The sequence below is a fragment of the Diadema setosum genome, chromosome 8 (genome assembly GCF_964275005.1).
Source record: "Diadema setosum chromosome 8, eeDiaSeto1, whole genome shotgun sequence".
NCBI lineage: Eukaryota > Metazoa > Echinodermata > Echinoidea > Diadematoida > Diadematidae > Diadema > Diadema setosum.
The window spans coordinates 1121303-1265481 of record NC_092692.1 but is presented as its reverse complement, the minus strand read 5'-3'; the positions used below and the strand labels follow the sequence as shown (position 1 = coordinate 1265481).

The window sequence follows — 144179 nt, the reverse complement described above, 5'->3', positions numbered from 1 at the left end:
TATCACATTTGATGCATACGTGTAGTCTGTTGTATCATAAAACATCCTACCATATACAATTGCCGTAATAAAACCTGAAATATAAGGAGATATCAGTATTTTTCTCAATAAACCATAATAGTATAGATAGATTAGTCTGGAAGCATTTTTATTATAGCTATTGTTCACATATTGTGTATTTGACAATACTTAACATCGATTATACGGATTCAAATTTTTACAGTGGTTGTTTCTATCCTAACTCACATTTTAGAACTATTTTGAAGCACTAATGCTGGGTTTTTGTTTCATCTGCAAATGTAAGTTATGCTTTTAAAATCAGTGATCTTTATGAAAGAGAGATTACCGATAAAGCCAAAACAGCCGAGGAATCTGGAGTGCAATCTCGAGTGTTCTGAGTATGCCAGGATACACATTTTCGCTGACTGGCAATACATTTATTCCATATAGCAGTCCTGGTTTTCCAATGCGGCGGCAAATGGCTACGATTCAACCGACTCTTCAAGAAATTACTGGTGTATAGGTTACAGCATTCTCAAAGTTGATCATGTTAGATTTTTTCTTTGGTGTGTCATGCATGATGCTGTTCTTTGAATAATTGTTATTTCTGTATTATCTCTTTGTACGTAACGCTGCTGGTGGAAGGCACATTCCACATTCGTATTTTTGAACAACAAAACATTCTATTCAATTCAATTTAGTCAATTTAATTAAAGTTCGGCGACATGTTCTGCGGTTAAATCGCGAGAGAGGAATGATCTCACCTCTGATTTGACAGTTTAACACTACAGAAAATGGATAGACCTTATAGGAAATGATTATTTTATCTTAAATGAAATTGATTCACTTTTTAGATTGCAGAAAAATTGACGTTGTGCCCATAAAATCAAATTCTCGATCATGTCAGGTGAACTGCAAATTTTACGGTAAATCAGTTACTCACTCTTCCGATATTTAAACGAAATAAAGCTGAGAGCCTAGGTGAAGACGTGTGTAAGGTTGATTTACCTCTTCATAGAACATAATCATCATCGACGCACGCGGGCTAAAGTTCTTTATACTTCAGAGGGCATAGCGATTGACAGTTTCTTAACTCAGGTTAGGGTCGAAATTGAGGTGGACGACTCGTTTGTTTTCTGCTCTCGTTGTCGCACACGCGATACGAAAAAAAAGCAGGTGCACACATAACTCGCGGCGCCGCCCAAAGGGGACAAACCGCAGCCATTGGCGAACGGCTACAGCTCCTTATGCTCGAATAGCGTCGATTACTTCGTTACGTGCCCGCCAATACCACTGAATACGATGTGAAGAAACATATCGCGTTGCAATTACAATGATCACTTTGAAAATATTTTCTTATCTTTTTAAGGACCAAAGTGCACACTATAATATTATTATGAAAGAGAGAGAGAGAGAGAGAGAGAGAAAGAGAGAGAAAGAAAGGGTGATCGATGTTATTCCTAATGTATTTCTGTGTCGATCTGAAAGCATGTTTTTGTATTTTATTAGGAGTTTGGATGAATTATAGCTTCTCATAATCAAAATGTAGTAGACACATTGACAATTCGTTTGCGTGTTTTGAAAACCTCAGCGGTTCATTATGTTAAGCTATTCAGAAAAAAAAAACAAACTTATGCGTTAAAAACTCTTTTACTTTTCAGAACAGAAGTCACGTGGAAGTATGTGCACGAGCATTTTGGGCGCTGGTTAGAGTATGTGACTTGTTATGTATGTATGATGAATACATACAAGTAAGTTCGCGATTTGTGCAGGCCAGAAGAGATGGGGCTGATGGTTTCCTTTCTTATAATGTAAGCATCAAAAGGTGTGATTTATTTCAAATATTCACAAACCATGTCAATTCACGGGGGTTTATTATTATTAAACCAATTCATTAAACATTTGACATTTTACAAAAGGATGCAGCATTAAGAATAATGAATGGTTTGGGACCCCAAAAGAAGCAGAGCTTGTAAAAAAAGGGTCCCGGATAAACATATAAAACAAAACATACTAAAGTTTAAGCATATTAACAAGAAGTATAATAGTAACATATTTACATAGGACAGATGCAACACAAGCACACATACACACGCACACACACACACATTCAATCACACAAACACGTGTCACAAAAACGCTCATGCACATACGGTCATGTAGTTCACATGAAATTGCAGAAAGATACTTTCTATTTTACTATACTTTTAAATTCAGCTTCCCTGATCAATTCTTGTTTTACAAATTTCCCTCAAGATAGATGCGACATGTACGTTTAAAGTTGGATAGTGTTGAGGCTGACCTGATTCTCAATGGCAAATTATTCCATTCTCTAATACAAACATATACGAATGAATTTTGGGCAGTTTGAGTTCTTACAAAGGGTCGATGAATGAGATTACTTTTACGCGTATTATAAGCATGAACGGCAGAATTTAACACAAACGCATCCTTCATGAAAGATTTCGGATCACCTTGTGTCTTAAACATAAAAATCGAGCAACTCAAGATAACTAATTTTTCAAATGGCAAAATATGAAGTTGAATAATATAATGGCAAACTTGGACTTCTATAGTTTGAATTTGTAATATACCTTACAGCTTTTTTCTGAAGAACAATCAACTTATCTATATGAGTCTTATAAGTATTTCCCCAAGCTACATTACAGTACATTAAATGAGGCATAATCATGTCATTATACAGAGTAATTAAGGTTTCTTTTGGTAAATAGAGACGTAACTTGGATAAGATACCAACACTACGAGAAACTTTAGTACAGACGTAACTGACGTGGTATTTCCATGATATATATTCATCGACTATAACGCCTAGGAATCGCACACTATATGGCTTCGTTCAATCTGGTTACCGCCTATTACCAGTGGAACAATATCATTTTGGATTCTTTTCCCTCTTAATCTAAATACAACATATTGAGATTTACTAGTATTCAATAATAGTTTATTACAACAAAACCATTCATTTATTACCAATTTCATCATTTACAGAGTTTATTAAAGGTAACAAATAGTTGTGGTGAGCAAGTAAGCAAGTGTCGTCTGCAAAAAGCGAATAAGTAAACAAGCTAGATAAATTGATAATGTCATTAATATAAATAAGGAACAATAAAGGGTCTAGGACTGAGCCCTGTGGAACACCACATGTTACTTGCCTCCACTGTGATTTAACTCCATTTTTCTTGGTGTGTTAGAAAGCCCGCCCTCAGTCATGCGTGAGAGAGGTAATCGTGCTGTATCAGGCAGTCGAGTCGATATCGGTTTGACTTCAACGGATGTTCGGTGGCTTCATCCAAGGGAGAATATTTGCCAAGGAGAGATGGACGTACAGTCAGAACGATGACTGAAAAAACAACAGCAAATCAGTGGAATTGTGAAGGAAATCCACACATATTAACCGGTGTGATACGAAATTCTGAAGGTTCCCTAATTTTGTACTTATTCATTAGGATCATCAGATTCCCATGGGAAAGAAGTTAAGTGGTTAAGGAGCGACAATGTGGAGCTTTGATTTGATGAATTTGGATACGATTCTACAGGAGGATTACGGCTTCAAACCAAATTTAGTCATTATAACCCTCTAATCTGTTCCACATAGTCGTTGTACAATACACGTAAAACAAAACACGTATAGCACACCAGGGAGTAAATCGTACAAGAACTGTGGAACTCCAGCGGAACAACTTTGGAATTATGATACAATGTATAACTGTTCGGGGCATTTACAGAGAACGCAGAAGAATTAATAGTGAAATAGTTCTAAGTGAGTATAATGCACGTTGAACAGAGCGAACTGTGAGAACATTAATGATTCTAAATCTCGTTCCCCACACCTCTACCCCCTTATTCTGCCACTAAACTATCATAATTTCAATCATCTTCATTCTCATCATTTTGTTAGGTTATACGCTATCATGTTTCAATTTATTCGTGTCAAGGACGATATGGTACAGATACACTGTACTCGCACACGAAGACACACGGACGGGATCTCCATATAATTATAAACTATGCTTTGCACGATAGAAACAATTTGATCTGAATTATGAAGGTACAAAAAATTCGACTTCACGAACATATTATCGCAATATAACTTCAGGTCGCTATATTACATTGTTTTCGTTGTCGATCACGGGTAACCGATATCTGATGACCCCCGAGCGTATCACCTAACTCGTCATCAGTGACGAATTTCATGTCTCGTTTTGTTTACTTCTTTATTTTGTATTATCCGCTTCTCCGTCATCTTCTGTATCTTCATCATGTCACTGAAAACCCTTTCCTCCACTCTTTCTCCTAAATCGACTACAACTCTTATTTTCATCTTAGTGTACAGTATGCATTATGATTACGTACAGCTGCTGGATTTCGAATAGAGGCCCTGTTTCAAGTGCAATCAGTGCGCATAAATTTCTCGTTTTTATTATCAACAGTTCGCGTCGTATGAGGGTGTTGAGTGTCTGGCAGCCACAAACAATAATCAGTCGCCGCTACGGGTGTGTCTTAGAAAGAGAGGGAATTAAAAAAGCGATGATCCCCCCCCCCCCCCCCACCTACCCACCCCTTCCCGGAATATCATGACTGAGCAAGAAACCAATCAGTTTTACGACGTAATAGAAAAACTTTTACCTATATTTTCATTCCTGCTACTTGCCATATGTTGATATTTAAAGGGGGAAGGAACCTTTGACTGTTCTGTCATATTTCTGGGGGTCATCCCTTATAGAACTTGACACCCACAAGTCATACATCCCACGAGCGAGACAACAAGTAAAACAGGCCCACTAGCGAGACGCTAAGTAAAACAGACCCATGAGCTAGACACTTGGCAATTAAGACCCATGAGCACGACACCAGGCAAATAAGGCCCACGAGATCGACATTACGCACATTAAACCCTGTGGGGTAATGTCGAGTTAGTGGGCCTTTTTTGTCTTGTGTCGAGCTCATGGGCTGTGTGACTCGTGAGCTGTATAGCTCGTTGGCTGTGTGACTCGAGGGCTGCATCGACTCGTGGGCTGTATGACTCGTTAGCTGTATAGCTCGTTGGCTGTGCGACTCGTGGGCCGTATGACTCGTGAGTTGTATGGCTCATGGGCTGTTTGACTCATGAGATGTATGACTCGTGGGTGTCGAGCTCGTGACGTAGGCCCATTTTCTCGATCCACAATTATTGTTCTACCATAGGGATCCATAACGAGGAATAACTGCTAGCTGTGTACTTTGGAGAATCTGAAGAATGACTGAATGCATGGAAATACATTGAGCTTTACACCAGGAAGTTCACATCACTACCTACTACTTAAAACTAATTCCAGCTTTTCTTTCCCTGATCAACTGTTTCTATAGTATAACACTTGTAGCATGCAAGTTTGATATAAATAATAATAATAATAATAATAATAATAATAATAATAATAATAATAATAATAATAATAATGATAATAAGGTCTTCTTTATCCAGGGTAGCCTCTTGAGTGTTGCCGCCGTCTGCTCTACCAGCATGACCATAGGGCCCTGCCTTCATTATTACCCTAGCGTTGCCAGGTACCCATTTATACACCTGGGTCGAGAGGGACACCTATATCATCTTGTCCAAGGACGTACAGGCACTGGGCGAGGATTGAACTCGTGTCCTCCGGAGTCGGGAGTCTTATCCACTATACCACGGCACACAATAATAATCTCATTGGTATTTGTATTATGTTGTACCCTTGAACACTGCTGACAGCCAGCCTTTCTGCAGACCAGCATAAAAGTAGTTATATCTATCAGGAACTGTTCACGGAATATCTCGGAAATATAACTTTATGCATACTTTAAACAGATGTAACGAAGCGATTACTTCAACATGTCCGAGAAAGAAGAAAGCAGTGAAATAATACGGATGATTATACAGACTATATACGATATAGCGACAGATGTAGGCCAGTTGCCGAAGTGTGGCATCTAGTTATTTTTTTTTTTTTATTCTTTGTGAAGACTGCTACTATCCGTGACCAATGCACAGCGAAAAAAAAATTAATTTTGATTTCATGGCGGAAAGACTTATTTCATTTAATTGGTTTCATTTCACTGGTTAAATGGAGACGAGTATCAGCTATGGTTCATGAACCGTGAGGAGAGGGTGAGAGAGAAAAAAAAAGGAAGACGACTAAAAGGACTTTAGCCGTTCCCTGTCAAATATCACCAGTCTCTCGAAAGACATTTTTTTCTTTTTTTCTTTTTTGCTGGCAACTTGATACGACTTCCACGAATCATAACAATGTATGATGTTCATGACGTCCGAATGTGATAACGAAATAAATCGACATATGTCATGAAGACGTAAAGACGAATTTAACAGTGAAGGAAATTGTAAGTAAAACGGATATTTCTTCTTTCATTAAATAGTTTTAATTATTGACGTGAACATTCTGAAAGTAACTAGCCTCTTTTCAAAACTAGATAAAAAAAACACCCAAGACCAAAGAGATAATTCCATACTTTTTGTCACAACTTACAAATGATGACATTGAGGAGTATAGAGGATGTGAATGCAACACAATCAAATGAAGACATAAATGATATAGGTTTTCCCATCTATTTTCAAACTTTTTTCATTCAATTTCACAAATTTTTACTTCAATTTCGTCGCGGGATGTCGGGAATAGGCCAATCTTACTTTCAAATTCGTCTTTCGTCTTTCATTTTCAAATAAAGTCCATTCAATTTAGTCATTTGGCATACATTTTCATCATTTACAGTTCAAATTCGTCAGTCTCACTCGCAGCACTCAAAACAGCAGGATCGATTTCGTCTTTTGTCAATCATTTTCGTTAAAGGAGACCTCGGTATGATTTTCAGATTTTTGCATTTGAACAACTATAAATTAGTTATACTGAGGACAGAGTTTCAGAATTTATGATAACTGGGATGAAGAATAAGAATATTTTCAAAATTTAGAACAAATTGCAATGAACAAGGATGATGACATGGCGGAGTCACCATAAGTATGCATGAGTTGGAGCTCAAGGAAGCAGAACAAAAGAAGAAGGCATGCATAGATTATACACAGGTGAATTTGCAAGCAAGCGGTATTGTAATGGAATTGCACTGCTACATTTCTGAAATATGTGAACCTCCTATGTCATCATCCTTGTTCAGTGTAATTTGTTTAAGGTTTTTCAAAGTATTGTTTCTCTGATCAAGAACCACAATAAATTCCACAAATCTATACATGGAGTTGTCGATTTATGTACTACATGATGTGAAATTATGAAAATCGTCTGGAATGTCCCTTTAAATTTTCATTCATATTCGTCTCATATCTCTATCCGGTGTGATTTCCCAGTCATTCATGTATTTTTTTTCTGTAAGCGTTCAAATTTTACATTCAGGAGTTAACATACACACAAGTGTCCCCCCCCCCCCATACACACACACACAAAACCACAGATACAGACACACACACACAAGCAATCCGAGTACACACTGATATATACAAACAGACGGGTGTCGTACCGTCTCGCATACGACAACATTTGGCTAATTTGAATGAAAAATTCATGAAATTGTGTGAACAAAAATGAATTTGATCTTCACATTCTGCGATCCGTCAGCGGGAGGGATGAATTTGAATGACAATTGACGATTTCGAATGCTATGTCTTCGAAAATGTTTGACGAAAAACGAATTACAATGACATTGACGAAATTGAAGTTAGGATTTGCGTTCCACGTGCTTCTCGGGACGAAATTGAATAATAAATCTTCGAAATTGAATGACAAAAGTGCGAAAATGGATGAAAAACCTATATTATTGCGTATAATCAATCAAATAGCTATGAGGTAATGACATCACCACATCACAATTTGTACGTGTGTTTGTGACCAATGTCTCAGTCTGGCAAAAAAAAAAAAATAAATAGATAATAATAATGTGACCAAAACACTGAAATTCCACAAGATTGTTAGTTTACTCCCCATTGATATGAGAATCATATCCTTCGTTTTGTTTGAAATTCACTCTGTAATATCACAGTTCCCTGGAAGTAGAGTGGCATGACATTATAGATAGACCATGTCTTTAATTAGATGCGCTTTGCCGCGCTCTGACTGACAGGAACAATCATAAAATAGATCCGTATTCGAATGTCAGACTGGTCGGTGCCTGAAATGTGTCAAAGATACGAATATTGTTTTCGAAATATGGCATGGCATGGAATAAGATCCAAGAAGCCACATTTCTGCATCATGTGGTTTGATGATATTTTTTACCATTATTATTTTCTAATATGCAGTGCTAGTATTTTATGAGGTGGCGTAAAAATTCTTTCTTCATTTGAGGCCTTTGTTGTTCATGTACAATTTACTGTTCGTTTCGAATTTTGAATTGTCAAAAGTCGTCTTAAAAAGAAAGTTCTTTAGTTTTTACAAGGTTTTATGAAAATTAAGACACTCATACTTCTCAGAAGGCATTGGCGTAACCAAAGGTGAAAAGGGACTGAAAGGAAAATTCTTGTTTCTTCGACGTCAAGTATAACACTCCACCCTATTCTTCATGTTCATAGTGTCAGCTATTGCAGTTCGGGGTATTGATGAGCTCTTCGAAAAGAGCTTATTCGTTTCACCAGCACTCTATAATCCGATGAGTGGAACCTAGATAAGAACCCCGTGTGAATTCGTGAGAAGGTAACGTGGAAACAGAATAAGAAGGTATATAATGAGATACATGTCGTATTTTGACCCAGCCCCCATCTCTCAGTTTTCATAACATCGTTTCTTTCTTTCTTTCTTTATTTCATAGCCATTTAGAAGAGTTGATAGAACTTTTCCTTCCATTCTCCTGTCTCCAGGGCATTGCGTAAATATTACACTGGATGATTGAAGCGAGTTTTCATATATGTATATATAGTTAATAAGTTCTTATTCGGCACACCCGGTGAAAATGTAACAGAAGTGCGACTCCACGTGATGGCTGTTAGAAAGAGAAGTATTAGGATTGGAGTATAATAGTTTAGTTTAAATTATTAAATGTAAAAATTTTGTGAGTTGCCTACACGAATGGACGCGTAGATAGAGCATGGATACAATGTAAATCAGTTCAATTAAATTCAGTTCAGTGACATTTATTTCCAGCAAATATAAATATAATATATCAGTATAGATAACGTGCAATCAATTTGAAAATGCTGCACGGATGCATCTCTAGCATGTCTAGAAGGAAGAAAACAACAATTTTTGACGAGTGTGCCCTTAACATAAATCAAGTATAGAAACGTATAATACCCAGCTTTTATCATGAATGCATTTTGTCGCCTTTCAATGCACGCAACGTTTATCAGTACACTAACAAATTGCAAGTTTTAATTGCAAACACATTGCATTTTGCTGAGACGTACATAAAGATGGCGGAGAAATCTCTGAGAGGGACACATCGCATCCAGAATCTTTTTCCTGTTAAGACCCGAGTAGGGTGAGGGCTACAAAGAAGTTTATTGATTGCATGCCGTTATCTTATGAAAATGATATATGACAATATTTATGATTCAATACCTATCAATCTGTGTCAAACAAGACCTATGATTATTCTGTATGAACGAATTTATGATGACAGTTTACATAACGGTATATCATCGAATATCATCATCGTTTATGAAATCTTCGTTCCACAACAAAGCCACTTGACAAACACATGTATATGATACATGTGTTTGTCCTTTGTGACATCAGTGGTACATCACCTCCTACAAAGAGAAAAAAATGACCAAAAGTAAGATTTTTCTTGAAAATGTTTCAAGAAATTTTGTTCTGTCTTGCAAGATTAAGGTACAGCACAATGTTTTGATGTACGCTCTTAAAACACCCGAGTCAGAACTGACCCGGAACTGGGTCCGTTGGGGTCACACACCGTTCCGGGTAAAAAATGACTTGGAATTTGGTCATGACGACCCCGAAAGGGGTCACCCTGACCCAATTCATGACTCTGAATGGGTCATATCTGACCCAATTCCTTGTCATTTCTGACCCGGAACGGTGTATGACCCCAACGGACCCAGTTCCGGGTCAGTTCTGACTCGGATGTTTTAAGAGTGATCTTGAACAAGAATATCAAGAATCAGTTCATTCTAAAACGTTAAATACTACAGACGTTGCATGTGAGCGACAAGTGTAAAGTACATTGTACTGTGTGAGTGACGTCACAAGCAAGCGTGACGTGGCGTCTGATCCGGACTCGACCTTAAGTATCAAAGGGAAGTGTTAACAACTGATTGATGTGTTTTTGTTTCATCTCATGTACATAATAAGTAGATAGATAGATAGATAGATAGATAGATAGATAGATAGATTGATTGATTGATTGATTGATTGATTGATTGATTGATTGATTGATTGATTGATTGATTGATTGATGATTGATTGATTGGTTGATTGATATATATAGATATATGAATATTAGCATGTTGCGAATTCACGTATTGGCTCCAATATAACGAAGAATCAAGAAATAAACTAGTAATGCATTATTTCGCCAATAAGAATGAGTTTATTGAACAACTCAAATTTTCGGTGGCCTCCACCTTCTTCAAGAGTCTCGACGGGTTGTTCAACAAACTCATTCTTATTGGCAAAATAATACATTACTAGTTTATTTCTTGATTCTTCGATATATGAATATAGATATAGATATAGATGAATATGTATCCATGGAGATTCCTTTGAAGTTCCTAAACTTTTCTACCTGAGTTTCATGACAGTCATGTCAGTGATCTCCTTACCTCGGTGTCCGGATAACGTCTCTGGCATGATGTCAGCTTATGACGGCTATAGTAATAACATCATATATACTGATATATTGCCTTCTTAACCCGCCTTGTTTATACGAAGAATTATCATTGATTAAGCCACAACCCAGGCCGGGGGGCGGGGGGGGGGGGGGTAAATGTTTCGTCACGTTGTATGATGAAGAAGAGTCCCCGGATGTTAGCTCATTCCAATCGAGGGCACTACAGGTTGGCTTCCGTGTGCTCATTTAATTTAAGGTGTCTTCCGTAAAGATTGATGTGTGGACAGACAGTTAAGTGTTGATCGTAAGTCACCACGTGGCATAAGGCTGTTTTACATTACGCATCTAACCACACTGACAGCGATTTTTGATCGCCCTGTATTTCTCAGTAAGACTTCAAATTAGTCACTAATCTAACTGAGAAATCAACCGTGGCTTCTCTTCACCTTAGCTCTTTTTCTCATTGCAAGCTGTCGTTCTCCCGTTATATCAGAGATTTAGGTACATATTACAATATAGCTCATTAGCTAGCTATTTGTATCTGTATAATCTCTGTATTACACTACTTATGGGAGTGGGAAGTAGGTAATCTCTGTTTATTGACAATTAGTATCAATTAGACATTTTGTCTCAGTTTGAGAATGAAGCACTCCAGCGTGTGTGCCAATTAATCGACGAAGAAAACACAGTAAGGATTAAAGAAATGTAATATTTTGACTTTCAATATGCATAATCACCCTATTCATATTGAATTCACAGAATGAGTCGAGGTCTAATTTGGAAGACAATGGAGAAAAACAATGGAAGCAATGACTGAAATGAAAAGTAACAAAATACAGTAACCTTTAAAAAGAACCCGATCTGGAACAAGACCGTAAATAACAGCAACATGAGTGAACGGACGTGATTTGCTGGTGAGTTATTTCGGGTGTTGGCCCATTTGGCCAACAAGTTTAACCAGTCAATATTGGATAAAAGAGGACTTCATTGAAAGTCTAATCTGGTCCAAGGCTAATATGGGAAGTAGGTAATCTAATCGCCATGACAACCGAAAATCCAACTCACGGAGTGATAGCATCATAGCAATCTCCTGTGCCATTACAAGCAGGGACATGATAATCAGGTGCAGTGAGGTGAATTCTTTACGGCTCTCGACATAATATATAGGGTTTTAAAACCTGTGAGATAAAAATCTGCGAGGTAAAAATAGTCTTGAGCTTCTAAAGAGACATTGAGGATCTTCGTTTTCTTTCACATTTCCCTTTATTTTGCTACAAGTTTAGGGTTTTAACAGCCACCTTTGCAACCCTCGGAGTTTTGTTGACCTTTGAAGATAAATGACACCACTCGTTATTTATGAAGTCTACATTGTGTATAATGTTCCATTCGTCACAAAAGGAGAAAGATTCTTGTCATCTGAAAAAAAAAATCATCATTTTACATGTCGTTCACTCAATTTGCTACAACACACTTTGGAAATAATTATCATCAAACTCTACATAACAAAATAAATATTGCCATCGCTTCTTTTGACTGTGACTTCCGACATCCCACTTCCACATGTATGACGTCAACCACAGCTGACTTGGTAATGAATGGAAAAAGGTCAGTGCTGATTACATAAGGTCAATGAACACTGATGATCATAACCTTATATGACTTTAATATGATGATAATTTTTATGTACATCCTGTGTTTTGACTTCGGTTAATGACACACACGCATTGGATTTGTCATCAAGGAACTGTAAGGCAAACGTTTTGTTTAAGGCACAACACACAGACGCCCTAACAAACACACAGACACAAACAGAGACTCCTGCAGGCTGGAAAGAATTATTGTTGTCTTTCGCAGAAATTGCATGATGGGATGGCCGCAACTGTGTCATATCACGACACTTCGATGTTCATAACCTGCTGCTGTTTGTTGTGCGACTACAGGTGCATGAACTCATCCCATTCATCCAGTTGGAACCTTAATTGAGGAAATGTTTCATCATTATTGTATCTGTGCGCCATAACACTTTAGCCTCTTTTTCAGCCGCATACCGTTATTTTTTTTTTTCTCTTCATTGATACAGGATCAATCACCACGTCTCTCGTTCGACTTTGTTTTAATTTGTTCATTCTGTCAACGGAAGATTTTTTTTTTTCAATCAAATACACCTTCATATTAAGCATTATTCTTACTGATTCGACTGCTGCATTTGTTCTTTTAGCTGAACAGTTTGGATGACAAAGCGCGCACATGAACTGCTTACAGAGACTATATCATGTACATAATAAAATTATCATGTCACTCTGTGTCTTTGTGAGTGAAAAGCGCCCTCTGTAGTTTTCGTACGATCGTTGACCTACCGATCACAACATTACTATGTCTTTACATCGTATACAGGATTCAACTCATTTGTTCGACCAGTAAACCTCACGGCCATCAAATCAAACCACAAAAAGGTTTACCAATAGACACCTTGTCTCACTATGTTGTGACTGGACACACATTTAAAGGACGAATCACTACTAAAATGATGTCAGTATCTAAAGGTAAAGTTCACTCTATGTTTAGAATGTTTAGAATGACATTGCATAGTTTAACAGACGGAACATTGAACTCTATTTGCAATTTGACGTGACATATAGAAACTTGTGGAATTGTGAATTATTTGTTACTGGGAACAATAACATTAATAACATTATAAATTAATGTTTGCGATATCTATAACAAGAATGAATTAAAAAGGCTACAAGCTTTCGTGCATACAACCAAGATAACGGAAATAAAGGATAATGACTAGAAAAAGAATGGATCATTTATTTTTAACAAGCAAAGAAGTTTCTGAGTTGTTATGAATCAAAATATACTGTTCACTGCAGGCAAGAGTAAATTTCAGGATTCTCCTAAAGGTCAACGTACTGTATTGGTGTTGCGCTTTTTCTTGTTACACTATAGGTCACGTCCGTCAGAGAATAAAGCATGTCATCAGTCAATGTAGCGTTTTGATAATCCCATGAAAGGTTAGGAAGAGTCCCATACGAATCGGAAGAGTAGTTTCAATATTCATTTGTAACTTAGATAACGCATCGGAGACTGATGGCAAAGCCACGACACGGAAAAAGAAGTATCAGGGAAGACGTATTGATGTGCTAAGCAGGGGCGAGGCGCCTTAACAAAATTAAAGGAGGCGCACTCACCCCCTATTGTTTTCTTTTTATTTCTTTTATTTCAACAAAAAATAAAGAAGGGCGGGCGCCCGGTGCGCCCCCTCTGGATCCGCCACTGCTAAACGTCGTGCATATAATCCATATTTTGCAATACTCCCTGTACGTATAGGCTTATGTTGACTAACATGATACTTGGCAGTTGGTCTTTGGATGTGCTATCATGGGAGCTTATGTAGATTACTGCGAGTATGATTCATGCTCGCGAAATTATAATCTGCTTTAATGTCGACATTCAAGACCTAATATAGCTACCAGACATTATAGGAATACTATATACCCGCATATCCATCCATACTTTCTTAAGATATTTCTGTTCTGTAATAAGATAAACGGGAAGACTAAACTAACTGCATATTTCTTTCAGAAAGCATTTATATCAAAAAATCTTTGTAGTCTTTTAGTGCTCCTTGGCTTAATCTGCATTACATGAGAGGCTATTCGTAGCATTTTTATTAAGAGAGTGAGCAGTCTAACTAATATACTGGATTAGTGATATATGGGTGACTTGCTAAGCAGTGAATCGTTCGAGTAAAAATGACATTTAAATCGACCAAAGCAACGTCGTCCACCTCCTCCTCTTCTTCTTCTGCTTTCAATCTGTGCAATCCGGGGATTTGTTTTTATTTACCCTCTAAATCAGGTTAAGCCAACTGCTTTGCCTATAAAAGAGAAAAAAAAAAACTACAACAAGACCCGCATTTCTCCTTATTGATAAAATTGACAACATCCGCACAATTGTTGATTCATGTTCGCGAGTGAAACGTTCATACGGTGACTTGTCATAAAGTGTTCATATTAGTCGGCAATTAAAGGAGAGAGTTACTGCGAATTAATAGGAACTGATATAAGATTTAAAAGCAACAAACGTTAAATTGGCTGTGTACAGAATAGTAACTGGCTTGACTGGAGCTGATAATATATAATATTGAAAAGAATGGTTCTAAAGTAATTATTACTGTTAAAAAAAAATCCATTTCACATCAGCAATTCCTTTTATTCATTTCACTGTGATGTCTTTTGCTAGCAGAATTTGATTTTATTTATTTGTCTATTCCTGCAATTATTTACTCTGTCTTTTTTCTTTCATTTTTTTTTATAAATACAAGACATATTTGATGTGTCCAAATCAGCGTTTAGCACTAATTGGGCGAACTTCTTTTGATTTTTCTGAAGTTTTAACATTAATATTTTGGAACAAGTGCCCCGAATGATACAATAATACATTCGATATCAGGTAATGTCAGATTACGATATGGCTGTTTCAACATTTTCTTCCTCATTAGCGAGCGAATCCTATACGTACACAAACAGTAGCTCGAGATATTTTGTTTATAACTTCATTTATGTAAAGAGACCAGGTAAGATATTGTTGGAGAATGACTTCTACATATTTGTAATTTGAAACTCGCTCCAAAAGCTTACCATGGAAATCTTATTTTAAAAAGATGACGATTTTCCCGATTTTATTAAAAGAAAAAGGTTTTAGTTTTATTTGCAATAATTTTCATACTGGACATCTATTCAAAATCTATCTATCAACTTAGTCAATTCACTCTGAAGCGATTCCTGTATTTCATTCACATGTTTACATTTACATAAGATAGCAGTATCATCCGCGTCATGAGAAATTTTCGTAAAAGATTGAGAAAACAAATTACATATGTCATTTATAAACAAAGAAAATAAAAGAGGACCAAAAATTTATCCTTGAGGTAAACACGATTTTGACTTGACTTTGCTAGTAGGATTGAGACACTAAGGCACACAGAAGCAGGAAGAGAGAGAGAGAGAGAGAGAGAGAGGGGGGGGGGGGAGAGATAAGATGCATTTATCGTGTCAAGAATATTGAAGGAAAATAGACTGAAAATTTTCCGCCGTTAATGTTCTCGATTGACCTGAAATTCCTCGCTACACGCCCGACCAATTTCAGGCATCGGAGTCCGTGATCACGACGTACACGTTACCGTCCAACAACTCAACATGTCGCACATGTTGTTGTTTAAACAGAGATTAGTCATACCACAATATGCAAAGCGCTCTAGCCACGCCTCAATAGCAACAAGAGGACATTTTGTCCACTTTGTACAAACTAAAACTAGAATCCTCCTGCCATATAAGCACCAACTCCTTTTCTATACCGAGACGAAATCAAGCAAGCGATAGTCATTTTGGGCAGTTGCAGTATATAGACCCTATTATGTATCAAAATCTGAAAATTTATAGAAGATGATTATATAGAACATATTATTTCATGCTATATCTAAATTTTATGTCATTCAATCTCCATTAATACACTTTGTTATTTAAAGGGATAGTACAGTATTGGTAGAGGTGAGAATTGGGCTTTTAACTTTTTGCGAGATATCAAGAAACCGTTTGTAAAATGATAGTACAGAGCGTACCTTTCTAAGAGGAATTTAAAGTTTATTTGATGAAAATCGGTTTTGGAATGGCTGAGACATCCAAAAATAAAGTAAAACAAAGCGATCGTGATAAAAGGTGGGTTCTACGTTTTATTGGAATTGCTCTGTTTTGGGTATCTCAGCCATTTCAAAAACCAATTATCATCAAATAAACCTTGAATTCCTTCTTTAATTACATGCTCTTTCATATTTCATAAGAGGTTTCTCACAATCTCCCCCCAAATATTATAATAGAAACCCGAGGTTAGGTCTCAACCAAAACTATACGATCCCTTTCATAAGGTATTCTTTGTATATAAAGTATAATTTCACTGTGCAAGTATGCATTGTATCATTCATTCTTTTGTTTTTATCTATTCCGTCTTCTTTACTTAAAAATAGGGTAGTCTTTTTGGAGCACAATAATCCCATACAAGTCATGTTGTACATTAAAAGAGCCATGTAATAGTATACAAGACGAGAGCAAAATCGAAACTCAATTAATATATAACCATGGGTGAAGTCGTAAAAACTATTAATGCGATGAAATTAAAGATTACATAATGAGTTGAAGACACCCCTCCCCACTAAAAAAAAGAAGAAGAAGAAGAAGAAGAAATGCGTTATAGAAATGAGGTCAAATAATGATATGATAGACCTTTAAACAAAATCTCAAAATAAGCATGCTTTGGTAATAATGTACCTATGACACCTAAAAATATATTGGAAGGCATTATTGGAAAACAAACAAACAAACAAACAAACAGCTGTCATGCCAAGAGCTCGACACTCGCTAAGGTGATGACGTGATCGCATTTTCCCCTCACATCTGTCAATACAAAATCTGGCTTTGTAAAATTTTATATGTAGTAATTTGGCAGGAAGGAAGGAATGGTGATTTGTAGCTTTAATGTATAACTTTATTCGTATTTTTATATACTTTATTAGTTATACCAGAGTGTTCTATATAAATATTTTTCGATATTTCCCCGTAATCCGGCTCAGATATCCTCTTCCCCCCTCCATCTCTCTCTCTCTCTCTCTCTTAGGACTGAAATATGATGAGAGAAGAGTCATATTTCAATAAACGTGTGCAGATGATCCCATCAAAACATATCATCATAGGGTGGTATACGTTAAAGGTCCTGTTTTCCCTTTGGGAGCAGTGATTTAAAAAATGTTGAAGATATCACTTTTGAATCATATGTGTAGGTCAGTTCTATATCAACAAACATATCTTACCATATAAGATTTCGCAATAAAGCCGACAATATAAGGAGATATCACTGTTTTTCTCAATAAACCATAACGGTAGACGGTTTAGTCTGGAAATATTTTTATCATAATTATTGTCCACATTTTGTATATTTAACAATAATTAACATCGATTATACTTTTTCAAATTTTTACATTGGTTGTTTCTATCTGTGACCCACATTTTCGAACTATTTTGAAGCACTAATGTTTAGTTTTTGTTTCATCTGCAAATGGTAAATTATGCCTTTAAGCATTTATAGAAAAGTAGACAATCCACCCATCACATAATATTTAACTGCTGGTCGGTCTTCAAATATCTATGAACGATGCAAAAAAAAAAAAAAAAAATCATATGATAAGGCCTGTATTTGGCAGATACATAATCGTATATACGTACATTATAGCATGATAAAGAACGCTTTCCAAAGTTTTGTACTTAAAAAAAAAAATAAAAAAAAATCCAGTTTGGGCTTTGCCAATTCCGAGACTCCAATTAGCTCTCCAAGCAGTAGATCACAGTTTGCAGACTGATTAATTAAACATGATTTTTGACTAATTGATTGATTAATTGATTGATATTTCTTGATTTGGCTTAAAGTCAACATCCGTGTCTAGACGGGCTGGTCTACTTTTAGTTGTACGTATATGAAATCATAATGAACAACCATCAAACACGAAAGTATTTCTATCTATCAACCTTGGTAAACAATATAATCGGGAATGATCTACATTGCATAACAATCATGACAATACCATCAATTACTATGCATAAACCTGTTAACATTTTCGTCTTATAAAATCAGCCTGTTCAGACAGCAAATACACACAAAAAAGGCATTCAAAATTATGTTACACCCTATTACATCAAAAACTATTGTACAGTATAATATCCCATATTGTTGACATTCACGGTGTCTTCTTTTCTGTTTAAAAATATTCTCTTTACTTCTAATTCCCACCTTCGTTTTAATCTTGTGTCCACCCAGGACATCTTTACGGTATGTCAGTTTTAAATCATAGATATTGGAGCACGTTCGCATAGCAGAAAAAGCATACTTGAAGGTCTTGTACAATTAAAACCTGTGCTTTCATGCCCTGTGGCGAACAAGGTCACATAGAACCAACGTTTTGATTTTCATCCAGACAAACCCACGGATGGGAGACAGTCATCCACCCAACCCCCCCCCCCCCTCCTTCCTACCCCTTTCTCAATTACGTCATGAAAAAACATGTCGTGTAATTAAGATGGGTTTGAGCGCTCAGTATGACATTATCTGCGTGGCGGTGACTGTCTTTGCCTGTGCTTGTAGCAGCAGCAGACGGTACGTGGATAAAAGCGGATGGCAGAGGTCGCCTTTGGGTAATCACTCGCAAGTTTTTGTCTTGTCTCAGTGTGCTATTGAAATTGTTTTCGCAGCGTAAAGGGCTTTTTGATCCACATTTCCCGTAGTGGAGATCTTCTTATTAGATAGATATAATGAACACCAATTTAAATCAACTCTCATATCAATAACTGAGATTTTAATGGCCCAAGTTGTGACTGTTAATTGGACGAGATATTCTGGGTGCTCTGGGCGGAGTGTTAATTAGAACGTTTGCAACAAAGCCTGTACCCATGCAGGGTATTTTTAAACGTCTCCTTGGGAAATCAGTGACTCTCGTTTGTTGCTACGAAGATGTCCCAAATAATTTCCCTTTGTCTCTTGAATCGTTTTCAAGACACTGAAGGACTTATAGCAATTAATGGCTTCACAATACGCGAGATATTTTAAGAGTGATTTCTGTCGATTAGCGGAGCGAAGGGCTTCGATCAGACGGCCTGGGATCCCTGCCTGAAACTGAGGCGATGCCATACAGGATCGCAGGCAACGTGTCTACCGATGGGTACCGCGAGACAGCTGGTCAGAGTCCCGCTACGCCCATCATGCTCCCCAATGCTAGCCAAGTAAGTAAGCGAAAGCATCCTGTTCTGAGTATAAAGCTTGAGATGGAGGTTATAAGAATTTGTTTGCACGATGTCGTATTTATGGAATAAATAAACAGCGGGGATAGTTTACATTTGATCTTAATTTTGTCAAGTAGGTCTACATCTATCTATTTGCCGTCCATGCGCGCAATCAATGGCACTATGGATAGCAGCTCTGCAAGACATGCTTCTCTATGTAAAGTACCATCGAGGCATTGGAAGTTGGACCACGTACACTAACGTAGTTTACACTAGAGGCAGTCCGTAGATGTCAAGCTTGTCACACATTATATGGCAAAACATTGCCGAATGTAGTCCTTCAGCAAGCCGCTTCATGGAATTGAAGCAGCTTCCGATTGCATCAATCGCCACTTGTAAACTGTATGTGAGACATAGAACCATCAGACAAATCAAAACCATAACTCTCCATGTCGAAACCAGCTTTGTTATCTACAAAGAAAATAATTCTATTCAATAGCCACAGGCCATTTGATGAATCATGGTCTGCACGTTTGTAGCAAACCGTATTTTTGAAATACATTCTGGTAAACGCAAACTTCGGAGGATATCATAGGTGGGATATAAAGAAAGTCATTTTAACCATGGCCCTAAAAATTTTTAGTAAATTTTCAAAAGCAGAGTATCCCTTTCAACATTACGTGCTGCTAACTCGATTACACGATATCTCCATTGTGATTAGCTTCTAAATTGAAAGAACTGAATGTCTCATACATGTACGATAGCCATTGAAACCAGAAGATTTTTACTTTTTGAGGAGAAGTTATTTCTCTGAAACATTGCGACCAACTTGCACATTACTTTCCCAACAATATTTCTGTTCACACCTTGCACACCTTGCGTCTCAAAAATGCTTGTCAGTATCATAGTTATGTGCTGCACGCCCTTTATAAAACAATGTGACTATAAGCCCAGTGAAAATTAAAGTACAAAGAATAACCGATTCCTATTTTAAAGCTGTTTCAGTATAATAGGATCCTTTGTATTGACACATATTGATATGCATGTGTGTACTATATAGCATTAATAGATATAGATACATATAGGCCTAGGTTGATACAATTATCCCATAATATGTGTGTGCCTATATTTGTTAGTAAAGATTATACTGCGTGAAATCGAGCTCATTATGTATATTATTCTGCTGTGGCAGATTAATTCTACACTAACTGATTTTCTCATCCCCTATAAAACGCCGCAACCTTGACAACGGAAGACGTTCTGGGCAATTAGTATTCACATTAATGAAGTAAGCAACCTCTAACCCCTCACGATGTATAACGTGCGAGTTGTAGGAGGAGAAGACACAGCAGGGTTTATTTAAGATGAGTCTGGTATAAGACAATGCATCCTTGGTTTTCTTGAGATATACATTTGATTGACTTTTTGTGACATGGATGACCGGAAAAATATAGTTTCTTTAAAGGAAACCAAAACCCAAAGAGCAATGTGGATTGAGTGAAAGCAGTAATTATAGTAGAACACATCAGTGAATAAAATTTGAGGAAAATCGGATAATCAATGCAAAATTTATGAATTTTTAAAGTTTTCGTGTTGGAACCGCTGGATCAGGAGACTACTAGACTTCATGATATCATGTGTGGACAACAATGTAATGAAATTATAAAGAAAATTAAACATGCTTTCACTTTTCTAGCGTAATAAGAGAGCACTTGACTAACCGCTTTCGGAAAACAGGGGGAATTATCACTACCCTTAACATATTATGTCAGTATCAAGTTGATGGAATGTATAATTTTCATGAAAAATTATTTTTTGTGGTCCACAAATGTTGTCATATTTTGATTTCTCATATCAAAGAAAATTTCAGTGATGTAGATTGTTATCTTGCTGGGTTCGATGCCAATGTATCATATTTATGCTTGCAATATAAAATGCAGTTCGCGGGACTAAGCAAGATCTCACATAGTCGTTTTTTTTTTTTTTTTTTTTTTTTTTGCTGTCAATATGCTTGCTGTGTGTCAAACAGGCTGAACATGACTAATTGTAGCTCTTTTAAAGGATTTTACAGAATCTTTGTTTTCCTTATAAAGAACATCCAAGTTTCCTTTGAATTTTAAATGGGATGCAACATAGGTAAAAACATGATGACTTGGAGAGCAAAAGCAGGTGTTATGGAAATAACATGAACTCTTGTAAGCTAGGGTAAAGATGCCTATCTGTACTAAGACCAGTATAGTATTTAGAGACGTGTACTCTCCAGAAGTCGCATCTCCTTTGTATGGAATGATACTTCTGCCCTCCAGTGCGATGACATCAATCTGAGTTTCACAAGTTGCGGCGTGATTTAGGCTTCGAATTCCAGTCGTGAATCAGAAAAAAAAAAACACTTCTGCAGTCTCTGGATTCTAACGCAGCAAATTTCTTGTGGCACGTAAAACTATGTAATAATATCGCCCTTGGAGGAGAGATGTGTGATTTTCGTGACGTCAAACTCAAAATAATGAAGGTGAAATGGCAGTCGGTTGCAATAAACAGTATTATTTTTGTGCAAATAACCTGCTGGCAAATCCACCTTTGTAGAGGCAAGGCGACACTTTGCCGTGTTTACAAACTATGGTCGGGGCTCTATTCTTGATACAGTGAGTGCTGTGTCTCAACATTACAGAAACGGGAAGTAAGTAATAAAGAGCGTTATATTACACAGCTGTCCATTACACGTTACTACAGCTATGCCTGCTGACACCGTGCTATCATAATACGTCAGCTTTTACTGAGTGCATACCTCCTTCGTATAGATTAGTACAATGATTATAGATTTTTACTCGAATTAAAGTCGCTCAAATTCATTGCAGGTTTGGCTGCGGCGCTTCTCAGCAACTCATAGGAAAACTTGATAATAGGGTATTATTCTCATTTAATCAAAGAATTTCATGCGTACTTTATATATTAACCATTTCTCTGCCAATACGTCAAATATGCACACATACTCACACACATTGGACAGGAAACTAATGTTGTGCACAGAGAGAAAGCGTCTAAGAAAAATAAGACGGGTCGTCCGAATAATTTGCGAGCATTTTCAAAGACTTGCCCCACCTAGCAATAGTCGGTACATGTATCTGCAACAAACAGTTCAGCAGTAGGCACATGGTACGATAGAAATGAAACTGAAATGAGGTAATCGTATATGATTTTTTGATATCAAAAACCCTGGGCCATTTGAGAATCATATTACGTCATAAACCTCTCTATCTGTACATACACGAAGAAAACACACTGTATTGCTAACTGAATCAAGTGCTGGGCTAACTTTTCCCTTACCATGAATCTTCTTCATGAACAAATTGCCCAGAATTTAGACATATTACGAATACCCCTTGGACGTTGGAATCGACTGATACACTCCGTCCAACAACAGCTGAGTTGGATCAAAATCATGACATCGACTTGAAGAATGCATGAAAATCTGCCGGATGTCTCTAAGTTTCTAAACTGTTTGAATGCTTCAAAACGACTCTGTACATAAAAATATCACAACAAAGAGATTGGTAAAAGGGTTGAATGACAACGAATCCGTTCAGACCATACTTTTATTATGCTGCAGATTACATGTTTGGAAATACATCGTGAGCAAACCGCGTCCTCTTTCGACCGTGCCAAGTTATCGCTTGGTCGTGGGCCAACAGCCCAGAACTAAGAGTTCTGTGGCCAACAGTCATCAGCCATCTGTGGCAGTAATCGTGATCGTTACCTTGCTAACTGCTATACAACTTGTTTGCGACAAAACAAAAGAAACTGTCACTTTGTTTAAAGACTCTCTGAGGTATTCGTTAGGAGAAACTTTATTGTACTTTCGTCGCAGATTAAGTCAAGCGACCTTAATGACGCTATCAACTACTTTCGGTATATGATAAATAGTTGACTTTAATTGCTCTGTCATGACTACCGTTGCCTCAAGAATTTTTTTCCGATCATTACGATTATTACGTCATGACAATAATTTGTGCTTTGAGGGCAACATATTGAGGCTGCTGTTGAGTAGCCTTGACCAATCGATGGAGGATTTCAATGCGATATTTATGATCGAAAGACGGGATAAATAAACCCAGACGTATGGAAGTGCCGCATTCGCGAGATGCGTTCACACACGTGCGGTCGAAACCGTAGTGGTGGTCAAAATAATATTGAGATCGCACAGCAGGCATCAATATGTGACGTGTTTTAATCACCCAGGAAATATCGACGGATGCTGCACTCCTCGTGTTGACAGAGCAGGTGATTCACCTCATTTCGACTCACTTTGATGGACAGGATGAGAATGGCTGAATGTCGTTGCAGCATCTCAGAGAGCATCGCGGCATGATTTGATAAGGACTGTCTGTGTTAACCCGCATCGTTCAACCGATTATTGTTTATTTCTTCTTCTACGTCGTCTGTTCACCAGTCATCTCAAGCATGGTCAGTTTCTGATAATGGTGGTCTTGTTTTGATAGAATTATCTGATGTCATGCCCCACATCGCTGGATATGATTTGCTACGTCTACCATGAATGGTCTTGTGTTGTTGGTCAATGCTGGTCAGTGCTGGTGGTCAAGTTCTGTGGTCTGTTTAGTTTTTTTTTTTTTCAGAAAATATTACTAAGATTTTTTTTTTTTGGTCTTTTTTTTTTTTTTTTTTTTTTTTTTGGGGGGGGGGGGTTAGATTTCATCGTCATCATATATTTTGTAGACCTATTTTCGACCCACATCATGCACATACACTTACTTAGGTTGTCCGGATAGAACAGATATTAGAGTTACTGTTTAACTTTGAACGGCCTCGTTAGAGCTGCCGTTATTGCGTAATGTAACTTCCTACTTTGTTCACTTGATGTTATAGTGCAACTAACAGCAAACTGCATCATATGGGAATAAGTATCGCTTCCGTTCGAGGTTATACTTTATCCGTAGATGTTTTTCCACGAGCCAACTGTCCCCTCGACACCATGGCGGTTATCTGGTAGATTATCATGGATATTGTTTAACCCTTCCATCTTGTATCACACAATACAGTAATACACATCAGGCTCACTACAATGTGTAATCCCTTTAGCCTCGGTTTGGGGAGGAATAAAGCCAAACATCCTTTCCAGTTTAGATTTTGGATTCGTTACCAAAATTCTCGGGCAAGGAAAGAACTTTCTGTCGAAGTCCATAAGACCATGTGCAAAGCATCAGGAAAAATCCTAAAAGCATCAGATTTTATTGAAAGTTCCTTCTTCAGAGTTGTGAGTATGTTGTTTCCTTATCATAATGAAAACAATTTAAGATGTTCATGGTTTAAGGTTTATTGTCTTAGTCTGTGAATGTTATACTCCATAATATTATGTTATGTCAATTGGAGCTCGTTTCAAAACAATAACATCCAAACTGCAATTTGACCGTCATTTTTCGATTGACATTGACGTCACTTTTATAAGAAGTCTACCCGTGAAATATTGTCTTTTATACGATAAAAGACAGCTTTTAAGAAAGACGAGCTTAGTTTGTAGATAAATGACGAATTAAAAAAAAAATCAGCCATGATGTTTTGATTTTGCCCTTTACTTCATCACATCGTTAGCAGAGCAAATTGACGGCGAAAGAGTTGAACGTGTTAAGTGATTATGATGATGATATTCTCGCGTTTGCTTGCTAAGTTCAGCCATTATGCATCCACGCAGCTGTTATTTAGTATACTATACGGGATGGGAATAATGAACATAACGGCCATTAGGACAGCTTTGTGGGTTATACGGGGGCAAAGACGAAACATCAACAACAAATGAGTCTACAAAAGAATCTGTGTTATAAGCAGTCTCGTGCACATCACTAATGGCTGTTCTCACTCTTGGCTGAGTGCCATCAGACCTTAGTCAGGTTTTTTTTTTTTTTTTTTTGATAGTTTATCTAATTTTCCACATTATAGTGAAGTATAACAATAAATCTTGACACAGACAACTTTAAGAATGGCTGATGGATTAGCCACAGCATATCAATTTATCTTTGTATATAGAATTGTTTAAAAAGAAAACAAATAATAGAACCTATGAAACGAGGGATGTCATCACTGTATGTAAAGTACTCTTGAATCACCCAATTTCCGATATCCGTCTTTCTAATATTATACTCCACAGCCGCATGTCTAATCAGCGGGGTTTCCACGAGTAATCGTATTATCTATTCTTGCTGCAGTCGCAAAATATACAGTGTGCCACGGACGAAACAATGCTTGATCGCAGTTTAAATGTGTAACCCGTATTTTTCAGTGCCACGTTTCAGTGTGCGTGGTTGGTGAAATCTGTTTCATACTAAAAGCTGCTGTTTTGAATAAAACAAAAGATACTCAAGATATTCCACGTAGAATAACAAGGAATGGGCACACTCTAATCAAGTTTGTGAATCGATTGTACAGTCATCTACACCGACCGTTAATTTATTATTGATGAATAAGAATATCGACATTTAATGTGATTGTCGAGGCAAATCGTTTTGATCCACACGATCTCATCCGGTAATACAAAGAATTATCTTTGTTACTTACATCGACATTTTTTTTTTCAATTTTCAAACATGTTTCCCTATAATAGGTGTACTTACTTTTCCGATGAATACATCTGTTTCTTGTTTGATAGGGTTATTTTGTTTTTGCTTCAACGCTAATATACTCGATATGTCTGTTGTACCGCGATCTTGAACGAAAATGGAGACCACACCTCCTGTGACAATTTCACATCTTGAATAGATAGCTGCGTGTATATACTTATATTATATATATATATATATATATATATATATATATATATATATATATATATATATATATATGTATATGGCCACTATCGGTGAGAATCACGAGGTGAAATGCAAAGCACGCTGCCTTGTAAGCCAAGATGTTAATCACTCAAGGTTAATAAAATTAAAGATGATGGTTATTGTACTGCCATGCCGGTGTGCATTATCCGCGTTTTGTGTTATACGTCTTGTTAATATGCCTACTCATCGTATACCCCATGCCTCTGCAATGAACAGTCGTTGAGGTCATTTTTTTTTCTGCCCACAATAGTTTGTTAGAGTGTCTGTTTGCGTCAGATGTTTTTATAGGTAGAGAGTTATCGACTGGATTTTAATTAAATCGTCTGTAGAGAGATAAATAATGGGCAAGGAATCTGATTAGATATTATTGTGGCAACCGTGACTGTATTCAACGTCTGGATCCAGCATTGTTCAGAACGGCTGCATAACGATGAGATAAGAGTCAATTTTATGATATAAGGAGTAGGCCTAAGTTGTAGCGTTGGAGCCCATTATGGACCTCTTTGGATACTATAATTAATGCTCGTCTCGCAGCAACACACATCGAAAACTAGCATGACTAGGATATCTGCATGAAGGATTTATTTCGAAATTCTCCCCTATAAATAACATGAGACTAAACACGATGGGAATAAGTACTCTTTCTTTCTCCATATTTACCGGTGTCGTGCTCGTGACTAAAACATTACTTCATGACTTATGGCTGGTGAGTATATTCGTTCATTTTGTTGATTTTTCTGGCATGCAGACAGCTCTTTATTTATTTCTGGATATCTATTTGATCAGCAAATTAGTGAGCTAGGCAAACGCCATCTTTCGTCATTTCTTTTCGCTATCACTCCCCTAAACACTGGGTGCGCGAGAACTACGATATACGCACGTGCTTCCGAGCCTGCTGCATCATCGCCTTGCATGTGTATTCTACAGTCAGGGTTCAGATAATTAATGCGCCTGACGGTTCTTGTGCAAAAGTAATAACAGTAACAATATTTATTTCAACATGTATTCCGTTTAAAAAGGGGAATAATTAGTTTAACAAGTTAATTCGACAAGTTGGTGTATTTTTGTTTTTACTTAAAGTTTCAATTTCAAGTTTCAAGTTGCAATTTATTTCATGCTTGTCATATATCAATATGACATCAAAATATAAAACACAACCAATAGCACAAGTTCTTGTACCTCGTCAATAATGTACATGCAAAAGAATAATATGTATAGTAATTATAATGATTGATGGTCGAAATTGAAATCGGGTTGTACAATTCTAAAGAGAAGTATGACGGGACCTAAATAAAAGCAAAGTAGGTGTATTTTCTCGTGATGATATTCTAGTTCTAGTTGTACCATGCACATTGTACTGAATCAAAACAAGAGTATCAAAAATACCAAGATCAAGTCTATCCTCAGAGTCATTTTTCAATGTTTGGTCAGTTTCATATGCGGTTAGGGAGAACAAAAGAAACCGGTCGAGATAAAAATATAAATTTGCACTTTACATTGTTTCATACAACCAAAGAAAATAGAACGCACATTTATCAATATACATGACAAATTAACAATCAGATTAAGAAGATAATTTTCCCTGTCCCATGGCCAGTAATGTCCTACCTAGAAACGAATCGTTATTTACTTTTAGTAAAGTAAAAATGATACATTAACAAGGGCCAATCATACTGGATCTTTGCTGTTGTGTATTGACGATTTTTATAACTGAGCCGTGATCATGAAAAAAAAAAATCATCGGCGCTGAAATCATTCTGCCATGGCAAGAATATAATACGACGGCATAGATCATTCATTCATTCTTTCATTCATTCATTTTTCCATTTCCAACAGAAATATATAGTACAATAGATAGTTAACCTTCCTCGTCAAAATCAAGATCGTTTTATTCAGTTTATGAGAGCTAAACACGTTACGGCTTTCTACACTCTTATCAATTACATTTGCTTAATTAAACATCGAGTACTATGCCTTACATTTAACGTTTAACGTAGATCGTAGATAGAGGCGACAGCAGCTATACTGAGTAGTCGTTTTATTCGAAGGTTATCAGCACGTGTGCGTGTGTGTGTGTGTGTGTGCGCGCGCGCGTGCGTGTTTGCAATGATGAAGTTGTGTATTTAATGTGTGCAGTGTGTATTTCTATGTACTATGTTTGTGTGTGTGTGTGGTATAATGTGTGTTAAGTGTCTGTGCGTGTGTGTGACCTGTTTAGTTATGCTCTATGACATACGATGTGCAATTTGGTATGTGACTACTTGTATGTGCCGTGTACGGTATTAAAGCCTGTGCTATGAATACTCTTATCCTCTCTGTCTCGGCCCATTGGAGCGCAGTAATTTCATTCATCTCAGTAAAAGAACAGTAGTTTGGAAGTAGAAAGGCCGTAATTTTCTAGAGTGTTCGCTGTTTAACCTTTTCTGCCCCTAAACCTACAAGGTCGGATTTGCATTCTGATTGTGCGCCGATGCGGCAAAAGGACGAAAGTACATGGCTACAAAGGTCTTATTTCTCTTCATATTCAAGGTATTGAGACTCTTCGACAATAATTAGATTGCGTTCTCATGTTGAGGACTGTATTTCTATTTCATTATAAAGGAGAATAGAAGAAAGTACTGTCATCGTACATTCTATCGATGTATCTCATTGGACTGTTCCTTTGGGAATCGTCTCACAATACCCCCTAGCTCTCACTCTACCTTCCGCATCTCGCCGCATCCTGTGCTTTCACTCCAACCTTGGGCAGTGGCGTGGCTCAATCAGTAACGCGTCCACCATGCAATCAACTGGCTCGGGTTCATTTCCCATCGAGTTTACAGCAAAGCAATGTTGCATGTAATCATGCAGTCTCCTCTATTATAGTAAGAGAGGATAGGATGTAAAAATGGAGGACCCACAGGTATGTGAGGGTGTCACGATTCCAGCACGTAAAAGATCTCACTTCATTCATTCATCGCAAAGAGCAGGGTGCAAAACCCGGTAACGTGGTTCACCCCACATGTAGAGCCTACCTACACACCCGAAAATGGGCGAATGATACCGACCCCTCGTGGTTCGCCCCAGGTGACTAGAAATTATGATGATGATGATAATGATGAAACAGCATTTATATAGCGCCATTTATCTGTAGAAACATTCAAAGGCGCCCAGCTCCCACAAAGTGTCACACATCATTCACAAAGTTGGTGGAAAAGATAAGTCTTCAGTTCAGACTTGAAGGTATTGAGGATTTTGCAATTCCGAAGTTGGACTGGTAGAGAGTTCCACAGACGTGGCGCAACAGAAGAGAAGGCTCTATCCCCATACATTTTTAGGTGGGTATTGGGAACATGGAGAGTAAGTCCAGTACAGCTGTCGTACACTGATAAGTGCAGACACGTAGCCAGGAGACAAGTTATGGAGAGCCTTATAAGTAAGCAGTAAGATCTTATACTGCACTCTGCGTTACACAGGCAGCCAATGAAGCTCACGAAGTATTGGAGAGATATGGTCAAACTTCTTGGTGCCGGTAAGAAGACCACATATTGTGCTATATGAAGAAGATTACAAAGAAGATCTCAATCATTCTCATGCTTGGTGCCTCTTTAACCATTATAACCTCCTCTTTAAAGGGGAAGGCTAGTAACTGATCAGTGGGAATCAGTGGAAATGCTGGGAGATGATTGTTCCAATCCTTATGGGATTCATTCAAGAGTTCATTGTATATCTATTGTTGTGTGAAAATGATTTGCTTCAGAACGGTCTCATATTCAAGTAATGTGCAGATTAATGCTCCGTCACTGACCAGGGACGCTAACCTGGAAGCATTAAACTGCACATCACTTGAATATGAGACCATTCTGAAGCAAATCATTTTCACACAACAATAGATATACAATGAACTCTTGAATGAATCCCATAAGAATTGGAACAATCATCTCCCAGCATTTCCACTGATTCCCACTGATTAGTTACTAGCCTTCCCCTTTAACCCCCCCCCCCCTTTCTCATCTGACATATCCATCCTCATCACCCTTTTCCTTCTGTTTGACATCCTTCACGCAGGCTTAAAAAAACAACAACAAACAGTCCACAACCACCAAATTATATTCTTCTCCGTAGTAAGTAATTGTAATGGAAGATGCTTGCCTTGAGTAAACAGTGTTCGCGACAGCAGAATGTCACCATTATGCACTTGTGGAGGACTCAAATGAATTAAGTTGTATAATTATGCTGCCAATGTAAAACCAATCCTTGATTTCCAGTGCCAGAGTATCCTCTGTATTCTCTTCTTTAACTCTAATTACTCTCACCACACCAAGATCCCTTCGCTTTGACCTACCTTGGTCTCACCACACCCCGAAACCACTCCTTCAGCCTACCTCTCACAATTACACCTCTCTCCACCAACATCCACTGTCGACATGACGTGCTCAAACCAGGGAGGTGGAAGAGAGACTCTCCCCTCTCTCATATATCATTACCTCAAAATGTTCTAATATATCATCGCGAGTCACCTGAACATCTGCATTCTAATTAGGACCTATCTATAGCATCATAAATCAAAGCATGTCTTGACTGTGCACTACCTGAATTTCACCGTCGTTTCACTGTCACCAGACGAACGATTAGGACGCTTTCACATTAATATCATAATGATATGCTCACTTCTCAATTGTTTTCATAACTATTTCCTTCTCACGAGTGGTTACTGTATGTCATATCCAACCGAAACTGATCTTATTATCAAGGACAGGAATCCCCACTGCAAAGAGTTCATTGGAGCAATGGTCTTCTGGGGGGCGTTTCATGAAGGAACTTGTCGGATAAAATATCTGACAAGTCAATTATATCCGACAAGTTTTGAGAAATTCCTTAGTCTGATTGGCTGATTTCTCTGAACTTGTCGGATATAATTGACTTGTCGGACATTTTATCCGACAAGTTCCTTCATGAAACGCCCCCCAGGAATTCGTTTACACGGGGAGAGGGAGGGGAAGGGGAGGGGAGGGGGAGGGGGATTAATCATTGACAGGTTTGAATCCCGACGAAAATGAAATATCCAATATCGATCACGTCCTTGTGTCAAGGTGGGGTAAACGAGTCCATCACTCGACACCTTTTAAAGATCGACCAACGACACAATTCCCATACAATTAAAGCAACATTAACTACGCGGGAAACGTGTTTAGTGGCCTTGGTGATCGGTGGATTTTGTTAATTTTAATCTGAAAACAGATAAAGCGTTGATCCTTGCCTGTAGCTGCCATTAACATTCTGATTTGATGAAGCATTTGCCTCCTGCATCGCAAATTACCCACTATCATTCGCATTTCTGAAACCCACTTTCTTAGTCAGGATTCTCAATGAAAGTGTTGGCCTCAGCTTTTGGATATTTTTGTTTGATTGAATCATTTCTTTATTCAAGAAAATGTCTATACATAACCAGGTCAATTATCCCTTTAGATAATTGCAGGTATACGTCGAAAGTTACAAATCACAATTTTAAGAACATACAATACAAATAACATCCGTGAGATTAATGCACTAGTATCAACAATATTCTCGATGATACATTATTATTCTCGATGATATTCTTATTCTGATGATCTTATTGTCGATGATATATTAGACACATTACACAATACAACAGGAACATTTTCTTTGTTGCTCTTATTACGGTTTCTGCCAAGAAAATTGGGGCAGTGCCAAATTTACTACAAGGATAGAATTTATAGAAAAATCCACTCGACGTGCAAGCAGTTAGAAAAGTTGCATCCAAATACGACTTGTGATATGAAAGTGATTGCAATGTACAATTTACATACAGTTGCTACCGATATTTTAGTATATGTAATAGCAATTTATGCCGCAGTGCATTATAAATACATGTGCATTTACGTTATACACGTCTGTATGTGTGTGTGTGTGTGTGTGTGTGTGTGTGCGCGCGCGCGCATGTCTTTGTGTGTTCTCTCTACTGGTTATTTCAAAATCAAGAGAGGGGTTAGGCAAGGTGATCCCCTGTCTCCGTATTTGTTTTTATTAGTAATTGAAACACTGGCACAAGTAGTAAGGAAAGATAACACTGTAAAAGGAATATGTTTTGGGGGAAATGAAATAAAGCAAATTTTATATGCGGATGATATTTCGTTGTTTATAAAGGACATAAAATCTTTAAATAGGTTACAGTATATTTTTGATGAATTCGGGAAAATAAGCGGTTTGATTGTAAATAAAGAAAAATTTAATTTTTTGTGGATGGGTAAGGATACAGAGAAACCTGTATTATCTGTATCTGGAAAATATGTTGATGCAGTTAAAATTTTGGGGGTGAATTTTGTAAGAGATGTGAGGGGGATGAATGAGATCAATTTTAAAGAAATATTGAGTAGAATAAAAAAGTTGTTAGGATGGTGGAAACAGCGTGATTTAACACTCATGGGAAAAATTCATTTGTTGAAAACTTATGCATTATCAAGGTTAAATTATGTTTCATCACTCATAGTTGTTCCTCAATGGATATTTCCTGAATTGGATAAGATGATTTTTGAATTTTTGTGGAATGGTAAAGACCGGGTAAAAAGGAATATTATGTATCAAGATTATGTTAATGGGGGACTGCGAATGATAAATTTTAAGTTGTTTGTCAAAACGCAACGTATTATGTGGCTGAAACGTTTATTGTATGGTGAGAAGAAATCTGGGTGGAAAATGTATTTTGATTTTAGTTTTCGATCAGTAGGAGGAAGGTTCTTATTTTTATGTGACTATGAATGGTCTAGATTGACATTGACAAATCCAGTTCCACCTTTTTATTTAGAAATGGTTAAGGTATGGCAGGAAATGGATAAATGTAGGAATTTTGAAGATGAAGTGATGAATCCAGTTATATTTAATAATAGAAAAGTATGTATAAAAGGGAAGAGTATTTTTGATTGTGATTTATATGAAAAAGGTGTTTATAATGTACATCATATTTTACAAGGAGGTTTTATTAAACCCGTTGGGTATTTTCGAAATTTAGGTATTATGGGAAATGGTATATTTAAGATAAATGATATTTATAATGTTCTTCCAGAAAAGTGGAAAGAGTCCACAGGGAGTGTAAGGTTTCAGCAAATTGATGTATTAAATTATGATATACAGGTGAAGATTTTTGGTAAGATATTAGAATTTCAAAATATTAAATCAAAAATAGTGTATGAGTATTTTGTTACAGCTTTACAAGAATTGTATACTCTGGAAATAAGATATGGTGAAGTGAAGTATGATTGCAGTGATAAGGAAATTAGAAATTTATTTCTTAGACCTAGAAGCACGACTTTACTTAGTAAACATAGGGAATTTCAGTTTAAGTTGTTACACGGGGTGATATATACAAGGGAACATTTGTTTAAGTTTGGTTTTGTGAATGATAATCTTTGTTCTTTTTGTCAATTGGAAAGGGAAACTTATTCTCATATATTTTTTGATTGTGTGAAAGTAAAGCCGATATGGCAGTTTCTTATTGAGTTTTATGATTTAGTTGAGTTAGAAGAATTAGAATGGAGAGATATTTTTTTAGGTTTACGAGGTAGTTCAAATCGAATCAAGTGCGTGAATGCCTTGATAATTTTGATGAAAATTGTAATATTTCGGTCAAGAGAACAAAATAAGTTACCCAAGAGGGAAAAGATAAAGAAAAAGAGTCAGATGTATGGTCAGTTTAGGTTTTAGCCGTATTAATGTTTAGGAATTGGTATATGTATCAGCATTATGCTGGTCACTTTTTTTTTCCCCCATGTAAAATGTTTAGTTAGCTTCGGTTTTAATTTGGTGTGGGTTTAACTGTCAAAGAAACAGGTAACCAAGATACCACAAGTATGTAGTGTGATTTGGCGTGCAAATGTTGGTGTTTGTGAGTGCGCACTGGTGGGTATGTTGTTGTTGTTTTGGTTGATGTCTAGTGCATATATGGGTGTGTGTGTGTGTTGAGGGAAGGCTACGGGGGGGGGGCATGTTAGTGGGGAAATAGGTGGGGATGGTTAGGGTTATAGGTAGATGTAGTTAGGTTAGAGTAGAGTAATGGTTAGCGGGGAAATAGGTGGGGATGGTTAGGGTTAGGTAGATGTAGTTAGGCAATGGTAGAATAATGGTTAAGGGGTCAGGCAGGAATATGGTTTGTTTTGATGATATACACATATGGTTATTTTGTGCTTGTACGGGGGGGGGGGAGGGGTGGTTGATAGGTTAGATGGAAAAAAAATGATGAGTTTTGTTCGGTTAAGTAAAGAATGCTTTTTTTATATGTTTTAGGAACTGCTGTATTCTCAAAAGAGTGTAAGAGAATTTATATAATGAAGTGGATATTGAGCAATCTGATCAAGTTGATCAAGATTTTTTTTTTATACTTTATCTGATATATTTATGTATATAGTGCGTGCTCTGCCAAAAAAAAAAAAGAAAAAAAAAAAGGAAGTTAAGTGAAAAAGTGATTGAGTAGCACACATTTCTTAGTCGGTGTGTGAGTGATAAGGCACATTCGGATTGGCTTGATTAGGCTGATCAAAATAGCTTTTTCTGAGAATTATGTAGATTTTTATGTCATTTCCCTTATAAAAACAGGGTATGATTTGGTAAAAAGAATCAAATATATTGTACTGTATGTTTGAAAAATGATTTAGCAGCACAAGAAAGAAGAATACAGCTGCTTTCTTCTTTTGTTGGTGGATGTATTAATTTTATTGTTAATATGGATTTCACATTGAATGAAACTCAAATAAAAGAATATTATAAAAAAAAAAAGTTCGTGCGTTTCTTGAGCTTCTTTGGTTTACAGACAAGATGTAATTCTAAATATCTCAAGTAATGATAAGAATATCAAAGGAGGACGAAGGTAGAGTTATCAACCTATATCCACACGAGTGACAGAACACACTAATGATATAATAAAGTTTCCATCATAGAATTCCTGGCATGTGTAATGTCGCGCGGTATACATCGCCACTATAAAAATTCATTGTGAATTTGATTCTGTAAAGTATAAGTCAGAAATGAGATTAAAGGTATCTCCAGTCGTGCAGTTGTGTGGAGAAAACAGCGCGCATACATTCAATTTGTAAATAAAGCATTACGTTTGTGAATATTCTTGTCTCCGTGTCGATAAAATTCTGTAAACATTTCTCTTCTTACACAGATTATTTATCTTTTATTCTTACGTGCTTCACAAAAATGTAGGACTATTCGATCCAAAAAATTACAATATATGAAGAAAAAAAAAGAAGAAATAGAAGGAAAAGTTCAACAGGTCTTTTGGTTTGCTGTTATTTCCTCCATCTTTACAACATTAATCGGTGTCTGTGAGTTAATTTGATTTGAATTTGATTTCATTCGATTTGATTGATTTAAGTTTGTCAGCATTGCATGTTTGAATTATTTGATTTATTGGGCATTCTGTTTGTTATATAGTCTACATCATAATTATCGTTTCATGGCATAATTATGCATAGATTTGAGTTCTTCATTATTCTCTCTCGCGCACAAATTTAGGTGGGAAAGTTAGAAGTCAGCGAGGGTCACTGATTTTCATATTGCGTGAATCTAGGAGTGATCACCTTTGAAACAGACCTTCTTTTTTTTTTTAACTGAAAGAAGAAAACAAATGTGATTGTGTCAGACAGAGTGAGAGCGAGAAGAGAGAAGAACTCAAAGCACATACATGTTTATGTTAACCCTTGTGGACCCCTATGGAATCCAGCTCTGCTTATCAGGGTGTTCTGGTACCCCATAATGTGGACATTAAAACCATCATCAGTCCATTAATTGTTATGTCACAAGTTTGTGTGTGTGAAAAAGAGTATGTTATTAGACTTGCTTTTATCGTACAGTTTGAACGAATCTATTGATAAGAATATTGAATTGAAATAAAATAGCTACCAGAAAAAGAAGCGAAACATAGAAAAGAAAGTTCAAGCAAAGATATATTTTCTGAAAGGAAATGATGTAACGTAAATGTATGAGCTTTGCGACCATGTTTCAAACCATGTCACGTCTGTAAGCGATGTGGAAGTCTTGCAATGCTGCTAAGATCATGTCCATAATAGGTGGGCCACTAGCTGCTTGGTTCACAGCCACGCTCTCACATCATCACACCCAAGCCGGGGAATTTGACCAGAAGCACGCAGCGCTTTCAAACAGTCCCGACTTCTACGAATAATTAGTGCCGCAGGGAATTGAGACATATCAGTAATTGTTACGTGCATTCGGAAGTTTCCACAAGGGTCAGATAGTATTTGTTAATGACGCAAAACTTGGACAGGGTGAGGTTGGTGTGAAAGGGTATTCCACCAATTCAAATGCCCTTGGGCTTTTCCATGTCCTTCACCAGCTCAGGCGTTGCACCGCATGTCTTTGTGTGGCTTTATTCAATTTGGGACGAACGATTAGAATCCTAATAAATAGCCTCCTACTCTTCTGTTTGCAAAGGCCGCGCTGCAATTAAATCGAGTGAGGTGTAGGAGGGTAATGAGGAGTGACGCATTACGTTTAGATCTTCCACGTGAAGTTAATTATCAACTTATGTCACAATAACTAAGACGAGTTTAGAGCAAATGACTTTGTAAACGTATAACGACCAGAGAACTGTCTGTTCAATCGACTGATGAAATTTTGCGATTATTGTAATAATGCTGTTAAATAGATCTGGGTATATCAATCGCTTTACCCCGCCATTTTATTGTGAATATGATACGGTGTGGATGAGGCTTGTGGCGGTCTAATTTCAGACATCTGCTTGTAACTAGCAACCGGCGAAAAATATTCTCAGCGATTCCTAACCTCCTTGTCATGTGGTAAGGAATAAATCTCAGTCTCCCTAGCAACGGAGAGGTAACTTGAATGCAGATATGGATCATGCCTAATTAAATTTGACACCTGTCTATAGGCGAGTTGATTCTCGCCTTCATAACAGACAGTTTCACAAGCATCATTAAAGAACAAATAGCTGGGCATGGTTATATCTTGATTAATTTCATTACTACAACTATACATTTATGACGTACAATAAAAATACAGACAGAAATTTGAAGCGATACAAGCGAAACAAGCAAAGAGTACAATCAAAGTCAAGGTGTAATGGAACAAGTAAAAGTTATTAGGGAGCTATCTCTCTGCGTGAGAAATGATATTCCAAGACAAACTTTCTGTATGGCCTATACTTACAAGTCATTTCACAAGGCGCCTCATTTTTTAGTTTAACGTTGAATACTATAGTACCAGTATTTGTATCCTTTAACGGATGTGTTCTCTGTCGCTCCCATGCAGTGAAAATGTCTGTTACAACTACATACAGCTGAATAAAGTATCTGGAATGTTCAGCTCAAAGAGTTATGAACTTTTGGATACCACATATACTATTCTCACGATGACTAATAAAACGTTATTCTTATCCCAATTCTGACCAGAATCCTATTTATCTATATGTTATAATTGCCAATGACAGATAACGATACCAGTCAATGAAAGTAAAATTCATTTCCAAGGAATCCGGGCAAGGGGTACAATGTACTTTCATCTCCCTGTCAACTTTCGAAGCAACATTTTTAACACGTGACGTCGCACTATCATTGCTATCTCTCCCGGGGGTGTTTCATAAAGCTGTTCGTAAAGTTACGAATGACTTACGAGCGACTGGTGATCAGTTCTTGCGCTGAATTATGGAAATTCTGATAAGTATAGCACATCAGAACTGATCACCAGTCACTCGTAAGTTGTTCGTAAACTTAACGAACAGCTATATGAAACAGGTCCCCGGAGTGTAAATTACGTATGAGACTTCTGACAGAGGGAGTAAACGCGATCATCAATGACGGCTTGGTAGGGAATTTAGACAAGCAGCACCAAGCAGTCACAGCCACTGAGTAGGGTGGCGTGCTTCACAACCTTGTATGTTGTAGCTGTACTTCCTCCCTCGCGTGACGAGGTGTAAAATTGATCTGCTTCTGACAAAAACACAAAAGAACCCCCCTCCCACACACACACACACACACAGAATACATCAAATTAAAAAATAGGTGAATAACATTTTCCAGGATCAAGCCATGAACGAGAAACCCCACGCACTACTCAGTTAACGCCCCCGAGGGTGAAACATTTCATATCGTATATTCCACATTGTTTCATTGTAATTGACTTCTTGTAAAAGTGTGAATTAGTTATGATGAACCTTGTCATGACGTCATATAACGTCATAAAGTTTTAGGCATATGGTCTTCGATACATTTGCAGTGGAAAGATGTAGGAACTGCATGATGTATACTGGAAGAAGATTTTTATTCATTGATGGATTGAAAATTTAAACAAAAATATTCCGAGGTAAGTGTTTCATAACAAATAAATGTGTATTAAAATGTCAAGGACAGTGTGTTAAACGGTCTTGTCGGGTTTGAAGAAACTCAAACCTTTATGAACTCTCTAAATATTTATGAACTTCATTTCTCAATAGATGTTCATCTTCATCTTTTAGATTATTATGCGCTAAGATGAATGGGAATTATTATTGTAACAATTATCATTATTTTTTTAATGATATCGCCCTCATTTTGTTATTATTCAGTATGAATAAGAAATACTATTTCTTTTAAAATGATATTAATGATTTGATCTTTTTTTAATGATATCGCCCTCATTTTGTTATTATTCAGTATGTATAAGAAATACTATTTCTTATACATACTAAATGATAACAAAATGAGGGCGATATCATTAAAAAAAGATCATATCATTAATATCATTTTAAAAAAGATGATGAACATATTTTGTTTCTTTATTCTCATTGTCACGATATCACGATGCAGCCGGGGAGAGTGGTTTCTCTTGCATAAACAAGAAGACCTAAACAAAGAAATGGTCAAGAAATCAATTGAATGATTTTTCATTAGATTTATCAATCTTCTCATTCTGTCCTCCTCCTCTTCCTCCTCCTTCTCCTGAACACTTTCCTCTCACCTCTGTTGTAGTTCTTTTCCCCTATATATGATTCATAATAATCACCATTATAACAATGATGATGATGATGATGATAATGATGAGGATGAATGTCATTAAATTTTCATTCATGTTATCTCTTACGATAAAAATATTATCTATTTTTACAATAAACTTGTTCACCTCATCTGTATCATGATCCTAATCATCTTTTCTCCACCCCTCATATTCCCCTCCTCCTCCTCCTCCTCCCTGCTGTATCCTGGATACCACAGGTGGCAAGCACAGCGAACTCAATGAGCCTCCCTTTAGCGGTGCAGATCTTTCTCACACTGATTCTCATGGTTGTCATAGTGATGGCGCTCGTCGGGAATGCCATGGTTTGTATTGCCGTGTCCAGGTCGCGCTCACTCCGATCGCAGGTAGGTGTACTCCCGAAGAATACTAATCGATTATAGCAGGGTTTAAATCTTCAAAATGTAGAGAACCATGGTCTGAGATGATGATTGCCTACTGATTGATGTGACCTTCAATTATCAACAATTGTCATGTAATTGCTTTTTCGTCTCCATTGCTGACTTCTATAACCAGATTTTATGTCGACGTTTTCATAATGTCACTCAGTTACATAGCAACCTTTAGATCTCCGACGCGAATGCTAAGACGACGCCCTTTTCCCTGGCAGGACAATGCAATTCTTTGCCGGATAACGTCGCCCTTAGCTTTCGCATCGCAGATCTAAAGCTCGCTGTTGTCATACAATAGGCAACTTTAGATCAACGACGCTGATGCTAAAATGTTGCTCTGCGCATGGCATGCATGTGCGAGACAGCTGTTCCAAACAGGCCAGTTCACATTTCCACTTAGCGCATGATCAGAAAAGGTAATTATTTCTAATTTACTGAGATAAGCATTCTGTAATGCAATGATTATTCTTGTAATTCTCATCTTGCTAGCACATACACCTGACAAACCTTGTACTTTATATTTACCAATTGTAATACATAAAGTCTGTTCATGTATTGAACAGTGTTGAATATAAAACAATTAAATGGATTCCTACCGAAGTGTCAATCCTGCATGAATTCCATACTGCTACATCGGGCAAGCATATGCATTATGACGTTTTGAAAACGAATGAAGTACCAACTGAGAAACCCCCCCCCCCAAAAAAAAAAAAAAAAACAACAACAACACAAAAACACAAAAACAAACAAAACAACAACAACAAACAAACAAACAAACAAACAAAAAACATAAGTTAATTGTGAACTGGCCTATAAATCCCACGTTGTCAAACCCGATAGAGAGGCATGTCATAGCATTAAGGTCACAGATCTAAAGCTGCCCATTTCATCAGATGTGCATAAAAATCGGGCGAATCTTAGTATAAATCCTGAGAAGTTATATCTCAACACCAGTTCATTCGTCGCCTTTGATAACATGCAACGACTTGATGAGCCGAGTTGATGCTGAAGTGATATTTGTAATTCAACGATCTTTGTTTGCTGTGGCTTCTGGCAATCAGTGCTGCAATAATGAAGGACATTGATTTCCCCAATGTGTTGGCGAAAATAATTTGAACGTGCTTCCACCCGCCCAAGTCCCGCTTTATCCTGGTGTGAGACTTCTATTAAAGGCATAATTTACCATTTGCAGATGAAATCATTAGTGCTATAAAATAGTTCTAAAATGTGAGTTAGGGATAGAAACAACCACTGTCAAAATTTGAATCCGTATAATCGATGTTAAGTGTTGTTAAATACACAAAATGTGAACAATAGTTATAATAAAAAATTTTCCAGACTAAACCGTATACAGTTACGGTTTATTGAGAAAAACCCTGATATCTCCTTATATTTTAGGTTTTATTGCAAATATTTCATATGGTAGGATGTTTTATGATACAACAGACCTACACATATGCATCAAATATGATATCTTGAAAATTTTTGAAATCACTGCTCCCAAAGGTAAACTGGACCTTTAACACTGGAGAGTTATAATCAATCGGCGGTGAAAGTATGTGACTTGGATATATAAAGATATGTGTCAAGAAGACACATGGTCGAGAATATCGGACGATAAGTACGAATGATGATGATGATGATAATAATAATAATAATAATAATAATAATAATAATAATAATAATAATAATAATAACAATGGTAATAATAATAATGATAATAATAATAATAATAATAATAATGATAATATATCAATTCATAAAGCGCAAAATCTATAGACATATATTCTTCTGCGCTGCAAAAGCTTCTGATGTGCTTGATGATAATGAACAGTTAAACGAAAAGATGTGTTTTGAGACGCGATTTAAAGACTGCTACGGTTGGGGATTTCCGCACTTCTAATGGTAGATCATTCCAGAGTTTGGGAGCTGCACAGGCAAATGCTCTGTCTCCCAGTGTTACCGCAAATATTGTCATAGAGAGCTAGGATAACCAAATCAAAAATATACATTGTTTGTTTCATTTTCATTCACTCTCCCAAAATGTCTGTTTTAATTTTCCGGGCGTTCAGGGGGAAATGGAATTAATTGCGCAGTGATTTCATCGTTTAAGTGAGATTTATGAGGGAACAGTGACAAATGGGTTCATCCTAGTAAAGATATAGTCTCATATGATGTCTTCATCTGGATTCAAAGAAGGTGTCTGTCAGTAGGTTCTTTCACCTCCTGATATATTTCATTTCTGTGTCGACCGTTTCTTCCATCCAGGTGTCAAATGTCTTCATCGTGAATCTAGCCATCACTGACATGGGGTGTGCAAGCCTCGTTATGCCTTTTTCCCTCGTCTCAGTCTGGCACGATGACTGGATCTTCGGCGGCTTCCTCTGCGACGTGGCCTGTTTCTTCAACTACTGCTTCATCATCGTCTCCATGCTTAGTCTTGCGCTGATCAGTGTCGACCGCCACATCTACGTGGTCCATCCGTTCCGCTACACCAGCCTGATGATGCACAGGAGAGCGATATTGCTCGTGTTCTGTACGTGGCTGGTCGGGTTTGTCTTCGCCGCCGCGCCACCTTTAATGCGATGGGTGATTTACGACAATGCGGAGATCATATGCGCCATTAACTGGGAAAGCAATCACCAGCAGATACTTGCCTATACCATCTCTGCCTTCGTTATCTGCTTCATGTCACCCATCTTTGTCATGGTGTACTCCTACGTCGGTATCTATAAAGTGGCGAACAGTCATGCAAAGCGAATAGCGCCCCCACAGGTGATGGGGTACTTCGTCGACAGAGATCCGGGAAATTCACCGCTGAGCGGGGAAGTGTCGAGTTACTCCCAAAGCGAATTCGCGCGCCAAGAAACTGGACATTCACCTGAGCACATTACCTCTAGGACACCTGGTATGCCACGGCGACAGAAGAAAGACGAACGGGGCAAACATAACACGCCGAGTTTCTACTCCACCAAGGCCATCCGCTCCATTCTCGTCATGATCCTGGCGTACACGATCTGTAACACACCATTTTCACTTACCAAGCTTATAAAGGTCATCAAGATCAACAATGAAGCCGTGCCTTTCTACGTCAACACGGCCGCCTCCTGGTTCGGCTTCATAAACCCCTGCTGTAACCCCATTATTTACTCCATTACGCGGGAAGACTTCCGGTCAGCATTCATCAAGCTCCTCCCAAGATGCATCACGGACAGGCTGACGAGGAGAGCGGAGAGTCACGGCGCAAACAACTCGTGCGCTCAGAGCATCTCGCCGTCAATTAACATCCGGTTCAAATCCAAGGTTCAGGTGAAAATCATTCGAGCAACTCCACAACGGAGCTCCCCAGAGCTCCTTGGGGATCCACAGGATGCAGAAAGGACACCCAATGGCTCGACAGAAAACGTGAATTCAAACAACGGAACGGCCTGTTCTGTTGATGAGAGCCGGAGTAAGCCTAATATTGATAACAGAGGTGTAGGGAGTCACACTACAGAGGAAAAAATTTGTGAACAAAGTGATAATGTTCTTCCTAGATTGAGTAATGACCAATGTGAAAAAACGGGACATAACGTCGAAAATACCATTCCTCGATCGATGTCGACTACGAGTTGGAAAAGGAGTACATCGGCTCGGAGTTTCACCTCCCCTTCTTGTCCCGAACTCCAATGTATAACTGATAATGCGTACGGTCACAAGTATTCGCCATCAGTTTCACCAGTACCCGTGTCCATATAGACAGCTGACAGGAACCAGAGTAAAGTCATAGACAAGCTCAACATACAGGTGTTTATTGGACTTGTAAACGAACCTCTTTTTCCTAAAATATTCGATATCTTTAATTCATACTGTCTGCTGAACATTGTAAGTTGCGTCACGGTGTGTCCATTGTTATAGCACTGCTCCATGGCGTGTCTCACGAGGAAACGGCGCCTTATAGTCCTTCTTGTTACAAGACATGCAGTGACATCACTCACAGCAACGTGCGCCGAATGTCCGTTGAATATTGACGGAACATTCTTGTCTGTGGTTACGATCGACGAGTAGCAGACATTTTCACTCTGAACTCCAACTTCTGTGGTAATTATCCCTTTATGCAGTTGGCTGTGACATCGGGACAAAATGCCGTTACCGAATGACTTCTTGAGTACTTTTTGTTATTGTTGTTGTTGCTTGGATTGACTTACCTTTGACTAATTGGTGCAATGTGAGTGAGCATGCATTAAGCATTGTACACCAGCTTATGGTGTCATTTGAATGAACTAGCGTACAGGGTGTATCATTTTATTGTCAATATTGCCACATCGTCTTTTTACTTTATTTAGAAGTGGTGTGAATGATCCAAGAGACGTTAAAATTAACCAAAGGAACATTGTATTTGGTGCTTCAATGCTTATAAATGCACTGGTGCTATTGTGTATCAAAAAGCAAGTACATGTATGTAAATGTGACAAGCTGTTTTGACCTTTTTGTTAATTAGTAGACTACATCTCTTTCACGTGGTCTGATAAAAACCATTATGATAAGGGCTTGAGAATGTAGCCTGTCAGAGGGGCTGAAATGACTCACGTGTGCCTACCTTATGTGGTGCAAATTTGTGTAGAACAAAAACAACAACAACAACAACAACAAAAGCATACCGGTAACTCTTGCTTGTTGAGCTGTGGCTGCTTGCCGATTGCTTTGTGCAGGGTTTAATACGTTTTACTGAACACAAAAGACTGCTCTGATGTCTGCACGCCCTATTGATGAGAGGCTCCATTGTAAAGCACCTGATTTGAGAGTTTGTAGACCTGTTTCATAAAACAGATAATGCACAGGATTAAGCTAGTGATGTTAGTGGAGATGTCAATGTCGTGCATGATGCGTCAATGTAAATACCTTCCAGCGTGGTACATCTCCACTTACGCTCTCTCACAATCACGTGCGTTATTTGTATAACAACATCACATCCCTATAGACTATTTTGGTTTGGTAGATTCAGCTTCCTTTTGAGAGCAATTAATATACGCATGTGAAAATTGTGTTAACTCAAGATTTATTGTAATATCGGTTTGTTTGTTTTTTTCAATAATGGGAGCATACCGAACTTTTACATGTCGAATTGTAAACCAACAGTCACTGATAGTGTAAGCTGATCAAGATAAATGTCCCAGAGTAACATTATAAAATTATATATATATATATATATATATGTGTATATATATATATATATATATATATACATATAAATATACATATGTATATACATATACATATACATATGTATATACATATATGGGATTAAAAAATATTTGGGACCATCCAAATGTCAGTCAATGGCGGTCACAATGCCATTGTACTTAGATAAGGCGTTTTGTTTGGGGGTTATAATCTTCTTCATGCAAGAACGTCACCTGTTTTCGACATGATCTTCATTTTTATTGAAAGTCATTTTATCTCAATATCGGCTAATCTTTCATTGCGTGTAGCCATATGTTTGGTTCATCATTTTGATTCTTCCATTAACTGTGGAATGCGATATGACCTGCACTTTTTCTTTCTTAAAGAAAAAAAGATTTTTTATCATTGCGCTGAAGAGAAAATCATTCATCACTACAGTGTTCATTGATGCAAGTGTATTCTATAAGCTGAAGGCTGAAACATAAGTATTTATCTTTTTCGAACTTCCATTTATTTTCGTACCACAGGTATTTGGGTCTACAATTATTCAAGTCTTGACAGTCAAAATTCGTGTGTGTGCTATTATATGTTAATATGTGGGCGTTCGTGCATAAATCATTTACGAGATGTTCGAAGATCATCGATTTCATTAGCGTGATATCTTGTGGTAGGTACTGTACAAGACTAATTTAATACTTGTTAGATAACAATCCCATCAGGAGTGAGATAAATCTGTGCCAAGATGGTTTTGCGATAAATCGTACCGAAACGTGACTGTTGCTGAAGTAAAGTATATAATATCGCAATCAAGCATTGTCAAGTGTGAATATTTTCTTGTTTACTACTGGATTGCGTGAAATGTCCTCATCTAATACTAGTGTGTATTCTGTGTTGATTGCAGCAAGTGAAAGCAGTCCGACAGAACAATTTTCATAGTACTCCCAAATGTCTCATAATATCTCTCTTTGTCCCACGTCTGTTGATACAGAATGTACTTATTAATTTATAAATCACTTGATATATATTGATTATTTTTCTGAAGAAATGGTAGTACATTAATAGTGATGAAAGTAATGATAATAATGACAATAATTATGATGGTATCATTTGTTGAAATACTTGCGTGGCATTGAAAAAACTTTTGCTTCACACCCCAAGCAATCATAGGTTACATAATCAAAAGTGTTAAGGAAATAGTCATGAGAAGATGGAAATGCAAGAGAGTGAGATTACACAAATTCCACTCATCAATGTATGCCAAAATTCTTTGCGTCGAATTATCACTTAAGTTGACGAGGGAAAGTGTTCCAAGGCGAACAAATTCATAATCTAGTTTTCGTAACCTAGTTTCATAACCTATTTGATCTCTGGATATCTTACCAAAATTTCATGTTCTGTCAAGTTGTTATCACTATCCCCATCATCTATATGGACATGTGAAATAGAATGGTAACCGTGAAATCACAGAGCGTCTGTGTAGTCTTTGGTGTCGGTGAAACTGATTATGATATGATATTTTGCAGATAAATTTCACCCATTACAATTTCCTAAAACTTACGTAATTCTGCACGCAGATGAAAAACAAGATTGCGCAGTTCATACGTCTTTGTGCATTTCAGTATTTAAAGATTAAAAATTTAAAGAATTTATAGAGACCAAAAATAAAACAAGACATAAATAAACAAACAAAACCTCCTTTTCTGCGAGTTACTATTTAATCCACAAGTTCCAACGCTACGAACCATTATCACTATCGTGACTATAGGCTTCAAAATGTTGACGAGAGATGAGAGGAAATATTAGTTCCTCAGGTTTGCTGAATTAATTTTGCGTGAAGTTAACTGAACAACTGCTAGACTGAAGAAGTGTCATTCGAAAAATATGAAGGACGTAGATATGAGTGTTTACGGAAAGAAAAGGAATTTTAGTTATCTGTCGCTGTCGGATGGTGTGACTCCTTTTTGGTGCTGTGGGGGCGTTTCTTTACACGTGCTGACAGGTGTACGCGCCACGAAGAAAGAGACACATACGCAGACGTTACGCACGCACCACAAAGAAACAGACACACGCACACAAAAACCCCACACGCACGCCAAAAAAAAAAAAAAAAAATGATGCTGAATGCCCCATGATGATGTCATTTGTCTCGTGTCCCCGCTTCTTCGGCCATCACAAAACGGCTTGTCGATTCGCACCTGCGCCTGTCTTACTCTCCTTCTCGTTAAATATGGTAAACACAATACTTGTTACGTTATTTGTTTGTTTGTTTTTTTGTTTTTCGCTATTGAAAGCATCACGAAATCGTTCTTTACAAGAAATATCAAAAGAATCATTATTTCCATCATCCTTAGAAATATTCTGTGTACTGCTTGACACAATATTCAGGAAAACCGGCAAAATTTGTCTACTCACTTGGTGCCTAAAGATGAAGGTTTATTTGTGTGCACTGCGTTTTATCATTCCCATTTGTTTACATGGACTTTTTCATGCACACAGACACAGACACACACACACACGTATATTATGCTTAATTATTTATTTATCTATTTGTTTATTAGTTTATTCCATTTATCTATCCATCTATCTATCAATCTATTTACATGTCACACTAAAGCACTGAAAGTTACATCGACGCAATCTTTACCATATACGTCCCATTTTTTTTAAGGGTCTGATTGTGTAGTTATTGAAGGAAAGCTGGATTTTCATAATAACCATTTAGTCCTTTCTTTTGAGCATTCGTACCAGCTCAGCATAAGTCAACTCTTATTTGCATTATGAATGTGCCTTCTTGTTTCAATACACATAATACGTAAAATGATTGTGCTCGCAACATTACTCTTGTTCTCCCTCTAATGATTCACAAAGAAACCGAATCGGAAACTTGATTTTTCCCTGTATAGTTTGAAATACAACGCTTTTATGCAACCACATTACAGGAAACATTAAAAGGAACAAATAACGCTACACTAGATTGAATCTGCAAGAAAATATCAAATAGAGGGTGAAGATTGAGGTTTGAATTTTCTTCAATTTGTCTCCCTCTAACAAATGAAATCTGTGAGATTAAATCTTTTGCCTCCTACCCCACCCTACCCCCCCCCCCCCAAGAAAAAGGCTTCTGAATGTGCCATGCAATGGCTCACCAACATTGATTACCAGCTTTAAATTTCTGTGGAAAGTATAATGACCTTAGAAAGGAAGCTGTGCGTCAAGCCAAAAGGGGTTTGATATTATTGTTCAATACGAATCTCCCACAATTTTCACGATCTTCTGCGATCCACAGCTCTTCTTTCACAAATCCGTCAAGAATTTTTCAATGATTTCGTTGAAAGTCTTCGAGTCTTGCAAGTGTAAGGCATGTTTTCCGCTTGGGAACATGATTAGCCTGATGGACAAACAGCAACAAAACATGAAACGTTAGTATCAGGGTTTGAAAAAAGAATGAAATCAATTTTGTTGTATCTCAAAGAGTCGTCAGAGACTATAGCTTGGTAATCTATTTACAGGATATCGACAGAAATAGTAATGTCAACGATTACATTGCAATTGAGGAGGATTATTGAATATCTATCGATCAATATGCTTATAAAATATGTTATTGAGGATCTTTCAGCGGTCTGTAGTCTAACGTTGTTTTGAAATGAAATCGTGTTTCAGTAATTTCATACAAAACCACCAATAATAATGAAATCATGAAAATTAGATCTTATTTGCACAAATATACAGTGTCTTTTTGGATTTAAAAAAAAAAAGAATCAAGTGCCCCAAGTAACATCTGTACCAAGTGGGACATTTTTTACAACAACAAAAATGCAGCATTTGACCTCTCGACAAGTTTACTATCAGGTGCCCATCTTCTTTTCATTTTCGGATTAAAGAACCTTCAGAACAAAGAACATCACCTCACCCCAGAAGAACACTAAGCTGCTAATGATGATTGACTTCACATTTGCATATACAGTGTCACGGGTAATTTCAGATAATAATCGGGAGAAGGACATACATTTACAGAATATGAATTTCATGAAAAGGACATCCGGGTCGCTTAAAGATTAACCTGAAAAGGAGTGTAGTAAACACTAAATAGTGAAATTTTGATTGAAACGGGAGAAAAATTAAGGAAGTTAATGAACTAATAAAAATTCGGAAAGTTTTCATAGATGTTGCAGTTCTTGAAGAGTTAATATGAAAATGAAAATAATTGAGTTGATGATGTCATTGCCTCAAAACATTATACCTGTGAAAAGTCTTGTAAGTTCTATAAGTTGTTGTTTTTATTTATTTGTTTGGTTTTTCTAATTTTAAGCGCAATTATGCCCACTTCTCACATCCTGATATATTATGATCAATCATTGTTTGACTTGAAGTTATTCAGCTAGGAACAACATTTTGTTTAACTTGTCAATATCAGAATAAAAAATGTTTTTCTTCCCCCCCCCTTTTTTTTTTGGGGGGGGGGGGTGGGGGAGGGGCAAGTTTTGTGCACACGATCAATGATGAATAAGGTTGCATTACCATATCAGCTCACTCATTATCATTGATATCAGCTCTTAGAGAACTGCTTTTCGAAAATTAGCAAAACTACTCAATTTCATAATTTTCCCTCGATTTCGATTAAATTTCCTTGATGTGCTTATAGATTGAGTTCTTTCTTTTGAGCTAACATTTGGCAGGCCCGAATTTAATCGCTTTTGATATTTTCAATTTTTAACGTACAACAAGAGTGCAAACTCGGTATAAACAAATGGGCATACAGTCATCATACGATAAAAATTCAAGGAGGACATACAATTACCCACCAGCACACACGTTATTTCTAAAAAACAAAAAACTATCAACTCATCAATCAATTTATTTCACTTTTCTTTTCCCAAAACTTTCCACTTTCGAGAGTTTCGCCGAATTTATGGATATAGAAATATGCAAGCTTGCATGCTACTAAAATGCAGCCATAAATGAACCATGAAAATGTATGCGGTTACTAGTAACTCACTGAGAATTGTGGATCTTCTTAGCCAGGTAGATGGGATGTTCCTCCGATACTAGTCCGTCCAGCTTTCCGTAGGCAATAAGAGTGGGACAGGTGATTTGCTCAGTTGCCTGCACAGCAAAAGGTATGCAGGCAGAAAATAAGTAAAGCGGATGACTAACATTAAGTTAAAAAAAAAACACACACAGTGACACTAATGCTCTGATTACGTTTAAAGAATATGAAGGAATCCACTAAACATAAACCCAAATTACACACGTGCGTATTTTGGTTTTTGTTTTGTTTTTTAACTGGGGGAATTTAGCACCACGTTTATGTTGTATGCATCAAGGCAAGAATCTTGTTTCTATTTCGCTTCCTCTGTTTTGTTCATGCTTGATCATTTTTCACAAGATACGCAATAGGTAATTCTAACTCGCGTGCAATGAATGCTACCTTGTGCGTACCCTAAGAGGTTCTATAAACCTCTTTGTGCGTACCTCATTTGCATGTGATGGCTTTCCGGCCTCATCCTTCTAACGCAATACTGTTGTTTAATCATAATGGATTATATCATTAAAGGCTGAAATTCTACAATAATCTGTAGGAGCTGAAGCTTAAGGCTGAAATTCTACAATAATCTGTAGGAGCTGAAGCTTGATCACTCCACTCTGACGATGACGCAAGGATTCATTGCAGACTCTGTTACCTTCAAAGAGCATGGGGTCCTAACCAGGCGCAGGAATGTAAACCAAGCACAAAAACTTGCTATAAATAGTGCTGGCGCCACCAACGGCGAACATACCACTTTAGATGCTTTCCTTTTTTTTTTCTTCTTTTTTTTACTTCTGCCAGTGGAGGAGGTTATGCTTTCATCGGCATTCGTTTGTTTGTTTGTTTGTTGGTTGGTTGGTTGGTTTTCAAATCAGTTCAATTCAATTCTCATTTCATTTCTTGACCAAAACCATATGCATTTCACTTCCTTTGGTAACAGAGAATATAAACAGAACATTGTAGAATGAAGAGACTGTACAACAATTGAGGAACCTAATGGTAATTATACATTGTCATGGAAACATGAAAAATGAAGTGGTCGAAATAAAGTATAATGATACGTAAAGTGCAAAAAATGGAGGAACCCACTAAAAAAGGCAGAGCTTATACAATGCGCGCACCTCTCGTCAAGAACATCGATGAAAAGATAAATCAAAGCACCGTAAAAAAAAAAAGAGAAAAAGAAAAAGAAGTCTTGAAGCTCAATGAAGAATAGGGTAACAGACAGACACACTTACACAGACGCGATTGAACATGAAACGAGACTAGACAACAATAAAACTACTGAAGGAAAGACTATAAGGAGACAAAACAGAATGGGACAAGACTAACAAACAGAAAGACAAAATAGCAAGCAATAAGGCACAACAGAGATAGCGATCTTCAGCAGAAGCATTCGAGCACCCCACTTCTCAATCGATGGGCCGTGAAACTTTCTCAGGACTGTGGCCAACAATGTCGACCAAAAGTGAAATAAAGAAGATTTATTCTTCACAGGCCATCAAAAACAATAATAATAGTAGTAGTAGTAGTAGTAATAATAACTAGACTCGGAATTTGTCAAGACTGACAAATTAGGTGATCCGATTTTTTTTTTTAATCAATGATTCGAGTCCTGATCGCAATAAGCATGACCATATAGATTTTATCTGTGTTTAGAGACATTGGCCGTGTGATATTTGGATTCTCATTTAGAAAAGAGAGTGAGGTCTACCATCTTTGGTACCAAATTCGGTATAAACCAGGGAGGTACCTCCCTGGTATAAACTATAACGAAGATACAGAATGAAGTACATTTGACCATTGACCCAACTTTGCACAGCCAAGATGGCATCTGAGCAAAAAGTGGTTATTTTGTGAAATGATCCTTGTAACATGGTCTTTACGTGTGCAAAATATGGGAAAGATAGGACATGTATTCACCAAGATACAGGTTGAAACATTTATGACCTTTGACCCTAATTTACATACCCAAGATGGTGTCTGATCAAGTAGTTGTTATTTTATGAAATAATGTACGTGACATGAACTAAACATGTGCAAAATATGGGCGTGATAGGGGCTGTTTTTCTTGAGTTATTGCAAAGAAAGTTGTAGAAAGAAAGAAATATCTCAATACATCGAAGATAAGTTTGATTTCAACCAAGTTTCTTGACGTGATCTCGGCGTCGTATGAAAAAATGGAGGGTATAGTCACGATAGCCCAAAGTCTGAGCTACAACATATTAAAATCTGGGAGAAATTCACAGAAGAGTAAGTGAGCTAGTGTTCGATAAAGACCGTCATGTCAATTTTCATTTCCAGAAAAATTCCCTCCCATAGAGATAACACGTAAACTGGTTAAATTTGACAAGGTTACATTATATCTAATTTCACGAGGTGAAGACATCATCCGATTAAAACTTTGATTGAACAAAACTTAAAGAGTATTACATTGGCTACAACATACTAAAATCTGGAAGAAATTCACCAAAGGGTAATTGAGTTAGTCGTCGATAAAGACAATCATGTCAATTTTCACATCTAGAAAAATTCCCTCCCATAGAGATAACACGTGATAATGAAGATAAAGAAAGAAGTACATATGACCTTTGACCGTACTTTGCACAGACAAGATGGCGTCTGAGCAAAAAGTGGTTATTTTGTGAAATGATTCTTGTAACATGGTCTTTACGTATGCAAAATATGGGAAAGATAAGACATGTATTCACCAAGATACAGGATGAAACATTTTTGACCTTTGACCCTAATTTACATACCCAAGAAGGTGTCCGATCAAGTAGTTGTTATTTTATGAAATAATGTACGTGACATAAACTAAACATGTGCAAAATATTGGGCTGATAGAGCTTGTTTTTCTTGAGTTATTGCAAAGAAAGTTGCAGAAAGAAAGGAATATGAAAATACATGGAAGATAAGCTTTAATTTCAACCAAGTTTTTGGGCATGATGCCGACTCCGTATGAAAAAACGAAGGGCACACTTACGATAGCCCAAAGTCTCAGCTACAACATACTAAAATATGGGAGAAATTCACCGAAGCATAAGTGAGCTAGTGCTCGATAAAGATAGTCATGTCAGTTTTCATTTCCAGAAAAACTGCACTCCCATAGAGATAACACGTAAACTGGTCAAATTTAACAATGTTACTTTTAATCCATTTTTACGAGATGATGCCGTCATCCAATCAAAATGTTGTTATTATATTACCGAAAGAGCATTTAATAAGCTACAACATACTGAAATCTAGGTGAAAATTGGCAAAGGATTAGTGAGATACGCTCGAATGAACTTAAAATTTGATGACGTCATTTTGAAAATTTACTTTTTTTACTTTATTAAGAAATTTGATATCTTTTAATCATTTTTTCAGCATCGTCAACCCATGAAATGACATGTACAACTCATCAGCTTTCAGAATATGTAAAGAAAATGGGGGGTCACCGTCCATCCTGACGAGTAAAATCGGATTTGAAATTGGCGGTTTTTTGGCATTGTTGGACTGTATATCGCCATTGACGCGCGCGCGGAATTTCAACTTTGACGGGTCTGTATGACGTCATATTGAGTCGGATTGACTTGAAACTTGGTAGAAATATTCCTTGACATTTCAGGCATCCGATAAGTGTGAAAAAACGGGAAATTTCTATTGCATATGAGCTGTGCGTGCGTATATATGCGCGCGCGTACGGGTCCGTCCAATTTTTTCAATTTTTCAAAAAATGCTCCAAATGGTCTGAAACGTGTGCAAAAAAATTTTGAGCTCGATTTGAGCATACAAATATTTCTACGCGCGCGTACGCGCACGTTTTAAGAGAAAATATGAATTTTGAGAATATGAGTAGAATCCGCATAACTTGAAATATATGTGACGTAAATTTCATTGAAAAACTCCATTCCATTAATGAGATATGAATGAAAATGTGTTTTCATATAATGACGTCATAGTGACGTCACGGTCGACTGATCACTATGATTTTATTTGACCCGTCGTCTTTGGGACATGATACATATATGGTATAATTTTGACATTGATAGGAAGAACACTTTCTGAGCTAATCGATACACAAATTTTGTCCAGAAATAAAGAAAGAAGAAGAAGAAGACCCAACTAGACTCGGAATTTGTCAAGACTGACAAATTAGGTGATCCGATTTTTTTTTTTAATCAATGATTCGAGTTTTCACCTGAGATTAGGGACATTCGTCGTGTGATGTTTGGATTCTCATTTTGAAAAGGGAGTCAGACCAGACATCTTGGGTACCGAATTCCATATACACTATCAAAGATGCAGAATGAAGTATATTTGACCTTTGACCCCACTTTGCACCCCAAGATGGCATTTGAGCAAAAAGTGGTTATTTTGTGAAATGATTCTTGTAACATGGTCTTTGCGTGTGCAAAATATGGGAAAGATAAGACATGTATTCACCAAGATACAGGATGAAACATTTATGACCATTTACCCTAATTTACATACCCAAGATGGTGTCTGATCAAGTAGTTGTTATTTTATGAAATAATGTACGTAACATAAACTAAACATGTGCAAAATATGGGGATGATAGGGGCTATTTTTCTTGAGTTATTGCAAAGAAAATTGGAAAAAGAAAGAAAGATGGAAATACATCGAAGATAACCTTTAATGTCAACCACGTTTTTGGACGTGATCCCGACACCATATGAAAAACAAAGGGTCACGTACGATCGCGCAAAGTCTCAGCTACAACATATTAAAATCTGGGAGAAATTCACCGAAGGGTAAGTGAGCTAGTGCTCGATAAAGACAATCATGTCAATTTTCACATCTAGAAAAATTCCCTCCCATAGAGATAACACGTCATAACGAAGATAAAGAAAGAAGTACATATGACCTTTGACCCCGATCTGCACAGACAAGATGGCATCTGAGCAAAAAGTGGTTATTTTGTAAAATGATCCCTGTAACAGGGTCTTTACGTGTGCAAAATATGGGGAAGATAGAACATGTATTCACCAAGATACAGGATGAAACATTTATGACCTTTGACCCTAATTTACATACCCAAGATGGCGTCTGGTGAAGTAGTTGTTATTTTATGAAATAATGCACGTGACATGAACTAAACATGTGCAAAATATGGTGGTGATAGGGTATGTTTTTCTTGAGTTATTGCAAAGAAAGTTGGAAAAAGAAAGAAATATGAAAATACATCGAAGATAGGCTTTGATTTCAACCAAGTTTTTGGACGTGATCCCGATACCGTATGAAAAAATGAAGGGCACACTTACGATAGCCCAAAGTCTCAGCTACAACATATTAAAATCTTAGAGAAATTCACCGAAGCATAGGTGAGCTAGTGCTCGAAAAAGAAAGTCATGTCAATTTTCATTTCCAGAAAAACTGCACTCCCATTAAGATAACACGTAAACTGGTCAAATTTGACAAGATTACTTTCAATCCAATATTACGAGGTGATGCCGTCATCTAATCAAAATGTTGTTATCATATTAATGAAAGAGCATTAAGTAAGTTGCAACATACTGAAATCTGGGTGAAAATTGGCCAAGGATAAATGAGATACGCTCGAGTGAACTTGTCATTTGATGACGTCATTTTGAAAATTTACTCTTTTTATTTTATTAAGAAATTTGATATCTTTTAATCATTTTTCCAGCATCGCCAACCCATGAAATGACATGTACAACTCATCAGCTTTCAGAATATGTAAAGAAAATAGGGGGTCACCGTCCATCCTGACGAGTAAAATCGGATTTAAAATTGGCGGTTTTTTGGCATTGTTGCACTGTATATCGCCATTGACGCGCGCGCGGAATTTCAACTTTGACGGGCCCGTATGACGTCATATTGAGTCGGATTGACTTGAAACTTGGTAGACATATTCCCTGACATTTCAGGCAGGCGATAAGTGTGAAAAAACGGGAAATTTCTATTGCATATGAGCTATGCGTGCGTATATGCGCGCGCGCGTACGCGTCCGTAAAATTTTTTCAATTTTTCAAAAAATGCTCTAAATGGTCTGAAACGTGTGCAAAAAAAATTTGAGCTCGATCTGAGCATACAAATATTTCAACGCGCGCGTACGCGCGCGTTTTAAAATGAATATGAATTCTGAGAATATGAGTAGAATTCGCTTGACTTAGAATATATGTCACGTAAATTTCATTGAAGAATTCCATTCTATTAATGAGATATGCATGAAAATGTGTTTTCATATAATGACGTCATAGTGACGTCACGGTCGACTGATCACTATGATTTTACTTGCGCTGTCGTCTTTGGGACACGATACATATATGGTATAAGTTTGAAATTGATAGGAAGAGGACTTTCTGAGCTAATCGATGCACAACTTTTGGGGAGAAAGAAGAAGAACTAGAGATTGTAATTTGTCATCACTGACAAATTAAGGTGATCCGATCTTTTTTTTTAATCAATGATTCAAGTCCTGATCGCAATAGGCATGACCATGCAGGTTTCATCTGTGGTCAGAGACATTGGCCGTGTGATGTTTGGATTCTCATTTAGAAAAGGGAGTCATATCTGCTATCTTTGGTACCAAATCTGTATACACTATAACGAAGATACAACAACAAGTACATATGACCTTTGACCCCACTTTGCACAACCTAGATGGCATCTGAGCAAAAAGTGGTTATTTTGTGAAATGATTCTTGTAACATGATCTTTGCGTGTGTAAAATATGGGAAAGATAAGACATGTATTCACCAAGATACAGGATGAAACATTTGTGACCTTTGACCCTAATTTACATACCCAAGATGTTGTCCGATCAAGTAGTTGTTATTTTATGAAATAATGTACGTGACATGAACTAAACATGTGCAAAATATTGGAGTGATAGGGGCTGTTTTTCTTGAGTTATTGCAAAGAAAGTTGCAGAAACATAGAAATATCTCAATACATCGAAGATAAGCTTTAATTTCAACCAAGTTTTTTAACATGATTCCGACATTGTATGAAGAATGGAAGGCACACATTCGATAGCGCACAGTCTCAGCTACAACATATTAAAATCGAGGAGAAATTCACCGAAGGGTAAGTGAGCTAGTGCTCGATAAAGACAATCATGTCAATTTTCACATTTAAAAAAATTCCCTCCCATAGAGATACCACGTCATAACGAAGATAAAGAAAGAAGTACATATGACCTTTGACCCAACTTTGCATAGACAAGATGGCATCTGAGCAAGAAGTAGTTATTTTGTGAAATTATCCTTGTAACATGGTCTTTACGTGTGCAAAATATGGGAAAGATAGGACATGTATTCACCAAGATACAGGATGAAATATTTATGACCTTTGACCCTAATTTACATACCCAAGATGGCGTCTGATCAAGTAGTTGTTATTTTATGAAATAATGTTCGTGACATGAACTAAACATGTGCAAAATATGGTGGTGATAGGGTATGTTTTTCTTGAGTTATTGCATATAAAGTTGCAAAAAGAAAGAAATATTTCAATACATCGAAGATAAACTTTAATTTCAACCAAGTTTTTTGACGTGATCCCGACATCGTATGAAAAAACGAAGGACACGCTTACGATAGCCCAAAGTCTCAGCTACAACATATCAAAATCTTGTAGAAATTCACCGAAGCATAAGTGAGCTAGTGCTCGATAAAGATAGTAATGTCAATTTTCATTTCCAGAAAAACTGCACTGCCATAGAGATTACACGTAAACTGGTCAAAGTTGACAAGGTTACTTTCAATCCATTTTTACGAGGTGATGCCGTCATTAAATCAAAATTGTGTTTTTACATTTATGAAAGAACATTTCATAAGCTACAACATATTGAAATTTGGGTGAAAAATGGCAAAGGATAAGTGAGATACGCTCGAGTAAACTTGGAATTTGATGACGTCATTTTGAAAATTTACTTTTTTGACTTTATTAAGAAATTTGATATCTTTTAATCATTTTGTAAGCATAGCCAACCCATGAAATAACATGTACAACTCATCAGCTTTCAGAATATGTCAAGAAAATGGGGGGTCACCGTCCATCCTGACGAGTAAAATCCGATTTAAAATTGGCGGTTGTTTGGCATAGTTGCACTGTGTATCCCCATTGACGCACGCGCGGAATTTTGAGTTTGACGGGCCCGTATGACGTCATATTGAGTCGGATCGACTTGAAACTTGGTAGAAATATTCCTTGACATTTTGGACATCCCATCCGTGTAAAAAAACTGAAAATTTCTATTGCATACTAGCTGTGCGTGCGAATATGTGCGCGCGCGTACGCGTCCGTCCAATTTTTTCAATTTTTCAAAAAATGCTCCAAATGATCTGAAACGTGTGCAAAAAAATTTTGAGCTCGATTTGAGCATACAAATATTTCAACGCGCGCGTACGCGCGCGTTTTAAGATAAATATGAATTTTTGAGAAAATGAGTAGAACCCGCTTGACTTGAAATATATGTGACGTAATTTACATTAAAAAATTCCATTCCATTTATGAGATATGCATGAAAATGTGTTTTCATATAATGACGTCATAGTGACGTCACGGTCGACTGATCACTATGATTTTACTTGCGCTGTCGTCTTTGCGACATGATACATATATGGTATAAGTTTGACATTGATAGGCAATGCACTTTCTGAGCTAACTCTTGCACAACTTTTGCGGAGAAATAAAGAAATAAAGAAAGAAGAATAAAGAATCAGTACAGATACAGAAGGTGATCCGAGAGGATACTCGGATCACCTAACTAGAGATTGTAATTTGTCATCACTGACAAATTAAGGTGATCCGATTTTTTTTTATCAATGATTCGAGTCCTGATCGCAATAGGCATGACCATACAAGTTTCATCTGTGTTTAGAGACATTGGCCGTGTGATGTTTGCATTCTCATTTAGCAAAGGGAGTCATATCTGCCATGTTAGGTACCAAATTCTGTATACACTATAACGAAGAAACAGCAACAAGTACATATGACCTTTGACCCACCCTTGCACTCCCAAGATTGCATCTGATGAAATAGTGGTTATTTTGTGAAATGATTCTCGCGACATCGTCTATACGTGTGAAAAATATGGGAAAGATAGGACAGGTATTCACTAAGATACAAGATGAAACATTTATGACCTTTGACCCTAATTTACATACCCAAGATGTTGTCCGATCTAGTAGTTGTTATTTTATGAAATAATGTACGAGCCATGAACTAAACATGTGCAAAATATGGGGGTGATAGGGCGTGATTTTCTTGAGTTATTGCAAAGAAAGTTGCAGAAAGAAAGAAATATCTCAATACATAGAAGATAAGCTTTAATTTCAACCAAGTTTTTTATCGTAATTCCGACATCGTATGAAAAAAACGAATGGCACATAACGATAGCGCAAAGTCTCAGCTACACAATATCAAAGTCTGGGAGAACTTCACCGAAGGGTAAGTGAGCTAATGCTCGATAAAGACAATCATGTCAATTTTCACATTTAAAAAACTTCCCTCCCATAGAGATAACACGTCATAACGAAGATACAAAAAGAAGTACATATGACCTTTGACCTGAATTTGCACAGACAAGATGGCATCTGAGTAAAAAGTGGTTATTTTGTGAAATGATCCTTGTAACATGGTCTTTGCGTGTGCAAAATATGGGAAAGATAGGACATGTATTCACTAAGATACAGGGTGAAACACTTATGACCTTTGACCCTAATTTACATACCCAAGATGGTGTCCGATCAAGTAGTTGTTATTTTATGAAATAATTCACGTGACATGAACTAAACATGTGCAAAATATGGAAGTGATAGAGTCCGTTTTTCTTGAGTTATTGCAAAGAAAGTTGCAGAAAGAAAGAAATATCTCAATACATCGAAGATAAGCCTGAATTTCAACCCAATTTTTTGACGTGATTCTGACATCGTATGAAAAAACAAAGGGCACACTTACGGTAACGTAAAGTCTCAGCTACAACATATTAAAATCTGGGAGAAATTTACCGAAGCTTAAGTGAGCTAGTGCTCGATAAAGATGGTCATGTCAATTTTCATTTCCAGAAAAACTGCACTCCCATAGAGATAACACGTAAACTGGTCAAATTTGACAAGATTAATTTCAATCCATTTTTACGAGGTGATACCGTTATCCAATCAAAATGTTGTTATTTTATGTTTGAAAGAACATTAAATAAGCTACATCATACTGAAATCTGGGTGAAAATTGACAAAGGACTAGTGAGATACGCTCGAATGAACTTGAAATTTGATGACGTCATTTTGAAAATTTCCTTTTTTTACTTTATTAAGAAATTTGATATCTTTTAATCATTTTGTCAGCATTGCCACCCCATGAAATGACATGTACAACTCATCAGCTTTCAAAATATGTACAGAAAATGGGGGGTCACCGTCCATCCTGACGAGTAAAATCGGATTTAAAATTGGCAGTTTTTTTGGCATAGTTGTACTGTATATCGCCATTGACGCGCGCGCGGAATTTCAACTTTGACGGGCCCGTATGACGTCATATTGAGTCGGATTGACTTGAAACTTGGTAGAAATATTCCTTGACATTTCAGGCAGCCGATAAATGTAAAAAAAACGGGAAATTTCTATTGCATATGAGCTGTGCGTGCGTATATGTGCGCGCGCGTACGCGTCCGTCGATTTTTTCTGAAATACTCCAAATGACCTGAAACGTGTGCAAAACAATTTTGAGCTCGATTGGAACATATTAAAATTTCAACGCGCGCGTACGCGCTCGTTTACCAGGGTCGTGATGAAATTTTATTAAATATATCGATAGAACTTGACTTGAACTATATTATATGTAAATGTCATTGAGAAATTCCATTTCATTAATGAGATACGAATGTGAACGTGATTTCAGATAATGACGTCATAGTGACGTCATGGTTGACTGATCACAAAGATACAATTGATCTGTCGTTGTTATGACGTGATACATATATGGTATAAGTTTAAAAGTCATAGGTGAATGACTTTTTGAGTTAATCGCTGCACAACATTTGAGGAGAAAGAAATAAAGAAGAAAGATTCAGTACAGATACAATAGGTGATCCGAGAGGATACTCGGATCACCTAAAAAGAAGAAGAAGAAGAAAGAATCCGTACAAAAACAGAAGGTGATCCGAGAGGATACTCGGATCACCTAACTAGACTCGGAATTTGTCAACACTGACAAATTAGGTGATCCGATCTCTTGGGAAATCAATGATTTGAGTCCTGATCCCAATAGGCATGACTATACAGGTTTCATCTGTGTTGAGAGGACATTGGCCATGTGATGTTTGGAGTCTCATTTAGAAAAGGGAGTCAGACCTGCCATCTTTGGTACCGAATTCCGTATGCACTAACGAAGATACAGAATGAAGTATATTTGACCTTTGACCCCATTTTGCACACCAAAGATGGCATCTGAGCAAAAAGTAATTATTTTGTGAAATGATTCTTGTAAAATGGTCCTTGCGTGTGCGTATGGGAAAGGTAGGACAAGTATTCACCAAGATACAGGATGAAACATTTATGACCTTTGACCCTAATTTACATACCCAAGATGGTGTCCGATCAAGTAGTTGTTATTTTATGAAATAATGTACGTGACATGAACTAAACATGTGCAAAATATGGGGGTAATAGAGGCTGTTTTTCTTGAGTTATTGCAAAGAAAGTTGCAGAAAGAAAGAAATATCTCAATACATCGAAGATAAGCTTTAATTTCAACCAAGTTTTTTTAGCATGATCCAGACATCGTATGAAAAATAAAAGGCATATTTCTGATAGCGCAAAGTCTCAGCTACAACATATTAAAATCTGGGAGAAATTCACAGAAGGGTAAGTGAGCTAGTGCTCGATAAAGACAATCATGTCAACTTTCACATCTAGAAAAATTCCCTCCAATAGAGATAACACGTCATAACGAAGATACAGAAAAAAGTACATATGACCTTTGACCCCACTTTGCACAGACAAGATGGCATCTGAGCAAAAAGTGGTTATTTTGTGAAATGATCCTTGTAACATGGTCTTTACGTGTGCAAAATATGGGAAAGAAAGGACATGTATTTATTAAGATACAGGATGAAATATTTATGACCTTTGACCTTGATTTACAAACCCAAGATGGTGTCCGACCAAGTAGTTGTTATTTTATCAAATATTGTACGTAACATGAACTAAACACGTGCAAAATATGGGGGTGATAGGGACTGTCTTTCCTGAGTTATTGCAAAGAAAGTTGCAGAAAGGAAGAAATATCTCAATACATCGAAGATAAGCTTTAATTTCAACCAAATTTTTTGACGTGATGAAGACGTCGTATGAAAAAACAAAGGGCACATTAACGATAGCCCAAAGTCTCAGCTACAACATACTAAAATCTGGGAGAAATTCACCGAAGCATAAGTGAGATAGTGCTCGATAAAGATAGTCATGTCAATTTTCATTTCCAGAAAAACTGCACTCCCATAGAGATAACACGTAAACTTGTCAAATTTGACAAGATTACTTTGAATCCATTTTTACGATGTGATGCCGTCATCCAATCAAAATGCTGTTATTATATTAATGAAAAAGCATTTAATAAGCTACAACATACTGAAATTTGTGTGAAAATTGGCAAAGGATAAGTGAGATACGCTCGAGTGAACTTGAAATTTGATGACGTCATTTTGAAAATTTACTTTTTTTACTTTATTAAGAAATTTGATATCTTTTAATCATTTTTTCAGTATCGCCAACCCATGAAATGATATGTACAACTCATCAGCTTTCAAAATATGTAAAGAAAATGGGGGGTCACCGTCCATCCTGACGAGTAAAATCGGATTTAAAATTGGCGGTTTTTTGGCATTGTTGCACTGTATATCGCCATTGACGCGCGCGCGGAATTTCAACTTTGACGGGCCCGTATGACGTCATATTGAGTCGGATTGACTTGAAACTTGGTAGAAACATTCCTTGACATTTCAGGCATCCGATCCGTGTGAAAAAATGGGAAATTTCTATTGCATATGAGCTGTGCGTGCGTATATGTGCGCGCGCGTACGCGTCCGTCCAATTTTTTCAATTTTTCAAAAAATGCTCCAAATGGTCTGAAACGTGTGCAAAAAAAAATTGAGCTCGATTTGAGCATACAAATATTTCAACGCGCGCGTACGCGCACTTTTCAATTATAAATGTGAATTTTGATAATATGAGTAGAATGCGCTTGACTTGAAATATATGTGACGTAAATTTCATTGAAAAATTCCATTCCAATAATGAGATATGAATGAAAATGTGTTTTCATATAATGACGTCATAGTGACGTCACGGTCGACTGATCACTATTATTTTACTTGCGCTGTCGTCTTTGCGACATGATGCATACATGGTATAAGTTTGACATTGAGAGGCAGTGCACTTTCTGAGCTAACCTCTGCACAAATTTTGTCCAGAAATAAAGAAGATTAAAAAGAAGAACAAAGAACTAGAGATTGTAATTTGTCATCACTGACAAATTAAGGTGATCCGATTTTTTTTTTATCAATGATTCGAGTCCTGATCGCAATAGGCATGACCATACAAGTTTCATCTGTGTTTAGAGACATTGGCCGTGTGATGTTTGCATTCTCATTTAGCAAAGGGAGTCATATCTGCCATGTTAGGTACCAAATTCTGTATACACTATAACGAAGAAACAGCAACAAGTACATGTGACCTTTGACCCACCTTTGCACTCCCAAGATTGCATCTGATGAAATAGTGGTTATTTTGTGAAATGATTCTCGCGACATCGTCTATACGTGTGAAAAATATGGGAAAGGTAGGACAGGTATTCACTAAGATACACGATGAAACATTTATGACCTTTGACCCTAATTTACCTACCCAAGATGTTGTCCGATCTAGTAGTTGTTATTTTATGAAATAATGTACGAGACATGAACTAAACATGTGCAAAATATGGGGGTGATAGGGCGTGTTTTTCTTGAGTTATTGCAAAGAAAGTTGCAGAAAGAAAGAAATATCTCAATACATAGAAGATAAGCTTTAATTTCAACCAAGTTTTTATCGTAATCCCGACATCGTATGAAAAAACGAAGTAAACAAAACGATAGCGCAAAGTCTCAGCTACAACATATTAAAATCTGGGAGAAATTCACCGAAGCATAAGTGAGCTAGTGCTCGATAAAGACAATCATGTCAATTTTCACATTAAAAAAAATTCCCTCCCATAGAGATAACACGTCATAACGAAGATACAAAAAGAAGTACATATGACCTTTGACCTCAATTTGTACAGACAAGATGGCATCTGAGTAAAAAGTAGTTATTATGTGAAATGATCCTTGTAACATGGTCTTTGCGTGTGCAAAATATGGGAAAGATAGGACATGTATTCACTAAGATACGGGGTGAAACACTTATGACCTTTGACCCTAATTTACATACCCAAGATGGTGTCCGATCAAGTAGTTGTTATTTTATGAAATAATCCACGTCACATGAACTAAACATGTGCAAAATATGGAAGTGATAGAGGCCGTTTTTCTTGAGTTATTGCAAAGAAAGTTGCAGAAAGAAAGAAATACTTCAATACATCGAAGATAAGCTTTAATTTCAACCAAGTGTTTTGACGTGATGCAGACATAGTATGAAAAAACGAAGGGCACACTTACGATAGCCCTACGTCTCAGCTACAACATATTAAAATCTTAGAGAGATTCACCGAAGCATAAGCGAGCTAGTGCTCGATAAAGATAGTCATGTCAATTTTCATTTCCATAAAAACTGCACTCCCATAGAGTTAACACGTAAACTGGTCAAATTTGACAAGATTACATTCAATCCATTTTTACGAGGTGATGCCGTCATCTAATCAAAATACTGTTAGTACGTTAATGAAAGAGCATTTAATAAGCTACAACATACTGAAATCTTGGTGAAAATTGACAAAGGATTAGTGAAATACGCTCGAATGAACTTGAAATTTGATGACGTCATTTTGAAAATTTACTTTTTTTACTTTATTAAGAAATTTCATATCTTTTAATCATTTTGTCAGCATTGCCACCCCATGAAATGACATGTACAACTCATCAGCTTTCAAAATATGTACAGAAAATGGGGGGTCACCGTCCATCCTGACGAGTAAAATCGGATTTAAAATTGGCAGTTTTTTGGCATAGTTGCACTGTATATCGCCATTGACGCGCGCGCGGAATTTCAACTTTGACGGGCCCGTATGACGTCATATTGAGTCGGATCGACTTGAAACTTGGTAGAAATATTCCTTGACATTTCAGTCATCCGATAAGTGTAAAAAAACGGGAAATTTCTATTGCATATGAGCTGTGCGTGCGTATATGTGCGCGCGCGTACGCGTCCGTCCAATTTTTTCAATTTTTCAAAAAATGCTCCAAATGATCTGAAACGTGTGCAAAAAAAATTTGAGCTCGATTGGAGCATGTCAACATTTTAACGTGCGCGTACGCGCACGGTTTAAGTGTAAACTGAAATTTGAGAAAATGTGTAGAGTGCGCTTGATTTGAACTATGTGTGACGTAAATTTCATAGAAAAATTCCATTCCATTAATGAGATATTAATGAAAATGTGCTTTCATATAATGACGTCATAGTGACGTCACGGTCCATTGATCACAATGATTTTACAAAATCTGTCGTCTTTGTGACATGATACATATATGGTATAATTTTGAAATTGATAGGCAGAGGACTTTCTGAGTTAATCTCTGCACAACTTTTGTCCAGAAATAAAGAATCAGTACAGATACAGAAGGTGATCCGAAGGATACTCGGATCACCTAACTAGAGATTGTAATTTGTCATCACTGACAAATTAAGGTGATCCGATTTCTTTTTTAATCAATGATTCGAATCGTGATAGTGCAAAGTCTCAGCTACAACATAGTAAAATCTGAGAGAAATTCACCGAAGCATAAGTAAGATAGTGGTCGATAAAGAGAGTCATGTCAATTTTCACATCTAAAAAAATTCCATCCCATAGAGATAACACGTCATAGGGAAAATAGAAAAAGAAGTACATATGACCTTTGACCCCACTTTGCACAGACAAGATGGCATCTGAGCAAAAAGTGGTTATTTTATGAAATGATCCCTGTAACATGGTCTTTACGTGTGCAAAATATGGGAAAGATAGGACATGTATTCACCAAGATACAGGATGATACATTCATGACCTTTGACCCTAATTTACATACCCAAGATGACGTCTGATCAAGTAGCTGTTATTTTATGAAATAATGTACGTGACATGAACTAAACATGTGCAAAATATGGGGGTGATAAGGCCTGTTTTTCTTGAGTTATTGTAAAGAAAGTTGCAGAAAGAAAGAAGTATCTCAATACATCGAAGATAAGCTTTGATTTCAACCACGTTTTTTGACGTGATCCCGACATCGTATGAAAAATGGAGGGCACACTTTCGATAGCCCAAAGTCTCAGCTACAACATATTAAAATCTGGGAGAAATTCACCGAAGCATAAGTGAGCTAGTGCCCGATAAAGACAATCATGTCAATTTTCACATCTACAAAAATTCCCTCCCATAGAGATAACACGTCATTACGGAGATAAAGAAAGAAGTACATATGACCTTTGACCCCACTTTGCACAGCCAAGATGGCATCTGAGCAAAAAGTGGTTATTTTGTGAAATGATCCTTGTAACATGGTCTTTACGTGTGCAAAATATGGAAAAGATAAGACATGTATTCACCAAGATACAAGATGATACATTTATGACCTTTGACCCTAATTTACATACCCAAGATGACGTCTGATCAAGTAGTTGTTATTTTATGAAATAATGTACGTGACATGAACTAAACATGTGCAAAATATGGGGATGATAGGGGGTGTTTTTCTTGAGTTATTGCAGAGAAAGTTGCAGAAATAAAGAAATATCTCAATACATCGAAGATAAGTTTGATTTCAACCAAGTTTTTTGACGTGATCTCGGCGTCGTATGAAAAAATAGAGAGAAACGTGACGACAGCTCAAAGTCTCAGCTACAACATACTAAAATCTGGGAGAAATTCACCGAAGAGTAAGTGAGCTAGTGCTCGATAAAGGCCGTCATGTCAATTTTCATTTCCAGAAAAATTCCCTCCCATAGAGATAACACGTAAACTGGTTAAATTTGACAAGGTTACATTATATCCATTTTCACGAGGTGAAGACATCATCCGATTAAAACTTTGACTAACAAAACTTAAAGAGTATTAAATTGGCTACAACATACTAAAATCTGGAAGAAATTCACCGAAGGGTAAGTGAGCTAGTCGTCGATAAAGACAATCATGTCAATTTTCACATCTAGAAAAATTCCCTCCCATAGAGATAACACGTCATAACGAAGATACAGGAAGAAGTACATATCACCTTTGACCCCACTTTGCACAGACAAGATGGCATCTGAGCAAAAAGTGGTTATTTTTTGAAATGATCCGTGTAACATGGTCTTTACGTGTGCAAAATATGGTAAAGATAGGACATGTATTCACCAAGATACCGGATAAAACATTTATGACCTTTGACCCTAATTTACATACCCAAGATGAGTCTGATCAAGTAGTTGTTATTTTGTGAAATAATGTACGTGACGTGAACTAAACATGTGCAAAATATGGTGGTGATAGCGTATGTTTTTCTTGAGTTATTGCAAAGAAAGTTGCAGAAACAAAGACATATTTCAATACATCGAAATTAAGCTTTAATTTCAACCAAGTTTTTGGACGTAATGCCGACTCCGTATGAAAAAACAAAGGGCACACTCACGATAGCCCAAAGTCTCAGCTACAACATACTAAAATATGGGAGAAATTCACCGAAGCATAAGTGAGCTAATGCTCGATAAAGATAGTCACGTCAGTTTTCATTTCCAGAAAAATTGCACTCCCATAGAGATAACACGTAAACTGGTCAAATTTGACAATGTTACTTTTAATCCCTTTTTACGAGGTGATGCCATCATCCAATCAAAATGCTGTTATTATATGAATGAAAGACCATTTAATAAGCTACAACATATTGAAATTTGGATGAAAATCAACAAAAAAATAGTGAGATATGCTTGAGTGAACTTAAAATTCGATGACGTCATTTTGAAAATTTACTTTTTTTACTTTATTAAGAAATTTGATATCTTTTCATCATTTTTTCAACATCGCCAACCCATGAAATGACATGTACAACTCATCAGCTTTCAAAATGTGTAAAGAAAATGGGGGGTCACCGTCCATCCTGACGAGTAAAATCGGATTTAAAATTGGCCGTTTTTTGGCATAGTTGCACTGTATATCGCCATTGACGCGCGCGCGGAATTTCAACTTTGACGGGCCCGTATGACGTCATACTGAGTCGGATTGACTTGAAACTTGGTAGAGATATTCCTTGACATTTCAGGCATCCGATAAATGTGAAAAAACGGGAAATTTCTATTGCGTATGAGCTGTGCGTGCGTATATGTGCGCGCGCGTACGCGTCCGTCCGATTTTTTCAATTTTTCAAAAAATGCTCCAAATGGTCTGAAACGTATGCAAAAAAATTTTGAGCTCGATTTGAGTATACAAATATTTCAACGCGCGCGTACGCGCACGTTCTAAGAGTACAGATGACTTTTGAGAACATGAGTAGAATCAACTTGATTCGAAGTATATGTGAGGTAAAGTTCATGGAAAAATTCCATTCCATTAATGAGATATGAATGAGAATGTGTTTTCATATAATGACGTCATAGTGACGTCACGGTCGACTGATCACTTTGATTTTATTAGATCTGTCGTCTTTGGGACATGATACATGAATGATATAATTTTGACATTGATAGGATGAGGACTTTCTGAGCTAACCTCTACACAACATTTGAGGAGAAAGAACTTTTTTGTGACAACGGGAAGTTTAACACTAGAACCGGAATTTGTCAACACTGACAAATTAGGTGATCCGATCTCTTCGAAAATCAATGATTTGAGTCCTGATCCAAATGTTCATGGCCATACAGGTTTCATCTGTGTTGACGGGACATTGGCCGTGTGATGTTTGGATTCTCTTTTAGAAAAGGGAGTGAGACCTGCCATCTTTGGTACCGAATTCCGTATACACTAACGGAAATACAGAATGAAGTATATTTGACCTTTGACCTAACTTTGCACACCCAAGATGGCGTCTAAGCAAAAAGTGATGATTTTATGAAATGATTCTTGTAACATGGTCTTTGCGTGTGCAAAATATGGGAAAGATAGGACATGTATTCACCAAGATACAGGATGAAACATTTATGACCTTTGACCCTAATTTACATACCCAAGATGGTGTCCGATCAAGTAGTTGTTATTTTATGAAATAATGTACGTGACATGTACTAAACATGTGCAAAATATGGGATTGATAGCCGTTGTTGTTGTTCATCTATTGCACAGAAAGTAGTAGAAAGAAAGAAAAATAAAGAAAAACTATGTTATTTTATAGAAATTTCAAGGAGAAGCATAAAAAAATCAGGAAAGGATAAAGTAAGGAAAGGGAGATTAAGATTAACTAAAGAAAAAGAAGGAAAAAAGTGTTTAAAAAATTTTAAAAAAATATTGGCAGGGGTGAGCCTCGAACCAGGGACCTTAGGGTTACGAGTCGGATGCGCTACGCAATGACCTATTTCATTCTCCATAGGCCCTGTGTATTAAGCAAAATGACGCTGCATCAAAGCCTCGTGCCATTTTCAACCAAGTTTTTCGACGTGATGCCGACATCGTATGAAAAAATGGAGGGCACACTTACGATAGCCCGAAGTCTCAGCTACAACATACTAAAATATGGGAGAAATTCACCGAAGCATAAGTGAGCTAGTGGTCGATAAAGTAGTCATGTCAGTTTTCATTTCCAGAAAAACTGCACTCCCATAGAGATAACACGTAAACTGGTCAAATTTGATAATGTTACTTTCAATCCATTTTTACGAGGTGATGCCGTCATCCAATCAAAATGTTGTTATTATATGACTGAAAGACCATGCAATAAGCTACAACATATTGAATTTTGGACGAAAATCAACAAAAGAATAAGTGAGATACGCTTGAATGAACTTAAAATTTGATGACGTCATTTTGAAAATTTACTTTTTTTACTTTATTAAGAAATTTGATATCTTTTAATCATTTTTCCAGCATCGCCAACCCATGAAATGACATTTACAACTCATCAGCTTTCAGAATATGTAAAGAAAATGGGGGGTCACCGTCCATCCTGGCGAGTAAAATCGGATTCAAAATTGGCGGTTTTTTGGCATAGTTGCACTGTATATCGCCATTGCCGCGCGCGCGGAATTTCAACTTTGACGTTCCCGTGTGACGTCATAATGAGTCGGATTGACTTGAAACTTGGTAGAAATATTCCTTGACAATTCAGGCATCCGATCAGTGTAAAAAAACGGGAAATTTCTATTGCATATGAGCTGTGCGTGCGTATATGTGCGCGCGCGTACGCGTCCGTCCGATTTTTTCAATTTTTCAAAAAATGCTCCAAATGGTCTGAAACGTGTGCAAAAAAAATTTGAGCTCGATTTGAGCATACAAATATTTCAACGCGCGCGTACGCGCATTTTTTAAGGGAAAATATGGATTCTGAAAATATGAGTAGAATGCGCATAATTTGAAATATATGTGACGTAAATTTCATTGAAAAATTCCATTCCATTAATGACATATGATTGAGAATGTGTTTTCATATAATGACGTCATAGTGACGTCACGGTCGACTGATCACTTTGATTTTAGTTCGATTGCCGTCTTTGGGACATGATACATATATGGTATGATTTTGACATTGATAAGAAGAGGACTTTCTGAGCTAATCCATACACAACTTTTGAGGAGAAAGAAGAAAAAGAAGAAGAAAGAATCAGTACAGATACAGAAGGTGATCCGAGAGGATACTCGGATCACCTAACTAGACTTGGAATTTGTCAAGACTGACAAATTAGGTGATCCGATTTGTTTTAATCGATGATTCGAGTCCTGATCGCAATAGGCATGACCATATAGGTTTCATCTGTGTTTAGAGACATTGGCCGTGTGATGTTTGGATTCCCATTTAGAAAAGAGAGTCAGGTCTGCCATCTTTGGTACCAAATTCGGTATACACTATAACGAAGATACAGAATGAAGTATATTTGACCATTGACCCAACTTTGCACAGCCAAGATGGCATCTGAGCAAAAAGTGGTTATTTTGTGAAATGATTCTTGTAACATGGTCTTTGCGTGTGGAAAATATGGGAAAGATAGGACATGTATTCACCAAGAGACAGGTTGAAACATTTATGACCTTTGACCCTAATTTACATACCCAAGATGGTGTCTGATCAAGTAGTTGTTATTTTATGAAATAATGTACGTGACATGAACTAAACATGTGCAAAATATGGGCGTGATAGGGGCTGGTTTTCTTGACTTATTGCAAAAAAAGTTGCAGAAAGAAAGAAATATCTCAATACATCGAAGATAAGGATAATTTCAACCAAGTTTTTTGACGTGATATCGGCGCCGTATGAAAAAATGGAGGGTATAGTCACGATAGCCCAAAGTCTGAGCTACAACATATTAAAATCTGGGAGAAATTCACAGAAGAGTAAGTGAGCTAGTGTTCGATAAAGACCGTCATGTCAATTTTCATTTCCAGAAAAATTCCCTCCCATAGAGATAACACGTAAACTGGTTAAATTTGACAAGGTTACATTATATCCATTTTCACGTGGTGAAGACATCATCCGATTAAAACTTTCATTAACAAAACTTAAAGAGTATTACATTGGCTACAACATACTAAAATCTGGAAGAAATTCACCGAAGGGTAATTGAGCTACTCGTCGATAAAGACAATCATGTCAATTTTCACATCTAGAAAAATTCCCTCCCATAGAGATAACACGTCATAATGAAGATAAAGAAAGAAGTACATATGACCTTTGACCCAACTTTGCACAGACAAGATGACGTCTGAGCAAAAAGTGGTTATTTTGTGAAATGATTCTTGTAACATGGTCTTTACGTATGCAAAATATGGGAAAGAGAAGACATGTATTCACCAAGATACAGGATGAAACATTTTTGACCTTTGACCCTAATTTACATACCCAAGAAGGTGCCCGATCAAGTAGTTGTTATTTTATGAAATAATGTACGTGACATAAACTAAACATGTGCACAATATTGGGCTGATAGAGCTTGTTTTTCTTGAGTTATTGCAAAGAAAGTTGCAGAAAGAAAGGAATATGAAAATACATGGAAGATAAGCTTTAATTTCAACCAAGTTTTTGGGCATGATGCCCACTCCGTATGAAAAAACGAAGGGCACACTAACGATAGCCCAAAGTCTCAGCTACAACATACTAAAATATGGGAGAAATTCACCGAAGCATAAGTGAGCTAGTGCTCGATAAAGATAGTCATGTCAGTTTTCATTTCCAGAAAAACTGCACTCCCATAGAGATAACACGTAAACTGGTCAAATTTAACAATGTTACTTTTGATCCCTTTTTACGAGGTGATGCCGTCATCCAATCAAATTGTTGTTATTATATATCTGAAAGACCATTTAATAAGCTAGAACATATTGAAATTTGGACGAAAATCAATTAAAGAATAAGTGAGATATGCTTGAATGAACTTGAAATTTGATGACGTCATTTTGAAAATTTACTTTTTTAACTTTATTAAGAAATTTGATATATTTTAATCATTTTTCAAGCATTGCCAACCCATGAAATGACATGTACAACTCATCAGCTTTCAGAATATGTAAAGAAAGTGGGGGGTCACCGTCCATCCTGACGAGTAAAATCGGATTTAAAATTGGCAGTTTTTTGGCATTGTTGTACTGTATATCGCCATTGACGCGCGCGCGGAATTTCAACTTTGACGGACCCGTAAGACGTCATTTTGAGTGGGATTGACTTGAAACTTGGTAGAAATATTCCTTGACATTTCAGACATCCGATCAAAGTGAAAAAACGGGAAATTTTCATTGCATATGAGCTGTGCGTGCGTATATGTGCGCGCGCGTACGCGTCCGTCCGATTTTTTCAATTTTTCAAAAAATGCTCCAAATGGTCTGAAACGTGTGCAAAAAAATTTTGAGCTCGATTTGAGCATACAAATATTTCAACGCGCGCGTACGCGCACGTTTTAAGGGAAAATATGAATTCTGAAAATATGAGTAGAATGCGCATAATTTGAAATATATGTGACGTAAATTTCATCGAAAAATTCCATTCCATTAGTGACATATGTTTGAAAATGTGTCTTTATATAATGACGTCATAGTGACGTCACGGTCGACTGATCACTGTGATTTTATTAGATCTGTCGTCTTTGGGACATGATACATATACGGTATGATTTTGACATTGATAGGATGAGAACTTTCTGAGCTAACCTCTACACAACATTTGAGGAGAAAAAACTTTTTTGTGACAACGGGAAGTTTAACACTAGACTCGGAATTTGTCAAGACTGACAAATTAGGTGATCCGATTTTTTTTTTTAATCAATGATTCGAGTCCTGATCGCAATAGGCATGACCATATAGGTTTCATCTGTGTTTAGAGACATTGGCCGTGTGATATTTGGATTCTCATTTACAAAAGAGAGTCAGGTCTACCATCTTTGGTACCAAATTCGGTATAAACCAGGGAGGTACCTCCCTGGTATAAACTATAACGAAGATACAGAATGAAGTACATTTGACCATTGACCCAACTTTGCACAGCCAAGATGGCATCTGAGCAAAAAGTGGTTATTTTGTAAAATGATTCTTGTAACATGGTCTTTGCGTGTGCAAAATATTGGAAAGATAGGACATGTATTCACCAAGATACAGGTTGAAACATTTATGACCTTTGACCCTAATTTTCATACCAGAGATGGTGTCTGATCAAGTAGTTGTTATTTTATGAAATAATGTACGTGACATAAACTAAACATGTGCAAAATATGGGGGTGATAGGGGCTGTTTTTCTAGAGTTATTGCAAAGAAAGTTGCAGAAAGAAAGAAATATCTCAATACATCGAAGATAAGTTTGATTTCAACCAAGTTTTTTGACGTGATCTCGGCGTCGTATGAAAAGATGGAGCGAATACCGACGATAGCCCAAAGTCTCAGCTACAACATATTAAAATCTGGGAGAAATTCACCGAGGAGTAAGTGAGCTAGTGCTCGATAAAGACCGTCATGTCAATTTTCATTTCCAGAAAAATTCCCTCCCATAGAGATAACACGTAAACTGGTTAAATTTGACAAGGTTACATTATATCCATTTTCACGAGGTGAAGACATCATCCGATTAAAATTTTGATGAACAAAACTTAAAGAGTATTAAATTGGCTACAACATACTAAAATCTGGAAGAAATTCACCGAAGGGTAAGTGAGCTAGTCGTCGATAAAGACAATCATGTCAATTTTCACATCTAGAAAAATTCCCTCCCATACAGATAACACGTCATAACGAAGATACAGGAAGAAGTACATATGACCTTTGACCCCACTTTGCACAGCCAAGATGGCATCTGAGCAAAAAGTGGTTATTTTGTGAAATGATCCTTGTAACATGGTCTTTACGTGTGCAAAATATGGTAAAGATAGGACATGTATTCACCAAGATACAGGATAAAACATTTATGACCTTTGACCCTAATTTACATACCCAAGATGGTGTCCGATCAAGAAGTTGTTATTTTATGAAATAATGTACGTGACATGAACTAAACATGTGCAAAATATGGGATTGATAACCATTGTTGTTCTTCATCTATTGCACAGAATGTAGTAGAAAGAAAGAAAAATAAAGAAAAAATTATGTTATTTTATAGAAATTTGAAGGAGAAGCATTAAAAAATCAGAAAAAGATAAAGTTAGGAAGGGAGATTAAGACTAAATAAAGAAAAAGAAGAAAAAAGAGTTTGGAAAAAAAAATAAAAAAATATTGGCAAGGGTGAGGCTCGAACCAGGGACCTTAGGATTACGAGTCGGATGCGCTATGCAATGACCTATTTCATGCTCCATAGGCCCTGTGTATTAAGCAAAATGACGCTGCATCGAAGCCACGTGCCATTTTCAACCAAGTTTTTCGACGTGATGCCGGCCTCGTATGAAAAAATGGAGGGCACACTAACGATAGCCCAAAGTCTCAGCTACAACATACTAAAATCTGGGAAAAATTCACCGAAGCATAAGTGAGCTAATGCTCGAAAAAGATAGTCATGTCAATTTTCACTGCCAGAAAAACTGCTCTCCCATAGAGATAACACGTAAACTGGTCAAATTTGACAAGATTACTTTTAATCCATTTTTACGAGGTGATGCCGCCATCCAATCAAAATGTTGTTATTACATTAATGAAAGAACATTTAATAAGCTACAACATACTGAAATCTGAGTGAAAATTGGCAGAGGATAAGTGAGATACGCCCAAGTAAACTTGAAAATTGATGACGTCATTTTGAAAATTTACTTTTTTTACTTTATTAAGAAATTTGATATCTTTTAATCACTTTTTCAGTATCGCCAACCCATAAACTGACATGTACAACTCATCAGCTTTCAGAATATGTAAAGAAAATGGGGGGTCACCGTCCATCCTGACGAGTAAAATCGGATTTAAAATTGGCGGTTTTTGGGCATTGTTGTACTGTATATCGCCATTGACGCGCGCGCGGAATTTCAACTTTGACAGTCCCGTATGACGTCATATTGAGTCGGATTGACTTGAAACTTGCTAGAAATGTTCCTTGACTTTTCAGACATCCGATAAATGTAAAAAATCGGGAAATTTCTGTTGCATATGAGCTGTACGTGCGTATATGTGCGCGCGCGTACGCGTCCGTCCAATTTTTTCAATTTTTCAAAAAATGCTGCAAATGGTCTGAAACGTGTGCAAAAAAAATTTGAGCTCGATTTGCGCATACAAATATTTCAACGCGCGCGTACGCGCACGTTTTAAGAGAAAATATGAATTTTGAGAATATGAGTAGAATGCGCATAACTTGAAATATATGTGACGTAAATTTCATTGAAAAACTCTATTCCATTAGTGAGATATGATTGAGAATGTGTTTTCATATAATGACGTCACAGTGACGTCACGGTCGACTGATCACTATTATACATTAGATCTGTCGTCTTTGGGACATGATACATATATGGTATAATTTTGAAATTGATAGGAAGAGGACTTTCTGAGCTAACCTCTACACAAATTTTGTCCAGAAATAAAGAAGAAGAAGAACCAACAAAGAATCCGTACAGATACAGAAGGTGATCCGAGAGGATTCTCGGATCACCTAACTAGACTTGAAATTTGTCAAGACTGACAAATTAGGTGATCCGATCTCTTCGGAAATCAATGATTTTAGTCCCGATCCCAATAGGTATGACCAAACAGGTTTCATCTGTGTTAATAAGGACATTGACCGTGTGATGTTTAGATTCTCATTTAGAAAAGGGAGTCAGACCTGCCATCTATGGTACACAATTCCGTATACACTAAGATACAGAATGAAGTCTATTTGATCTTTGACCCCACTTTGCACAGACAAGATGGCATCTGAACAAAACGTGGTTATTTTGTGAAATGATCCCTGTAATATGGTCTTTACGTGTGCAAAATATGGGAATGATAGGACATGCATTCACCAAGATACAGGATAAAACATTTATGAGCTTTGACCCTAATTTATATACCCAAGATGGCGTCTAATCAAGTAGTTGTTATTTTATGAAATAATGTATGTGACATGATCTAAACATGTGCAAAATATGGGGGTGATTGGGTCTGTTTTTCTTGAGTTATTGCAAAGAAAGTTGCAGAAAGAAAGAAATATCTCAATACATCGAAGATAAGCTTTAATTTCAACCAAGTTTTTTGACGTGATCCCGAAACTGTATGAAGAAACAAAGGGCACATTTACGATAGCCCAAAGTCTCAGCTACAACATATTAAAATCTGGGAGAAATTCACCAAAGGGTAAGTGAGTTAGTGCTCGATAAAGTTAGTCATGTCAATTTCCATTTCCAGAAAAACTACACTCCCATAGAGATAACACGTAAACTGGCCAGATTTGACAACGTTACACTGAATTCATTTTTACGATGTGATGCCGTCATCTAATCAAAATTTTGTAAATATAATTTGGAAAGAGCATTTAATAAGCTACAACATACTGAAATTTGAGTCAAAATTGGCAAAGGATTAGTGAAATACGCTCGAGTGACCTTGAAATTTGATGACGTCATTTTGAAAATTAACTCTCTTTATTTTATCAAGAAATTTGATATCTTTTAATCATTTTTTCAGCATCGCCACCCCATGAAATGACATGTACAACTCATCAGCTTTCAGAATATGTAAAGAAAATGGGGGGTCACCGTCCATCCTGACGAGTAAAATCGGATTTAAAATTGGCGGTTTTTTGGCATAGTTGCACTGTATATCGCCATTGACGCGCGCGCGGAATTTCAACTTTGACGGACCCTTATGACGTCATATTGAGTTGGATTGACTTGAAACTTGGTAGAAATATTCCTTGACATTTCAGACATCCGATCCAAGTGAAAAAACGGGAAATTTCTATTGCATATGAGCTGTGCATGCGTGTATGTGCGCGCGCGTACGCGTCCGTCCAATTTTTTCAATTTTTCAAAAAATGCCCCAATTGGTCTGAAACGTATGCAAAAAAATTTTGAGCTCGATTGGAGCATACAAATATTTCAACGCGCGCGTACGTGCGCGTCTTAAGCGTTAATATGAATTTTGAGAATATGAGTAGAATGCGCTTGACTTGAAATATATGTGACGTGAATTTCATTGAAAAATTCCATTCCATTAATGAGATATGAATGAGAATGTGTTTTCATATAATGACGTCATAGTAACGTCACGGTTGACTGATCACTATGATTTTATTAGATCTGTCGTCTTTGGGACATGATACATATATAGTATAATTTTGACAATGATAGGATGAGGACTTTCTGAGCTAACCTCTACACAACATTTGAGGAGAAAGAACTTTTTTGTGACAACGGGAAGTTTAACACTAGAGATTGTAATTTGTCATCACTGACAAATTAAGGTGATCCGATATTTTTTGTAATCAATGATTCGAGTCCTGATCGTAATAGGCATGACAATACAGGTTTCATCTGTGTTTAGATACATTGGCCGTGTGAGGTTTGGATTCTCATTTAGAAAACGGAGTCATATCTGCCATCTTTGGAACCAAATTCTGTATACACTGAATAACGAAGATACAGCAACGAATATATATGACCTTTGACCCACCTTTACACTCCCAAGATATCTGAAGAAAAAGAGGTTATTTTGTGAAATGATTCTCGCGACATCGTCTATATACGTGTGCAAAATATGGCAAAGATAGGACAGGTATTCACCAAGATACAAAATGCAACATTTATGACCTTTGACCCTTATTTACATTCCCAAGATATTGTCCAATCAAGTAGTTGTTATTTTATGAAATAATGTACGTGACATGAACTAAACATGTGCAAAATATGGGGCTGATAGGGCGTGTTTTTCTTGAGTTATTGCCAAGAAAGTTGCAGAAAAAATAAATATCTCAACATATAGGATATAACCTTTAATTTCAACCAAGGTTTTATCGTGATCCCGACATCGTATGAATAACAAAGGGCAATTTAACAATGGCGCAAAGTCTCAGCTACAACATATCAAAATCTGGGAGAAATTCACTGAAGGGTAAGTGAGGTAGTGCTCGATAAAGACAATCATGTCAATTTTCACATTAAAAAAAATCCCTCCCATAGAGATAACACGTCATAACGAAGATACAAAAAGAAGTACATATGACCTTTGACCTCAATTTGCACAGACAAGATGGCATCTGAGTAAAAAGTAGTTATTTTGTGAAATGATACTTGTAACATGGTCTTTGCGTGTGCAAAATATGGGAAAGATAGGACTTGTATTCACTAAGATACAGGATGAAACACTTGTGACCTTTGACCCTAAATTACATACCCAAGATGGTGTCCGATCAAGTAGTTGTTATTTTATGAAATAATGTACGTGACATGAACTAAACATGTGCAAAATATGGAAGAGATAGAGGCCGTCTTTCTTGAGTTATTGCAAAGAAAATTGCAGAAAGAAAGAAATATCTCAATACATCGAAGATAGGCCTGAATTTCAACCAAAATATTTGACGTGATCCCAACATCGTATGAAAAAACGAAGGGCACACTTACGGTAGCGCAAAGTCTCAGCTAGAACATATTAAAATCTGGGAGAAATTTACCGAAGGGTAAGTGAGCTAGTGCTCGATAAAGATAGTCATGTCAATTTTCATTTCCAGAAAAACTGCACTCCCATAGAGATAACACGTAAACTGGTCAAATTTGACAAGATTACTTTCAATCCATTTTTACGAGGTGATACCGTTATCTAATCAAAATATTGTAATTTTATGCTTGAAAGAACATTAAATAAGCTACAACATACTGAAATCTGGGTGAAAATTGACAAAGGACTAGTGAGATACGCTTGAGTGAACTTGAAATTTGATGACGTCATTTTGAAAATTTACTTTTTTTACTTTATTAAGAAATTTGATATCTTTTAATCAATTTGTCAGCATTGCCACCCCATGAAATGACATGTACAACTCATCAGCTTTCAAAATATGTAAAGAAAATGGGGGGTCACCGTCCATCCTGACGAGTAAAATCGGATTTAAAATTGGCAGTTTTTTGGCATAGTTGCACTGTATATCGCCATTGACGCGCGCGCGGAATTTCAACTTTGACGGGCCCGTATGACGTCATATTGAGTTGGATTGACTTGAAACTTGGTAGAAATATTCCTTGACATTTTAGACATGCGATCAAAGTGAAAAAACTGGAAATTTCAATTTCATATGAGCTGTGCGTGCGTATATGTGTGCGCGCGTACGCGTCCGTCCGATTTTTTCAATTTTTCAAAAAATGCTCTAAATGGTCTGAAACGTGTGCAAAAAAATTTTGAGCTCGATCTGAGCATATAAATATTTCAACGCGCGCGTACGCGCGCGTTTTGGAATAAAAAAGAATTATGAGAATATGATTAAAATTCACTTGACTTGAAATATATGTGACGTAAATTTCATTGAAATATTCCATTCCATTAATGAGATATGCATGAAAATGTGTTTTCATATAATGACGTCATAGTGACGTCACGGTCAACTGATCACTATGATTTTACTTGCGCTGTCGTCTTTGCGACATGATACATACATGGTATAAGTTTGACATCCATAGGTAATGCACTTTCTGAGCTAACCTCTGCACAATTTTTGAGGAGAAAGAAATAAAGATTCCGTACAGAAACAATAGGTGATCCGAGAGGATACTCGGATCACCTAACAAAGAATCCGTACAGATACAGAAGGTGATCCGAGAGGATACTCGGATCACCTAAAAAGGGAGTCGGGTTTGCCATCTTTGGTACCATATTCCGTATACACTATAACGAAGATACAGAATAAAGTATATTTGACCATTGACCCCACTTTGCACAGCCAAGATGGCATCTGAGAAAGAAATGGTTATTTTGTGAAATGATCCTGGTAACGTGATCTTTATGTGTGCAATATATTGGAAAGATAGGACATGTATTCACCAAGATACAGGATAAAACATTTATGACCTTTGACCCTAATTTACATACCCAAGATGGTGTCCGATCAAGAAGTTGTTATTTGATGAAATGATGTACGTGACATGAACTAAACATGTGCAAAATATGGGATTGATAACCATTGTTGTTGTTCATCTATTGCACAGAAAGTAGTAGAAAGAAAGAAAAATAAAGAAAAAATTATGTTATTTTATAGCAATTTGAAGGAGAAGCATTAAAAAATCAGAAAAAGATAAAGTTCGGAAGGGAGATTAAGACTAAATAAAGAAAAAGAAGAAAAAAAGAGTTTGAAAAAAATCTAAAAAATATTGGCAGGGGTGAGGCTCGAACCAGGGACCTTAGGATTACGAGTCGGATGCGCTATGCAATGACCTATTTCATGCTCCATAGGCCCTGTGTATTAAGCAAAATGACGCTGCATCGAAGCCACGTGCCATTTTCAACCAAGTTTTTTGACGTGATGCCGACGTCGTATGAAAAAATGGAGGACACACTTACGATAGCCCAAAGTCTCAGCTACAACATACTAAAATCTGGGAAAAATTCACCGAAGCATAAGTGAGCTAATGCTCGAAAAAGATAGTCATGTCAATTTTCACTGCCAGAAACACTGCTCTCCCATAGAGATAACACGTAAACTGGTCAAATTTGACAAGATTACTTTCAATCCATTTTTACGAGGTGATGCCGTCATCCAATCAAAATGTTGTAATTACATTAATGAAAGAACATTTAATAAGCTACAACATACTGAATTTTGGGTGAAAATTGGCAAAGGATAAGTGAGACGTCATTTTGAAAATTTACTTTTTTTACTTTATTAAGAAATTTGATATCTTTTAATCACTTTTTCAGTATCGTCAACCCATAAACTGACATGTACAACTCATCAGCTTTCAGAATATGTAAAGAAAATGGGGGGTCACCGTCCATCCTGACGAGTAAAATCGGATTTAAAATTGGCGGTTTTGGGGCATTGTTGTACTGTATATCGCCATTGACGCGCGCGCGGAATTTCAACTTTGACGGTCCCGTATGACGTCATATTGAGTCGGATTGACTTGAAACTAGGTAGAAATATTCCTTGACATTTCAGACATCCGATAAATGTAAAAAAACGGGAAATTTCTGTTGCATATGAGCTGTACGTGCGTATATGTGCGCGCGCGTACGCGTCCGTCCAATTTTTTCAATTTTTCAAAAAATGCTCCAAATGGTCTGAAACGTATGCAAAAAAATTTTGAGCTCGATTTGAGCATACAAATATTTCAACGCGCGCGTACGCGCACGTCTTAAGAGAAAATATGAATTTTGAGAATATGAGTAAAATCCGCATAACTTGAAATATATGTGACGTAAATTTCATTGAAAAACTTCATGCCATTAATGAGATATGATTGAGAATGTGTTTTCATATAATGACGTCATATTGACGTCACGGTTGACTGATCACTATGATACATTAGATTTGTCGTCTTTGGGACATGATACATATATGGTATGAGTTTGAAGTTGATACTCTGAGTACTTTCTGAGTACGTAGATACACAACTTTTGTCCAGAAATAAAGAAAGAAGAACAAAGAATCCGTACAGATACAGAAGGTGATCCGAGAGGATACTCGGATCACCTAACAAAGAATCCGTACAGATACAGAAGGTGATCCGAGAGGATACTCGGATCACCTAATGAAGCTAAGCTTTGATTACTTAAGCCGAGTTTTTCGACGTGCTTTTGACGTCGTATGAAAAAACGGAGGACACATTACGATAGCGCAAAGTCTCAGCTACAACATATTAAAATCTGGGAGAAATTCATCGAAGGGTGAGTGAGCTAGTGCTCGATAAAGACAATCATGTCAATTTTCACATCTAGAAAAAATCCCTCCCATAGAGATAACACGTCATAATGACGATAAAGAAAGAAGTACATATGACCTTTGACCCCACTTTGCAAAGACAAGATGTCATCTGAGCAAAAAGTGGTTATTTTGTGATATGATCCTTGTCACATGGTCTTTACGTGTGCAAAATATGGGAAAGATAGGAGATGTATTCACCAAGATACAGGATGAAACATTTATGACCTTTGACCCTACTTTACATAACCAAGATGGTATCTGATCAAGTAGTTGTTATTTTATGAAATAATGAACGTGACATGAACTAAGCATGTACAAAATATGGTGTTGATAGGGTATGTTTTTCTTGAGTTATTGCAAAGAAAGTTGCAGAAAGAAAGAAATATTTCAATACAACGAATATAAGCTTTAATTTCAACCACGTTTATTGACGTGATCCCGACATCGTATGAAAAAACAAAATGCACACTACCGATAGCCCAAGGTCTCAGCTACAACATATTAAAATCTGGGAGAAATTCACCGAAGCATAAGTGAGCTAGTGCTCGAAAAAGACAGTCATGTCAATTTTCATTTCCAGAAAAACTGCACTCCCATAGAGATAACACGTAAACTGGTCAAATTCGACAAGGTTACTTTCAATTCATTTTTATGAGGTCATGCTGTCATTCAATCAAAATTGTGTTATTACATAACTGATAGAGTATTAAATAAGCTACAGCATACTGAAATCTGGGTGAAAATTGACTAAGGATAAGTGAGATACGCCCGAGTAAACTTGAAATTTGATGACGTCATTTTGAAAATTTACTTGTTTTGATTTATTAAGAAATTTGATATCTTTTCATCATTTTTCCAGCATTGCCAACCCATGAAATGACATGTACAACTCATCAGCTTTCAGAATATGTAAAGAAAATGGGGGGTCACCGTCCATCCTGACGAGTAAAATCGGATTTAAAATTGGCGGTTTTTTGGCATTGTTGTACTGTATATCGCCATTGACGCGCGCGCGGAATTTCAACTTTGACGGGCCCGTATGACGTCATTTTGAGTGGGATTGACTTGAAACTTGGTAGAAATATTCCTTGACATTTCAGACATCCGATCAAAGTGAAAAAACGGGAAATTTTCATTGCATATGAGCTGTGCGTGCGTATATGTGCGCGCGCGTACGCGTCCGTCCGATTTTTTCAATTTTTCAAAAAATGCTCCAAATGGTCTGAAACGTGTGCAAAAAAATTTTGAGCTCGATTTGAGGATACAAATATTTCAACGCGCGCGCACGCGCACGTTTTAAGAGAAAATATGAATTTTGAGAATATGAGTAGAATGCGCATAACTTGAAATATATGTGACGTAAATTTCATTGAAAAACTCTATTCCATTAGTGAGATATGATTGAGAATGTGTTTTCATATAATGACGTCACAGTGACGTCACGGTCGACTGATCACTATTATACATTAGATCTGTCGTCTTTGGGACATGATACATATATGGTATAATTTTGAAATTGATAGGAAGAGGACTTTCTGAGCTAACCTCTACACAAATTTTGTCCAGAAATAAAGAAGAAGAAGAACCAACAAAGAATCCGTACAGATACAGAAGGTGATCCGAGAGGATACTCGGATCACCTAACTAGACTCGGAATTTGTCAAGACTGACAAATTAGGTGATCCGATCTGTTCGTAAATCAACGATTTGAGTCTCCTGATCCCAATAGGCATGACCATACCGGTTTCATCTGTGTTTAGTGGACATTGGCCGTGTGATGTTTGGATTCTCATTTAGAAAAGGGAGTCAAACCTGCCATCTATGGTACACAATTCCGTATACACTAACGAAGATACAGAATGAAGTATATTTGACCTTTGACCCCACTTTGCACAGACAAGATGGCATCTGAGCAAAAAGTGGTTATTTTGTGAAATGATCCTTGTAACATGGTCTTTACGTGTGCAAAATATGGGAAAGATAGGACATGTATTCACCAAGATACAGGATGATACATTTATGACCTTTGACCCTAATTTACATACCCAAGATGACGTCTGATCAAGTAGTTGTAATCGTATGAAATAATGTACGTGACATGAACTAAACATGTGCAAAATATGGGGGTGATAAGTCCTGTTTTTCTTGAGTTATTGTAAAGAAAGTTGCAGAAAGAAAAAAATATCTCAATACATCGAAGATCAGCTTTAATTTCAACCAAGTTTTTGGACGTGAACCCGACATCGTATGAAAAATGCAGGGCACACTTCCGATAGCCCAAAGTCTCAGCTACAACATATTAAAATCTGGGAGAAATTCACCGAAGCATAAGTGAGCTAGTGCTCGATAAAGACAATCATGTCAATTTTCACATCTACAAAAATTCCCTCCCATAGAGATAACACGTCATAACGAAGATAAAGAAAGAAGTACATATGACCTTTGACCCCACTTTGCACAGCCAAGATGGCATCTGAGCAAAAAGTGGTTATTTTGTGAAATGATTCTTGTAACATGGTCGTTACGTGTGCAAAATATGGAAAAGATAGGACATGTATTCACCAAGATACAAGATGATACATTTATGACCTTTGACCCTAATTTACATACACAAGATGACGTCTGATCAAGTAGTTGTTATTTTATGAAATAATGTACGTGACATGAACTAAACATGTGCAAAATATTGGGCTGATAGAGCTTGTTTTTCTTGAGTTATTATAAAGAAAGTTGCAAAAAGAAAGGAATATCTCAATACATCGAAGATAAGCTTTAATATCAACCAAGTTTTTGGACATGATCCCGACACCATATGAAAAAACGAAGGGCACACTTACGATAGCGCAAAATCTCAGCTACAACATATCAAAATCTGGGAGAAATTCACCGAAGCATAAGTGAGCTAGTGCTCGAAAAAGACAGTCATGTCAATTTTCATTTCCAGAAAAACTGCACTCCCATAGAGATAACACGTAAACTGGTCAAATTTGACAAGATTACTTTCAATCCATTTTTACGAGGTGATACCGTCATCCAATCAAAATGTTGTTATTACATTTATGAAAGAGTATTTAATAAGCTACAACATACTGAAATCTGGGTGAAAATTGGCAAAGGATAAGTGAGATACGCTCGAGTAAACTTGAAATTTGATGACGTCATTTTGAAAATTTACTTTTTTTACTTTATTAAGAAATTTGATATCTTTTAATCATTTTTCCACTATCGTCAACCCATGAATTAACATTTACAACTCATCAGCTTGCAGAATATGTAAAGAAAATGGGGGGTCACCGTCCATCCTGACGAGTAAAATGGGATTCAAAATTGGCGGTTTTCTGGCATTGTTGAACTGTATATCGCCATTGACGCGCGCGCGGAATTTCAACATTGACGGGTCCGTATGACGTCATATTGAGTCAGATTGACTTGAAACTTGGTAGAAATATTCCTTGACATTTCAGGCATCCAATAAGTGTGAAAAAATGGGAAATTTCTATTGCATATGAGCTGTGCGTGCGTATATGTGCGCGCGCGTACGCGTCCGTCCAAATTTTTCAATTTTTCAAAAAATGCTCCAAATGGTCTGAAACGTGTCCAAAAAAAATTTGAGCTCGATTTGAGCATACAAATATTTCAACGCGCGCGTACGCGCACGTTTTAAGAGAAAATATGAATTTTGAGAATATGAATAGAATGCGCATAACTTGAAATACATGTGACGTAAATTTCATTGAAAAATTCTATTCCATTAATGAGATATGATTGAGAATGTGTTTTCATATAATGACGTCATAGTGACGTCACGGTCGACTGATCACTATGATTTTATTAGACCCGTCGTCTTTGGGACATGATACATATATGGTATAAGTTTGAAATTGATAGGAAGAACACTTTCTGAGCTAATCGATACACAAATTTTGTCCAGAAATAAAGAAAGAAGAAGAAGAAGAAGAACACCCAACAAAGAATCCGTACAGATACAGAAGGTGATCCGAGAGGATACTCGGATCACCTAACTAGAACCGGAATTTGTCAACACTGACAAATTAGGTGATCCGATCTCTTCGAAAATCAATGATTTGAGTCCTGATCCAAATGTTCATGGCCATACAGGTTTCATCTGTGTTGACGGGACATTGGCCGTGTGATGTTTGGATTCTCTTTTAGAAAAGGGAGTGAGACCTGCCATCTTTGGTACCGAATTCCGTATACACTAACGGAAATACAGAATGAAGTATATTTGACCTTTGACCTAACTTTGCACACCCAAGATGGCGTCTAAGCAAAAAGTGATGATTTTATGAAATGATTCTTGTAACATGGTCTTTGCGTGTGCAAAATATGGGAAAGATAGGACATGTATTCACCAAGATACAGGATGAAACATTTATGACCTTTGACCCTAATTTACATACCCAAGATGGTGTCCGATCAAGTAGTTGTTATTTTATGAAATAATGTACGTGACATGTACTAAACATGTGCAAAATATGGGATTGATAGCCGTTGTTGTTGTTCATCTATTGCACAGAAAGTAGTAGAAAGAAAGAAAAATAAAGAAAAACTATGTTATTTTATAGAAATTTCAAGGAGAAGCATAAAAAAATCAGGAAAGGATAAAGTAAGGAAAGGGAGATTAAGATTAACTAAAGAAAAAGAAGGAAAAAAGTGTTTAAAAAATTTTAAAAAAATATTGGCAGGGGTGAGCCTCGAACCAGGGACCTTAGGGTTACGAGTCGGATGCGCTACGCAATGACCTATTTCATTCTCCATAGGCCCTGTGTATTAAGCAAAATGACGCTGCATCAAAGCCTCGTGCCATTTTCAACCAAGTTTTTCGACGTGATGCCGACATCGTATGAAAAAATGGAGGGCACACTTACGATAGCCCGAAGTCTCAGCTACAACATACTAAAATATGGGAGAAATTCACCGAAGCATAAGTGAGCTAGTGGTCGATAAAGTAGTCATGTCAGTTTTCATTTCCAGAAAAACTGCACTCCCATAGAGATAACACGTAAACTGGTCAAATTTGATAATGTTACTTTCAATCCATTTTTACGAGGTGATGCCGTCATCCAATCAAAATGTTGTTATTATATGACTGAAAGACCATGCAATAAGCTACAACATATTGAATTTTGGACGAAAATCAACAAAAGAATAAGTGAGATACGCTTGAATGAACTTAAAATTTGATGACGTCATTTTGAAAATTTACTTTTTTTACTTTATTAAGAAATTTGATATCTTTTAATCATTTTTCCAGCATCGCCAACCCATGAAATGACATTTACAACTCATCAGCTTTCAGAATATGTAAAGAAAATGGGGGGTCACCGTCCATCCTGGCGAGTAAAATCGGATTCAAAATTGGCGGTTTTTTGGCATAGTTGCACTGTATATCGCCATTGCCGCGCGCGCGGAATTTCAACTTTGACGTTCCCGTGTGACGTCATAATGAGTCGGATTGACTTGAAACTTGGTAGAAATATTCCTTGACAATTCAGGCATCCGATCAGTGTAAAAAAACGGGAAATTTCTATTGCATATGAGCTGTGCGTGCGTATATGTGCGCGCGCGTACGCGTCCGTCCGATTTTTTCAATTTTTCAAAAAATGCTCCAAATGGTCTGAAACGTGTGCAAAAAAAATTTGAGCTCGATTTGAGCATACAAATATTTCAACGCGCGCGTACGCGCATTTTTTAAGGGAAAATATGGATTCTGAAAATATGAGTAGAATGCGCATAATTTGAAATATATGTGACGTAAATTTCATTGAAAAATTCCATTCCATTAATGACATATGATTGAGAATGTGTTTTCATATAATGACGTCATAGTGACGTCACGGTCGACTGATCACTTTGATTTTAGTTCGATTGCCGTCTTTGGGACATGATACATATATGGTATGATTTTGACATTGATAAGAAGAGGACTTTCTGAGCTAATCCATACACAACTTTTGAGGAGAAAGAAGAAAAAGAAGAAGAAAGAATCAGTACAGATACAGAAGGTGATCCGAGAGGATACTCGGATCACCTAACTAGAACCGGAATTTGTCAACACTGACAAATTAGGTGATCCGATCTCTTCGAAAATCAATGATTTGAGTCCTGATCCAAATATTCATGGCCATACAGGTTTCATCTGTGTTGACGGGACATTAGCCGTGTGATGTTTGGATTCTCTTTTAGAAAAGGGAGTGAGACCTGCCATCTTTGGTACCGAATTCCGTATACACTAACGGAAATACAGAATGAAGTATATTTGACCTTTGACCTAACTTTGCACACCCAAGATGGCGTCTAAGCAAAAAGTGATGATTTTATGAAATGATTCTTGTAACATGGTCTTTGCGTGTGCAAAATATGGGAAAGATAGGACATGTATTCACCAAGATACAGGATGAAACATTTATGACCTTTGACCCTAATTTACATACCCAAGATGGTGTCCGATCAAGTAGTTGTTATTTTATGAAATAATGTACGTGACATGTACTAAACATGTGCAAAATATGGGATTGATAGCCGTTGTTGTTGTTCATCTATTGCACAGAAAGTAGTAGAAAGAAAGAAAAATAAAGAAAAACTATGTTATTTTATAGAAATTTCAAGGAGAAGCATAAAAAAATCAGGAAAGGATAAAGTAAGGAAAGGGAGATTAAGATTAACTAAAGAAAAAGAAGGAAAAAAGTGTTTAAAAAATTTTAAAAAAATATTGGCAGGGGTGAGCCTCGAACCAGGGACCTTAGGGTTACGAGTCGGATGCGCTACGCAATGACCTATTTCATTCTCCATAGGCCCTGTGTATTAAGCAAAATGACGCTGCATCAAAGCCTCGTGCCATTTTCAACCAAGTTTTTCGACGTGATGCCGACATCGTATGAAAAAATGGAGGGCACACTTACGATAGCCCGAAGTCTCAGCTACAACATACTAAAATATGGGAGAAATTCACCGAAGCATAAGTGAGCTAGTGGTCGATAAAGTAGTCATGTCAGTTTTCATTTCCAGAAAAACTGCACTCCCCTAGAGATAACACGTAAACTGGTCAAATTTGATAATGTTACTTTCAATCCATTTTTACGAGGTGATGCCGTCATCCAATCAAAATGTTGTTATTATATGACTGAAAGACCATGCAATAAGCTACAACATATTGAATTTTGGACGAAAATCAACAAAAGAATAAGTGAGATACGCTTGAATGAACTTAAAATTTGATGACGTCATTTTGAAAATTTACTTTTTTTACTTTATTAAGAAATTTGATATCTTTTAATCATTTTTCCAGCATCGCCAACCCATGAAATGACATTTACAACTCATCAGCTTTCAGAATATGTAAAGAAAATGGGGGGTCACCGTCCATCCTGGCGAGTAAAATCGGATTCAAAATTGGCGGTTTTTTGGCATAGTTGCACTGTATATCGCCATTGCCGCGCGCGCGGAATTTCAACTTTGACGTTCCCGTGTGACGTCATAATGAGTCGGATTGACTTGAAACTTGGTAGAAATATTCCTTGACAATTCAGGCATCCGATCAGTGTAAAAAAACGGGAAATTTCTATTGCATATGAGCTGTGCGTGCGTATATGTGCGCGCGCGTACGCGTCCGTCCGATTTTTTCAATTTTTCAAAAAATGCTCCAAATGGTCTGAAACGTGTGCAAAAAAAATTTGAGCTCGATTTGAGCATACAAATATTTCAACGCGCGCGTACGCGCATTTTTTAAGGGAAAATATGGATTCTGAAAATATGAGTAGAATGCGCATAATTTGAAATATATGTGACGTAAATTTCATTGAAAAATTCCATTCCATTAATGACATATGATTGAGAATGTGTTTTCATATAATGACGTCATAGTGACGTCACGGTCGACTGATCACTTTGATTTTAGTTCGATTGCCGTCTTTGGGACATGATACATATATGGTATGATTTTGACATTGATAAGAAGAGGACTTTCTGAGCTAATCCATACACAACTTTTGAGGAGAAAGAAGAAAAAGAAGAAGAAAGAATCAGTACAGATACAGAAGGTGATCCGAGAGGATACTCGGATCACCTAACTAGACCCGGAATTTGTCAAGACTGACAAATTAGGTGATCCGTTTTTTTTTTTAATCAATGATTAGAGTCCTGATCACAATAGGCATGACCATAAGGTTTCATCCTTGTTTAGAGACATTGGCCGTGTGATATTTGGATTCTCATTTAGAAAAGGGAGTGAGACCTGCCATCTTTGGTACCGAATTCCGTATACACTAACGGAAATACAGAATGAAGTATATTTGACCTTTGACCTCACTTTGCACACCCAAAATGGCGTCTAAGCAAAAAGTGATTATTTTATGAAATGATTCTTGTAACATGGTCTTTGCGTGTGCAAAATATGGGAAAGATAGGACATGTATTCACCAAGATACTGGATGAAACATTTATGACCTTTGACCCTAATTTACATACCCAAGATGGTGTCCGATCAAGTAGTTGTTATTTTATGAAATAATGTACGTGACATGTACTAAACATGTGCAAAATATGGGATTGATAGCCATTGTTGTTGTTCATCTATTGCACAGAAAGTAGAAAGAAAGAAAAATAAAGAAAAAATTATGTTATTTTATAGAAATTTGAAGGAGAAGCATAAAAAAATCAGAAAAAGATAAAGTAAGGAAAGGGAGATTAAGATTAACTAAAGAAAAAGAAGAAAAAAGTGTTTAAAAAAATTTTAAAAATATTGGCAGGGGTGAGCCTCGAACCAGGGACCTTAGGATTACGAGTCGGATGCGCTACGCAATGACCTATTTCATTCTCCATAGGCCCTGTGTATTAAGCAAAATGACGCTGCATCGAAGCCTCGTGCCATTTTCAACCAAGTTTTTCGACGTGATGCCGACATCGTATGAAAAAATGGAGGGCACACTTACGATAGCCCAAAGTCTCAGCTACAACATACTAAAATCTGGGAGAAATTCACCGAAGCATAAGTGAGCTAGTGCTCGAAAAAGAGAGTCATGTCAATTTTCACTGCCAGAAAAACTGCTCTCCCATAGAGATAACACGTAAACTGGTCAAATTTGACAATATTACTTTCAATCCATTTTTACGAGGTGATGCCGTCATCCAATCAAAATGTTGTAATTATATTAATGAAAGATCATATAATAAGCTACAACATACTGAAATCTGGGTGTAAATTGGCAAAGGATAAGTGAGATACGCTTGAGTGAACTTGAAATTTGATGACGTCATTTTGAAAATTTACTTTTTTTACTTTATTAAGATATTTGATATCTTTTAATCATTTTTCCAACATCGCCAACCCATGAAATAACATATTCAACTCATCAGCTTTCAGAATATGTAAAGAAAATGGGGGGTCACCGTCCATCCTGACGAGTAAAACCGGATTTAAAATTGGCGTTTTTTTGGCATCGTTGCACTGTATATCGCCATTGACGCGCGCGCGGAATTTCAACTTTGACGGGCCCGTATGACGTCATATTAAGTCGGATTGACTTGAAACTTGGTAGAAATATTCCTTGACATTTCAGGCATCCGATAAATGTAAAAAAAACGGGAAATTTCTATTGCATATGAGCTGTGTGTGCGAATATGTGCGCGCGCGTACGCGTCCGTCGAATTTTTTCAATTTTTCAAAAAATGCTCCAAATGGTCTGAAACGTGTGCAAAAAAAATTTGAGCTCGATTTGAGCATACAAATATTTCAACGCGCGCGTACGCGCGCGTTTTGAGATAAAAATGAATTTTGAGAATATGAGTAGAATTCACTTGACTTGAAATATGTGTGACGTAAATTTCATTGAAGAATTCCATTCTATTAATGAGATATGCATGAAAATGTGTTTTCATATAATGACGTCATAGTGACGTCACGGTCGACTGATCACTATGATTTTACTTGCGCTGTCGTCTTTGCGACATGATACATATATGGTATAAGTTTGACATTGAGAGGCAGTGCACTTTCTGAGCTAACCTCTGCACAAATTTTGTCCAGAAATAAAGAAGATTAAAAAGAAGAACAAAGAATCAGTACAGATACAGAAGGTGATCCGAGAGGATACTCGGATCACCTAACTAGAGATTGTAATTTGTCATCACTGACAAATTAAGGTGATCCGATTTTTTTTTTAATCAATGATTCGAGTCCTGATCGTAATAGGCATGACAATACAAGTTTCATCTGTGTTTAGAGACATTGGCCGTGTGAGGTTTGGATTCTCATTTAGAAAAGGGAGTCATATCTGTCATCTTTGGTACCAATTCTGTATACACTTAATAACGAAGATACAGCAAAGAATACATATGACCTTTGACCCACCTTTACACTCCCAAGATGGCATCTGAGGAAAAAGTGGTTATTTTGTGAAATGATTCTTGCGACATCGTCTATATTCGTGTGCAAAATATGGCAAAGATAGGACAGGTATTCACCAAGATGCAAAATGCAAAGTCTTAGCTACAACATAAAATCTGGGAGAAATTCACCGAAGGGTAAGTGAGAGCTAGTGCTCGATAAAGAAAAGCATGTTAATTTTCACATTAAAAAAAAATCCCTCCCATAGAGATAACACGTCATAACGACAACATAGAAAGAAGTACATATGACCTTTGACCTCACTTTGCACACCCAAGATGGCGTCTGAGCAAAAAGTGGTTATTTTGTGAAATGATCCTTGTTACATGGTCTTTGTGTGTGCAAAATATGGGAAAGATAGGACATGTATTCACCAAGATACAGGCTGAAACATGTATGACCTTTGACCCTAATTTACATACCCAAGATGGTGTCTGATCAAGTAGTTGTTATTTTATGAAATAATGTACGTGACATGAACTAAACATGTGCAAAATATGGGATTGATAGCCATTGTTGTTGTTCATCTATTGCACAGAAAGTAGTAGAAAGAAAGAAAAATAAAGAAAAAATTTGTTATTTTATAGAAATTTGAAGGAGAAGCATAAAAAATCAGAAAAAGATAAAGTTAGGAAGGGAGATTAAGACTAACTAAAGAAAAAGAAGAAAAAAAGTGTTTAAAAAATTGAAAAAAAATATTGGCAGGGGTGAGCCTCGAACCAGGGACCTTAGGTTTACGAGTCGGATGCGCTATGCAATGACCTATTTCATGCTCCATAGGCCCTGTGTATTAAGCAAAATGACGCTGCATCGAAGCCACGTGCCATTTTTAACCAAGTTTTTCGACGTGATGCCGACGTCTTATGAAAAAATGGAGGGCACACTTACGATAGCCCAAAGTCTCAGCTACAACATACTAAAATCTGGGAAAAATTCACCGAAGCAAAAGTGAGCTAGTGCTCGAAAAAGAGAGTCATGTCAATTTTCACTGCCAGAAAAACTGCTCTCCCATAGAGATAACACGTAAACTGGTCAAATTCTACAAGGATACATTCAATCCATTTTTACGAGGCGATGACGTCATTCAATCAAAATGTTGTTTTTACATTAATGAAAGAACATTTCATAAGCTGCAACATACTGAAATATGGGAGAAAATTGGCAGAGGATAAGTGAAATACGCTCGAGTGAACTTGTAATTTGATGACGTCATTTTGAAAATTTACTTTTTTTATTTTATTAAGAAATTTTATATCTTTTAATCATTTTGTGAGCATTGCCTACCCATGAAATGACATGTACAACTCATCAGCTTTCAATATATGTAAAGAAAATGGGGGGTCACCGTCCATCCTGACGAGTAAACTCGGATTTAAAATTGGCAGTTTTTTGGCTTAGTTGCACTGTATATCGCCATTGACGCGCGCGCGGAATTTCAACTTTGACGGGCCCGTATGACGTCATATTGAGTCGGATTGACTTGAAACGTGGTATAAATATTCCTTGACATTTCAGACATACGTTCAAAGTGAAAAAACTGGAAATTTCAATTGCATATGAGCTGTGCGTGCGTATATGCGCGCGCGCGTACGCGTCCGTCCGATTTTTTCAATTTTTCAAAAAATGCTTTAAATGGTCTGAAACGTGTGCAAAAAAATTTTGAGCTCGATTGACGCATACAAATATTTCAACGCGCGCGTACGCGCACGTTCTAAGAGAAAATATGAATTTTGAGAACATGAGTAGAATGCGCATAACTTGAAATATATGTGACGTGAATTTCATTGAAAAATTCTTTTTCATTAATGAGATATGATTGAGAATGTCTTTTCATATAATGACGTCATAGTGACGTCACGGTCGACTGATCACTACGATTTTACTTGACCCGTCGTCTTTGGGACGTGATGCACATATGGTGTAATTTTGACATTGATAGGAGGAGGACTTTCTGAGCTAATCGATACACAACTTTTGAGGAGAAATAAAGAAAGAATCAGTACAGATACAGAAGGTGATCCGAAGGATACTCGGATCACCTAACTAGAGATTGTAATTTGTCATCACTGACAAATTAAGGTGATCCGATTTTTTTTTATCAATGATTCGAGTCCTGATCGCAATAGGCATGACCATACAAGTTTCATCTGTGTTTAGAGACATTGGCCGTGTGATGTTTGCATTCTCATTTAGCAAAGGGAGTCATATCTGCCATGTTAGGTACCAAATTCTGTATACACTATAACGAAGAAACAGCAACAAGTACATATGACCTTTGACCCACCTTTGCACTCCCAAGATTGCATCTGATGAAATAGTGGTTATTTTGTGAAATGATTCTCGCGACATCGTCTATACGTGTGAAAAATATGGGAAAGGTAGGACAGGAATTCACTAAGATACACGATGAAACATTTATGACCTTTGACCCTAATTTACATACCCAAGATGTTGTCCGATCTAGTAGTTGTTATTTTATGAAATAATGTACGAGACATGAACTAAACATGTGCAAAATATGGGGGTGATAGGGCGTGTTTTTCTTGAGTTATTGCAAAGAAAGTTGCAGAAAGAAAGAAATATCTCAATACATAGAAGATAAGCTTTAATTTCAACCAAGTTTTTATCGTAATCCCGACATCGTATGAAAAGACGAAGTAAACAAAACGATAGCGCAAAGTCTCAGCTACAACATATTAAAATCTGGGAGAAATTCACCGAAGCATAAGTGAGCTAGTGCTCGATAAAGACAGTCATGTCAATTTTCACATTAAAAAAAAATTCCCTCCCATAGAGATAACACGTCATAACGAAGATACAAAAAGAAGTACATATGACCTTTGACCTCAATTTGTACAGACAAGATGGCATCTGAGTAAAAAGTAGTTATTTTGTGAAATGATCCTTGTAACATGGTCTTTGCGTGTGCAAAATATGGGAAAGATAGGACATGTATTCACTAAGATACAGGGTGAAACACTTATGACCTTTGACCCTAATTTACATACCCAAGATGGTGTCCGATCAAGTAGTTGTTATTTTATGAAATAATTCACGTCACATGAACTAAACATGTGCAAAATATGAAAGTGATAGAGGCCGTTTTTCTTGAGTTATTGCAAAGAAAGTTGCAGAAAGAAAGAAATACTTCAATACATGGAAGATAAGCTTTAATTTCAACCAAGTGTTTTGACGTGATGCAGACATCGTATGAAAAAACGAAGGGCACACTTACGATAGCCCTACGTCTCAGCTACAACATATTAAAATCTTAGAGAGATTCACCGAAGCATAAGCGAGCTAGTGCTCGATAAAGATAGTCATGTCAATTTTCATTTCCATAAAAACTGCACTCCCATAGAGTTAACACGTAAACTGGTCAAATTTGACAAGATTACATTCAATCCATTTTTACGAGGTGATACCGTCATCTAATCAAAATACCGTTATTATGTTAATGAAAGAGCATTTAATAAGCTACAACATACTGAAATCTTGGTGAAAATTGACAAAGGATTAGTGAAATACGCTGGAATGAACTTGAAATTTGATGACGTCATTTTGAAAATTTACTTTTTTTACTTTATTAAGAAATTTAATATCTTTTAATCATTTTGTCAGCATTGCCACCCCATGAAATGACATGTACAACTCATCAGCTTTCAAAATATGTACAGAAAATGGGGGGTCACCGTCCATCCTGACGAGTAAAATCGGATTTAAAATTGGCAGTTTTTTGGCATAGTTGCACTGTATATCGCCATTGACGCGCGCGCGGAATTTCAACTTTGACGGGCCCGTATGACGTCATATTGAGTCGGATCGACTTGAAACTTGGTAGAAATATTCCTTGACATTTCAGTCATCCGATAAGTGTAAAAAAACGGGAAATTTCTATTGCATATGAGCTGTGCGTGCGTATATGTGCGCGCGCGTACGCGTCCGTCCAATTTTTTCAATTTTTCAAAAAATGCTCCAAATGATCTGAAACGTGTGCAAAAAAAATTTGAGCTCGATTGGAGCATGTCAATATTTTAACGTGCGCGTACGCGCACGGTTTAAGTGTAAACTGAAATTTGAGAAAATGTGTAGAGTGCGCTTGATTTGAACTATATGTGACGTAAATTTCATAGAAAAATTCCATTCCATTAATGAGATATTAATGAAAATGTGCTTTCATATAATGACGTCATAGTGACGTCACGGTCCATTGATCACAATGATTTTACAAAATCTGTCGTCTTTGTGACATGATACATATATGGTATAATTTTGAAATTGATAGGCAGAGGACTTTCTGAGTTAATCTCTGCACAACTTTTGTCCAGAAATAAAGAATCAGTACAGATACAGAAGGTGATCCGAAGGATACTCGGATCACCTAACTAGAGATTGTAATTTGTCATCACTGACAAATTAAGGTGATCCGATCTTTTTTTTAATCAATGATTCGAGTCCTGAGACTGCAAAGTCTCAGCTACAACATATTAAAATCTGAGAGAAATTCACCGAAGCATAAGTAAGATAGTGCTCGATAAAGAGAGTCATGTCAATTTTCACATCTAAAAAATTCGCTCCCATAGAGATAACACGTCATAGCAAAGATAGAAAAAGAAGTACATATGACCTTTGACCCCACTTTGCACAGACAAGATGGCATCTGAGCAAAAAGTGGTTATTTTATGAAATGATTCCTGTAACATAGTCTTTACGTGTGCAAAATATGGGAAAGATAAGACATGTATTCACCAAGATACAGGATGAAACATTTATGACCTTTGACCCTAATTTACATACCCAAGATGGCGTCTGATCAAGTAGTTGTAATTTTATGAAATAATTTTCGTGACATGAACTAAACATGTGCAAAATATGAAGGTGATAGGGGCTGTTTTTCTTGAGTTATTGCAAAAAAAATGCAAAAAGAAAGAAATATTGCAATACATCGAAGATAAACTTCAATTTCAACCAAGTTTTTTCACGTGATCCCGACAACGTATGAAAAAACAAAGGGCACACTTACGATAGCCCTACATCTCAGCTACACCATGATAAAATCTTAGAGAAATTCACCGAAGCATAAGTGAGCTAGTGCTCGATAAAGATAGTCATGTCAATTTTCATTTCCATAAAAATTGCACTCCCATAGAGATTACACGTAAACTGGTCAAATTTGACAAGGTTACCTTCAATCCATTTTTTCGAGGTAATGTCGTCATCAAATCAAAATTGTTTAAATACATTTATGAAAGAACATTAAATAAGCTACAACATATTGAAATTTGGGTGAAAATTGGCAAAGGATTAGTGAGATACGCTCGAGTAAACTTGAAATTTGATGACGTCATTTTGAAAATTTACTTTTTTTACTTTATTAAGAAATTTGTTATCTTTTACTCATTTTATCAGCATAGCCAGTCCATGAAATGACATGTACAACTCATCACCTTTCAGAATATGTAAAGAAAATGGGGGGTTACCGTCCATCCTGACGAGTAAAATCCGATTTAAAATTGGCGGTTTTTTGGCATAGTTGCACTGTGTATCCCCATTGACGCACGCGCGGAATTTTGAATTTGACGGGCCCGTATGACGTCATATTGAGTCGGATCGACTTGAAACTTGGTAGAAATATTCCTTGACATTTCGGACATCCGATCCGTGTGAAAAAATTGAAAATTTCTATTTCATATTAGCTGTGCGTGCGTATATGTGCGCGCGCGTACGCGTCCGTCCGATTTTTTCAATTTTTCAAAAAATGCTCCAAATGGTCTGAAACGTGTGCAAAAAAAATTTGAGCTGGATTTGAGCATACAAATATTTCAACGCGCGCGTACGCGCGCGTTTTGAAATAAAAATAAATTTTGAGGATATGATTAAAATGCGCTTGGCTTGAAATATATGTGACGTAAATTTCATTGAAATATACAATTCCATTAATGAGATATGCATGAAAATGTGTTTTCATATAATGACGTCATAGTGACGTCACGGTCGACTGATCACAATGATACATTAGATTTGTCGTCTTTGGGACATGATGCATACATGGTATAAGTTTGAACTTCATAGGCATAGCACTTTCTGAGTTAACCTCTGCACAAATTTTGGGGAGAAATAAAGAAAAACTAGAGATTGTAATTTGTCATCACTGACAAATTAAGGTGATCCGATCTTTTTTTTAATCAATGATTCGAGTCCTGAGACTGCAAAGTCTCAGCTACAACATATTAAAATCTGAGAGAAATTCACCGAAGCATAAGTAAGATAGTGCTCGATAAAGAGAGTCATGTCAATTTTCACATCTAAAAAATTCGCTCCCATAGAGATAACACGTCATAGCAAAGATAGAAAAAGAAGTACATATGACCTTTGACCCCACTTTGCACAGACAAGATGGCATCTGAGCAAAAAGTGGTTATTTTATGAAATGATTCCTGTAACATAGTCTTTACGTGTGCAAAATATGGGAAAGATAGGACATGTATTCACCAAGATACAGGATGAAACATTTATGACCTTTGACCCTAATTTACATACCCAAGATGGCGTCTGATCAAGTAGTTGTAATTTTATGAAATAATTTTCGTGACATGAACTAAACATGTGCAAAATATGAAGGTGATAGGGGCTGTTTTTCTTGAGTTATTGCAAAAAAAATGCAAAAAGAAAGAAATATTGCAATACATCGAAGATAAACTTCAATTTCAACCAAGTTTTTTCACGTGATCCCGACAACGTATGAAAAAACAAAGGGCACACTTACGATAGCCCTACATCTCAGCTACACCATGATAAAATCTTAGAGAAATTCACCGAAGCATAAGTGAGCTAGTGCTCGATAAAGATAGTCATGTCAATTTTCATTTCCATAAAAATTGCACTCCCATAGAGATTACACGTAAACTGGTCAAATTTGACAAGGTTACCTTCAATCCATTTTTTCGAGGTAATGTCGTCATCAAATCAAAATTGTTTAAATACATTTATGAAAGAACATTAAATAAGCTACAACATATTGAAATTTGGGTGAAAATTGGCAAAGGATTAGTGAGATACGCTCGAGTAAACTTGAAATTTGATGACGTCATTTTGAAAATTTACATTTTTTACTTTATTAAGAAATTTGTTATCTTTTACTCATTTTATCAGCATAGCCAGTCCATGAAATGACATGTACAACTCATCACCTTTCAGAATATGTAAAGAAAATGGGGGGTTACCGTCCATCCTGACGAGTAAAATCCGATTTAAAATTGGCGGTTTTTTGGCATAGTTGCACTGTGTATCCCCATTGACGCACGCGCGGAATTTTGAATTTGACGGGCCCGTATGACGTCATATTGAGTCGGATCGACTTGAAACTTGGTAGAAATATTCCTTGACATTTCGGACATCCGATCCGTGTGAAAAAATTGAAAATTTCTATTTCATATTAGCTGTGCGTGCGTATATGTGCGCGCGCGTACGCGTCCGTCCGATTTTTTCAATTTTTCAAAAAATGCTCCAAATGGTCTGAAACGTGTGCAAAAAAAATTTGAGCTGGATTTGAGCATACAAATATTTCAACGCGCGCGTACGCGCGCGTTTTGAAATAAAAATAAATTTTGAGGATATGATTAAAATGCGCTTGGCTTGAAATATATGTGACGTAAATTTCATTGAAATATACAATTCCATTAATGAGATATGCATGAAAATGTGTTTTCATATAATGACGTCATAGTGACGTCACGGTCGACTGATCACAATGATACATTAGATTTGTCGTCTTTGGGACATGATGCATACATGGTATAAGTTTGAACTTCATAGGCATAGCACTTTCTGAGTTAACCTCTGCACAAATTTTGGGGAGAAATAAAGAAAACTAGAGATTGTAATTTGTCATCAATGACAAATTAAGGTGATCCGATTTTTTTTTTATCAATGATTCGAGTCCTGATACTGCAAAGTCTCAGCTACAACATATTAAAATCTGAGAGAAATTCACCAAAGCATAAGTAAGATAGTGCTCGATAAAGAGAGTCATGTCGATTTTCTCATCTAAAAAATTCCCTCCCATAGAGATAACACGTCATAGCGAAGATAGAAAAAGAAGTACATATGACCTTTGACCCCACTTTGCACAGACAAGATGGCATCTGAGCAAAAAGTGGTTATTTTATGAAATGATCCCTGTAACATGGTCTTTACGTGTGCCAAATATGGGAAAGATAGGACATGTATTCACCAAGATACAGGATGAAACATCTATGACCTTTGACCCTAATTTACATGTCCAAGATGGCGTCTGATCAAGTAGTTGTTATTTTATGAAATAATGTTTGTGACATGAACTAAACATGTGCAAAATGTGGTGGTGATAGGGTATGTTTTTCTTGAGTTATTGCACATAAAGTTGCAAAAAGAAAGAAATATTTCAATACATCGAAGATAAACTTTAATTTCAAGTAAGTTTTTTGACGTGATCCCGACATCGTATGAAAAAACGAAGGGCACACTTACGATAGCCCTACCTCTCAGCTACAACATATTAAAATCTCAGAGAAATTCACTGAAGCATAAGTGAGCTAGTGCTCGATAAAGATAGTCATGTCAATTTTCATTTCCATAAAAATTGCACTCCCCTAGAGATTACACGTAAACTGGTCAAATTTGACAAGGTTACTTTCAATCCATTTTTTCGAGGTGATGTAGTCATCTAATCAAAATTGCGTAATGACATTTATGAAAGAGCATTTCGTAAGCTACAACATATTGAAATTTGGGTGAAAATTGGCAAAGGAAAAGTGAGATACGCTCGAGTAAACTTGAAATTTGATGACGTCATTTTGAAAATTTACTTTTTTTACTTTATTATGAAATTTGATATCTTTTAATCATTTTGTCAGCATAGCCAACCCATGAAATGACATGTACAACTCATCAGCTTTCAGAATGTGTCAAGAAAATGGGGGGTCACCGTCCATCCTGACGAGTAAAATCGGATTTAAAATTGGCGGTTTTTTGGCATAGTTGCACTGTGTATCCCCATTGACGCACGCGCGGAATTTTGAATTTGACGGGCCCGTATGACGTCATATTGAGTCGGATCGACTTGAAACTTGGTAGAAATAATCCTTGACATTTTGGACATCCGATCCGTGTGAAAAAATGGAAAATTTCTATTTCATATTAGCTCTGCGTGCGAATATGTGCGCGCGCGTACGCGTCCGTCCGATTTTTTCAATTTTTCAAAAAATGCTCAAAATGGTCTGAAACGTGTGCAAAAAAAAATTGAGCTCGATTTGAGCATACAAATTTTTCAACGCGCGCGTACGCGCGCGTTTTGAAATAAAAATGAATTTTGAGCATATGAGTAGAATCCGCTTGACTTGAAATATATGTGACGTAAATTTCATTGAAATATTCCACTCCATTAATGAGATATGCATGAAAATGTGTTTTCATATAATGACGTCATAGTGACGTCACGGTCGACTGATCACTATGATTTTACTTGCGCTGTCGTCTTTGCGACATGACACATATATGGTATAAGTTTGACATTGAGAAGCAATGCACTTTCTGAGCTAACCTCTGCACAACTTTTGAGGAGAAATAAAGAAAGAAACAAAGAAAGAAGAACTAGAGATTGTAATTTGTCATCACTGACAAATTAAGGTGATCCGATCTTTTTTTTTTAATCAATGATTCAAGTCCTGATCGCAATAGGCATGACCATGCAGGTTTCATCTGTGGTCAGAGACATTGGCCGTGTGATGTTTGGATTCTCATTTAGAAAAGGGAGTCATATCTGCTATCTTTGGTACCAAATCTGTATACACTATAACGAAGATACAACAACAAGTACATATGACCTTTGACCCCACTTTGCACAACCTAGATGGCATCTGAGCAAAAAGTGGTTATTTTGTGAAATGATTCTTGTAACATGATCTTTGCGTGTGCAAAATATGGGAAAGATAAGACATGTATTCACCAAGATACAGGATGAAACATTTGTGACCTTTGACCCTAATTTACATACCCAAGATGTTGTCCGATCAAGTAGTTGTTATTTTATGAAATAATGAACGTGACATGAACTAAACATGTTCAAAATATTGGAGTGATAGGGGCTGTTTTTCTTGAGTTATTGCAAAGAAAGTTGCAGAAACATAGAAATATCTCAATACATCGAAGATAAGCTTTAATTTCAACCAAGTTTTTTAACATGATTCCGACATTGTATGAAGAAAGGAAGGCACACATTCGATAACGCACAGTCTCAGCTACAACATATTAAAATCGAGGAGAAATTCACCGAAGGGTAAGTGAGCTAGTGCTTGATAAAGACAATCATGTCAATTTTCACATTTAAAAAAATTCCCTCCCATAGAGATACCACGTCATAACGAAGATAAAGAAAGAAGTACATATGACCTTTGACCCAACTTTGCATAGACAAGATGGCATCTGAGCAAGAAGTAGTTATTTTGTGAAATTATCCTTGTAACATGGTCTTTACGTGTGCAAAATATGGGAAAGATAGGACATGTATTCACCAAGATACAGGATGAAACATTTATGACCTTTGACCCTAATTTACATACCCAAGATGGCGTCTGATCAAGTAGTTGTTATTTTATGAAATAATGTTCGTGACATGAACTAAACATGTGCAAAATATGGTGGTGATAGGGTATGTTTTTCTTGAGTTATTGCATACAAAGTTGCAAAAAGAAAGAAATATTTCAATACATCGAAGATAAACTTTAATTTCAACCAAGTTTTTTGACGTGATCCCGACATCGTATGAAAAAACGAAGGACACACTTACGATAGCCTAAAGTCTCAGCTACAACATATCAAAATCTTGTAGAAATTCACCGAAGCATAAGTGAGCTAGTGCTCGATAAAGATAGTAATGTCAATTTTCATTTCCAGAAAAACTGCACTGCCATAGAGATTACACGTAAACTGGTCAAATTTGACAAGGTTACTTTCAATCCATTTTTACGAGGTGATGCCGTCATTGAATCAAAATTGTGTTTTTACATTTATGAAAGAACATTTCATAAGCTACAACATATTGAAATTTGGGTGAAAAATGGCAAAGGATAAGTGAGATACGCTCGAGTAAACTTGGAATTTGATGACGTCATTTTGAAAATTTACTTTTTTGACTTTATTAAGAAATTTGATATCTTTTAATCATTTTGTAAGCATAGCCAACCCGTGAAATAACATGTACAACTCATCAGCTTTCAGAATATGTCAAGAAAATGGGGGGTCACCGTCCATCCTGACGAGTAAAATCCGATTTAAAATTGGCGGTTGTTTGGCATAGTTGCACTGTGTATCCCCATTGACGCACGCGCGGAATTTTGAGTTTGACGGGCCCGTATGACGTCATATTGAGTCGGATCGACTTGAAACTTGGTAGAAATATTCCTTGACATTTTGGACATCCCATCCGTGTAAAAAAACTGAAAATTTCTATTGCATACTAGCTGTGCGTGCGAATATGTGCGCGCGCGTACGCGTCCGTCCAATTTTTTCAATTTTTCAAAAAATGCTCCAAATGATCTGAAACGTGTGCAAAAAAATTTTGAGCTCGATTTGAGCATACAAATATTTTAACGCGCGCGTACGCGCGCGTTTTAAGATAAATATGAATTTTTGAGAAAATGAGTAGAACCCGCTTGACTTGAAATATATGTGACGTAATTTACATTAAAAAATTCCATTGCATTTATGAGATATGCATGAAAATGTGTTTTCATATAATGACGTCATAGTGACGTCACGGTCGACTGATCACTATGATTTTACTTGCGCTGTCGTCTTTGCGACATGATACATATATGGTATAAGTTTGACATTGATAGGCAATGCACTTTCTGAGCTAACTCTTGCACAACTTTTGCGGAGAAATAAAGAAATAAAGAAAGAAGAATAAAGAATCAGTACAGATACAGAAGGTGATCCGAGAGGATACTCGGATCACCTAACTAGACTTGGAATTTGTCAACACTGACAAATTAGGTGATCCGATCTCTTCGGAAATCAATGATTTTAGTCCCGATCCCAATAGGCATGACCAAACAGGTTTCATCTGTGTTAATAGGGACATTGGACATTGGCCGTGTGATGTTTGGATTCTCATTTAGAAACGGGAGTCAGACCTGCTATCTATGGTACACAATTCCGTATACACTAAGATACAGAATGAAGTATATTTGATCTTTAACCCCACTTTGCACAGACAAGACAACATCTGAGCAAAAAGTGGTTATTTTGTGAAATGATCCCTGTAATATGGTCTTTACGTGTGCAAAATATGGGAAAGAAAGGACATGTATTCACCAAGATACAGGATGAACCATTTATGACCTTTGACCCTAATTTACATACCCAAGATGGTGTCTGATCAAGTAGTTGTTATTTTATGAAATAATGTACGTGACATGAACTAAACATGTGCAAAATATGGGCGTGATAGGGGCTGTTTTTCTTGAGTTATTGCAAAGAAAGTTGTAGAAAGAAAGAAATATCTCAATACATCGAAGATAAGTTTGATTTCAACCAAGTTTTTTGACGTGATCTCGGCGTCGTATGAAAAAATGGAGGGTATAATCTCGATAGCCCAAAGTCTGAGCTACAACATATTAAAATCTGGGAGAAATTCACAGAAGAGTAAGTGAGCTAGTGTTCGATAAAGACCGTCATGTCAATTTTCATTTCCAGAAAAATTCCCTCCCATAGAGATAACACGTAAACTGGTTAAATTTGACAAGGTTACATTATATCCATTTTCACGAGGTGAAGACATCATCCGATTAAAACTTTGATGAAGAAAACTTAAAGAGTATTACATTGGCTACAACATACTAAAATCTGGAAGAAATTCACCGAAGGGTAATTGAGCTAGTCGTCGATAAAGACAATCATGTCAATTTTCACATCTAGAAAAATTCCCTCCCATAGAGATAACACGTCATAATGAAGATAAAGAAAGAAGTACATATGACCTTTGACCCTACTTTGCACAGACAAGATGGCATCTGAGCAAAAACTGGTTATTTTGTGAAATGATTCTTGTAACATGGTCTTTACGTATGCAAAATATGTACATATTCATGTATGTATTCACCAAGATACAGGATGAAATATTTATGACCTTTGACCCTAATTTACATACCCAAGATAGTGTCCGATCAAGTAGTTGTTATTTTATGAAATAATGTACGTAACATGAACTAAACATGTGCAAAATATAGGGGTGATAAGGGCTGTTTTTCATGAGTTATTGCAAAGAAAGTTGCAGAAAGAAAGAAATACCTCAATACATCGAAGATAAGTTTGATTTCAACCAAGTTTTTTGACGTGATTCGGACATCATATGAAAAAACAAAGGGCATGCAACGATAGCGCAAAGTCTCAGTTACAACATATTAAAATCTGAGAAAAATTCACCGAAGGGTAAGTGAGCTAGTGCTCGATAAAGACAATCATGTCAATTTTCACATCTAGAAAACTTCCCTCCCATAGAGATAACACGTCATAACGAAGAAACGGAAAGAAGTACATATGACCTTTTGACCCCACTTTGCACACACAAGATGGCATCTGAGCAAAGAGTGGTTATTTTGTGAAATGATTCTTGTAACATGATCTTTACGTGTGCAAAATATGGGAAAGATAGGACATGTATTCACCAAGATACAGGTTGAAACATTTATGACCTTTGACCCTAATTTACATACCCAAGATGGTGTCTGATCAAGTAGTTGTTATTTTATGAAATAATGTACGTGACATGAACTAAACATGTGCAAAATATGGGCGTGATAGGGGCTGTTTTTCTTGAGTTATTGCAAAGAAAGTTGTAGAAAGAAAGAAATATCTCAATACATCGAAGATAAGTTTGATTTCAACCAAGTTTCTTGACGTGATCTCGGCGTCGTATGAAAAAATGGAGGGTATAGTCACGATAGCCCAAAGTCTGAGCTACAACATATTAAAATCTGGGAGAAATTCACAGAAGAGTAAGTGAGCTAGTGTTCGATAAAGACCGTCATGTCAATTTTCATTTCCAGAAAAATTCCCTCCCATAGAGATAACACGTAAACTGGTTAAATTTGACAAGGTTACATTATATCTATTTTCACGAGGTGAAGACATCATCCGATTAAAACTTTGATTGAAGAAAACTTAAAGAGTATTACATTGGCTACAACATACTAAAATCTGGAAGAAATTCACCGAAGGGTAATTGAGCTAGTCGTCGATAAAGACAATCGTGTCAATTTTCACATCTAGAAAAATTCCCTCCCATAGAGATAACACGTCATAATGAAGATAAAGAAAGAAGTACATATGACCTTTGACCCTACTTTGCACAGACAAGATGGCGTCTGTGCAAAAAGTGGTTATTTTGTGAAATGATTCTTGTAACATGGTCTTTACGTATGCAAAATATGGGAAAGATAGGACATGTATTCACCAAGATACAGGATGAAACATTTTTGACCTTTGACCCTAATTTACATACCCAAGATGGTGTCCAATCAAGAAGTTGTTATTTTATGAAATAATGTACGTGACATGAACTAAACATGTGCAAAATATGGGATTGATAACCATTGTAGTTCTTCATCTATTGCACAGAATGTAGTAGAAAGAAAGAAAAATAAAGAAAAAATTGTTATGTTATAGAAATTTGAAGGAGAAGCATTAAAAAATCAGAAAAAGATAAAGTTAGGAAGGGAGATTAAGACTAAATAAAGAAAAAGAAGAAAAAAGAGTTTGGAAAAAAAAATAAAAAAATATTGGCAAGGGTGAGGCTCGAACCAGGGACCTTAGGATTACGAGTCGGATGCGCTATGCAATGACCTATTTCATGCTCCATATGCCCTGTGTATTAAGCAAAATGACGCTGCATCGAAGCCACGTGCCATTTTCAACCAAGTTTTTCGACGTGATGCCGGCCTCGTACGAAAAAATGGAGGGCACACTTACGATAGCCCAAAGTCTCAGCTACAACATACTAAAATCTGGGAAAAATTCACCGAAGCATAAGTGAGCGAATGCTCGAAAAAGATAGTCATGTCAATTTTCACTGCCAGAAAAACTGCTCTCCCATAGAGATAACACGTAAACTGGTCAAATTTGATAAGATTACTTTTAATCCATTTTTACGAGGTGATGCCGCCATCCAATCAAAATGTTGTTATTACATTAATGAAAGAACATTTAATAAGCTACAACATACTGAAATCTGAGTGAAAATTGGCAGAGGATAAGTGAGATACGCCCAAGTAAACTTGAAAATTGATGACGTCATTTTGAAAATTTACTTTTTTTACTTTATTAAGAAATTTGATATCTTTTAATCACTTTTTCAGTATCGCCAACCCATAAACTGACATGTACAACTCATCAGCTTTCAGAATATGTAAAGAAAATGGGGGGTCACCGTCCATCCTGACGAGTAAAATCGGATTTAAAATTGGCGGTTTTTGGGCATTGTTGTACTGTATATCGCCATTGACGCGCGCGCGGAATTTCAACTTTGACAGTCCCGTATGACGTCATATTGAGTCGGATTGACTTGAAACTTGCTAGAAATGTTCCTTGACTTTTCAGACATCCGATAAATGTAAAAAATCGGGAAATTTCTGTTGCATATGAGCTGTACGTACGTATATGTGCGCGCGCGTACGCGTCCGTCCAATTTTTTCAATTTTTCAAAAAATGCTGCAAATGGTCTGAAACGTGTGCAAAAAAAATTTGAGCTCGATTTGAGCATACAAATATTTCAACGCGCGCGTACGCGCACGTTTTAAGAGAAAATATGAATTTTGAGAATATGAGTAGAATGCGCATAACTTGAAATATATGTGAAGTAAATTTCATTGAAAAACTCTATTCCATTAGTGAGATATGATTGAGAATGTGTTTTCATATAATGACGTCACAGTGACGTCACGGTCGACTGATCACTATTATACATTAGATCTGTCGTCTTTGGGACATGATACATATATGGTATAATTTTGAAATTGATAGGAAGAGGACTTTCTGAGCTAACCTCTACACAAATTTTGTCCAGAAATAAAGAAGAAGAAGAAGAAGAAGAAGAAGAACCAACAAAGAATCCGTACAGATACAGAAGGTGATCCGAGAGGATTCTCGGATCACCTAACTAGAGATTGTAATTTGTCATCACTGACAAATTAAGGTGATCCGATTTTTTTTTATCAATGATTCGAGTCCTGATCGCAATAGGCATGACCATACAAGTTTCATCTGTGTTTAGAGACATTGGCCGTGTGATGTTTGCATTCTCATTTAGCAAAGGGAGTCATATCTGCCATGTTAGGTACCAAATTCTGTATACACTATAACGAAGAAACAGCAACAAGTACATATGACCTTTGACCCACCTTTGCACTCCCAAGATTGCATCTGATGAAATAGTGGTTATTTTGTGAAATGATTCTCGCGACATCGTCTATACGTGTGAAAAATATGGGAAAGGTAGGACAGGAATTCACTAAGATACACGATGAAACATTTATGACCTTTGACCCTAATTTAAATACCCAAGATGTTGTCCGATCTAGTAGTTGTTATTTTATGAAATAATGTACGAGACATGAACTAAACATGTGCAAAATATGGGGGTGATAGGGCGTGTTTTTCTTGAGTTATTGCAAAGAAAGTTGCAGAAAGAAAGAAATATCTCAATACATAGAAGATAAGCTTTAATTTCAACCAAGTTTTTATCGTAATCCCGACATCGTATGAAAAGACGAAGTAAACAAAACGATAGCGCAAAGTCTCAGCTACAACATATTAAAATCTGGGAGAAATTCACCGAAGCATAAGTGAGCTAGTGCTCGATAAAGACAGTCATGTCAATTTTCACATTAAAAAAAATTCCCTCCCATAGAGATAACACGTCATAACGAAGATACAAAAAGAAGTACATATGACCTTTGACCTCAATTTGTACAGACAAGATGGCATCTGAGTAAAAAGTAGTTATTTTGTGAAATGATCCTTGTAACATGGTCTTTGCGTGTGCAAAATATGGGAAAGATAGGACATGTATTCACTAAGATACAGGGTGAAACACTTATGACCTTTGACCCTAATTTACATACCCAAGATGGTGTCCGATCAAGTAGTTGTTATTTTATGAAATAATTCACGTCACATGAACTAAACATGTGCAAAATATGAAAGTGATAGAGGCCGTTTTTCTTGAGTTATTGCAAAGAAAGTTGCAGAAAGAAAGAAATACTTCAATACATGGAAGATAAGCTTTAATTTCAACCAAGTGTTTTGACGTGATGCAGACATCGTATGAAAAAACGAAGGGCACACTTACGATAGCCCTACGTCTCAGCTACAACATATTAAAATCTTAGAGAGATTCACCGAAGCATAAGCGAGCTAGTGCTCGATAAAGATAGTCATGTCAATTTTCATTTCCATAAAAACTGCACTCCCATAGAGTTAACACGTAAACTGGTCAAATTTGACAAGATTACATTCAATCCATTTTTACGAGGTGATACCGTCATCTAATCAAAATACCGTTATTACGTTAATGAAAGAGCATTTAATAAGCTACAACATACTGAAATCTTGGTGAAAATTGACAAAGGATTAGTGAAATACGCTGGAATGAACTTGAAATTTGATGACGTCATTTTGAAAATTTACTTTTTTTACTTTATTAAGAAATTTAATATCTTTTAATCATTTTGTCAGCATTGCCACCCCATGAAATGACATGTACAACTCATCAGCTTTCAAAATATGTACAGAAAATGGGGGGTCACCGTCCATCCTGACGAGTAAAATCGGATTTAAAATTGGCAGTTTTTTGGCATAGTTGCACTGTATATCGCCATTGACGCGCGCGCGGAATTTCAACTTTGACGGGCCCGTATGACGTCATATTGAGTCGGATCGACTTGAAACTTGGTAGAAATATTCCTTGACATTTCAGTCATCCGATAAGTGTAAAAAAACGGGAAATTTCTATTGCATATGAGCTGTGCGTGCGTATATGTGCGCGCGCGTACGCGTCCGTCCAATTTTTTCAATTTTTCAAAAAATGCTCCAAATGATCTGAAACGTGTGCAAAAAAAATTTGAGCTCGATTGGAGCATGTCAATATTTTAACGTGCGCGTACGCGCACGGTTTAAGTGTAAACTGAAATTTGAGAAAATGTGTAGAGTGCGCTTGATTTGAACTATATGTGACGTAAATTTCATAGAAAAATTCCATTCCATTAATGAGATATTAATGAAAATGTGCTTTCATATAATGACGTCATAGTGACGTCACGGTCCATTGATCACAATGATTTTACAAAATCTGTCGTCTTTGTGACATGATACATATATGGTATAATTTTGAAATTGATAGGCAGAGGACTTTCTGAGTTAATCTCTGCACAACTTTTGTCCAGAAATAAAGAATCAGTACAGATACAGAAGGTGATCCGAAGGATACTCGGATCACCTAACTAGACCCGGAATTTGTCAAGACTGACAAATTAGGTGATCCGATTTTTTTTTTTAATCAATGATTCGAGTCCTGATCACAATAGGCATGACCATAAGGTTTCATCCTTGTTTAGAGACATTGGCCGTGTGATATTTGGATTCTCATTTAGAAAAGGGAGTGAGACCTGCCATCTTTGGTACCGAATTCCGTATACACTAACGGAAATACAGAATGAAGTATATTTGACCTTTGACCTCACTTTGCACACCCAAAATGGCGTCTAAGCAAAAAGTGATTATTTTTTGAAATGATTCTTGTAACATGGTCTTTGCGTGTGCAAAATATGGGAAAGATAGGACATGTATTCACCAAGATACTGGATGAAACATTTATGACCTTTGACCCTAATTTACATACCCAAGATGGTGTCCGATCAAGTAGTTGTTATTTTATGAAATAATGTACGTGACATGTATTAAACATGTGCAAAATATGGGATTGATAGCCATTGTTGTTGTTCATCTATTGCACAGAAAGTAGAAAGAAAGAAAAATAAAGAAAAATTGTTATTTTATAGAAATTTGAAGGAGAAGCATAAAAAAATCAGAAAAAGATAAAGTAAGGGAAGGGAGATTAAGATTAACTAAAGAAAAAGAAGAAAAAAGTGTTTAAAAAAATTTAAAAAAATATTGGCAGGGGTGAGCCTCGAACCAGGGACCTTAGGATTACGAGTCGGATGCGCTACGCAATGACCTATTTCATTCTCCATAGGCCCTGTGTATTAAGCAAAATGACGCTGCATCGAAGCCTCGTGCCATTTTCAACCAAGTTTTTCGACGTGATGCCGACATCGTATGAAAAAATGGAGGGCACACTTACGATAGCCCAAAGTCTCAGCTACAACATACTAAAATCTGGGAGAAATTCACCGAAGCATAAGTGAGCTAGTGCTCGAAAAAGAGAGTCATGTCAATTTTCACTGCCAGAAAAACTGCTCTCCCATAGAGATAACACGTAAACTGGTCAAATTTGACAATATTACTTTCAATCCATTTTTACGAGGTGATGCCGTCATCCAATCAAAATGTTGTAATTATATTAATGAAAGATCATATAATAAGCTACAACATACTGAAATCTGGGTGTAAATTGGCAAAGGATAAGTGAGATACGCTTGATTGAACTTGAAATTTGATGACGTCATTTTGAAAATTTACTTTTTTTACTTTATTAAGATATTTGATATCTTTTAGTCATTTTTCCAGCATAGCCAGCCCATGAAATGACATGTACAACTCATCAGCTTTCAGAATATGTAAAGAAAATGGGGGGTCACCGTCCATCCTGACGAGTAAAATCGGATTTAAAATTGGCGTTTTTTTGGCATCGTTGCACTGTATATCGCCATTGACGCGCGCGCGGAATTTCAACTTTGACGGGCCCGTATGACGTCATATTGAGTCAGATTGACTTGAAACTTGGTAGAAATATTTCTTGACAATTCAGGCATCCGATAAATGTAAAAAAACGGGAAAATTCCATTGCATATGAGCTGTGTGTGCGAATATGTGCGCGCGCGTACGCGTCCGTCCAATTTTTTCAATTTTTCAAAAAATGCTCCAAATGGTCTGAAACGTGTGCAAAAAAAATTTGAGCTCGATTTGAGCATACAAATATTTCAACGCGCGCGTACGCGCACGTTTTAAGAGAAAATATGAATTTTGAGAACATGAGTAGAATGCGCATAACTTGAATTATATGTGAGGTAAATTTCATTGCAAAATTCCATTCCATTAATGAGATATGAATGAAAATGTGTTTTCATATAATGACGTCATAGTGACGTCACGGTCGACTGATCACTATGATTTTACTTGCGCTGTCGTCTTTAGGACATGATACATACATGGTATAATTTTGATATTGATAGGAAAAGGACTTTCTGAGCTAATCGATGCACAACTTTTGGGGAGAAATAAGAAAAAGAAGAAGAACTAGACTCGGAATTTGTCAACACTGACAAATTAGGTGATCCGATCTCTTGGGAAATCAATGATTTGAGTCCTGATCCCAATAGGCATGACCATACAGGTTTCATCTGTGTTGAGAGGACATTGGCCATGTGATGTTTGGAGTCTCATTTAGAAAAGGGAGTCAGACCTGCCATCTTTGGTACCGAATTCCGTATGCACTAACGAAGATACAGAATGAAGTATATTTGACCTTTGACCCCATTTTGCACACCAAAGATGGCATCTGAGCAAAAAGTAGTTATTTTGTGAAATGATTCTTGTAAAATGGTCCTTGCGTGTGCAAAATATGGGAAAGATAGGACAAGTATTCACGAAGATACAGGATGAAACATTTATGACCTTTGACCCTAATTTACATACCCAAGATGGTGTCCGATCAAGTAGTTGTTATTTTATGAAATAATGTACGTGACATGAACTAAACATGTGCAAAATATGGGGGTAATAGAGGCTGTTTTTCTTGAGTTATTGCAAAGAAAGTTGCAGAAAGAAAGAAATATCTCAATACATCGAAGATAAGCTTTAATTTCAACCAAGTTTTTTAGCATGATCCAGACATCGTATGAAAAACAAAAGGCATATTTCTGATAGCGCAAAGTCTCAGCTACAACATATTAAAATCTGGGAGAAATTCACCGAAGGGTAAGTGAGCTAGTGCTCGATAAAGACAATCATGTCAACTTTCACATCTAGAAAAATTCCCTCCCATAGAGATAACACGTCATAACGAAGATACAGAAAAAAGTACATATGTGACCGTGCACCTCAAAACGAACATAAAGTCGCACACACTGATTTTGCATGAGGACTGAAAATAGGTGAAATGGGTCAACCTAGCCGAACTTGACTTTTTCATATTTTCTGAAAAAGCGGGTCTTCTTTTATATTATGCTAAAATTTGGTATCATAAAACGGGCAGGAAAGTGTGTTGTTTTGGCAGTTTATCTCGAACATTTTTGGGAGAATAGTGTGATTAGGTGTGTCTTTAGAATCCCTTTTTCATTTCTGAAAAACCTTGTCCACACTCTTCACTTTCAACTCTAATAACTTTTGAAAGGATAGAGCTACTGCTTCGAAAGTTGGCATTAATTATGAGCAGAATGTGTTAATGAGGCATGCTTAATTTCAGTTTAATCTCATAATCCCTTCATTGTTGTTACTCTGGTGGTTTACTTCCTGTTTTTTGTCCCATTCATTGCACAGCCAGCACGGTTTGGTAAAGATTAAGCGCTTGAATAGACACTGTACTTCAGAGCCTCTTTTCTCAGTTCACACTTTTCCTGAGTTTGTGCTTTCTTTCCAATATTTAGATAGGTTTGGAGAGTCCATTTGATTTGAGTTATACATCATTTTAAAGCTTAAAGTCTGCTCTTTCAGAATATGGTCTTAACTACAAATTCATGTCAGGCGACTTTTTGTTTGTTTTGAGGTGCAGGGTCACATATGACCTTTGACCCCACTTTGCACAGACAAGATGGCATCTGAGCAAAAAGTGGTTATTTTGTGAAATGATCCTTGTAACATGGTCTTTACGTGTGCAAAATATGGGAAAGAAAGGACATGTATTTATTAAGATACAGGATGAAATATTTATGACCTTTGACCCTAATTTACAAACCCAAGATGGTGTCCGATCAAGTAGTTGTTATTTTATCAAATAATGTACGTAACATGAACTAAACATGTGCAAAATATGGGGGTGATAGGGGCTGTCTTTCTTGAGTTATTGTAAAGAAAGTTGCAGAAAGGAAGAAATATCTCAATACATCGAAGATAAGCTTTAATTTCAACCAAATTTTTTGACGTGATACCGACGTCGTATGAAAAAACAAAGGGCACACTTACGATAGCCCAAAGTCTCAGCTACAACATACTAAAATTTGGGAGGAATTCACCGAAGCATAAGTGAGATAGTGCTCGATAAAGATAGTCATGTCAATTTTCATTTCCAGAAAAACTGCACTCCCATAGAGATAACACGTAAACTGGTCAAATTTGGAAAGATTACTTTGAATCCATTTTTACGATGTGATGCCGTCATCCAATCAAAATGCTGTTAGTATATTAATGAAAAAGCATTTAATAAGCTACAACATACTGAAATTTGTGTGAAAATTGGCAAAGGATAAGTGAGATACGCTCGAGTGAACTTGAAATTTGATGACGTCATTTTGAAAATTTACTTTTTTTACTTTATTAAGAAATTTGATATCTTTTATTCATTTTTTCAGTACCGCCAACCCATGAAATGATATGTACAACTCATCAGCTTTCAAAATATGTAAAGATAATGGGGGGTCACCGTCCATCCTGACGAGTAAAATCGGATTTAAAATTGGCGTTTTTTTGGCATTGTTGCACTGTATATCGCCATTGACGCGCGCGCGGAATTTCAACTTTGACGGGCCCGTATGACGTCATATTGAGTCGGATTGACTTGAAACTTGGTAGAAACATTCCTTGACATTTCAGGCATCCGATCCGTGTGAAAAAAATGGGAAATTTCTATTGCATATGAGCTGTGCGTGCGTATATGTGCGCGCGCGTACGCGTCCGTCCAATTTTTTCAATTTTTCAAAAAATGCTCCAAATGGTCTGAAACGTGTGCAAAAAAAGTTTGAGCTCGATTTGAGCATACAAATATTTCAACGCGCGCGTACGCGCACTTTTTAATAATAAATGTGAATTTTGATAATATGAGTAGAATGCGCTTGACTTGAAATATATGTGACGTAAATTTCATTGAAAAATTCCATTCCAATAATGAGATATGAATGAAAATGTGTTTTCATATAATGACGTCATAGTGACGTCACGGTCGACTGATCACTATTATTTTACTTGCGCTGTCGTCTTTGCGACATGATACATATATGGTATAAGTTTGACATTGAGAGGCAGTGCACTTTCTGAGCTAACCTCTGCACAAATTTTGTCCAGAAATAAAGAAGATTAAAAAGAAGAACAAAGAATCAGTACAGATACAGAAGGTGATCCGAGAGGATACTCGGATCACCTAAGAAGAAGAAAGAATCCGTACAGAAACAGAAGGTGATCCGAGAGGATACTCGGATCACCTAAAAAGAAAGAATCCGTACAGATACAGAAGGTGATCCGAGAGGATACTCGGATCACCTAACTAGAGATTGTAATTTGTCATCACTGACAAATTAAGGTGATCCGATTTTTTTTTAATCAATGATTCGAGTCCTGATCGCAGTAGGCATGACCATACAAGTTTCATCTGTGTTTAGAGACATTGGCCGTGTGATGTTTGCATTCTCATTTAGCAAAGGGAGTCATATCTGCCATGTTAGGTACCAAATTCTGTATACACTATAAGGAAGACACAGCAACAAGCACATATGACCTTTGACCCACCTTTGCACTCCCAAGATTGCATCTGATGAAATAGTGGTTATTTTGTGAAATGATTCTCGCGATATCGTCTGTACGTGTGAAAAATATGGGAAAGATAGGACAGGTATTCACCAAGATACAAGATGAAACATTTATGACCTTTGACCCTAATTTACATACCCAAGATGTTGTCCGATCTAGTAGTTGTTATTTTATGAAATAATGTACGTGACATGAACTAAACATGTGCAAAATATGGGGGTGATAGGGGGTGTTTTTCTTGAGTTATTGCAAAGAAAGTTGCAGAAAGAAGAAATATATCAATACATAGAAGATAAGCTTTAATTTCAAGCAAGTTTTTTTATCGTAATCTCGACATCGTATGAAGAAACGAAGGTCAACTGAACAATAGCGCAAAGTCTCAGCTACCACATATTAAAATCTGGGAGAAATTCACCGAAGGGTAAGTGAGCTAGTGCTCGATAAAGACAATCACGTCAATTTTCACATTTAAAAAAATTCCCTCCCGTAGAGATAATACGTCATAACGAAGATACAAAAAGAAGTACATATGACCTTTGACCTCAATTTGCACAGACAAGATGGCATCTGAGTAAAAAGTAGTTATCTTGTGAAATGATCCTTGTAACATGGTCTTTGCGTGTGCAAAATATGGGAAAGATAGGACATGTATTCACTAAGATACAGGATGAAACACTTATGACCTTTGACCCTAATTTACATACCCAAGATGGTGTCCGATCAAGTAGTTGTTATTTTATGAAATGATTTACGTGACATGAACTAAACATGTGCAAAATATGGAAGTGATAAAGGCCGTTTTTCTTGAGTTATTGCAAAGAAAGTTGCAGAAGGAAAGAAATATCTCAATACCTCGAAGATAAGCCTGAATTTCAACCAAAATTTTTGACGTGATCCCGACATCGTATGAAAAAACAAAGGGCACACTTACGGTAGCGTAAAGTCTCAGCTACAACATATTAAAATCTGGGAGAAATTTACCGAAGGGTAAGTGAGCTAGTGCTCGATAAAGATAGTCATGTCAATTTTCATTTCCAGAAAAACTGCACTCCCATAGAGATAACACGTAAACTGGTCAAATTTGACAAGATTACTTTCAATCCATTTTTACGAGGTGATACCGTCATCCAATCAAAATGTTGTAATTTTATGTTTAAAATAACATTAAATAAGCTACATCATACTGAAATCTGGGTGAAAATTGACAAAGGACTAGTGAGATGCGCTCGAATAAACTTGAAATTTGATGACGTCATTTTGAAAATTTACTTTTTTTACTTTATTAAGAAATTTGATATCTTTTAATCATTTTGTCAGTATTGCCACCCCATGAAATGACATGTACAACTCATCAGCTTTCAAAATATGTACAGAAAATGGGGGGTCACCGTCCATCCTGACGAGTAAAATCAGATTTAAAATTGGCAGTTTTTTGGCATAGTTGCACTGTATATCGCCATTGACGCGCGCGCGGAATTTCAACTTTGACAGGCCCGTATGACGTCATATTGAGTCGGATTGACTTGAAACTTGGTATAAATATTCCTTTACATTTCAGACATCGGATCAAAGTGAAAAAACTGGAAATTTCAATTGCATATGAGCTGTGCGTGCGTATATGCGCGCGCGCGTACGCGTCCGTCCAATTTTTTTAATTTTTCAAAAAATGTTCCAAATGGTCTGAAACGTGTGCAAAAAAAATTTGAGCTCGATTGGAGCATACAAATATTTCAACGCGCGCGTACGCGCACGTTTTAAGAGAAAATTGAATTTTGAGAACATGAGTAGAATGCGCATAATTTGAAATATATGTGACGTAAATTTCATTGAAAAATTCTATTCCATTAATGAGATATGATTGAGAATGTGTTTTCATATAATGACGTCATAGTGACGTCACGGTCAACTGATCACAATGATGCATTAGATTTGTTGTCTTTAGGACATGATGCATATATGGTATAATTTTGAAATTGATAGGCAGAGGACTTTCTGAGCTAACCTCTGCACAACTTTTGGGGAGAAATAAAGAAATAAAGAAGAAGAACTAGAGATTGTAATTTGTCATCACTGACAAATTAAGGTGATCCGATTTTTTTTCATCAATGATTCGAGTCCTGATCGCAATAGGCATGACCATACAGGTTTCAGCTGTGTTTAGAGACATTGGCCGTGTGACGTTTGGATTCTCATTTAGAAAAGGGAATCATGTCTGCCATCTTTGGTACTATTCTGTATACACTAGATAACGAAGATACAGCAACAAATACATATGACCTTTGACCCACCTTTACACTCCCAAGACGGCATCTGAGGAAAAAGTGATTATTTTGTGAAATAATTCTCGCGACATCGTCTATACGTGTGCAAAATATGGGAAAGATAGGGCAGGCATTCATCAAGATACAAGACGGAACATTTATGACATTTGACCCTAATTTTCATACCCAAGATGGTGTCCGATCAAGTAGTTGTAATTTTATGAAATAATGTACGTGACATGAACTAAATACGTGCAAAATATGGAGGTGATAGGGGCTGTTTTTCTTGAGTTATTGCAAAGAAAGTTACAGAAAGAAAGAAATATCTGAATACATCGAAGATAAGCTTTAATTTCAACCAAGATTTTTTACGTGATTCCGACATCGTATGAAAAAACAAAGGGTATGTAACGATAGCGCAAAGTCTCAGCTACAACATATTAAAATCTAGGAGAAATTCACTGAAGGGTAAGTGAGCTAGTTGTCGATAAAGACAATCATGTCAATTTTCACATCTAGAAAAATTCCCTCCCATAGAGATAACACGTCATAACGAAGATACAGGAAGAAGTACATATGATCTTTGACCCCATTTTGCACAGACAAGATGGCCTCTGAGCCAAAAATGATAAATTTGTGAAATGATCCTTGTAACATGGTCTTTACGTGTGCAAAATATGGGAAAGATAGGACATGTATTCACCAAGATACAGGATGAAACATTTATGACCTTTGACCCTAATTTACATACCCAAGATGGTGTCTGATCAAGTAGTTGTTATTTTGTGAAATAATGTACGTGACATGAACTAAACATGTGCAAAATATGGTGGTGATAGGATATGTTTTTCTTGAGTTATTGCAAAGAAAGTTACAGAAAGAAAGAAATATTTCAATACATCGAAGATAAGCTTGAATTTCAACCAAGTTTTTGGAAGTGATGCCGACTCCGTATGAAAAAACAAAGGGCACACTCACGATAGCCCAAGGTCTCAGCTACAACATACTAAAATATGGGAGAAATTCACCGAAGCATAAGTGAGCTAGTGCTCGATAAAGATAGTCATGTCAGTTTTCATTTCCAGAAAAACTGCACTCCCATAGAGATAACACGTAAACTGGTCAAATTTGACAAAATTACTTTCAATCCATTTTTACAAGGTGATACCATCATCCAATTAAAATATTGTTATTACAACTTTGAAAGTACATTTAATAAGCTACAACATACTGAAATCTGGGGGTGAATCGGCAAAGGATAAGTGAGATACGCTCTAGTGAACTTGAAATTTGATGACGTCATTTTCAAATTTTAGTTTTTTTATTTCATTGTGAAATTTGATACCTTTTAATCATTTTGCCAGCATCGGCAACCCATGAAATGACATGTACGACTCATGAGCTTTCAGAATATGTAAAGAGAATGGGGGGTCATCGTCCATCCCGACGAGTAAAATCAGATTTAAAATTGGCGGTTTTTTGGCATAGTTGAACTGTATATCGGCATTGACGCGCGCGCGGAATTTCAACTTTGACGGGCCCGTATGACGTCATATTGAATCGGATTGACTTGAAACTTGGCAGAAATATTCCTTGACATTTCAGGCATCCGATAAGTGTGAAAAAACGGGAAATTTCTATGAAATTTGAGCTGTGCGTGCGCATATGCGCGCGCGCGTACGCGTCCGTCCAATTTTTTCAATTTTTCAAAAAATGCTCCAAATGGTCTGAAACGTGTGCAAAAAATTTTTGAGCTCAATTTGAGCATGCAAATATTTCAACGCGCGCGTACGCGCACGTTTTTAGAAAAAATATGAATTTTGAGAATATGAGTAGAATGCGCATGACTTGAAATATATGTGACGCAAATTTCATTGAAAAATTCCATTCCATTAATTAGATATGATTGAGAATGTGTTTTCATATAATGACGTCATAGTGACGTCACGGTCGACTGATCACAATGATACATTAGATTTGTTGTCTTTAGGACATGATGCATACATGGTATAATTTTGAAATTGATAGGCAGAGTACTTTCTGAGCTGACCTCTGCACAACTTTTGGGGAGAAATAAAGAAATAAAGAAGAAGAATAAAGAATCAGTACAGATACAGAAGGTGATCCGAGAGGATACTCGGATCACCTAATAAAGAACTAGACTTGGAATTTGTCAACACTGACAAATTAGGTGATCCGATCTGTTCGTAAATCAACGATTTGAGTCTCCTGATCCCAATAGGCATGACCATACAGGTTTCATCTGTGTTTAGTGGACATTGGCCGAGTGATGTTTGGATTCTCATTTAGAAAAAGTAGTCAGACCTGACATCTATGGTACACAATTCCGTATACACTAACGAAAATACAGAATGAAGTATATTTGACCTTTGACCCCAATTTGCACAGACAAGATGGCATCTGAGCAAAAAGTGGTTATTTTGTGAAATGATCCTTGTAACATGGTCTTTACGTGTGCAAAATATGGGAAAGGTAGGACATGTATTCACCAAGATACAGGATGATACATTTATGACCTTTGACCCTAATTTACATACCCAAGATGACGTCTGATCAAGTAGTTATTATTTTATGAAATAATGTACGTGACATGAACTAAACATGTGCAAAATATGGGAGTGATAAGGTCTGTTTTTCTTGAGTTATTGTAAAGAAAGTTGCAGAAAGAAAGAAGTATCTCAATACATCGAAGATAAGCTTTAATTTCAACCACGTTTTTTGACGTGATCCCGACATCGTATGAAAAATGGAGGGCACACTTTCGATAGCCCAAAGTCTCAGCTACAACATATTAAAATCTGGGAGAAATTCACCGAAGCATAAGTGAGCTAGTGCTCGATAAAGACAATCATGTCAATTTTCACATCTACAAAAATTCCCTCCCATAGAGATAACACGTCATAACGAAGATAAAGAAAGAAGTACATATGACCTTTGACCCCACTTTGCACAGCCAAGATGGCATCTGAGCAAAAAGTGGTTATTTTGTGAAATGATCCTTGTAACATGGTCTTTACGTGTGCAAAATATGGAAAAGATAAGACATGTATTCAACAAGATACAAGATGATACATTTATGACCTTTGACCCTAATTTACATACCCAAGATGACGTCCGATCAAGTAGTTGTTATTTTATGAAATAATGTACGTGACATGAACTAAACATGTGCAAAATATGGGGATGATACGGGGTGTTTTACTTGAGTTATTGCAAAGAAAGTTGCAGAAAGAAAGGAATATGAAAATACATGGAAGATAAGCTTTACTTTCAACCAAGTTTTTGGGCATGATGCCGACTCCGTATGAAAAAACGAAGGGCACACTTACGATAGCCCAAAGTCTCAGCTACAACATACTAAAATATGGGAGAAATTCACCGAAGCATAAGTGAGGTAGTGCTCGATAAAGATAGTCATGTCAGTTTTCATTTCCAGAAAAACTGCACTCCCATAGAGATAACACGTAAACTGGTGAAATTTAACAATGTTACTTTTAATCCCTTTTTACGAGGTGATGCCGTCATCCAATCAAATTGTTGTTATTATATATCTGAAAGACCATTTAATAAGCTACAACATATTGAAATTTGGACGAAAATCAATTAAAGAATAAGTGAGATATGCTTGAATGAACTTGAAATTTGATGACGTCATTTTGAAAATTTACTTTTTTAACTTTACTAAGAAATTTGATATATTTTAATCATTTTTCCAGCATTGCCAACCCATGAAATGACATGTACAACTCATCAGCTTTCAGAATATGTAAAGAAAATGGGGGGTCACCGTCCATCCTGACGAGTAAAATCGGATTTGAAATTGGCAGTTTTTTGGCATTGTTGCACTGTATATCGCCATTGACGCGCGCGCGGAATTTCAACTTTGACGGGCCCGTATGACGTCATTTTGAGTCGGATTGACTTGAAACTTGGTAGAAATATTCCTTGACATTTCAGACATCCGATCAAAGTGAAAAAACGGGAAATTTTCATTGCATATGAGCTGTGCGTGCGTATATGCGCGCGCGCGTACGCGTCCGTCCGATTTTTTCAATTTTTCAAAAAATGCTCTAAATGGTCTGAAACGTGTGCAAAAAAATTTTGAGCTCGATTGGAGCATACAAATATTTCAACGCGCGCGTACGCGCACGGCTTAAGGGTACATATGAATTTTGAGAACATAAGTAGAATCAGCTTGATTTGAACTATACGTGACGTAAATTTCATTGAAAAATTCCATTCCATTAATTAGATATTAGTGAGAATGTGTTTTCATATAATGACGTCATAGTGACGTCATGGTCGACTGATCACTATGATTTTATTAGATTTCTCGTCTTTGGGACATGATACATATATGGTATAAATTTGGCATTGATAGGATGAGGACTTTCTGAGCTAACCTCTACACAACATTTGAGGAGAAAGAACTTTTTGTGACAACGGGAAGTTTAACACTAGAGATTGTAATTTGTCATCACTGACAAATTAAGGTGATCCGATTTTTTTTTTAATCAATGATTCGAGTCCTGATCGTAATAGGCATGACAATACAAGTTTCATCTGTGTTTAGAGACATTGGCCGTGTGAGGTTTGGATTCTCATTTAGAAAAGGGAGTCATATCTGTCATCTTTGGTACCAATTCTGTATACACTTAATAACGAAGATACACCAAAGAATACATATGACCTTTGACCCACCTTTACACTCCCAAGATGGCATCTGAGGAAAAAGTGGTTATTTTGTGAAATGATTCTTGCGACATCGTCTATATTCGTGTGCAAAATATGGCAAAGATAGGACAGGTATTCACCAAGATGCAAAATGCAAAGTCTTAGCTACAACATAAAATCTGGGAGAAATTCACCGAAGGGTAAGTGAGAGCTAGTGCTCGATAAAGAAAAGCATGTTAATTTTCACATTAAAAAAAAATCCCTCCCATAGAGATAACACGTCATAACGACAACATAGAAAGAAGTACATATGACCTTTGACCTCACTTTGCACACCCAAGATGGCGTCTGAGCAAAAAGTGGTTATTTTGTGAAATGATCCTTGTTACATGGTCTTTGTGTGTGCAAAATATGGGAAAGATAGGACATGTATTCACCAAGATACAGGATGAAACATTTATGACCTTTGACCCTAATTTACATACCCAAGATGGTGTCCTATCAAGTAGTTGTTATTTTATGAAATAATGTACGTGACATGAACTAAACATGTGCAAAATATGGGATTGATAGCCATTGTTGTTGTTCATCTATTGCACAGAAAGTAGTAGAAAGAAAGAAAAATAAAGAAAAAATATGTTATTTTATAGAAATTTGAAGGAGAAGCATAAAAAAATCAGAAAAAGATAAAGTTAGGAAGGGAGATTAAGACTAACTAAAGAAAAAGAAGAAAAAAAGTGTTTAACAATTGAAAAAAAATATTGGCAGGGGTGAGCCTCGAACCAGGGACCTTAGGTTTACGAGTCGGATGCGCTATGCAATGACCTATTTCATGCTCCATAGGCCCTGTGTATTAAGCAAAATGACGCTGCATCGAAGCCACGTGCCATTTTCAACCAAGTTTTTCGACGTGATGCCGACGTCGTATGAAAAAATGAAGGGCACACTTACGATAGCCCAAAGTCTCAGCTACAACATACTAAAATCTGGGAAAAATTCACCGAAGCAAAAGTGAGCTAGTGCTCGAAAAAGAGAGTCATGTCAATTTTCACTGCCAGAAAAACTGCTCTCCCATAGAGATAACACGTAAACTGGTCAAATTCTACAAGGATACATTCAATCCATTTTTACGAGGCGATGACGTCATTCAATCAAAATGTTGTTTTACATTAATGAAAGAACATTTCATCAGCTACAACATACTGAAATATGGGAGAAAATTGGCAAAGGATAAGTGAAATACGCTCGAGTGAACTTGTAATTTGATGACGTCATTTTGAAAATTTACTTTTTTTATTTTATTAAGAAATTTTATATCTTTTAATCATTTTGTGAGCATTGCCTACCCATGAAATGACATGTACAACTCATCAGCTTTCAATATATGTAAAGAAAATGGGGGGTCACCGTCCATCCTGACGAGTAAAATCGGATTTAAAATTGGCAGTTTTTTGGCTTAGTTGCACTGTATATCGCCATTGACGCGCGCGCGGAATTTCAACTTTGACGGGCCCGTATGACGTCATATTGAGTCGGATTGACTTGAAACGTGGTATAAATATTCCTTGACATTTCAGACATACGATCAAAGTGAAAAAACTGGAAATTTCAATTGCATATGAGCTGTGCGTGCGTATATGCGCGCGCGCGTACGCGTCCGTCCGATTTTTTCAATTTTTCAAAAATTGCTCCAAATGGTCTGAAACGTGTGCAAAAAAATTTTGAGCTCGATTGACGCATACAAATATTTGAACGCGCGCGTACGCGCACGTTCTAAGAGAAAATATGAATTTTGAGAACATGAGTAGAATGCGCATAACTTGAAATATATGTGACGTAAATTTCATTGAAAAATTCTTTTTCATTAATGAGATATGATTGAGAATGTGTTTTCATATAATGACGTCATAGTGACGTCACGGTCGACTGATCACTACGATTTTACTTGACCCGTCGTCTTTGGGACGTGATGCACATATGGTGTAATTTTGACATTGATAGGAGGAGGACTTTCTGAGCTAATCGATACACAACTTTTGAGGAGAAATAAAGAAAGAATCAGTACAGATACAGAAGGTGATCCGAAGGATACTCGGATCACCTAACTAGAGATTGTAATTTGTCATCACTGACAAATTAAGGTGATCCGATTTTTTTTTAATCAATGATTCGAGTCCTGATACTGCAAAGTCTCAGCTACAACATATTAAAATCTGGGAGAACTTCACCGAAGGGTAAGTGAGCTAGTGCTCGATAAAGACAGTCATGTCAATTTTCACATTTAAAAAAATTCCCTCCCATAGAGATAACACGTCATAACGAAGATACAAAAAGAAGTACATATGACCTTTGACCTCAATTTGCACAGACAAGATGGCATCTGAGTAAAAAGTGGTTATTTTGTGAAATGATCCTTGTAACATGGTCTTTGCGTGTGCAAAATATGGGAAAGATGGAACATGTATTCACTAAGATAAAGGGTGAAACACTTATGACCTTTGACCCTAATTTACATACCCAAGATGGTGTCCGATCAAGTAGTTGTTATTTTATGAAATAATGTACGTGACATGAACTAAACATGTGCAAAATATGGAAGAGATAGAGGCCGTCTTTCTTGAGTTATTGCAAAGAAAATTGCAGAAAGAAAGAAATATCTCAATACATCGAAGATAAGCCTGAATTTCAACCAAAATATTTGACGTGATCCCAACATCGTATGAAAAAACGAAGGGCACACTTACGGTAGCGCAAAGTCTCAGCTAAAACATATTAAAATCTGGGAGAAATTTACCGAAGGGTAAGCGAGCTAGTGCTCGATAAAGATAGTCATGTCAATTTTCATTTCCAGAAAAACTACACTCCCATAGAGATAACACGTAAACTGGTCAAATTTGACAAGATTACTTTCAATCCATTTTTACGAGGTGATACCGTTATCCAATCAAAATATTGTAATTTTATGTTTGAAAGAACATTAAATAAGCTACAACATACTGAGATCTGGGTGAAAATTGACAAAGGACTAGTGAGATACGCTTGAGTGAACTTGAAATTTGATGACGTCATTTTGAAAATTTACTTTTTTTACTTTATTAAGAAATTTGATATCTTTTAATCATTTTGTCAGCATTGCCACCCCATGAAATAACATGTACAACTCATCAGCTTTCAAAATATGTAAAGAAAATGGGGGGTCACCGTCCATCCTGACGAGTAAAATCGGATTTAAAATTGGCAGTTTTTTGGCATAGTTGCACTGTATATCGCCATTGACGCGCGCGCGGAATTTCAACTTTGACGGGCCCGTATGACGTCATATTCAATTGGATTGACTTGAAACTTGGTAGAAATATTCCTTGACATTTCAGACATGCGATCAAAGTGAAAAAACTGGAAATTTCAATTTCATATGAGCTGTGCGTGCGTATATGCGCGCGCGCGTACGCGTCCGTCCGATTTTTTCAATTTTTCAAAAAATGCTCCAAATGATCTGAAACGTGTGCAAAAAAAATTTGAGCTCGATCTGAGCATATAAATATTTCAACGCGCGCGTACGCGCGCGTTTTGAGATAAGAAAGAATTATGAGAATATGATTAAAATTCACTTGACTTGAAATATATGTGACGTAAATTTCATTGAAATATTCCATTCCATTAATGAGATATGCATGAAAATGTGTTTTCATATAATGACGTCATAGTGACGTCACGGTCGACTGATCACTATGATTTTACTTGCGCTGTCGTCTTTGCGACATGATACATACATGGTATAAGTTTGACATTCATAGGTAATGCACTTTCTGAGCTAACCTCTGCACAATTTTTGAGGAGAAAGAAATAAAGAAAGATTCCGTACAGAAACAATAGGTGATCCGAGAGGATACTCGGATCACCTAATAAAGAATCAGTACAGATACAGAAGGTGATCCGAGAGGATACTCGGATCACCTAATAAGCGTTAATTTCAACCAAGTTTTTTATCGTGATGCCGACAACGTATGAAAAAACGAAGGGCACATTATCGGTAGCGTAAAGTCTCAGCTACAACATATTAAAATCTGGGAGAAATTCACCGAAGGTCAAGTGAGCTAGTGCTCGATAAAGACAATCATGTCAATTTTCACATTTAAAAAAATTCCCTCCCATAGAGATAACACGTCATAACGAAGATACAAAAAGAAGTACATATGACCTTTGACCTCAATTTGCACAGACAAGATGGCATCTGAGTAAAAAGTAGTTATTTTGTGAAATGATCCTTGTAATACGGTCTTTGCGTGTGCAAAATATGGGAAAGATAGAACATGTATTCACTAAGATACAGGATGAAACACTTATGACCTTTGACCCTAATTTACATACCCAAGATGATGTCTGATCAAGTAGTTGTTATTTTATGAAATGATTTACGTGACATGAACTTAACATGTCCAAAATATGGATGTGATAGAGGCCGTTTTTCTTGAGTTATTGCAAAGAAAGTTGCAGAAAGAAAGAAATATCTCAACACATCGAAGATAAGCCTGAATTTCAACCAAAAAATGAAGGGCACACTTACGGTAGCGTAAAGTCTCAGCTACAACATATTAAAATCTGGGAGAAATTTATCGAAGGGTAAATGAGCTAGTGCTCGATAAAGATAGTCATGTCAATTTTCATTTCCAGAAAAACTGCACTCCCATAGAGATAACACGTAAACTGGTCAAATTTGACAAGATTACTTTCAATCCATTTTTACGAGGTGATACCGTTATCCAATCAAATTTTTGTTATTTTATGTTTGTAAGAACATTAAATAAGCTACTACATACTGAAATCTGGGTGAAAATTGACAAAGGACTAGTGAGATATGCTCGAATAAACTTGAAATTTGATGACGTCATTTTGAAAATTCACTTTTTTTACTTTATTAAGAAATTTGCTATCTTTTAATCATTTTGTCAGCATTACCACCCCATGAAATGACATGTACAACTCATCAGCTTTCAAAATATGTAAAGAAAATGGGGGGTCACCGTCCATCCTGACGAGTAAAATCGGATTTAAAATTGGCAGTTTTTTGGCATAGTTGCACTGTATATCGCCATTGACGCGCGCGCGGAATTTCAACTTTGACGGGCCCGTATGACGTCATATTGAGTCGGATTGACTTGAAACTTGGTATAAATATTCCTTGACATTTCAGACATCCGATCCGTGTGAAAAAACGGGAAATTTCAATTGCATATGAGCTGTGTGTGCGCATATGTGCGCGCGCGTACGCGTCCGTCCGATTTTTTCAATTTTTCAAAAAATGCTCCAAATGGTCTGAAACGTGTGCAAAAAAAATTTGAGCTCGATTGGAGCATACAAATATTTTAACGCGCGCGTACGCGCACGTTTTAAGAGAAAATATGAATTTTGAGAACATGAGCAGAATTCGCATAACTTGAAATATATGTGACGTAAATTTCATTGAAAAATTCTTTTCCATTAATGAGATATGATTGAGAATGTGTTTTCATATAATGACGTCATAGTGACGTCACGGTCGACTGATCACAGTGATACATTAGATTTGTCGTCTTTGGGACATGATGCATACATGGTATAATTTTGAAATTGATAGGCATTGCACTTTCTGAGCTAACCTCTGCACAACTTTTGAGGAGAAATAAAGAAGAAGAAGAACTAGAGATTGTAATTTGTCGTCACTGACAAATTAAGGTGATCCGATCTTTTTTTTAATCAATGATTCAAGTCCTGATCGCAATAGGCTTGACCATGCAGGTTTCATCTGTGGTCAGAGACATTGGCCGTGTGATGTTTGGATTCTCATTTAGAAAAGGGAGTCATATCTGCTATCTTTGGTACCAAATCTGTATACGCTATAACGAAGATACAACAACAAGTACATATGACCTTTGACCCCACTTTGCACAACCTAGATGGCATCTGAGCAAAAAGTGGTTATTTTGTGAAATGATTCTTGTAACATGATCTTTGCGTGTGCAAAATATGGGAAAGATAAGACATGTATTCACCAAGATACAGGATGAAACATTTGTGACTTTTGACCCTAATTTACATACCCAAGATGTTGTCCGATCAAGTAGTTGTTATTTTATGAAATAATGTACGTGACATGAACTAAACATGTGCAAAATATGGGAGTGATAGGGGCTGTTTTTCTTGAGTTATTGCAAAGAAAGTTGCAGAAACATAGAAATATCTCAATACATCGAAGATAAGCTTTAATTTCAACCAAGTTTTTTAACATGATTCCGACATTGTATGAAGAAAGGAAGGCACACATTCGATAGCGCACAGTCTCAGCTACAACATATTAAAATTGAGGAGAAATTCACCGAAGGGTAAGTGAGCTAGTGCTCGATAAAGACAATCATGTCAATTTTCACATTAAAAAAAATTCCCTCCCATAGAGATACCACGTCATAACGAAGATAAAGAAAGAAGTACATATGACCTTTGACCCAACTTTGCATAGACAAGATGGCATCTGAGCAAGAAGTAGTTATTTTGTGAAATGATCCTTGTAACATGGTCTTTACGTGTGCAAAATATGGGAAAGATAGGACATGTATTCACCAAGATACAGGATGAAACATTTATGACCTTTGACCCTAATTTACATACCCAAGATGGCGTCTGATCAAGTACTTGTTATTTTATGAAATAATGTTCGTGACATGAACTAAACATGTGCAAAATATGGTGGTGATAGGGTATGTTTTTCTTGAGTTATTGCACATAAAGTTGCAAAAATAAAGAAATATTTCAATACATCGAAGATAAGTTTGATGTCAACCAAATTGTTTGACGTGATCCCGACATCGTATGAAAAAACGAAGGGCACACTTACGGTAGCCCAAAGTCTCAGCTACAACATATCAAAATCTTGGAGAAATTCACCGAAGCATAAGTGAGCTAGTGCTCAATAAAGATAGTAATGTCAATTTTCATTTCCAGAAAAACCGCACTGCCATAGAGATTACACGTAAACTGGTCAAATTTGACAAGGTTACTTTCAATCCATTTTTACGAGGTGATACCGTCATCCAATCAAAATATTGTTGTTTTATGTTTCAAAGAACATTAAATAAGCTACAATATACTGAAATCTGGGTGAAAATTGACAAAGGATTAGTCAGATACGCTCGAATAAACTTGAAATTTGATGACGTCATTTTGAAAATTTTCTTTTTTTACTTTATTAAGAAATTTGATATCTTTTAATCACTTTGACAGCATTGCCAACCCATGAAATGACATGTACAACTCATCAGCTTTCAAAATGTGTAAAGAAAATGGGGGGTCACCGTCCAACCTGACGAGTAAAATCGGATTTAGAATTGGCGGTTTTTTGGCATAGTTGCACTGTATATCGCCATTGACGCGCGCGCGGAATTTCAACTTTGACGGGCCCGTATGACGTCATGTAGAGCCGGATTGACTTGAAACTTGGTAGAAATATTCCTTGACATTTCAGGCATCCGATCAAAGTAAAAAACCGGGAAATTTCTATTGCATATGAGCTGTGCGTGCGTATATGTGCGCGCGCGTACGCGTCCGTCCGATTTTTTCAATTTTTCAAAATATGCTCCAAATGGTCTGAAACGTGTGCAAAAAAATTTTGAGCTCGATTTGAGCATACAAATATTTCAACGCGCGCGTACGCGCACTTCTTAAAAGTAAATATTTATTTTAAGAATATGAGTAGAATGCGCATAACTTGAAATATATGTGACGTAAATTTCATTGAAAAATTTCATTCCATTAATGAGATATGATTGAAAATGTGTTTTCATATAATGACGTCATAGTGACGTCACGGTCGACTGATCACAACGATACATTAGATTTGTCGTCTTTGGGACATGATGCATACATGGTATAAGTTTGAACTTGATAGGCATAGCACTTTCTGAGCTAACCTCTGCACAAATTTTGGGGAGAAATAAAGAAAACTAGAGATTGTAATTTGTCATCACTGACAAATTAAGGTGATCCGATCTTTTTTTTTAATCAATGATTCAAGTCCTGATCGCAATAGGCATGACCATGCAGGTTTCATCTGTGGTCAGAGACATTGGCCGTGTGATGTTTGGATTCTCATTTAGAAAAGGGAGTCATATCTGCTATCTTTGGTACCAAATCTGTATACACTATAACGAAGATACAACAACAAGTACATATGACCTTTGACCCCACTTTGCACAACCTAGATGGCATCTGAGCAAAAAGTGGTTATTTTGTGAAATGATTCTTGTAACATGATCTTTGCGTGTGCAAAATATGGGAAAGATAAGACATGTATTCACCAAGATACAGGATGAAACATTTGTGACCTTTGACCCTAATTTACATACCCAAGATGTTGTCCGATCAAGTAGTTGTTATTTTATGAAATAATGTACGTGACATGAACTAAACATGTGCAAAATATTGGAGTGATAGGGGCTGTTTTTCTTGAGTTATTGCAAAGAAAGTTGCAGAAACATAGAAATATCTCAATACATCGAAGATAAGCTTTAATTTCAACCAAGTTTTTTAACATGATTCCGACATTGTATGAAGAATGGAAGGCACACATTCGATAGCGCACAGTCTCAGCTACAACATATTAAAATCGAGGAGAAATTCACCGAAGGGTAAGTGAGCTAGTGCTCGATAAAGACAATCATGTCAATTTTCACATTTAAAAAAATTCCCTCCCATAGAGATACCACGTCATAACGAAGATAAAGAAAGAAGTACATATGACCTTTGACCCAACTTTGCATAGACAAGATGGCATCTGAGCAAGAAGTAGTTATTTTGTGAAATTATCCTTGTAACATGGTCTTTACGTGTGCAAAATATGGGAAAGATAGGACATGTATTCACCAAGATACAGGATGAAATATTTATGACCTTTGACCCTAATTTACATACCCAAGATGGCGTCTGATCAAGTAGTTGTTATTTTATGAAATAATGTTCGTGACATGAACTAAACATGTGCAAAATATGGTGGTGATAGGGTATGTTTTTCTTGAGTTATTGCATATAAAGTTGCAAAAAGAAAGAAATATTTCAATACATCGAAGATAAACTTTAATTTCAACCAAGTTTTTTGACGTGATCCCGACATCGTATGAAAAAACAAAGGACACGCTTACGATAGCCCAAAGTCTCAGCTACAACATATCAAAATCTTGTAGAAATTCACCGAAGCATAAGTGAGCTAGTGCTCGATAAAGATAGTAATGTCAATTTTCATTTCCAGAAAAACTGCACTGCCATAGAGATTACACGTAAACTGGTCAAAGTTGACAAGGTTACTTTCAATCCATTTTTACGAGGTGATGCCGTCATTAAATCAAAATTGTGTTTTTACATTTATGAAAGAACATTTCATAAGCTACAACATATTGAAATTTGGGTGAAAAATGGCAAAGGATAAGTGAGATACGCTCGAGTAAACTTGGAATTTGATGACGTCATTTTGAAAATTTACTTTTTTGACTTTATTAAGAAATTTGATATCTTTTAATCATTTTGTAAGCATAGCCAACCCATGAAATAACATGTACAACTCATCAGCTTTCAGAATATGTCAAGAAAATGGGGGGTCACCGTCCATCCTGACGAGTAAAATCCGATTTAAAATTGGCGGTTGTTTGGCATAGTTGCACTGTGTATCCCCATTGACGCACGCGCGGAATTTTGAGTTTGACGGGCCCGTATGACGTCATATTGAGTCGGATCGACTTGAAACTTGGTAGAAATATTCCTTGACATTTTGGACATCCCATCCGTGTAAAAAAACTGAAAATTTCTATTGCATACTAGCTGTGCGTGCGAATATGTGCGCGCGCGTACGCGTCCGTCCAATTTTTTCAATTTTTAAAAAAATGCTCCAAATGATCTGAAACGTGTGCAAAAAAATTTTGAGCTCGATTTGAGCATACAAATATTTCAACGCGCGCGTACGCGCGCGTTTTAAGATAAATATGAATTTTTGAGAAAATGAGTAGAACCCGCTTGACTTGAAATATATGTGACGTAATTTACATTAAAAAATTCCATTCCATTTATGAGATATGCATGAAAATGTGTTTTCATATAATGACGTCATAGTGACGTCACGGTCGACTGATCACTATGATTTTACTTGCGCTGTCGTCTTTGCGACATGATACATATATGGTATAAGTTTGACATTGATAGGCAATGCACTTTCTGAGCTAACTCTTGCACAACTTTTGCGGAGAAATAAAGAAATAAAGAAAGAAGAATAAAGAACTAGACCCGGAATTTGTCAAGACTGACAAATTAGGTGATCCGTTTTTTTTTTTAATCAATGATTAGAGTCCTGATCACAATAGGCATGACCATAAGGTTTCATCCTTGTTTAGAGACATTGGCCGTGTGATATTTGGATTCTCATTTAGAAAAGGGAGTGAGACCTGCCATCTTTGGTACCGAATTCCGTATACACTAACGGAAATACAGAATGAAGTATATTTGACCTTTGACCTCACTTTGCACACCCAAAATGGCGTCTAAGCAAAAAGTGATTATTTTATGAAATGATTCTTGTAACATGGTCTTTGCGTGTGCAAAATATGGGAAAGATAGGACATGTATTCACCAAGATACTGGATGAAACATTTATGACCTTTGACCCTAATTTACATACCCAAGATGGTGTCCGATCAAGTAGTTGTTATTTTATGAAATAATGTACGTGACATGTACTAAACATGTGCAAAATATGGGATTGATAGCCATTGTTGTTGTTCATCTATTGCACAGAAAGTAGAAAGAAAGAAAAATAAAGAAAAAATTATGTTATTTTATAGAAATTTGAAGGAGAAGCATAAAAAAATCAGAAAAAGATAAAGTAAGGAAAGGGAGATTAAGATTAACTAAAGAAAAAGAAGAAAAAAGTGTTTAAAAAAATTTTAAAAATATTGGCAGGGGTGAGCCTCGAACCAGGGACCTTAGGATTACGAGTCGGATGCGCTACGCAATGACCTATTTCATTCTCCATAGGCCCTGTGTATTAAGCAAAATGACGCTGCATCGAAGCCTCGTGCCATTTTCAACCAAGTTTTTCGACGTGATGCCGACATCGTATGAAAAAATGGAGGGCACACTTACGATAGCCCAAAGTCTCAGCTACAACATACTAAAATCTGGGAGAAATTCACCGAAGCATAAGTGAGCTAGTGCTCGAAAAAGAGAGTCATGTCAATTTTCACTGCCAGAAAAACTGCTCTCCCATAGAGATAACACGTAAACTGGTCAAATTTGACAATATTACTTTCAATCCATTTTTACGAGGTGATGCCGTCATCCAATCAAAATGTTGTAATTATATTAATGAAAGATCATATAATAAGCTACAACATACTGAAATCTGGGTGTAAATTGGCAAAGGATAAGTGAGATACGCTTGAGTGAACTTGAAATTTGATGACGTCATTTTGAAAATTTACTTTTTTTACTTTATTAAGATATTTGATATCTTTTAATCATTTTTCCAACATCGCCAACCCATGAAATAACATATTCAACTCATCAGCTTTCAGAATATGTAAAGAAAATGGGGGGTCACCGTCCATCCTGACGAGTAAAACCGGATTTAAAATTGGCGTTTTTTTGGCATCGTTGCACTGTATATCGCCATTGACGCGCGCGCGGAATTTCAACTTTGACGGGCCCGTATGACGTCATATTAAGTCGGATTGACTTGAAACTTGGTAGAAATATTCCTTGACATTTCAGGCATCCGATAAATGTAAAAAAACGGGAAATTTCTATTGCATATGAGCTGTGTGTGCGAATATGTGCGCGCGCGTACGCGTCCGTCGAATTTTTTCAATTTTTCAAAAAATGCTCCAAATGGTCTGAAACGTGTGCAAAAAAAATTTGAGCTCGATTTGAGCATACAAATATTTCAACGCGCGCGTACGCGCGCGTTTTGAGATAAAAATGAATTTTGAGAATATGAGTAGAATTCACTTGACTTGAAATATGTGTGACGTAAATTTCATTGAAGAATTCCATTCTATTAATGAGATATGCATGAAAATGTGTTTTCATATAATGACGTCATAGTGACGTCACGGTCGACTGATCACTATGATTTTACTTGCGCTGTCGTCTTTGCGACATGATACATATATGGTATAAGTTTGACATTGAGAGGCAGTGCACTTTCTGAGCTAACCTCTGCACAAATTTTGTCCAGAAATAAAGAAGATTAAAAAGAAGAACAAAGAATCAGTACAGATACAGAAGGTGATCCGAGAGGATACTCGGATCACCTAATCAGTACAGATACAGAAGGTGATCCGAGAGGATACTCGGATCACCTAAAAAAGAAAGAATCCGTACAGATACAGAAGGTGATCCGAGAGGATACTCGGATCACCTAAAAACAAAGAATCCGTACAGATACAGAAGGTGATCCGAGAGGATACTCGGATCACCTAACTAGAACCGGAATTTGTCAACACTGACAAATTAGGTGATCCGATCTCTTCGAAAATCAATGATTTGAGTCCTGATCCAAATATTCATGGCCATACAGGTTTCATCTGTGTTGACGGGACATTGGCCGTGTGATGTTTGGATTCTCTTTTAGAAAAGGGAGTGAGACCTGCCATCTTTGGTACCGAATTCCGTATACACTAACGGAAATACAGAATGAAGTATATTTGACCTTTGACCTAACTTTGCACACCCAAGATGGCGTCTAAGCAAAAAGTGATGATTTTATGAAATGATTCTTGTAACATGGTCTTTGCGTGTGCAAAATATGGGAAAGATAGGACATGTATTCACCAAGATACAGGATGAAACATTTATGACCTTTGACCCTAATTTACATACCCTAGATGGTGTCCGATCAAGTAGTTGTTATTTTATGAAATAATGTACGTGACATGTACTAAACATGTGCAAAATATGGGATTGATAGCCGTTGTTGTTGTTCATCTATTGCACAGAAAGTAGTAGAAAGAAAGAAAAATAAAGAAAAACTATGTTATTTTATAGAAATTTCAAGGAGAAGCATAAAAAAAATCAGGAAAAGATAAAGTAAGGAAAGGGAGATTAAGATTAACTAAAGAAAAAGAAGGAAAAAAGTGTTTTAAAAAATTTAAAAAAAATATTGGCAGGGGTGAGCCTCGAACCAGGGACCTTAGGGTTACGAGTCGGATGCGCTACGCAATGACCTATTTCATTCTCCATAGGCCCTGTGTATTAAGCAAAATGACGCTGCATCAAAGCCTCGTGCCATTTTCAACCAAGTTTTTCGACGTGATGCCGACATCGTATGAAAAAATGGAGAGCACACTCAAGATAGCCCAAAGTCTCAGCTACAACATACTAAAATCTGGGAGAAATTCACCGAAGTGTAAGTGAGCTAGTGCTCGAAAAAGAGAGTCATGTCAATTTTCACTGCCAGGAAAACTGCTCTCCCATAGAGATAACACGTAAACTGGTCAAATTTGACAATGTTACTTTCAATCCATTTTTACGAGGTGATGCCGTCATCCAATCAAAATGTTGTAATTATATTAATGAAAGATCATATATTAAGCTACAACATACTGAAATCTGGGTGTAAATTGGCAAAGGATAAGTGAGATACGCTCGAGTGAACTTGAAATTTGATGACGTCATTTTGAAAATTTACTTTTTTTACTTTATTAAGAAATTTGATATCTTTTAATTATTTTACCAGCATCGCCAACCCATGAAATAACATGCCCAACTCATCAGCTTTCAGAATATGTAAAGAAAATGGGGGGTCACCGTCCATCCTGACGAGTAAAATCGGATTTAAAATTGGCGTTTTTTTTGGCATCGTTGCACTGTATATCGCCATTGACGCGCGCGCGGAATTTCAACTTTGATTGGCCCGTATGACGTCATATTGAGTCGGATTGACTTGAAACTTGGTAGAAATATTCATTGACATTTTAGGCATCCGATAAGTCTAAAAAAACGGGAAATTTTCATTGCTTATGAGCTGTGTGTGCGAATATGTGCGCGCGCGTACGCGTCCGTCCAATTTTTTCAATTTTTCAAAAAATGCTCCAAATGGTCTGAAACGTGTGCAAAAAAAACTTGAGCTCGATTTGAGCATACAAATATTTCAACGCGCGCGTACGCGCACGTTTTAAGAGAAAATATGAATTTTGAGAATATGAGTAGAATGCGCATAACTTGAAATATATGTGACGTAAATTTCATTTAAAAATTCCATTCCATTAATGAGATATGATTGAGAATGTGTTTTCATATAATGACGTCATAGTGACGTCACGGTCGACTGATCACTTTGATTTTAGTTCGATTGCCGTCTTTGGGAGACGATACATATATGGTATAATTTTGAAATTGATAGGAGGAGCACTTTCTGAGCTAATCGATACACAAATTTTGAGGAGAAATAAAGAAGAAGAAAAACAAAGAATCCGTACAGATACAGAAGGTGATCCGAGAGGATACTCGGATCACCTAACAAAGAATCCGTACAGATACAGAAGGTGATCCGAGAGGATACTCGGATCACCTAATAATACAATGTAATAATGATAATAATGAAAAGCAAGAAATTGGTAAGTTCGCCGTTGGTGGCGTCAGCACTATTTAGCAAGTTTTTGTGCTTGAAAACATTCTGGCACCTGGTAAGGACTCTCAAATGCTCTTTGAATTAGGAACCAACGTGGGCCTTGGTTTGAAAAGAAAGACTGAGAAGCACGGTTCTAGAGCACTAATTCTTAAGACAGTGAGATTTTATGGATGATGCCCTTCTTATCCTCGCCGGAAAAAAAAAAAAAAAAACAAAACAAACATGAAGGCGTCTTTGGGTATAATCGAGAGGAGACTTATCAGTGGCTGCAAGAGATTCGTTTGGCTGTGCTCTTTTGAGCCTCTTTGCTAATTAACTGTCAGATATGGTCAAATTTTGATGTTTCTTTTTTTCTTATGGGGAAAGTTCTAACCTCAAATAATGAAAGCCTCCGATAAATCGTAAATTTTGCTTATATCTCACGTTTTTGCAAATATCGCCATCTGGTTCTGAAATGAAAGCGATCATGGCGTAACAAAAATTACTCCATGTGTCTCGGAAGTATTCCTCTCCGTAGACGGTGATCATCTCCTCTCGGATTGCTCTGAAAGTCCAATCATCTATATCGCGAAGAGCTGTGAAAGAGAGTGTGACAAAAAAGTAGTAAAAGAATAAAATGAATCTATGCTTTCCAGCAGAGTTGAAATAGAATATTCGATCAAACATATGGATAACACTCAAATCGTTACAAAATCAGAGTTTGATATTTTGTGCAAACTACCTGCATTTCAGGCTAAAACTAATTTGTCAGATTTTTACAACAGGGCAAACAATATCAGCCTGGCAGATGTTCATCTCCGCTCAAAAACATGTATGTCGTTTTTCAATCAAAGACTCCATTGATGAATCATACCACGTACTTTATTACTAATACAGTCAAACCTGCCTTAGCGGCCATCTGTCTGTAACGGCCACTGAAAAATCCTCCGAGAGAAAAGCAGGATAGCTGTAAAAGACTCTGTGTATAGCGGCCACCTGTCTATTGCGGCCAGCGGCCACAATTTATGTTTCCCGCGGTAGATTTTAACCTGCCTTAGTTGTAGAAGCCACAGACCCGATGGAGCCGTAGCCGAGCCGATAATTCAACGTGCTTTTCTGCTTTGTAGCCGTGCCAGTCATTCATGGACAACGTTTAGTGATCGCCACCGCTGCATTCATCAGTCGTTCAGTCATGGTAATGCACTAGTGTTAAGCTTTCTTCACAACTGTACACATGCACTGTGCAATAATTTTACAAACACCGGCATTGTCCAATGCATGAAACACACGTGTGCATACGTACACACATACATGTCCGTGTAAGTACTTACAGATGTGCAAAACGATGATACACACTAATAGGTAATGCGCACAGAGTTGGATAACCTGTCTACAGTGACCACTTGTCTATAACGGCCATTTTTTTCGTCTCCCTTGGGTGGCCGCTATAGACAGGTTTTACTGTACTCAATTTTAATCTGATACTTTGGCTTTATAAGCGATTCTTCACTTTCTGACGGAAAGTTGATTGATTTAGAGCATTGATTCTTTATCACGTGTACATAATATCATATCCTTTTGGATAAGTGACATAGAAATCCTTTTTTTTTCTTTTTTTTTTTTTTGCACTACGAAACATTCAAGAAATTAAACTGTCCAGTATACCCTCAAATTTTTCCACCAGTGTATCAGTCATGTAAGCAAACGAGCCCGAGAGCACGAGTTTATTCACATCGTCAGGATAGGTTGCCGCAAGAAGCAAGGCAGAGATGCCACCAGCACTCCAGCCGAGGACACTGAACCTGGTATAACCTAGAGCCTGTGAGATTGGAACAAGATCGAGTAAGTCAGGGAAGTCCAGCCTCAACTCATTAACCACATTAGATGCGCACACATCAAGATGCATACACACGTGCAACAACAACAACAACAACAACACAAACAATCATTTTTTTTTTGTAAATATTTTGTTGCATTCTATCTAAATCTTCTTTTGGCTTTCTAAATTGAACTAATGCTTTGCATGTAAAACTTATCAATCACAAACCAATGACAACAAATGCATATTTTCTTTCATTCCATTTTCAGCTTTCTCCTTCCTCGTCTCGGGTCGGAACCGCCGACAGAGTACTCCTTTGTCGTACTGCCAAAAAGAGAGATCAAGAAACAATAGCAGGGCCTATTTATGCTGCACTGCTGATGGTAGGGACACAAAATTTGTGCTGAAAAGGGTAGTGGACGCATTTTCTCCCATCAGTTTGGTCTATTTGTTAAAAAAAGAAATAATAATTTGTGTATCCTCCTCTCTTCATAAATCTACTTTAATGTACCTTAACTACACATGGGATGGTTTATGATTCCGTATACATAACAGGCCTGTCTGTGTGTGAATATATGTGTGTGTGTGTGTGTGTGTGTGTGTGTGTGTGTGTGTGTGTGTGTGTGTGATGAAATAGGGCTGCTTTCTTACCAAATGATAATCGAATTAGATGGTAGGAGACTTAACGGTGCACCACGTATTCTTTCTTGGGTATGTAATATATAATTGGCCCTGAAAAGGGCCTGCCCACACTCCGGACGTTTCGGCAGGCATGTTCTTGCTGCATTGAGAACATGCTTGTCGAAAGGTCGGGAGTGGGTAGGCCCTTTTCAGGGCCACATACATACCCAAGAAAGAATATGTGGCGCACCGTCAAGCCTTCTACCACCCGACGTTCCAACGTGCCACGGAAGCCTTCAAAGATTTCAATAATCGAACTAAATCCTATATAGGGCCTACTAATATAACTAATCTATAGAATTATAGAAATATAAATGCATAGACACTTCTGTCATGCTAACACTTTAGTAATCCGGAAATTCGTTGTTCCAAATGTTTGTTAGTCCGAAAAGGAAATAATTATAGGTTCGTCAATACGAAATTAAGATTAAACAGGTTACGTTGGTACACACCTTCTTTTTTTTAGATTATATTGATTTACATGGTATAGGCTTACTAGTATTTCATTACTGTTGGCAATAGAATTCTTACTCTCATGAGTTCTCTTCCATCTCTGGCATCCCTCAGCAAGAAATCCTCGGGGAAGTCTCGGCGTGGTGGTCTCGACCAACCGTAACCCCGTGGATCGAACGCTACTAGGGTGAAGATATCTCGGTCCAGATTATCGAGCTGGGGCTGAAAGCTTGACCGAATCGAAACTTATAACGGAAAAGATCAACGCATGTTATTCACAGTTTTTTTTTCTCTCTCTCTTTTTACTCGCTAATTAGTTTACGAGTCAAAGCTAATACGAAGCGTCAAATCATGTAAATCTAATAAACGACACTTGAATTGCGGTCACACTGCAAAAACATAGCGAAGTTCAAGACCGAGATCTTAAAGATCGCGATCTTTAAAATCGCGATCTTTTGCCAGTGTGACCAGTGTGGCTTACTTTTGGTTGAGATGAGGGGATTCAGATTTAAACTCTTTTATCATATGATCAAAAACCACTTATGATATATTAAAAAGCATACAATTGTAAGAGGTATTCAAAGATTATTTGATGAAAATCGGTTCAGTTGAAATGGCTGATCCGTCCCAAAACAAAATGTAACAAAGTGGTCCTAATAAAAAATATTGGTTCCGTCTTTCATTAAGACGTCTCTGTTTGTTCATTTGTTTGGTTGTTTTGTTTGTTTGTTTGTTTGTTCGTTTGTTTGTTTTTGATATCTCAGCCTTTTCAAAATCAATTTTTGTCAAATAAACTTTGAATTCCCCTCAGAATATTTTGTATGCTCTTTCAAATTAAAAAAAAAAAAAGTTTCACATATTCTCACAAGCTCAACATCTCAAAACAACAACAACAACAACAACTATACTATCCCGTTACCAGAGTGAAGTTTATTGCACGGGAATTTTTTAGTAAAATACAGAGAGCGAGACGAAGGGTAGCTAAATACTATAAAAAATGTCATTGTTCAGACTGTGAAAAGAGGCTAGGAAAAAAAAAGCTCCGACAAGATTTTATGTATGCATTCAGTTATAACAAGGAAGACGTATGGTGAAGGTAAGAAAAGAGAGAGGGAAAGAGCGCGAAAGGGAGAAAATGAACGACACATGGAGAATAGAAAAAATATCACTTTGATAAGAAAAACAAAGACAACGAACATGATTATAGGAGACAATGCATGTAAACAAGGACAAGAAATCGACATTGAAAGAATAATGATCTACTCGGCTTAAAGTTACTAAATGTCTTTACCAGCGGCTCCTGGTATTAGCAGGAGAACGTGTTGCCCACATCCAACTCTCTCGTAGTACAGTTCGACTCCATTGACCCAAACCTTGCCACGCTCTAAACCTGGTGACCTGTGTAAAGTATGGCAAACAGAATGAGAAATCAAAAGACATGATAAAAAGCATATAATGGTTCTTTGCATTATACCCTCTGGCACCAAAGATTGCACAAAGATAGATAATGTTGTCTGGCACACACACACACACACACACACACACACACACACACACACAATATATATATATATATATATATATATATATATATATATATGTATATATATATATATATATATATGTATATATCCTCCTGGGACTTAATTTGTGCCATTTCATCCACGGCAGAGTAGCAACCATGACTTTAGGTGAATGTAATCAAAGAGCGTTACTACTTTTTTCAGTTGTTGTAGTGAACCATATAGAGTACGCTTCACTGAAAGTCATAGTCTGGGTGCCAGAGGGTGAACCTTGTTTTACCGTCCACCCAATGTTTTTTGATGGTTTTACCCTATTTCGGGGGTGCTGAATCCGAATCTGGATGATGCAACTCTTGCATCCTTGAGGGTTTTGAGATATTCAAGATGGCCGCCAAAATGGCCGCCGAAACCGGAAATTCCCTCTAAATGGTGAGATATTGAAAACAATTGATGGTTTTACCCTATTTCGAGGGTGATGACTCCGAATCTGGATGATGCAACTCTTGCATCCTTGATGGTTTTGAGATATTCAAGATGGCCGCCAAAATGGCCGCCGAAACCGAAAATTCCCACGTATTTCCTTCTAAATGGTGTGAAATTGAAAATAATTGATAATTCTGTCCTATTTGGAAGGTGCTGAATCCGAATTTGGATGATGCAACTCTTGCATCCATGAGGTTTTTATAGATATTCAAGATGGCCGCCAAAATGGCCGCCAGTTAAAACCGGAAATTGCCACGTATTCCCTTCTAAATGGTGAGGTATGGAAAACAATTGAAGGTTTTACCCTATTTCGAGGGTGCTGAATCCGAAACTGGATGATGCAACTCTTGCATCCATGAAGTTTTTGAGATATTCAAGATGGCCGCCAAAATGGCCACCAATCAAAACCGAAATTTCCACGTATTTCCTTGTAAATGCTGAGATATGGAAAACATTGATGGTTTTACCCTATTTCGAGGGTGCTGAATCCGATTCTGAATGATGCAACTCTTGCATCCATGAAGTTTTTGAGATATTCAAGATGGCCGCCAAAATGGCTGCCAATTAAAACTGGAAATTCCCACGTATTTCCTTCTAAATGGTGAGATATGGAAAACGATTGATTGTTTTACCCTATT

At 36.8% G+C, this 144179-nt stretch overlaps 2 protein-coding genes across 2 annotated transcripts; one reads left to right on the top strand and one right to left on the bottom strand.

Annotated features, from left to right (window-relative positions):
- The first annotated feature begins 39690 nt into the window (after window positions 1-39690).
- Window positions 39691-43871, top strand: LOC140231688 (D(1) dopamine receptor-like). The gene is made up of 3 exons (XM_072311842.1): window positions 39691-39816; window positions 42130-43312; window positions 43759-43871. Exons 1-3 carry the CDS (start codon window positions 39691-39693, stop codon window positions 43869-43871), a joined length of 1422 nt encoding a protein of 473 aa, XP_072167943.1.
- Window positions 43872-50016: 6145 nt separating this feature from the next.
- On the bottom strand, window positions 50017-142412 carry LOC140231687 (valacyclovir hydrolase-like). The gene is made up of 5 exons (XM_072311841.1): window positions 142402-142412; window positions 141614-141764; window positions 140248-140401; window positions 139027-139178; window positions 50017-50127 (listed from the first exon to the last, which is right to left on the bottom strand). Exons 1-5 carry the CDS (start codon window positions 142410-142412, stop codon window positions 50017-50019), a joined length of 579 nt encoding a protein of 192 aa, XP_072167942.1.
- Between the last annotated feature and the right edge of the window lie 1767 nt (window positions 142413-144179).

What these genes read in the sequence shown, in the direction of transcription:
- LOC140231687 (XM_072311841.1), bottom strand. An exon ending in ATGGAAGAGAACTCATGAGA is followed by an intron (nt 140,402 to 141,613) that starts GTAAGAATTCTA and finishes CCAATCTCACAG; the next exon opens with GCTCTAGGTTATACCAGGTT. An exon ending in ACTGGTGGAAAAATTTGAGG is followed by an intron (nt 139,179 to 140,247) that starts GTATACTGGACA and finishes TCTCTTTCACAG; the next exon opens with CTCTTCGCGATATAGATGAT.
- LOC140231688 (XM_072311842.1), top strand. Translation starts at nt 39,691, where the DNA reads ATGAGCCTCCCTTTAGCGGTGCAGATCTTTCTCACACTGATTCTCATG. An exon ending in CGCGCTCACTCCGATCGCAG is followed by an intron (nt 39,817 to 42,129) that starts GTAGGTGTACTC and finishes TCTTCCATCCAG; the next exon opens with GTGTCAAATGTCTTCATCGT. An exon ending in TTCTGTTGATGAGAGCCGGA is followed by an intron (nt 43,313 to 43,758) that starts GTAAGCCTAATA and finishes CCATTGTTATAG; the next exon opens with CACTGCTCCATGGCGTGTCT.